Source organism: Vicugna pacos, chromosome 35, assembly GCF_048564905.1.
Source record: "Vicugna pacos chromosome 35, VicPac4, whole genome shotgun sequence".
NCBI lineage: Eukaryota > Metazoa > Chordata > Mammalia > Artiodactyla > Camelidae > Vicugna > Vicugna pacos.
Genome location: NC_133021.1, coordinates 15605766 through 15745769, shown reverse-complemented (window position 1 = coordinate 15745769; position 140004 = coordinate 15605766). Strand labels below are relative to the sequence as shown.

Here is a 140004-nt window from a genome sequence, read left to right as displayed (position 1 = left end):
TTTGTTTGTCCTTAGCCCTGCCTTCCACTCCCCTGAATGAATAATTCAAATCTTAAGGGTCCTCAAACCTGTCACTCAAGCCTGCCTCCTTCATCCCTAGAAGATGACCTTCTCTCCTACTTAACTGAGAAATAGAGTCCAGCAGCCTTGGACTCTTGCCTGCCCACTAAATCTTCCTGTTTTCAGATCCTTCCCTCCATTCATGGAACAAAGGATTTCTAACTCCTCCTCAAGAAGAAAATAAGCACCATCTAAATTTCAACCATCTGAATGTAATTGGCTGTATTTCTTTCCAAGGCAGATTTTTTTGATGCTGTGGGCTTGGCTCTTAAAAATGAAAGGAATTGTAAGGAAAAGTGTGAGTTATAAACAGTGAAACTCAAAATGCAGTGAGAACAACTTTTGTAAGGGCATTTATTCTCCCAATATGGGGATCAGGGAGTTTTAAATCTGTTCCCCACTGGAAGCACTTGATGTGAAAACATTTCACATTATCTCCCTTTTTCCATGTTTTAGTTTCACAGTTTTAAAAAAGATGGCAAAGCTCTTGTTTCTTTGCATGGATTTTTCTCTTTAGTAGAACATTATAAGCTGCTTAAATCAGTTAATCTATTTTAAGAGATTTATTGATCATCTACAGTGTAAATAGCTACGGTGCACATACAAAAAGAATAAATCACAGGGACATGTGTTATTCACCTTCTACGTTCTTATTATCTGCCACACAGAGGCTCTCAGATATTTCTGGTCTTGAACATAGTATTTGCCCTTAAGATGTTGATGGTATTACAAAGAACTTTGGGGCACAGATACGAAAATGAAACTTATGGCACAGTGTCGGGGAAGGGAAGATAATCAGCAGTATCAGATTCAAATTGGATTAAGAACTGGAAAAGGCTGTTGGTTTTGTTGATTACAATATTGCTAGTGACTTTCAAAGTTGTGGCTTCAGTATCACAGCAATATAAAGACACAGTTTCTGCCTAGTTGGGGACATATGTAACATTTAGAAAAAACAAGACCACCAAGACATAAAGAGGACTTATCTAAGCAGTGCAGTTTTGTTGCCAGAAGCTTCTTTACTAAGGCAAAGAAATAATACGGGAGTGGGTGAAGTAGAATGTCACTTCCCTCTCCAAGTACCTTATCAGAATAGTCTTCCTCCTCTTTTCCAGGTGGGAGACAATTTATGGTTCTTTTTAGATTGCCTCTGTGGGGTTTGGAACCTGAGGGGTGTAGTCCTCCCTCTTCCTGGGTGCAGACACTGTATCAATGACTTTGTATCTGACACAGTGTCATTGCTTTCTAGCAACTGCTTCTTCTAAGCTAGTGTTAAGGTGATTGCACACTGTATATCAAAGGATTAATTGTATGGTATTAAATAGAGCAGTAGGACACAGAGAAGCCAAAGCCAACTATTACATGCACCAGCCCTGAAGTGTTAGCCTTTGGCGTTTAGATTTGAAAGAAGCCGTCCTGGCTTAATATGGTTTAAGTAATATGAAATTTCAGTGTAAGCTCCAGTTTAAACTGACAGTCGTAAATTGTTTTCTCTATCGATTATTGAAAAATCTGAAGTCAGATGATTTAAAACAGCAGTTTCTTATGTGGTATAAGTTCAAATGTTTATTGTACAATTGAATGAGCTTAAAAGTCTGCTGCAAGGTTGTCCTTCTTCATGGTAATGCTGTACCAACAAGAAGACATTTTGAGAAGTCATCATAATTTTAGGTCTTGGAAAGATTTCATATATGGCTGATTTTTCATGAGCATCTCAACCGTAAACAATCTAAAAGCTAGGTAGCTAGGAAGGAAGCAAAGACAGGCTTCCTCAAGCTGCGTTCCTTTCCGGCCCTCATCGTGGACTCCTTTAAATAAGTGTACCTTGTTTATATTTCAGAGTTAAGTATCTTTCCTCAAACATGTTTTCTGCCTCAGTGCCTTTGCATATACTGTTCCTGCTCCTCCAAATTCTCTTCTCTAAGGTCACTTTTTAAAAACTTTTCTGAGAAAAATCTCAAATATGCAAAAATAATGAAATGGTATAAAAATCTCTTATTTACTCATTACACAGCTGCAGCTAGTAGCAACCATTTTGCCAATTCCACTTAGTTTTTTTTCCACAATTGTTTTCTTGGTGAAGTTCCTTGCTTCCCAGCCAGAGGGATCTGGTTTCCTCCCTGTGTACCTCGAAAAGTTACTGCATACCTTTTGTATGTACTTATTCAATAGCACTAATTACGCATTAGTGTGATTATCTTTTTAAACTTTTTCTTCCCCACAGTAAGATATACCTTCCTCTATGAAGTGTGTATAGTAGTAACTTATTAGAGCATTTATTCAATTAAATACTTGAGTTAAATGAATTCTCCAAAAATAGTAGAAATAACTCATTTGTAACTGTACATAATGGTAAACAACTATAGATACATGTATAGTGTACATTTAGCAAAATTTTAAAGAATCAATTTTGACCTTTATCTGATGAGAGTCTTTGTCTCCTGAGGCCTTTATCAGTATGTTCTAAAACATTGCTCTAATTATATAGTCTTAGGAGATACTGAGTTGTGGGAAAATATGCTGTGGGAAAACTAAAGAGTAATGATTTAAAACAAAAACAAAAACAGAAATAAAGACGGATCCTCAGTGAATCTTCTGGGATGGGTGTGGTAATCAAATGAGAAAGCAAAGAGAAATTACTCTCCTGACAGTAAGTGCTTTCAAAGATTTGATATTGTTCCCTTGAAACAAGTGAAATCAAACAGATATTTTTTAACTTATATAAGGTATGCAAAAGGCTTACAAAAATAACACAAACCATGCTGTTTAATCCACTATATATAGTACCTTTCCTACACTGGTGTGTCCATTCCCCATGCTGGTAACTTATATGAGTACTTGCTGCATTCACTACCTTTCCATATTACTAGGTTTAGAAGTGATCATTATTTTAATTATATTCTTATTAATTTTCATCCCTGAATGCAGTAAAATTGAAAAATTAATCAGGAATAAGTGTTCTGGAGTTGTGTGTACTTAGTTGCTCTCTTTAGAGAAATTTTACATTATAAGACCAAAAAGTTAATTTTATGTATGTTTTGAAAAATGCTACATGGAACTTAGAAATATCAACTGTAATCAAAAATAAGTAGGATAGGGCCTATATATGAGCACAGGATAGATGTTCAGTGATGAATCTTTTAAGATCTCAAGGATAGATTTTCCAGATTAGTACTTTAAAATGTAAGTTGGGGTTCTAATGAAATATAATTAATTCAATGAAGATTTGAAAAATTGAGCTTTTTTTTTTTTGAAAAATTTAGCTTTTAATGAAGTAGCACTGAACTTATTTTACCATTTCTTGGTCCTTTTGATTAGACCTATGATTTGTTTAATATTCAGGGATATGACTCCGAAATGAAATTTGAAGTGTCACTAATACTAGAAGATATAATAGTGGGTGAGTCTGTGACTTATCCATGGAAGAGAAGAAAAGAGATTTTTATAAATTCTACTTGTGATAAAAATAAGGGAAAATTAAGCTCCTAAGTAGTTTGGTGTGTCACGTCTTTTATTTAGTAATTGAGTTTGCATGGTTTTTTTTTTTTGACATGTGTGTTTTCTGTACAGCGCAGAGCTTTTAAACTATGACTATATCATGCTTAGCAGAGTTTGCTGAATTGATTTCAAACTGATTTCCATACACAATATTTTAGTAGATATATCTGATTGTTCAATAATTCACCTAATCATATTAACTCATACACCACATACACTGTGCAAAATCCATTGCAGTAAAGATGGACCATTAAAAAAAAAATCAGCCTTCAACTGGGGAGCCACCTTGCAAATATGATTATCTCTTGTAAGACCTTTCAAGCATTGAAGGATAAAAGACCTTGCCTTTGAGCAATGCAAGGAAAAAGGCATGTTACTGAATATATTTATTTACAGAGTAAAGTATAAACATTTTATAGCCTCAGAGAATGGCTTCTTTTGGAAAGCTCTCAAAACAAGAGTGGCTTAGGAATGGTTATAAGTAATTATGTAGTGCTAAGAAGCAGGATGTCTTGAAAAGAAGCAGATTTGTATGCTAGCTCTGTCCTCCTATAGCTCAGTGAGTGAACTTAACACATGCTATTTCACTTTGCTGAATTTTAGTTTCCCCATGTGCAAAAGGGCTTAAGTAATATTTAATTTCACAAGGTTACTGTGAGAATAAGTGAAGTATATATGTAAATATACTTGATTTATAGTATATTCTCAGAAATATCAGATGATTCTGAATTAGATATCGTGACACTGTTTATCTTATTGAAAGATAAAACTTGGGCTGCTTGTCTAAGAGAATGTGAAATGCCTTCAACTGGTAAATTGTTTTTAATCATTCAGGGTGGACTAGAGAGAGCTGTTTAATAAAGATTGTTTAAAATAGTGTTGATAAACCTTAGATATCCCTTGAAAATATCCTATATTCAGATTTTCACAAAGAGGAGGAAGACAGATTCTGTGAACTTTAGATGGGGGAGCCTCCAGTCCTAGGTGAGATTTCTGTATCACATCATTAGCAGGGTTGTTTTGAGCACTTAAAGCAAATGGTGCCTCCTGGGTTAACTGCGGGATTCACTAACTAGAGGCATAAAATAATTTCCTTTTTGACTGGATTACACCCTGGTAGACTAGGAAAATTCAGATAGCATGATGGGATTTCAGCAAGGTGTTTGGCAAAATCTCAAGATGTTCTTCTGGACCAGATAAGGACTGTTGTTCAAAGGTTGTTGACTAATGGGAGGAGAACAGCCTCTGGCAGATTTGTCCTCAGGGCTGTTCTCTTACTAGTGACTTAGATGAAGACCTTGATTACATGCTCATCATGTTTTCAAATGCAGGAAGCTGAGGGAGAGTCAATCTGAAGGGTGTCAGAATCTAGATGGAGAATTTTTTTTTAATTGAAGTTTAGTCAGTTTGCAATGTGTCAATTTCTGGTGTACAGCATATTTCAGTCATATATATGCATACATATATTCCTTTCTATATTCTTTTTCATTATAGGTTACTATAAGACATTGAATATAGTTCCCCGTGTTATACAGAAGAAACTTGTTTACCTATTTTACATATAATTGTTAGTATCTGCAAATCTGGAGCTCCCAATTTGTCCCTTTCCACACCCTACCTCCCCCCGTAACCATAGGATTCTTTGCTATGTCTGTGAGTCTGTTTCTGTTTCATAGATAAGTTCATTTAGAGTCTTCCTTTTACTTTTTTTAGAGTCCATATATAAGTGATAGCATATGGTATTTTTCTTTCTGGCTTTACTTCACTTGGAATGATGATCTCTAGGTCCATCCATGTTGCTACAAATGGCATTATTTTATTCTTTTTTATGGCTGAGTAGTATTCCATTGTATAAATATACCACAGGCTTCTTTATCCAGTCATCTGTTGATGGACATTTAAGTTCTTTCCATGTCTTGGCTATTGTATATAGTGCTGCTGTGAACATTGGGGTGCATGTATCTTCTCAAATTAGAGTTCTCTCCTGATATATGCCAGGAGTGGGACTGCTGGATCTTACGGTAAGTCTATTTTTAGTTTTTTGAGGAATCTCCTAGATGGAGAAAATCTTGATAGGCAAGAATGTTATTAAGATGAAATTTGATTGCAGATATATATAAGGGCTCATGCTTGCACCTCTGAATCCAACTATAGGTACAGGTGGTAGCCTAACAGGATCAAATATGAAAAAGAATTAAGGGTTTTATGGAGTCACTCATAGGTGACATGCAAAAAACATCTGCAGCCAGTACAGTTTCAGACTGTATTACTTGAAATTTGTTAAACTAGCATATGGGAACTGAGGTCTGGTGTGTTGTGACTGGACTGATCTTCCCTCATTTAAATAATATGTTGAACAACTGGAGCATGTGTATAGAGGAGAGCAAAGAGAAACTAGTGAGGTAGCTGGAAACATGTAATTAGAAAAGTGGTTAAAGTACCTGAGTGCTTATTCTAGAAAAGATAGTATTTGGAGGCATGTGTTGACTGCCCTTAGGTGTTAGGGGAGTACTTATTCGGAAGGGCTAGCAAACTAGCTCAAACAGTAGAATTAAGACCAATAGGTGAAAGTTAAGTGACATGGTCAAAATCTTGGAAAGTCTTTAAAGTATTTGAAGGTAGCTTAACAGGAAATACTTCCCCATCACTAGATAGGAGATAGTGTGGAGAGGCTTTTGGCTGATCTGCTGGATCATTACATACTTAGCTGATGGATATTATGTTTATATGATAAATAAGTATATTGGACTAACCATAGCTTCTTTAAACCTAGAAATTCTGATATTGGGTTATGAATAAATACGTGACTCTGACATGAACAATTTGTGATGATCTCTCAACTTAAATTGGTATGCCTTTTTATTCTGTCGTATTAACATAGGATCAAACATCTTTTCTCTGAGACAGTATCAAGTTCATACTTTAATTTTATGAAATATTTATTTTAAACCATTCTTAAAGTGATAGCTGTGTATTACTTTATCTCATAGGTAGTCTCCTTTTCATGTCTTTGTTGCTTCAAGTAAAACAATGTTCAGTGGGGGAAGATGTCTAGGGATTATGATTATTCTGAAGACGCTTTCCTGGTTAATAATGTAATTGATAAAATGTTTTCTTTCACAGGTGGTCAACCTGTTGATGGGAATTTTGCTGACTGTGGAGGTAACGCGTCCAAACTCAATGCCAGCTGTCAACATTCAGTATGAAGTCATTGGCAATTACTATTCATCTGAGAGAATGACTGGTATGTCTTTAGTTGAAACCATCTCCTGCTAATTATGCACACACTTGTGACTTAGGGGAGGAGTGATTAAATTATGTTTGTTATTATATTTGCTGAGGCATAAAATGTTTTCCTAGGTTTTTCGAAGATACTTTGAGAATTATAATTGAGCATTTATAGCCAGAAAAGTAATGGACTGCTAGAAGATTTTTGAGAAATATGTATTGTACATTGGTCATTGATTTCTGTGGGGTACTGTGGAGAGAGGAAGGAGAGAAGGAATTACAAAGACCGAGCGTTTGGGGGTCAGCTGACTAGTGTAGCCGAGGATGGGAGATTTGCTTGTGAAGCAAAATCTTACAGTCAAGTATAAAATATGAATTATTTGAATATTTGGTGATATCTTTTGCTCAGGGTACCAATTCTAAATATATTTCTGTTATTTAGATGAAGACTGGACATTTGGAGTTAAAAATAGGGTACTCCTAGAACATTATGGGGATTACCTTTTAAACCTATTTAATTCCCTGAGAGCAGTATTTTCATTATTTATCTTTCTTTAAAATACAAGTTTAATTTTATATTAAAAATTATGTTAGGAATTTAATATTTGAACAGAAAATTATCCTTCAGACTTTTCAGGGTAAACAATTTCTTATTTAGAAAAATTTCACTTCAGATAAATGTTCCCAGTTCACATGTGTTATATTTGTAATATTACAGGATCTTCATTATAATATTTTTAGGTTATCTTTTATCATAAAGTTCTGCAGTTCATTGCATTTTGATCTCTGATCTATTAATGAAGTTTTTTTTTTCTAATTTGATTCATTGTCAAATGATTCATTGTCCACAGGGCTAACCTATTTCTAGGAGCCAGGTAGAGTTTTGTGGCCGTCAGTTACATATATTGTAGTGTGATAACACTAATAGTTGTTCATATTGTGTTTTTAAAGTTGTGTTTTTTTAAATGAGTCTCCTGGTTGTCTTTTCAAATATAGTCTGATCCTTTGGTTTTGTTGTCAAATTGAAAGCAGAAATACCAAGAACATATAGAAACTATTCCTTCTAGTATTTGATTTTTTTTTCTGAGTAATCTTTTTTTTTTAACCAAAATAGAACAATAAATAAAATTGTGCTGAAGCTGCTAATGTCAGCATTTTCCCTTGTCGTGTGTGTTTCTCCTCAAGCTGAGGCACAGAAAAAGACTTACAGTCATTGAGATTCTTGGAGGTCTGTGCACTGGTTCTTTCAGAGCTGCAGGGAAGAGGTCACAGGTTTATTGCCTGTTGCATGAGTGTTATCGCTGCTGCAGAGAAAACCAGATGTATTCATTATCATGTTTTTGTTGATTATAATTCTGTCAAAGCCATGTTATTGAGAGAATATAAAAATACATAGTTCCTGGCCGTACGGTAGTTGGTATTTCTTTGGAAACCGAGTTTCCCACAGACCCAGTGTTACAGAGGTAAGTTAATTTCTGGTCATTGGCCTGATAACTGATTTTTTAAAATGAGGTTCACGATTAGTTATTTTGAATCAGCCAAACAGGAAATGACACTTTGTGTATATGAACTACTTCTGCAGCATATGCAGGCTGTTTTTCAAATATGAATGTGTCCTTATTTATATTCACGTTGGAGATGGATGAAGACTTAGGGGTGTCCCGGAGAAGATGCTGAATGTGGTGGTGGGTAGGTGGAAACCTGAGACTCGTATCCGGGCATCTAGCCCCTCATATTCTGTTTGCTTTATTGGTTCACAAGTACTGGAGTGTCTCTGGCTCCAGGCATTATATGTATTTCCCACTCATCACCCATCTCGCCTCTGTTTTGCTATTTGTTGCTCCAATGAAAGACCTTGAACTTCACTTTAACTATTATTTCCATACTTTAAGAAATGGAAATAAATACGTAGTCTTCTGGTAGCAGATTCTAGAAAGCTGATTGTTTGAATTATAAATTTTGCTTTCACGTTTGATAGTACCTGTCCTGTTTAATTTCATATTTGTTTATATTTGATTTCTTCCCTTTGAGTGCCATTTTGCATGCTGCAGCAGGGAAGTCCTTTAAATCCTTACCATTTAGCTATCCTCTATCCTCTAGGAAAATCTAAAGAGGGCTGTTCTTAGTTTACTGCCAATCAGTGATGCTGTTTGAATTGCCAAGTGACAAGATGATACATGACATTTAGTGAATAGTGTGAACATTAAGCATTGAGTCTACTCATTCGTCATTGTTAGTGCCTGAAAGGTTCTTAATATCCATCCAGAGTCACAGTCCATTTTAGATTTGTACTAAGAAACTCATCAAGTGTGGTTTAGTACTGATTAAGTTACATGGGTGCTTTTTGAGAAAATTAGTGAACTTGGATTAATGTAGAGAAAGGGAACAGCCTGAGGAAGAGTTGAGCAAAGAAGAACATAGACTGTGTGTAGCAGAGAAGCTAGGGTGAAAGGATGTGGAGCCGGGAGTCTGGATGTCGGCATTGGGTGGGGGTAGGGGGAGGGATTAATGGAGAGCCTGGAATTTCAGATTATTTATTTTATCTAAAGCGAGAGGAGACATCTGTACCATTCTGTGTTTAATATATCTGTCTTTTAAGCAAATATCAGCCTTTCCCTCTGGTTGAGCCCTTCTTATGTCACAAAACCCAACTTGTGTCATTTCTTTCATATTTTTTCCTAGATTTTACAGGCAAAACTAGTTGTTTCTGCTTCTGTTGTAGCCCTTGCCACATTGGATTATAATTGTCTATTTGCACATCTTCAGACTCTCAGACTCTGGGCAGAGATCTTCTCCCTAGCAGAGTATCTGGCTCATGTGCCATCCTAAATTAGCATCAGTGAGTTGTGGCAATTTAACAAGAGAAACAAAGGTGTGAGTTTCTCAAACTGTATTCGTTGATGCTGAGGCAGATTTTTTTTTTTTTACTCTCTTGGCCTTAGATTTTTTTTCCATAGCCAATCTTGAAAATACTCAGTTTTTTAAGCTAGATTTAAAACATTATTTTGTCATAAAGAGTTTACTTTTTTGGTTACATGAGTAGCTTATTTACATTTTGGTTTTTGTTTTCTTAGATAATGCCTATGTTCTTTTTGCTGTCTCTGTTCTTACATTTATAATCAGTTCAGTGCTGGTACATGGAGCAATTTCTGTAAGTATTCTGTTTTCAACTTTCAGTATTCGACCTTTTACTGAGTGATACTTAGTAATTTCATACATGTGGTTTCTGCTTTTTCTCTTCAGTATCAAGTGGGTTGGCTGATTCCGTTCTTCTGCTATCGGCTTCTTGACTTTGTTCTCAGTTGCCTGGTTGCTATCAGTTCTCTCACTTATTTGCCAAGAATCAAGGAATATCTGGATCAATTAGTAAGTGTGTATGCTAATTAAACTCTTTCTTTTAAGTAAAATATTTACATAGAAATTTGGAGTCATCTTAGGTACTATTCTTATTAATCTGTCCTCTCTATTTTTTAAAGTGTTTTAAAATAATTATTATTACTACTCTTACCGACCATGTTGAAACCAGTAAGATGAAAATAGAATATCTTCTTACCATACCGTTTGGATAATCCAGTATAAAAAGTCCCTAAAGAGAGATATCATAGAACTTCAGAAGTAGTTCAGCTTTTGTTTTGAGCATATGAAAAGTATTATAATTCAGCTGCATTTGGCACTCATTGGAGTTTTAGCTTTCTGTCTTTGCAAGCATCTGTAGCAAATGTTTGAGTGCTTACCATATCCCTTCACTCTATTCTAGGCAAATTGTTGGTGAGTGGTTTAGATATGAACATAAGTTCCTTCTCTTCAAGGAGCAAACCATGTATTTGGGGAGCTAAGACATGAAGATCTTACCTGTGATAATGAACCAGGACTGTCCCATGACAGTAAATGAGGTGCATGGATTAATTTGGTATTCTTAGGATGTGTTCTAGGTTATCACAAAGTGCAAAATGGAGGTGCCATGGCTGAATATAAGTGTGTGTATATGTTTAATTAATAAACTGTTTTTTAGAGCAGTTTTAGGTTCATAGCAAAATTGAACAGAATGTACAGAGAGTTCCCATATACTCCTTCCCCCACCCTACTAGCCACATCCTAAACCACAGTGGTACGTTTGCTGTAATTGACGAACCTGCATTGACACATCATTATCACCCAAAATCCGTAGTTTACATTCGGGGTCATTTTTGGTATTGTCCAGTCTTTAGGTTTGGACAGGTGTCTGATGACATTTACTCCTCATGGTAGTATACAGAATTGTTTCCCTGCTTTAAAAATCCTTTCTGTTTCACCTACTCATTCCCCCCTTTTTTATAGCCTGATTTTCCCTATAAAGATGACCTCCTGGCATTGGACTCCAGCTGTCTCCTGTTCATTGTTTTTGTGTTCTTTGCCTTGTTCATCATTTTTAAGGTGAGTTGCTTACTGAATATTTGGGGAGCCTTTTGGACTGTGACCACTGTCCATCTCAACCTTCTTGTTGGTTATCTCCTTCCAGTTCACAGTGAGTGAGTGTTTATTCTGACATAGTACAAGAGATAGCTTTTAGGCAGTGTCCTCCATCTTCCTTCCAGGCAGTGGTTGGAAATGCCAGGATTCTTCCTAAGTGTAACACTATTATGTTTTTGGATGTGGCTCATGATTTGGACTGAAAATCTGTTGAAATTCCCAAGGTCCAGAAACAAAACTTCTTCTGTAGCACAATGATTGCCACACCTGAAATGAAATGCCAACTCTGGTTTCTCTGTAAAACGGTGATAATAAAACTTGAGACATTTAAGTGAGAGCAAGTAGAGAAAGCCCCTGTGTTAGGTCCAGATGGATGTCACTTCCCTTCTCCATAGAGAAAACATAGGGGAGAGCATTAAAAGTCACCTTAATTTTAGAGCAGGTAATCTGTCGAGTTTCGAGCATATGTAAATTTTGTTTGTATTCTTTTAGGCTTATCTAATCAACTGTGTTTGGAACTGTTACACATACATCAACAACAGAAACATGCCAGAGATAGCTGTGTACCCTGCCTTTGAAGCACCTCCACAGGTGAATGACCTTTTAATATATTTAAACTTCACTGACCATTATTGATTATTCCCAGAAGAAGAATCTGGATCTTGACTTTGTCTTTGATGCCATAACTGTGGTTTCAGGCATGGGTAGCTTAAGTCCACCAGTTTCAGCATCTCTTAGTTGGAATCCTGGGTATGTGGGCTAGAGACACTGTGCACTCCTCATCTCGTCCTGTTCAGCCATTAGATTTGGTTTCTAAGTGGTCTCCAAGAGTTGCATTTTTGTGGGGAGATCAGACAGGGAACAGCAGTGTGAGCAATGCCAGGCTCTTGGCTTCTGGAACTTCTAAAGTTAGGGTACCATTGGCTGTAGTATATGTTGCTTTCAGAAACATTCACATGATGCAGAGGGGAGGCTGCATTTCCTTTGGGGAGACGAGTGCGGTGGGTACCTCTCGGGGCCCTCTAGTTGCTGCTATGCTGTCTTCCCAGGTTTCCAGCATGTAGATTATATGTGACCCATGTAGGGCCAGCCTGTCACATGGGAGTCACTTAGGTTAAAGTTCCACCCTCCTACGTAGATGTGCCTTTTACCCTAGAGCAAATGATACAAGTACCTGATGCTTGGACTACAGATTGTGATGAAATTCAAGATCCAGCCACTTATTGGAGGCTTCATTTAGCATGGTACAGAGGGGCCCTTATCCAAGATCCTCAGTTCCTAACATGTACTTGACATTGCTGCTTTATCAGTCACACTGGAGCAAGGGGAGGGTGGTGGCAGGTACCACCTGTCAAGGTGTCCTGGTGGCGTCAGGGTCAGTTCAGAAGCAAAAATTTGTCTGCCCTCACCCCGTCCTTCCATCCATGCATCTCTAGCAGTCTTGAATCAGATGTGTCACCTGCATGTAAATAAAGTTACAGGTTTTTAGCTTTACTCTCAGGAACTGCAGTTGACCCTTAGACAACACAGGTCTGAACTGTGAGTGTCCGCTAATATGCAGATGCTTATAGTACTATGCGATCTACAGATGGTTGGATCCACAGATGTGGTACTTCAAATATGCAGGGCTGACTGTAAGTTATACGTGGATTTTTAACTCCGTGGATGGTCGGCACCCCCTAACTCCCACATTGCTCAAGGGTCAGCTGTACTTAGCTAACAGTTTCTTCAGCTCTTCTCCATGAGTTTGTATACCCCTGTTTGAGATATGAAATCTGAAAGCTAAATTATTTCAGATAGGATCTGAAAGGAGAACTAAGTTCAATATAATTTTTTTCTCTCTTCAGTATGTTTTGCCAGCCTATGAAATGGCAGTGAAGATGCCTGAGAAAGAACCACCGCCACCCTACATACCTGCCTGAAGAAATTCTGCCTTTGTCAATAAACCCTGTACCAGCTTTTTGTCTTGTTTATTTTCAGAATGCTGCAATACAGGTCTCTTCAGACTTGTTTGATATAAGGTACATTTTCCTTTGTTTAAGTATTTATTTTTAAACACTAACAAGCTTTTTGGGCATCTGCTAGAATTCAGAGTTCGTTGTTGTTGTTAAGTATATTACATTTAAATAGTTGTTGAAAACAACGTAGGTTAAGCAAGAGCAAAGTGCCATTGTTTGCCTTTGACTGGGGGGTGGGGAGGGGTACTCTCCACACATTTTCTTTTTTAACTCCGCACTTTCTTTGTATAATAGTTTGCATTTTGGTTATTTGCTGCCCTGGATACTTCCAGGAAGAATGAATTAAATATTCAGCATGAGTGAGCTGAGTATAAGATCTGGAGTTTTCAACTATGAAAATAGGAAAAAATATATAACATTTTAACTTGACTGTGGAAGATGATGGTTGCATGTTTCTAATTTGTATGTTTCCACCTTTGTGATAAGATGCTTTAATAAATCTCTTAAATATTTGTTGGCTTTTTTAATCTATTACCATTTTTTGGTATATGAAACACAACATTTTCTATTACAGTAAACTCAGACTGCCAGGCTTTTAATTTGAAAATATTTCTTTAATCCAGTAATTGAAATATTATTGAAAGTTATGGCAAAATGGTACTTGAACTCCTGGACAGAAATTACACTAACATTGATGGTTTGATAGAAAAATTGTATGATTAGTATAGTGAGCTATGTTTTTATGTTGAGATAATTTAGTCAGGGAATGAACTCTTCAAGAATAATTCAAAGTAAAATGTATCAGTTGAACTTCAGAGTATGTTTTACTGAAACCTTTATGGTTTTAGAATATTTCAGAATCAGGGATGGCTTCTCTGGGGTAGGTCTCACTTTGTATAAAACTGTAATGGAAATCTCAAGATCAGGTTTTCTTGATTGTTGCTGCTGGCTTAAATCTATTGTTCTCGGTTGAAGATCATGCTAAGCAGTATTTAGATACTAACCCAGCTGGTACCAGCCTTTTGATACTGGTGCAGTTACATCACAGTTTGAACATATCAGGACCCTGATCTGGTGGGGCCCCTTTTAGTGCTGGGAGTTTGGCCCGCAGTCTACATAGCCAGGCTCAGCAGCCCCAGCTGGGCATGCTCCTCTCCCTGGGGTGGAAACGATGACCATTATGACCGCTAATCACTACTTCATTCGAAGCAGGTTTATCTCCTGGAAAAGAACATAGACCTTAGACTTTAAATAAGAGAACAGTCATAGAATATGTTAAATCCCAATCATTTCCCCCAAGGAAGAAGAGAAATTTATTGTGAAGGGGTCGTTTTCCAATAGTGGGAAATCTTGTCACATAACAGGTAAATATCCTAATAAATATGCCAAAAACTGTTTGCCAAAACAATTTTTAACAGATTAAAAATTAACAGATAAAAGCCATTTTTCTTCCCTCTGCTAGTTCTAGAGAAAAACTTTAGTAGGTGACTTAGTGTATTTGATTCTAAAATGAAGATAGAGACAAGATTGAAAGATAACTGTTGGACTTGTGGTTACCAGGGGGGTGGAGGGTGGGAAGGGATAGACTGGGATTTCAAAATTGGAGAATAGATAAACAAGATTACACTGTGTAGCACAGGGAAATATACACAAAATGTTATGACAACTCACAGAGAAAAAAATGTGACAATGAGTGTGTATATGTCCATGAATGACTGAAAAATTGTGCTGAACACTGAAATTTGACACAACATTGTAAAATGATTATACATCAATAAAAAATGTTAAAAAAAAGAAAGATAACTGTTGAAATACTTAGCCCTGTTTTTAAAAATATGTAGCAACTTCACCTTAAGTGAGTAGCTCATACATTTCACCATTCTAACTCCGAAATTTGACACTCCCCTCGTATTCCCACAAAATGTCTCAGGAGGTATTGATGCCCTCCTAAACCACGAAGTTCTGTTACTGTTTCTAACTTCAGTTCTGGTTTTTATCATTCATTGTTAACTACCGAACCTTCAAAGTCACTTTTCTCTTGGCCTTCAAAATATTTTATTGAGGTTTGCCTATCCTTTTAATCTAATCAGTTTCCTTCTCTTGCTGTTTTCATCCACATTTACATTTGTCCATGCCACTCTGTTCTGGTTTTGGCCATTTTGCTTCACTTTCTCAGCTTTTACTCAACACTAGGAATGTAGCTGCAAAAACTTGTAGAGTTTTGTTTCTGAGTCATGTCAACCTGAGAGTCCTGTGAGGATCTTGTTTCCAAAATTGAGCTCACCATAATATACGTTCTCTCTGGCATTAGCACATTTGCTGTGTTGGGAAGGGTGGGGTCTTTCTGTTGGGTTCCAGTTCTCACTTCTGCATAATCTTGAGCAAAGTTTAATGCAGTTCAACTCAGAAGTTTTCAGCATGTACTTTGTTTCAGTTGCAAGAAATACAGGAGTGGGCAAAATGTAATTTAAAAAATTCCTTAGTCTTATTTTAGTGGGAAGAGACAGAAGATTTAAAGTTAACTGTAAGCTGTATAGTAAGTGATAGAGCTAGGGAGGAAAAAAGGAAACAAGGAAAGAGGATGAAGGGTGCAATTTTAAATGGCAGGAAAGTCCACACTTAGAAAATGACACGTGAGCAAGACCCGAAGCACGAGGGAGAAAGAACATCCCAGGCAGAGGGGCTGGTGTATTCAAAGCCAGTGAGCTTGGTAAGTGGAGAGGGAGGAGAGTGCGCAGTGGTGGGTGACAAGCTCAGAGAGGTGTTACATTGGCCATTATGGGTCATTACAGTGACTCTTAGTGGCAAGAAACTACAGGAGGTTTCCAAACAGATGAGAGTCCCAAAATGACTTATGGTACAATTTCTCTGAGTCTGTTTTCTCACTTGGAAAAGGACTCATAACTCACAGAGTTGTAAATAAATGCTATAATTCATATGCTTACCCTGGTACAGAGCGTATTACATGACAAAAAAATCGGCTGCTGTAAAACAGACTGTACAGAGGAGTTGTTGATAAATCACATAATGGATTCAGACAAATTTGGTTTTAAACCCCAGTTCTGCCACTGATTTACCACATGAGCGTGGCCAGGTTACTTAACCTCTGTGAGCTTTAATTTGCACAATATCTTCCTAAGATGAAGATGGTACAGTGCTTCTTGGCACAAGGGCAGACTTGTAAGTACTCAAAAGAATATAACATGAAATATTTAAAAATTCTTCAGTAAATAGTCAATTCTGTAAATTGGCCATTTCCTCCTTTGACCCCTCCCCTCCCCCGCCCCCATCTACAGCACTTAGCACAATGACCTACTCAAACCGGGGTTGTTAGGGGTGTAGTAAATGTTTACTGAATGAAACAATTTGTCTCTACAAAATTTTCACTGCTAATAGATTCTTTTTTTGTATAAATTGGGTATCATCCAAATGTGAGGCACATCACACCTACATTTAAAGGGTCTTAAAATATGAAAAGAAGAGACTACATTGATAAATTGTACCTTTATTCCTCCTGTTTGGTGGTGTCCTGATTGCTCTGTTTTCCCGTCTGTGACTAATTTGTTTAGTCATCTTGGAACTTTGTTCTAAGTCTAGTTGTTACAATGCTCCTTGTAGGCAAATGTTGGTGTGCCATTTGCAGGTCTCCTTTTGCTTTCAGAGAAGAAATGCATTGTAAGTAAGCCCAGGAGTTGTATGAACGAAAAAGGTGTACCTTTGCTTGTCTGAGGTTGCTTTGTTTTTTTATAAAAGTCATGACTTTAATTATGAGGAAATAATTTAGAAGCAAGATGAATGTTGCCAAAGACCATGAAATTCAAACATAGGAGTGAGGCAGAATGGGCTGGTGGAATGAGCAGTGGATCTGGATAGTTGAAATTAAATTCCCCACTTCACCAGGATATTACTCTCTCATCTTGGGAAATTTAACTGGGATGTGAATTTCAGTTCCTGCATCTAAAATCAAGAAGATGCAAATTCCTGATCTACAGACTTACTGGCGGCATTCTTAGGATCAAGTGAGGTAACAGACATGGGAGGGTTGGCAGCTATAAAGCCCTGTGCAAATATTATAATGGGTAGGGGTGGGGGGCAGTGAGCAAGGAATGGCTAGAGGAAGTCCTGAAGAGGGAGAAGGAAAGTATTTGACCTGAAAACCAGAAAAAGAGTAACTTTTCTACCTGTTAGAAAGGAGCTTTGTATCTCTCATCTTTCAACTAGGGAGCTCAAAATCTGGACAGGGTATCAGGAAACCTGATTTATATTCCTGGCCCTCCTCCCATCAGTTGAATGACATTAGTAAGTAAATCTTTGCAAACAAGTGGCTGACCAGATTCCCTCTTCCTCTGCCCTTCCTTGACTCTTATTTTTTATTAAACAGTTAATTATCTTTTAAAGAGAAAAATAATTGAAAAACCCACATATACATCCATTTAGATTCTATTCCTGGTATTTTCTTTCTTTTTGTGGTCCCACATTTCTATCTGTCATTCTTTGGCTCCCAGAGGATGTGTTTTAACATTTTTTTCCAGTGTGCTTCTGCTGCTGCTGAATTCTTTTAGTTTTTGTCTGTCTGAAAATGTGTTTTATTTACTTTTGTTTTCAAAAGATATTTTCCCAGGGTATGGAATCCTAGGTTGTCGGGAGTTTTTTTTCATTTGTACTTTAAAGATGTTGCTGCTCTGTCTTTCTGCATATATTGTTTCCATTGAGAAATTTATTGCCTTCCTTAACTTTGTTCTTCTGTATGGAAATTCCTTTTTAAATTACAGTATAGTTAATTTACTATATATTTTTTTTCATTACAGTTTATTATAAGATATTGAATATAGTCAGACTTCTAGACTTTCCAATTCTAACTATTTATTCTAGGGGAAAAATAATAATTCACAACAATTCACAAAAGGAGATTCATTGAAGCACTGTTTATAATTTAAAAACAAGTATAAACCAAATGTCCCACAATGAGAATTGGTTAAGTAAGCGGAGTATACAATGGAATACCGTATAGCCCTTAAAAATGATGTATTAGGAAAAGAATTATAACAAAAAATTGTTGACAATTCATTAAGTACAGAAAGCAAGGTATAAGACCACAATATACAGTGTGATCTCATTATAAATAAAAATATATGAACATATAAGCAGAGAAAAAGATGTGACACCACAGCATATCTTTGGGGTGGGTGGTATTATGGATTTTTTTAAATTTTTGCTTACTTACATTTTACAGATTCAGAGTAAGTGACATTACTTTTACAACAAGGAAAAAAATCTTAATTTTAAAAATTAAGATTATATATAATTTAAAAAATGATATATTTCTTAAAGATGACCTAGAAAAAAGCCTATGGGTTTCCAGATTGTATAGAGTGTGGAAGGCAGAGAAGGAAAGGGTAAAGGCACTTGGTGCAGAATCAGGCTTATACAGCAGCTCTGCAGTGGGCCCCCATCCAGGCCTGCAGCCGAGACCTCTAGAACCAGGACATTGCAGACTCCCTCAGCACAGCAGTTTCCTCCAGAGATTGTCAAATGCAGATTCCCGGGCCCAGTCCCAAACCATCTGAATCAGAGTATCTGGGGTGGGGCGCAGGTCTCTGCGTTTAAGACCCTCCTGGCAGATTCTTGTGCAAGCACTAGGGCATGTGTACAATTAGGCCTGCTTCTCTAGGTTTCTGGCCCAGAGTTGGAGAGGACTAAACCTGGGAGTTTCTGTAAGTTTCACAGTTGGACATTTTTGTCATAAATCAGTAAAATCAGGATGTGAAGAAAATATCTTTTGGAGTCCAACTGACACCACAGCCTTGCATGTGTCCTGAGGGCTTGGCTCCTGGGAGTGACAACCTGTCAGATGACACATTCAGTAATTTTCCAGCGGGACTGAGCAGAGAGCTGGCACAGGTCCCCTACTCCTGGGACATCAGGTGGCAAGAACACAGAGACCAATCCACTGAGGCTCTGTCCTTCAGAAGCTGAAAAGAAAGTGGTTAGATCAGCTAAAGCCAGGGGCCTCTTAACGAGAGACTGACCTGGACTCAGATGAAAAAGTTCTTACTGAATCAAGAGAGGAAACCTCAGAGGGGTGCCCATCCATCATATTATAAAAACGATGAATAAAGAAATTGTGCTAGATCACAGTATGGTTTTTAGCGATCTGCTATACTTCCTGTAAAAGGTTTATATACCCCCATTAACATCAGGCTTGCCCATGTGACTTGCTTGGACTTGAAGTTCATTGACTTGGGGGTAACACGTGGTGAAATGAATGGAAGCAACTTCCTTGCAAAAATGTTGAGATCTGTCATCTGGTTCCACCATCTCTCATTTCTTTCCTTTGCCGCAAGACCAGCATATTCCAGGTTGAGGCAGCCCCTTAAGTCTGGGTATCAGAATGAAGAAGATATAGATACAGGAAAGACCTAACAGAGCAAGAAGTAAATCTTTGTTGCTAAAGGACCTTGAGACTTTGGAGTCATTATCAGAGCATAATCTAGCTAGAGCTGAATGGTAAGGAACCAGTCATTTAGAATTGTAAAAACAAACTAGCAGTATGAAAGTGAATTTTTACAGAAAGCTATCCATAATATGTATTCCCTAGCCTAGCCAAATAGTTTTAATTTTTACACATGCCAATGTACAAATGTGCTGAAACAGATAATGACGCTTTATGTTGCTTCTTCCCCTGAATTTCTTCAGAGAAGGAGCCTAGGGTAGAGGAGGACCAACTCTCCCACTAGAGGAGGCCAGAGGAAGGGCTGTCTGTGAGCCCATGCCCAGCACAGAGCCGTCTCTTGTCAGTGGAGTGAAACTGAGTGAAGCCATTTCCTCAGCATCATTCAACCCTCGGAAAAAATAATGCCAAGTTATTTCTTTTCCTCCAAACAATCTTTCATGCCTGTTGACTATCCTGCCAAGGGAGGGCTAAATATCAGCCCTGTTCTATGATCTTTCATTTCCTGAAGTCCTAGTCCCATGATAAATATTTAACTTGCACACAGCGAGGGAGAATTTATAGGAATTCAGCAGTGAACAATGCAGCCATCAATTCTGCCCTCCCAGAACCTGCAATTCAGTGGGCTATAGAAATAAATCAATTCAACATCTATCAAATAATTATAAATGGAGTTATTCCCACAAAAGAAACGGTATGCTGTCATAGGTTGGAAAAACAGAGACAGTAGGAAAGAATTTACTTGAAATAAGAGTTTTTCAAACTGCTGACTAGGAAACAGTGAATCATGAACTCTAGATGTTCACAATCAGATCTTTAAAAAAAAATAACAGAACAGAATGGAGGTGAATAAAACAGAAGGCATTAGAGTGGGTTACATGTGGTAAGGGTAAATGCTCTTTCAGGAAAGTACCACTTCTGCTGTATTTATGTAGCTCCTAGTTTACAATAAAGAATGTGGTTGCTACAGTGAATAGTGGTAAAAATAAGTTTGAAAAAACTAAGATATGGCTTCAGGGAAGATTGCTCTGAAGAAGGAAGACATTACATTGATGGCTAATGAATTGGTTGACTTTTTTTTATTAAGTAGTGAAACTTAATATTCATGCTTATATCTGTACAGTGAAACAATAAAAAATTAATGCCAATTTTTACTAAAGGAAGCAAAATTGCTGTGAGTTGCTCTTTTCAAATATTTATTCTGTTGTTTTGAATAGAAATAGATCTTTAGTTCTCAATGTTCATTAATAGCAGTAGGCCATTTACAGAGCTCTGCAGAACTTCTGGCAATGATACAAACATGCAGCCTATGTTTCAAAAATAGTCCTCCTCTCTTTCAGAGCAGCCAACATTGCCTGCAGCCTCGTCCTATTCCCAAACAACTCTCATGTAGTTAGGAAATTGGTATCCAAAATTACACAGACATAAAAAAAATTATACAGACATTAGAACATGAAGTTTAGACTTAATTCCCACAATTTCTGTTTGTTATCACAGATTTAATAAAATCATTACCATTCCATGATTAGTGTCATCTTAACCCCTCTGGCAATTAAAAAACAAAGGCAGCAACACATCTGTAAGTCACTGCACACGTTCATTTCTGCACATTTACCTGAGTGTTACTCAGGTGGATTTTAGTGTGGAGAAACTATACAGCTTTTACTGTACTATCCTATACGCTACAGAAAAACTTCCATTTTGGGCTGGAGGTGTTTTGGGGGAAGAAAAAAAAAGTGATTATATTTGTTGTCCAAGGACTTGGTCTTGTCTTTTCTTTACCAGATTTAAGAAACTTTGGGACATTTTTTGGACAATATTTTTTCCAAAGCATCCACAGAATTTAAGACTTTTTCACCTGGTTCAGAAGTAGCTCTTCTGAACTCTCACCCTCTGGGTCTCAAGTTAGAAACATATGTCTCTTCCAATACAGCATTCAGAGAGTATGTATGTGTCAGTATTTTAAAATACTGACACATACAAGTTCTTGGATATTCAAGATGCTGGTAACAGTGGGGCCACAACAGTAGGGGTCAGGGGATAGAGATAGTTCATTTTCACTGGATATCTGTGGCAGATACCATAGGTTAGCTCTTGACACACATTCCAATCCGGTTTTTCCTTTGCCTTCCTCTCTGTAGACCTAAGAAGCTGAAAACGTACCTTCCAAGACTCCCTGCCACCAGGCGGGGCTGTATGATATATTTCTAGCCAATGAGATGCAGGCAAAAAATCTCTACATTTTGCCCTTTGCCCTTGTGTCTTCCCTCTTCCTTTGGCCTTGAACGCTGACATAATACTTGGAGGTCAAGCAGCCTTGGGGACAAAATTCACATACCAAGGGTGGAAGGAGAAGACTGGCTCCTTGAGTAGCTCCCAAGATTTACACTACTGTGGGAATCCTAATTATATAAGAAAAATAACCCAACATGTTCACTCCTTTGTACCACAGTAGCGATGCAAAGCAAAAGTACTCTCAGCATTTGATAGTTTTTTGTTTGTTTGTTTTTGTTTTGTTTTGTTTTGTTTTTGTTTTTCACTGTTTGGACCAAGTATATGCATTACCTATTTGAAAAATAATTAAAAAACTAAAAACAATGTGAAGTATACATAAATCTTCGTTACTTTTTTCTCTTTTTTTAAGTTTTTTTTGGGGGGGAGAGGTAATTAGATTTATTTACTTACTTATTTTTAGAAGAGGTATTGGGGATTGAACCCAGGACCTTATGTATGTGCTCTACCACTTGAGCTATACCTTCCCCCCTCCTTTTTTGTCCTTAATAGTTGAAGAAATTTGTTTGGACTCCTCACTACCTAAACATTTAGGTTATCAAAAAGTTATTCTAGTCTTTTCGTGAGCATGGCTACAGCCTAGGCCAGTAGCCACTAAGTTAGTGACACACCAGAAGCCTCTGGGGCCACCTGGATCTCTTTGCCAGAAGAGTTGCCTTTGTGTTTGTTTTTAGAATTACTGGACCACTCATGTAAGATTGTGAACTCATGGGAAGAATTCTGGAGACACCAATTTATCAATTTTCATTTCATCCAAGATGGTATATCATGCATAGATGTGCATCTGAAATCATCTAAGTTACTGGCAACTAATGTGTCCTGTCATTCACCAAGAAGCTAAGAGATTCTTGATTTATTCTGAGCTCTCTGATAAGATAATGCTCCCTTGTGGTACTTAAAGGTAAAAATTATAAGATAAAGTTAACAGTGGCAAACAACAGAACCCACTCCAGCTAGAATAAGCAGAAAAAGGATATATGAAGGGTATGATCAATCCCACTACTAGTCCAAAATGCATATGAAAAGCCATCCATTCCGCAAGATACCTCACTGCCATTTATTGAAAAGGAATGCCATCTGTTATAATAAATATGTGGTGACTATGCATATGAATAGTGCACGATATGCAGCCCGGGATATCAAGTGACTTACATAATTCCTGGAAGAGGGTGAGAATCAAGCTTGGAAGCCACACAGTCATGAAACACTCCCAGTCACATTGCAGGTCAGCTCTAGGGGACACCTAGAGCCACTGCTGATGGGCACAGACAGCCTAGCTCACCTTGCTTTCCCTGGGCACTGTATCCAGCTCTTCCCTTCCCATGGCTGCTTTGAAAGCTAGCTGTCTCTCCATCCTCATCAGAATGAAGACGACAAAGTGCTTGTTTCTTCTCACCACTAGCTGCTGAAACAGAAAGGCGAATTCATCTGATCAATGAAGTCTGGGTCATTTGCATATATGCTAGCTGCAAGAAATGCTGGGAATCAAGTTGCTGGCTTCTACTCAGGGAGGTGCTGACTCATAAAGTTGGAATTTGCAAATTGAGTAAGGGTGTTCAAAGGCTTTGAGGATCATCCAAAGAGCATGATGATGAACAAATGACATATGTCCATGAGAGCTGGCAGACATTGTGCTGGACAAGAACTTCTCACTTTGGCGTTGCTTCTTTCAGTCTTCTTAGTGTCCCCTTCCCATTATAACATTCTAGCTTCTAAGATCCTCCGAAATAGGTGAATTCTCACCAGGAGTTGAGAGACATTTTCCCTCCTTACGACTCTCACTTTGCTAATAAGTTGCTCCCACTAACACTGACGGAGTTGTGTCAATTCTGTGAGGTTTAATGGGATGAGAAATTGAGAACCACTGCTCTGTGGTGATGAGAATGGAGAGGGGTGTAGTGGGGTGGGTAGAGAAGATGAAAGATGGGAGGTGGGACGACCAGGTGCCAAGGCCACAAGGTGGGAACAAGCTTGGTGTCCTGCAGGACCGAGGAAGGCTAATGTGGTTGATGTGCGGAAAGCAGAGTAAGTTCCAGATGTGGTCAGTGAGGTAGACCAGGTGGCCATGAAAAGGAGTTCGGATTTTACTGAAAGTGAAGTTGCAAGGCTTAATAAGAGAAGTGATTTTAAGGTTACTATGTGGAGTGTAGATTTCAAAAGGCAATCGTCTGAAAGCAAGAAGACCAGACAGGATCTGTTGGAGCTCGTGTTCGTTGTCATGTTTTACCATCCAGCTCAGAAGTGACCCCTCTTTCTGGTTTTGTCAGGCAAAACCAGTTTCTCCTTGAATTCAGCATGGTCCCTTAGACAAGTACACTATTTATGCTTCTTTCTCTCCCGGTAGACTGAGTTCCTGCTGGGTCCCCTGGTTGGCCTCCAGCCCTGTGCTGCCACAATCGCTCTTCTGGAGAGGAAGTGGGATAAAGGGAGAGCCTTTGAAGCCTGTCCGTACAGGCTGTCCTTCCAGCTAACGGGGGCTCTCTGGGGAATGTATGTTTGACTTTCTATTCCCGGTAATACAAGTTCAAATGTTTACGGATGTTTGAAGCTGGGATGAAAGCATTTCTATTCATGCTGCTAGAATCTGTGAGGCTTTTCTTTTCTTTCTTTCTTTCTTTCTTTCTTTCTTTCTTTCTTTCTTTCTTTCTTTCTTTCTTTCTTTCTTTCTTTCTTTCTTTTAACTTGGGTTACTTGGCTGGGGAAAGGAAGGTAGTGTGAGGATCAGAGTGAATCCTTGAGGCAGGTAAACCTGGATGGGGCTGGACGGCAGAGTCCCGGCCTTCTAAACTGGGAGCCTGGGGCGCCGGCCACAGGCGCCTGGAGGTCAGGAGGGCGAGTGGAGGGTCGGGCAGTCCCCGGGTTGTACAGGTGAGGCAGAAGTTTCGAGAGAGACAGAGCCCGGCCAGAAGGCTCCGGGCTGAGCCCACTCAGACAGGGACGGGCGGCGCAGCGGGCCGGGGTCAGGTACCGCGCCGCTGGCCAGCTTGTCCCAGACATTCCGCGTCCGCGGCGGCGGGAATGCGCGGGCCCGGCTGGCCGCTGCCCCGGGGCGGGTTCGCGGGGCGGGGCGTACGCCCGAGGGGCGTGGCCCAAGGCCACGGGGAGGGGCTCAGGACCGCGGGACCTTTAAATGAGCAGCTCGCGCGCCGGGCACCGGCCCGAGACTGACCCAGCCAGCGAGTGAGCAACTACCTGCTGACTGACACGGGCAGCAGCACCGAGACAGTCATGCCGCGCCACCTCCCGGGACTGGTCCTGCTGCTCTGGCAGCTGCTGCTGCTGCCGCCCCCCCGCCGCCCCCGGCCCCCAGGCCCGACCGGGCTTCCGGAGGTTGGAGACTCGAGGCCCAGGGGGCAGCCCTGGACGCCGTCCCGCTCTGGCCGCCCCCACCGGCGCGGCCTATGCGGGAGTCGGCCAGCCTGGCGGGGCCCGCGGCACAGGTATGGCCTGGGCGAGGGCAGGAGGGAGATCCAGGGCTGGTGCCAGCGGAGTGGATGGATGGGCACGGGAATCCAGCGTCGAATGAGGAGGAAAAGCCTCCGTCATCCGACAAGTGTTTCTTCCATCCCAGTCTGCGCAAGACCATGGTGCCGGAGAACAATCCCCTCCCCAACGAACTCTGGAAAACTGAGATCCAGAGAAGGGAAGGGAGATGCCCAAGGGCACTCATAGCCAGGGCTAGACTTTGAATCTCTAGAAGTTAGAACTCCAGCAACTGCCCCCCTGAGATTTGGACAGGGGGGATGGGGCAACTGTGGGAACACAGGGTACCTCCCAGCTCTCTGACCATTTCCACCTCTGGTTCAGTTCAATAAACCCTTCCTGAGATTCTGCTTTTAGTTCTCTGATTGACTGGGCCCCAGCCCTAACCTGTACTCTCTTACATTCTCAAACACTCAAGACACTTTGGGTCTTTGGCGAACAATTTCATTTCTCTTTTGGGTCAGTAGTTGGTTCCTGTGGCAGAGCAAAGCTCCTAGAGCAGCAGAGCTGGAAGATCATCTGACCGAATCCCTAACAGTACATGTAGGGAAACTGAGGATTGTCAAACCAAGGGGACTCAGCAAATCAGTCTCAGAGCCTGGGGTAAAACACAGAGCTCAGGTATTCCAAGCATGGGTGTTTCTACTGCTCCAAGCTACCAAGCTCTTAATATGGTTTATATGAGAGTTTATCTTCGTTACCAAAAAGTCCAGCTTCAGACTTGTTAAAGAGAGGCTGCCCCAAACCATTTTCTGGATGTTGAGTCTCATCTGGCCAGTTTCATCTGCCTCAGCCTGATTTGTGTTGTTTACCCCTCCTGCACCTTTCTGGATAATGTTGATGAAAAGCACAAGGGATTCTTCCCTGCCCCAGCTCCACTGGGCTGGATTTGAAATGGTGAGAGCATTGTCATTGAGACGGGCTGTGCCAGGGTTTACAATGGTTAAATTCAGCTGGTAGCTAGTTGGTTGCTCCAGGCCAGGCAGGAATGGGGATAAGGGGAGAAACTTGTCTCCCAGAATTAAATATTACCTCTGGTCCTGATCCACTTCCCTTGGGGATGGAACTGGGAGAGGGAGGAGGGATTCTGCATTGGGTGGTCATATTTCCCCTAAGCAGCACTCGTCCTTCATTACCTGGGATCCAACTCAATATTGAATGATAATTCTTTAACAAACACCACATTGCACTCTTTTCCAAATTCCCTCCTTTTTGCATCCAGAAATTGCTAAGCTTTGCTATGGGCTTTTATTTCTAGTGGAACTATCAGAAATTAACAATTACTGTGAATAAGGAAGCATTTTAGGAAATTCAGATTCTCCATTTTCTTGGTTTCTGAGAATCAAAGTGCTGTTAACTAGTAAAGAGGAATGAGATTCAAAAACAGTGAGGAGAGGGTCCAAATCAGGAAGTGAGCAGATAATCACAGAATGTCCTGCCATCCGAGTTAGGCCCCCTGTATTTTCTATTCCTGTGGTAATAAATTACCACAAACTTAGTGGCTTAAAACAACACACATTTATTATCCAGGAATTCTGTAGATCAGAACTCTGACACTAGTCTCACTGGACTAAAATTAAGGTGTCAGCAGGGCTGCGTTCCTTTTGGAAAGATCTTAGGGGAGAATCTGTTTCTTTGTCTTTTCCAGTTTGTAGAGGCTGCTTTCATTCCTTGGTTCGTGGATTTCCCCCTCCATTTTCAAAGCCACCAAAGGCAGGGTGAGTCCTTCTCACATGCCGTCTCTCGGATTTCCTCTTCTGCCTCCCTCTGCCGCTTTTATGGGCTTCTGTAATTACATTGGACCCACCAGAATAATCCAGGATTGCCTCCTCATCGCAAGTCTTTAATCACACTTGCAATGTCTCCTTTACTACATAAATTAACATACTTACAGGTTCTGGGGGTTAGGATATGGACATATTCATGAGGTGAGGGGGGTTATTCTGCCCACCTCACCCTCTGTAACCTCCCATAGATGATTCCATGTGAAAAATCAAATGGAGAAGGAAGGAATCTTGCATGTTTACTTTTAAGAACATAACCTAGATATTAGTAAGGGCATCATTTGGATGTTAGTGACAGCATTGCTAGATACATAGTTTTCCTTTTACTCCAGTTGTGCAAAAACATCCAGATCCATCCTCCAGAAAGACTTTCTTCTTCTTTGCTCTTGATGCATAGCAATCAGGGATGAAATGAAATTCTGGAGTTGTTAAAAAAAAAAAGAATTAAATCTTTTTGACTTAGCTAAATACATGTCATACAGCATATTTCAGGCTGGTGGCTCAAAGTCAACATGCAGGATGTTTACTAGGTATATGAGATAATGTTGATTTCTGTGGTGGAAAATGTTGCCTCAGAGAGACGCAACTATGCAGTGAAAAGTCCCTTTGGGATAGGAGTTAGGAAACCTGGAATCCAATCTATGTTCTACAGCTTTCAAGCTCTTATACCTCCTTGAGACTCAGGTTTCTCACCTGTAAAATGGGAATAAGAACAACCTCTGCATCTCTGACATCACAGGGTTGTGGTGTTGGAATCCTATGATCGCCAAAAGGTTACTGAAAGTAGAATATTATTTACTTTTCTAATTAAATACATCTAGGAATCAGGATAAAACCAAGAGGATAGTTTTCAGTTTTTAAAAGAAATCTATATAGATGCATAATTCCTGTTCCAGACAGGGCTTTTTCTGTCATCAACTGCTTAGCCTAGGAATTTATTTTGAACAAATAAAAACCTGTTCGTTCCCCCGCTACACATGAAGTAAATTGCCTTCTTAGAGTAGCATCAATTTCCAGCCCCCTATTAGGAAAGAAAAGACCCTAATGACACGTCATGCTCAGGTATCTCGTTTCCATTTAGGGCTTGGTGTATATGATGTGTGTGTGCGTGTGCGTGTGGGTATGTGCTGGAACAGAAGGAGGAATGACCTGAAAAAGGCTTCTCTCTTAGCCTGGCCAGACTTTTGGACTTGATTTTGGTGGTTAGGAGAGAGAAGAGAGTAGAATGAGATTGTCAGAGGGGAATGAATAAGACGAGATGAAAACAGAAATGTACTATGTAGCTACAACATGCCAGGTCCTTTTGTGTGGGAAAGATACAAGTTCCTTGAGGGCAGAGAATCTGGCTGACTTGCTTTAGTAGCCCTTTGGCTTAATACCCAGTAAGCTTTCAAGAAAAAAATTTGGTAAATGAAAAATGAAAGAGGTCACTAAGAGAGTTCGGTGGGGGCCGTAGGATGGAGATCAAGTCAAAATCTCTGCTTCTTAAACAAGACATGTTCACAAAGATGCAAATGCAATACACATGGATCAGATTAAGTTCCACTTAATCTGCTTCTTTCCACTTTCAAGCTATAGCTCAGTGCTAGCTGGGCCCCAAAATCCACTAAACATGAGTGAATGACCAGTTGGAGGGAGAATTTAGGGCCACTCTGGAGTAGTCTTCACCGCCTTGGGAGTGGAGTAAAAGAATGATGCCACCAGGAGAACACATGTTCCTCGCCTCAAACTGCCATTGCCTGAGGGGTCTGTGAGGCCTGGGCAGGGGAGTGAGCCGTGAGGCTGCCCTGTCACATGGTTCAGGCACTGTCCCGTTGCCTGAGGTGCACAAAGTGCCCAAGAAAGGTCTGGAATCTATTTATTCCTGAGAGTCAAGAGGAACCTTTGAGCAGAACTTTACACAGAGGGATGAGACTCCAAGTGAAATGTGAGGGCTTAGCCAGTCCATAGGAGAGATGTTTAGGGAAAGTCACACCTTTATGTGAATTCTCACTAGTGTGTTCTGAAGGCCTCAGTGCTTTCAACATCCAAACGGAGGGTGGTCTTGGGCAAGTGAGCAAACGGGGGTAACATGGGGTCAGAGGATGCTGTGTTGCCTGGTCTCCAACCCCAGAGCTCTCCAGGTGGGAGAACTGCCGAGTTTCTGACTGTGGTCTGATCATGGCTTAGTCATTTCTGTTCCCCACACCCTTATTTGCAGGTGTTTGCAAGAGCAGGCCCTTGGACTTGGTGTTTATCATTGATAGCTCCCATAGTGTACGGCCCCTGGAGTTCACCAAAGTGAAAACATTTGTCTCACGGATAATCGACACTCTGGACACTGAGGCTGTGGACACACGGGTGGCAGTGGTGAACTACGCTAGCACAGTGAAGATTGAGTTTCATCTCGGTACCCACTCGGATAAGCAGTCCATGAATCGGGCCATGGCGTGGATCACACCCTTGTCTACAGGCACCATGTCCGGCCTGGCCATCCAGACAGCGATGGATGAAGCCTTTACAGTGGAGGCAGGAGCTTGGGGGCCCACTTCCAACATCCCTAAGGTGGCCATCATCATGACAGATGGGCGGCCCCAGGACCAGGTGAACGAGGTGGCGGCTCGGGCCCTGAGCTCTACGCTGTGGGTGTGGACGGGGCAGACATGGAGTCTCTCAAGATGATGGCCAGTGAACCCCTGGACGAGCACATTTTCTACGTGGAGAGCTATGGGGTCATTGAGAAACTTTCCTCTAGATTCCAGAAAACCTTCTGTGGTAAGTCTTTGCTTCCCACTAGAAAGGGTGTTATAGTCAGACATCGTGTATCCAAAGAAAAAGAGATTTATTCTTTTTTTTTTTCTTTCTTTTGGTGGAAATTTTAAGGAAAACTTTTATAAATAATTTTTTTGTGCTTTTTTAAAAATGAATTTAAATACAATTTGTTGATTAGGAATATAGAGCTGCCTTATATATGTAACTTGGTTTGCTCATAAAATCTTCATGTTTGCATTAGAAATGTGAAGTTTTGGAAATATCCAGGATAAATGATCCTGTGTTCCCTGATGGGGTCAGGAAAATAAATAAATAAATAAATAAATAACTCAAGACACCTCTTTTCTCCCTTCTGCCCTCCACAGTTTTTCCAGATGTTTTCTTTAGTTTTACCATCTCTAGGTTTAACAGAACCCTGTTTGTTTTCCTGCAGAAAACGGGGAAGTGTGTCCATCCACAGAAGAATCAGCAGGCTTACATTCCAGCGGAACTGTCGGAGTGCACACAAAGGAATACTCCAGTTTTCAGGTTGGCTCTTTCTCAGATTACTCCTTGTGGATGGGCAGGATTAGGGACCAGGGAGACTGAGATTTCAGCTCACTCATGAGCTAGCACAAAGCAGGGTATTTTTTGTTTTTGTTTTTTTGTTTTCTGATCGTTCTGTTACTGTCCTCCTTTCTTCCTTTAGGATAGAGTTTAAATACGAATATGCTGATTTAATTAGACTTTTTAGCATGAATCAGCCAAATCCACGAATATGAATCCATTCAAAGTTGATGTTTGCTTTTAGTCACTGATCAGAATTGCGAATTTGTGGGACTCAAACTTTTTAATTTTAAATTTTAGTTTTGTTTTTCTTCTTAAAATTTCTATTTCTCTCTATATTCATGCTTTATGTTTTTTGTCATTTGTAGATAATCTTTCAAAGCCCCCTGTGGAATTATCCAGGTAGGTGTGGACAGATTTCTAGCTCAGGTGAATTTTAGCAGTGTTATTATTACTTTTTTTTTAGAGGAGGGATATATTTAGTTTATTTATTTTTAGAGAAGGTACTGGGGATTGAACCCAGGACCTCCTGCATGCTAAGCATGCACTTTACCACTTGAGCTATATCCGGGCACTGCCCTGTTCGGGTGAATTTTAAAGTAGATACCTTTGGCTATATAATCTATTCCACATTTTGTATTTTCAACATGCATTTATTGATCACTGACGATACAAAGAGAAAGGTAGTCCCTCTCTACTATCCAGCAACAGTCTGAGGGTGGGGATGAGACAAACAAGTGAATCAATAATTACAATTATAAATTTCAAGGAGACTTTTTATATAAATGAAGGTGAAACTCAGCAGTCAACAATTTGTCAGGAAATGGGAGATGAAGTCTCAGTCAAGACCTAAGCCCGACCTGGCTGAGGCCCCCTTGTCTTTCCTGCCCCAGGACACTGGCCCTTCACAAACTGTCCTTGGCTTTGGTGGCATCTACTCGGCATTCATTGGTTTCCCAAAAGAAAATGGCTTTCTTTCTCCCAGGAAAACCCCTTGTGCTTGTGGGTGAGAGCTTTTGCATAAAGATACTAGTCTGTGGCAAGGCTGGGTCTCAAAGCTAGCACCTGGGGTTGGGGGTTGAAGGACATACAGTAACAAGTGGTGAGTGGCCATCTTTTCATTCTGGTACAAAAGGCCTGCTTGTTCTGGGGGAAAATGTCCTCTCTATGGAAAAAAGACTGAGGGGTAGCTTGTTGTAGTCAACGGGCTGGAAAGATTATTCCATGAAAAGGCCCTTCTTAGGAAAATATTAGCCTTATCCTGTTGCCAAAAAGTGGAGGCTGGGTAACCTGCCATGAGGGTGCCGGCCTCCTCCAAAAGGCCTCCTTGGTTTCTCAGAAATGACTCCATTCATTGATTCTTCTATCAAAACATGTCACTAGGAAAAAAAAAAATCCAAAGAGATAGAAATGACTCCAGGAGCAAAAAGATGAAGATGCAGTTTAGCTAACATAATCTTATTTATTGTGTTTTTCCTTTTCTTTTTACCGGTTTGTGTATAGCATATGAGTTTATTCTCCTGGCAGATAGGAGAGCCCCTGAGGTTGCATGCAAATACATTTGAGTTCAGGAACCCATGTTGCATTTTCAGAAGACAGTTACCTGCATTGCCCTCCACCATTTGCATGTTCAAACACATATTGCTGCCCAAGAGTGAGTGGGTTCCAGGCTGAGAGGAATGTCTGAGTGTGAATTCTGTTTAGACACAACTATAGAACCCTTGCAATCTGGGTTCTGGTTGCTGTGGGACCACTAGCTCATAGAACTTCAGGAAGTACTTTATTGTTCTCCCTGTTTCTTGTTGGGAAGCAAAAGTCTTTTTTTCTGGTCAGGTGGATATGCTGAATAAAATATCAAATTGCCTGCCTCCTGTAAATGTTTGGCTAGGCCTCCAAATTCAAAATTCCCTTTATCCTTTGAGAAGTCAACCGCAAGATCTATGATTTTAAATTAGTAACATTACTAGTTACTAATTTAAACATTACTAAGAGTGGTATTTGTAATAGGCCAGGGACAGAGGAAAAGAGCCAGTTTTTATAGTGAACTAAAGATAGCATTGGAGAGGAACCCAGAGAGCAATGTGTTTTTGACATGGAAGAGAAACTATCTAAAATGCTTCTTACGTGTCAACACTGACTGTTATAAATTTCTTTGCACAGCTCTGGACCCATGCGTGCTTGGCACACACCAGTGCCAGCACGTGTGTGTCAGTGACGGGGGAGGCAAGCACCACTGTGAGTGCAGCCAAGGCTATTCCCTGAATGCTGACAAGAAGACGTGTTCAGGTGAGGCCTGCTTAGGGGATGGCGGCTGACTGCGACTGACGCAGGGACTCACTATCTGGGCTGGAGACTGGCTTTATGCTTTTCTCCTCACTGCCTTTTGGCTGGTTTTCTGTTGTCAACGATTTTCCCTGAGAGGGAACAGGAGAAGAAAAGTGAGATAATACATAAAACAGCCTCTGACGGGACTTATTACTAGTTTTAGAGAGAAGGGCCAGTAGGGAAAAGGGCTAGTGTGGAAAGGGGCCCAAACTCTTGGTCCTTTTGAGGATTTGAATATTTTACTGGATTTTTTTAATTAAATAATTAATTAAATACAAGCTACTCTAGCCTTTGTGACTATAGACACTCGTGGAATCTAGAAATGGAAGAAAATTTAGGGAGGTTCTCACACATCGGCCATATGAGCCATCACATATAGTCAGTGAAGAATGGGAATTAGGTCCATTTTGTAAAATCCTAGAAAAAAGTTTTTGAGAGGAAGAAAACTTAGAGATTGTTTAATTCAACATACTCATTTTATAGGTTGTGAAACTGAGACCTAAGGAAGGGGAAAGGATAATCCACATCATGGGGCCTGGTAGTGAAGGAGCCAGGATCAGGGGTCGTCAGTTCCTAACCTCCAGGCTGGCAGTCTTCTTCTTGTGCCTGTCTGTCTTGTTTCATTAGCAGTGTGTGTGTGTGTGTGTGTGTGTGTGTGTGTGTGTGTGTGTGTGTGTGTGTGTGTGGTATGGCCCATAATCATTTATTTACCACATTTCCGATATGTTGACATTTGTCCTGATCATCTTTTGATAGCTATTGATAAGTGTGCTCTTAACACTCATGGGTGTGAACACATCTGTGTGAACGACAGAGCGGGCTCCTACCACTGTGAGTGCTACGAGGGTTATACATTAAATGAAGACAGGAAAACGTGTTCCGGTAAGTGGGGGAGGGGGCTCTACTATTGCTTCCCTGTCTGCCTGCCTCCCTAGCCAGTGTTAGGGAGGGGGGGTCCATCGATGGGGAGCTTGGTCTCTTTTCCTCTCTCGCCATCTTGGGCTTTTCCCACCTCTTATTAGAAACGTTAGAAACAGGAGCATGTGTGTATTATGACCCACATGTGTGAGTGTGTTGTTCATTTCCTTCTCTGTACCCAGCCCTAACAGTCCTTTCCAGATGCTAAAGACACTTTAGTAGATTAAAATTACATAACACTCCACAAGATACTTATTACTTATAAAGGGAAAAACAGTACGTTTATAGTGGAGAAACCTGGTAGACACCACTTCAGCCAAGTGAGCAAAATTAATGTCACCAGCAATGACACATAGTGATGTTGTGGATCCCCTGACATGATGTTCTGAGGGCCCAACAACACATCTGTGGTATTCTTGCTGAAAACTCAGAATCATGAGGAAGCCTCAGACAAACCCAAACTGAGAGACATTCTACAAAATAATTTTTCAGTAATTTTCAAAAGTGTCACTGTATGAAAGGCAAAGAAAGGCTGAGGAAATGTCCCAGATTGGAGGAAATTAAGGAGGTGTGACAACTTAATGCACTTTGTGATCCTCGATTAGATCCTGGACCAGAAAAAGGACGTTAGTGGTGGAACCATTGGCAAAACTTGAATAAGGTCTATAGATTAGTTAATAGCATTGTATCAGTCCTAATTTTCTGGTTTGATAATAGCACTGTGCTTGTATAGGATGTTAACATTTGGGGAAATGGGGTGAAGTGCAGGATTTTTTGTACCATTTTTGCAACTTTTTCGTGAGCCTGAAGTGATTTCAAAATGAGCAGTTCAAAGATTAAAAAATAGTTTAAAAATATGTCAGTACAGAGAAAAGATCACTGAGTGGCAATTTGGGTCTTGAATTCTGATGCTGCTCTGAGTCAGTTGGTCTCCTTTGGACTCAGTTTCCTTATTTCTTACAAGAGAGGGTTGAGCTATGGTTTCTTCAAACTCTAGTTCAATGTCTTTCTGAATCTAGTATAATTATCCCCACAACTGTTGGAATCCCTCAGATTCAGCATAAATACAACAAACCTACAAGGAATGCTTTACAAAGTATTTATGAGATACTCAGATAATGAAAACTCAGTAAAAATGATTGTGAACATGAGTTGAGGACGATCGAAGTATAATATTATGTGTGTAGGATTTTGTTTTACTCAGCTAATTTATTGGTAAGAACAAATATGACTGATGGCTTTGAATGGTTTCTAATCAGTTTTCTGCTTCTGCATTTCTACCTACAAATAAGAAGATTTCTCTATATGGGTAATAAAAGACTTTTCCACGTTTAATTTCTTTCCTTCTGGACTTTGGCAGCTCAAGATCAGTGTGCGCTTGGTACACATGGCTGTCAGCACGTTTGTGTGAATGACAGAGCTGGATCCTACCACTGTGAATGTTATGAGGGCTACACTCTGAATGAAGATAAAAAAAACATGTTCAGGTAAAGTCCATTCAGTAAACTCTTTCACATGTGGCTCTTTCTACTGTGGTGAAACCAACTTGCAATTTACCAAGAGAAGATTCTTAAAGGTAATGTAAAGAATCGGGCCTCAGACATTCTACCATGTTTACAGACCAAGACATAGTGCTCAGAGGGCAACGAGCTCATTAGGTTTTGCAAACATAGCTTACTTCAGACAATTACTTGGAAATGGGTAGGCAGTGGGGGATATGAGAAAAGCTAATTGAATGCAGGGTCCTTATTCAGGAAAATTTTATAGCTCTGTAAAGCAAATAGGAAACTTCAAAGGAAGTCAGTTGGACAGTAACTATTTGGTGTGATAGGCTGAAGTGATCTTTTTCCAATTAAAACTTGGCCTGTAACTTTTCTGTAGAGTTAATCTTAAAGCTGGATCGTTTCAGTAAAGGAGACTTTGTAAACAACTGAATTAGACCCACACAAATCTTCCAGTAAGTTTGAAGCAAGTCCTTTCCTGACAGTTTCTAGATGATCAATCTTAGGTCAATCTGAGCCTTACGACTTGGTGAGGGAGCCCATGCCAGCACTGCTAATCCTCATTAGTATGATTTAAACTCACTAGCAGAACAGGGTGGCATTTATAATGTACAAACACTCCTTAGAGAAGCTCCTAGCTCTCTGAGTGGTGTTTCGTTTTAGCATACTCAATATTTTTTTTAGGTTTTATGTGTATTTTCTTCTCCCTTGAGGAGATACATTACATTTCTCTTGATCTTTTCAAGAGAGATTAAAAGAAGTGGAATATCACCAAGTCCCCTTTTTTAAAAAAATGAGATCAGTACAAGAGTACTGAGCATCTATTGATTCCCAGGACTGTGCTAAGCACTGTGGGGCTATAAAGTGGAAGCTTCTGCCTCTGGGTGCAAAGAGAACCAGCACCTTAAGGAAGCAGGGACTAAGTAGTCAGGGACTGGTGGTACTAAGGGCGGCAGAGGCAGGATGTCTGGACCAGACACAGAGGGGTTGGGGCTGGAGGTGGGCCTTGGAAGGTAGGGGAGGTTTAGATGGAGAGCAGCAAGGGCAAGGGGCGTGGCTTGTGTTGGTTTGTTCAAGGGTGGAGGGACTAAATCGCCTGGATGGAGAGGATTCATGGTCACACATTTCAAACCATCACAAATATTCCCACTTGGTACTTTAAACTGAGGCCTTTAAACAGAAGGCCTGGAAAAAGGAAACAAAAACAAATTTAGATATAAACTAACAGATATTATAGAATAAAAATGGAACATTTTATTAAAAAAAGAAATCAAAGACGATTTTCAGTTAATGCAGACAACTCCAGGCAACACTTCCAGGTAACAGGAGCTGTTAGCACCGACTGTGTACCATGTACAGTTCTAGGCATTTTAGATGCTGTCACACATTTACTGCTCACAGAAACTTTATGAGGAAACTGAGGTACAAACAGATTAAGTGACTTGCCTGTAGTCACCTGATTGCTGAGTAGCAGAGCCAGGATTTGAATCCAGGTACTTGCTCTGGTGGTGACACATTCTCTCAAACACTAAGCCATACCATCTCAGGGTAGAAAGCACAGGAGAGCAAAAGGAGATAGAAGAAAAAGACAAGATGGGGCAGTTAGTATTTTTCACACTTTAATAATGAATGCCATTCTAAAACTGGCTGCATGACATGGGCCAGACCCCCTGCAATGACCTGCCTACCCCTTGCTGGGTAGTGGGAAGGTTTGTAAATTAAATGTGGAGCCGCAGATCAGGGGCCGGAGGCTGCAGACTTGTATGCTTGTTATTTCTGGAGCGGCTGCTAAGCTAGGATGAGGGGAAAATGAAATGCTCTGCTATTTTGCTGCAAACATCTGAATTGTAGTAGTGAAGGGGAATATCACTGTGAAGGTGGATTACATAGAGCCATATGTTTCATGAAAAGTGTTTTGTAGGCAATAGTGAGCCACGGAAGGGTTTTGAGCATGGAATGACACTTAAGAGAAGAGTTAGAGGGGAACAGATAAAGTAGTTTGGCTCCTTTAGTGGCCGAGGAAGAACCTATGTCTCCCAGGAAGCCCTTGCTCCTTGTAACGTACTTACTTGTGACAGGTAATAAATGCTTCCTTATCCAGTCATACACCATCGTCATCACTGTCATTGCGGTTATTTTTGTCTCTATCTCTGTGCGCGTGTGTGCACATACACGCAAGCCATTGTTTTCTGTTCCATTGTGTATGTATCAAGGGCAGGCCCTCAGTCAATACAGTCTTTTTTGGGCAGCATCAATTTAGCTCCAGGTGCAGGCCAGGTAGGTCCCTAATAAGTTATTTTTGGTGATGGCGAAGATAATCCTTTGTATAGGTGGAGATGTTGGAGGCATTTATGGTCATCAGGAAGCGCCAAAGGTAAGTTCTGGAATAGAATCAAGACTCAGTGCTGCCCCAGTGCTGTAGGTAGGAAGAAAAGAAGGTATCCAAGATTTCTACAAGAAATAAAAAGGAAAGTGGTATATGCAATAAAAGGCGAGGCTAAAGAGATGTTAGGGAAAAGGGAAACAGGTCTTCTGAAAACACTTCGTTGATGACTGAAGGAGTCATTTGCTGTACTTGTTGGGACCAAACCAAAGGTTCTTTTCTCCCAGAAGTCTGGGTTTGGTTTCCTATTGTAATCTGTGAATATTTTATTTCTTGCCCCACTCCTGGTCAGTTCGTAACAAGTGTGTTCTGGGCTCTCATGTTGCCAGCACATTTGTGTGTGAATGACAGGGCCGCCTCTTCCCACTGCGACTGTTACAATGACTACACCTTGAATGAAGACAAGAAGACATGTTCAGGTAAGACTGTCCCTTTAAGCCTAGTTCATGTGGCTAGGACAGTCTTCTAGGAGTAAGCTCTCTTGTCTTCAAGTCTGGAGCACAGTTCTGAGTCTTGCTCCTGGTCAGAATCCTCCAGTGGTTCCCGGCTGTCTTCAGAATGGAATAATTCTACTTTTCCGCCAGGCATTCTTTCTTCTGCGATCTGACTTCATCATTTATCTGTTTTTTTTAATACAAATTTATAGATTAAATAAGCAATGATGGAAAATAACAGAATAGGGGTTGGAGGAAACTATTTCAGGTTGGGGGGCTCTCTCTGAGGAGGTGACATTTGAAACCTGAGAACTGGCAGCAGGTAAATTGAGACTGGAGGCTGGCCGGAGGAGGGGGAGCAATGCTAGGCCCTGTGTGGTGGCTTTAGAGGGGAGAGAAAGTGAAAGGCCACCAGTGTGACAGAAGCATGACCAGCCAGGAGGAATGTGGTGCAAGCTAGTTCAGAGAGTTAGGCAGGGGCCAGATCATGCTGATATCCTGGGGCAAGGGAAATTCTATGAGAAATGGGAAGTCATGGAGAGTTTGAAGCAGAGGAATGACCTAATGCTGTTTATATTTTTAAAAGTCACTCTAGCTGCTGTGTGAAGAGTAGATTGAAGAGGATGGAGAGCAGAGGAAATCCAGTTTGGAGGCCATTGCAGTTGGGCTAGGACAGTGGCATTGACGATAGAAGTAAACTGATTCCAGATATGTTTTGGAGGGAGGATGAATAGGGCTCGGTGATAAACTGGATGTTGGGGATAGAATGAGGGAGGAGTAAGGATGGCTTTCGTATTCCACTTGAGCAGCTGGGGGGATGGGGCATCTTTACTGAGGGAAGACTGAGAGTGAAGCATATTTGGGGAAGAAAACTCAAGGGTTTTGGACTGGTGTTTTTTATGCTCCTGTAGATTGTAAGCCCCAGCCCCGAAGGGCAGTAGATCTCTGTATTCCTAGCATCTACCATTATACCTGAGAGTTACTCAGCAGATATTTCTTCATTTGAAGTCAAGTATGGATCAGTTCTTGGGAAGGGTGACAATAATACGGAGCAGCTTGCTTCTAGAATTTGAATACGTCTGGGTACTGTCGCCCGACCTAAGTGTTTAATCTTCAGAAAAATCGGTCTTGGGCATTTTTTCTTCTCCTGGAAGGTGAGGATTCCAGCATGATTTGTAGTGGTTTAGGCTCTGACCTCACTTGTTTTAGCCATTCACTTATTTATTTGTGCAGCAAGTATTCATGGAGCTACTGTCATATATCAAGAACTCTGTTAGGTCCGGAGGAAGGACCTGGAGACAGATTAATATTTTGTGGTTCACAGTGTACAAGTATCGCACTACTTTTGTTAAATTTATTCCTAAACATTTTATTCTTTTCGATGCTATTGTGAATGGACCCATCTCTCAACTTTCAATTGCACAACATCCCAATTTTCCATAGGGTGTTTTAGTGAGGATGTTACACTGAGCCCCTTCTCTCACAGAGCTTACAGTTTGTCAGGCAAGATACACTGGAAAAGTGTCATAGGTACCAGTTTTATACTTTGTACAGGGATGATGGGCATATACTTGATATTCAGTAAATACTTTGGGGCTTACTAATTAACCAATTGAGATGGGGATTTGAGCTGGCTATCCCTGAAAGTTTCAGTAGGATTTGGACAGCTACATAGGTTATATTTAATCAAGTGAATTTGTGGTCCCCCAGCCTCATATCTTCTTTGTAGCACATGGGAGAAAATGTAGGCGGAAAGGACTACGCCCTGTCCTCAGGTAGTACTACTACTCAGCTGGAAGATTATACATGTTTTCAGACCTGGGAAGTTACTCTTATTTCTGTTAGGCAACTTTAGGGGTGACGATACTGAGTAGGAATAGCTGCCTCACTGAATTACAGAAAGAAATTCGGGTTAGAATTATCATTCTCCCAGGTTCTTTGCTTGAATGTTAATAGAAACCTGAATTCTTAGTTCCAAAGTATTTATGGGTAAGAACTAGAATTCTCAGTTCAAACCATTCAGTGGAATAAGTCTGTATAGGAAATCGGGAATTACCTAGTTTTAATCCTTAAAATATTCTAACCACACAAATAGAGGACCGTTTTCCTCATTTTCATTTCTTATTGAGGACACAGGATCACAAGGAGATTGCCTTATCTCTGCATTCTGGGCATCTTCTTCTTCTTCTTGTTTTTTTTTTAACTAAAAATTTATTTATTTGGGGGAGATAATTAGGTTTAGTTATGATCAGAGGGAGGTACTAGGGATTGAACCCAGGACCTTGTGCATGCTAAGCATGTACTCTACCACTTGACTTATGCTCACTACCGCTTGGGCTATACCCTCCCCCCGCATTACATCATCTAATTAAACACTTACTTTATATCATGGAAAATTTTAGACAACCACAAAAGTATAGAGAACAATATAATGAACTCTCATGCTACCATCCCACGGCTTTGAGAGCTGTAAACTTTTCCTCAGTATCTCCTAACTCAGTTTCTTCTGTGACACTCAAATTCCACAGTGTTTTCTCATCTTTCTTTGTGCTCTTATATCCTTTTCTCTTCTAGAGAAATGCATTTAGGTAAGTCTTAAAAATGGAAGTACTGAAGCACAGATTTCCTGATTTGCTATGATTTCTGATTAGCTGTAAAACTTGTGTACTGTCCTTCTCGTCAGCCACTGAAGCACAAAGACTCATCTCCACAGAAGATGCTTGTGCGTGTGAAGCCACACTGGCACTCCGGGATAAGGTCAGCTCGTATCTGCAGAGGCTGAACACCAAACATATCCTTTCTGGAAGGTTTTCTGCTTCTGCTTGAAGCAAGCTGAGGTACTAAAATTGGGCCGACATTCCACAGGATAAGGAAAAAGTTCGTTAAGTTTTGAGATGAGCAATAGTAGCACATAGCTTTATTTTCTAAATTTAGAATTCTTTTCAAATGTTTTAATAGACTGTTATGCCTATCTTTACTTATGTGTAAAAGCTGTGTAATTATTTATTTTCCTAGTGCTTTTTCACAGATGTAGAAGCTCCTCACTGAGCTCTGTTTAACAGGTGGTGCTATTCTGCTGATTCCTTACTATGGCTTTCATATTCAGAACGGGTCAGCTGATTACCAGGGTGTGACGGTGCAGAAGACACAGAGCTGTGCACTCTCTCTGTCCAGCCCAGTGGTCAAAACGCAGACTTCAAAATGGAACATAGTAGCACCTCAGCAACCTTCCAAATCAGTTGTTTAGCCAAAGAAGTCACTCAGGAAAAAGTACTTTTTCTTAGCGCAGCTCAAGTGAACTGACAACACCATTCTAGTCATCCCAGAGGAGTGGTACTCAGACTGAGATGGGGCCACCCCAGGAGTCTGCAGAGACCTTCAAGGGGTATTGGTGGGGCTGAGGCAGCACAGAAAATGTTAAAGGAATCAGTTTCCAAATCCTTCGCTTCCTTACATTGATCTGCCTAAAATGTGACTGGGGGTCAGTTGGCATTCTCTTTTCTCACCTCTTCAGTACCACCATTCTCCTAACTTTATATAAAAAAGGCATACCTCTTACTCAGCCTGCCCTTTACTAAGGTGAATTTCTTGGAAAAGTAAACTCTCCAGAGAGCCAAATAAAGGGTAAATTCAACAGATTATTAATGAAGCCCTTATAGACATATGTCCCCCAATGAATTCCATTAAGAGATACATTTCTAATCAAAACTTACCTTTTGTTTTAAATGATTTTATGTCAGAATTTGTAATTTGTTTATTGTTTAGATCAACTGTGTGCCCAAAATAGTTGTAATGATAACTCAAATGAGATCATTTAAAAAATTTAGAGCCCATGGTCAAAGAAAATTAATTTAAAGGTAATTTCGATATAAATGTGTATTTGCTTGTTGTCTGTATAAAGTTTACATCAACGAAATACAATAGAGTGATCAAGAACAGATTTCCAAGATTCAAAGTAGAATAAAATTCTGTAGAGAAAGTAGAAATACAATTTCAAGGAAATATTTTATTTTAGAAGAATGATAGTAGTATTAATTCAGTATGGTATTAATATTACATGGGATACATTTGAAAGACAGATTTAAATTTTATTTTAAAGAGTCACTATTTATAATATAGCAGAAATTGCGTATTTTGTAACTAAACTTAAGAAAAATTTCATATAATTTAAATATGTATATATCCATATAATTTAAATATAAGATATCATTTGTCAAAATTACTTTAGGGGATATCTGAGCAAAAATGTTTGAAGACCACTGCTTTATATCATGCTCTCTAAAGAACAGAATATCTGAGTTTTAGAGTAAATTAGATTATTGATGAGAAAACAATTTTACTCTTTTTGTTCAAAATAGAACTTAAATGTTTTTTCTTGTATTGAAGTGTTTGAAAGTGTGGTTGCATTTTCTAATGTCTAAAAATATGTGGTGTTAGCCTTAACAACTTGCCACTCGATGACATTTTGGAGAAGTTGCAAGCAAATGAATATGGACAAATACATCGTAAAATAGCTCAATTTTTTCACCTGGAAACATGGAGCGCTTGGTGTATTTAATAATTCGGCACACTTCAATATTCCTGCTAATAATTTGCCATTACAAATGCTTGAATGTTACCGGATAAGTAGTGTGAGGACCTTCTGGAAAATCAGTTTCGTTTTTCTAAGGAAATAAATGTCCATATCCTTATTAAGAGCAAACTTTAGTGTCTCTAAGCTATGACTGTGAAATAGTTGGTAGTAAATAGAATGTAAAGTTTCATATTTCTTTCTTTCTTTACTAATTGAGCCATTTAATTTTTAAATGTTTATATTAGTAAAATAACCATACATACAATGGGAACTTTTGATCTATTTTTTTTCTTGATAATATTTATAGTATAAACCAGGCTTATTATTGAGAGTGTAAATTGTACAAAGTATTTACACATAAAAAAATCATACCATTAAATTGAGATGAATATAATTTAGAACTTTATCTTCAACACTTTTGGTTTTTGATCATTTTTGCTAAAGTACTGCTGAAACTATGATCGGGGATTGTAATACACGTACCTAAATATAGTTAACACACATCAAGTGAACTGTTATATGCCATTTTTAATTCATTTTGATGTGAGAAAGAAACACACAACTAAAGACTTTAGTTGTGAATTAAGAGTATTATAACTTTTTACCAAGGACAAAAAAATCCTAAGTTTACTTTATCGTTTTACTTTAGGATCCAATCAATAAAATTATGTATTTATAAATATTACTATAACAAATAACAAAACCTAATGTTTTTAAAATGTTAATGATAAGCCTAACTTTTTTCACTTACATATTTGATACATATAATTTTTTCAGCTTTAAAGCTTGTAACTTTTAGAAGAAAACAATTCTTTAAATTGTATACTACTCATTCTTTTTTGGTTTATGTTGTCCTTAGTATAATAAAAACATCATTATCTTTATATCTTATTGTCATTTTTTTTTGGGTGACATCAACTTTGTCTATTAACACATTTCCTTAAATTAAGCTGAATTAACAACTGTTTTGAATATGAAACAGTTCCTTGTCACAGGACACACTGTTGTGGCTCTTTCTACAATTTAATTTCATGCTTTTAAGATTACAAATGTAAATTCATGTTAAATAGAAAGGCTTGAATCAAGAATCTTGTGGGAGAGGGAATACAACAAAATTACTTAAATTTAGATAAAATGATGAGGATGCATTAATATATGCACCTGAAAAGCAAATGTAACCTACAAATGTAAACCCAGGAACAGTAAAAAAAATCTAAATATAAACTGTAAAGAGAAGAAATGAAAAATGAACACATCACGGCAGTATATATTATATGAAACATATATTGTTATTTGTGAACACTTTGAAAGGACCTAACACAGAGCAAGCATTCTTTTCCAAACTTGTTTGAGCACACAGTTATATTAATATATCACCAAAAAATGGTGCCATAGGAGGGATAAATGAGACTGAATGTGCAAGAACTAGGGAAAGGAATTAAAGAGAGATGAATTTTCAAGAATGTAATCATCAGTAGTTTCAACTAATCATGTCTTAAACTTTGACCAGTTGATTGGAATCCCCTGGCTTGGATAATAACTGATTTTTCTCTTGCGTCCAGTATAGGGCGTTCATGAGCAGGTGTCAACACATCTTAGGAATGTACAGTTTGGTGCTGAAAAAAGATACTCATACATTTGAAAACAAATAAATATATTATCTGAATGGGATGGGGGTTAAGTTTGGAAAGAATTTCCCAGGGAGACCTGATTTGTGTGTTTGACTAGGCACAAATGACCAAGAAGGTAGGAACATCAGAGGACATATAAAATGGCTTTGGAAGCAGACAGGCGTGGTGGGATGAAAAAAGCAATACTGCCTTGTATAGAGTAGGGTCACCAACATAAAGACATTCTAAGATTGAAGGAAGATCTGCTTTTAGCTGGGGTTTAGATTTGATAGGAAAGAAACTAGGACCATTGTCAACTTTTGAGTATGCCGGGTGAGGTAATAGACTCAGGTCAAAGGATTTGAACCTTATTTGCCTGAGATGGGGAAAGCCTCTAGGTGGGGAAATTAGCTACTGCTGCATGAAGTACGTCCTAGATTATATACAACAGTGGTAGCTACAAATATGGTAAAAGTGAAAACGAGAGATAAAAAACAGATGAGACTAGAGGGGAGGATATAGCTCAAGTGGTAGAGCGCATGCTTAGCATACACAAGGTTCTGGGTTCAATTCCCAATACCTCCTCTAAAAAGAAACAAATAAGTACACTTAACCCCCCCCCCTTTAAAACAATACATAAATTAAGGAGGAAAAAAACAGGTGAGACTAAATAATTTCATGCGAGTTTCTGCCCTATGTCTAAAACTGTGGTCTGTAACTCTCCAAGCATTCAGAAAGGACAAGGAGAACTGAAGGAAAAAATAAGGCAGAAAAAGGAGAGAATATAGAAGAGTCGATGCCAGGCAAGAAAATACCAAACACCTCAATCACTTAAAAATGGAAGGCTATGCCCAGTGTCAATCACATGCTGTAACAGCCCAAAGCGCACACAGATTCCCTTCTATAAGGACCCTTGGGTTGCAGTAACAGCTTAAATAAACTGTTAAAAACTTCTAAAACAAACAGAATTGACGCAACCTCCTACCCTCAGATTGCTCCAGGGAGTTCTCCAACCCCCAAAGGCACAAAGGAAGGTTTGCAACCTGAAAACGCACGTTTGTACCAACATTAGGCCAACGGTGCCAGCCTGCCAAACGCCGTGAATGACTTTGCCCTTTCAACAACGCTGGGACTTTTCGGCTGACACAACACCGCATCGTCAGGACTTCAGTGGAGTGGGTGCCTTTACGCCTGAGTTGATACTGACCCCTCGGGCGAGCTCCACCAAGACCGTCTGAGGTGTGGCCGGTCCTCGGAGCCCGCCCGAACGGAGGGCGGCTGAGACGACGAGGCAGGGGCGTGAGGGCCGCCGCCCCGGCCCAGACGCACGGCAGTAAGGCCAGAACCGTTCCCACTTGGCCCCGCGACGTCCGCGCGGGAGTTCGACGCCCCGCGAGGCGGGGCGACGCCGGAAGTGTCCCTCGGCGCCCTGGACGGCGGCGGTTGCGACCGGACGGCGGCGGTTGCCAGCGCGACAGGAGCTTCCCAAAGCCGCTGGTGCTCTAGACAGGAGATTTAGAAGTTTCTTGTTGCGGGCTCTGACTGCTGGGCTCGTCCTGTCGGGGTCCCCAGGATGTTATTTTACCCGAGTAAGAAAGTGAGTTTCCCGGGGTTCGCCCTCGCTGCTCCTCCGATCTCTCGTCCGGCGGGCGATTCCCGCATCCTGCCTTAGAGGCCAGGCGTCGTGATCGCGGCTTCGCCATCCCTGCTCCCACTTTTCTGCCTGGTCCAGCCTCGGACCTCCTGCTGAGCCCCAGCTAGTCCTGGTGGAGCCAGCAGCCCTCTCGCACGATTCTTTCCCATTCCCGCCCCGGGTTAGGTCCTTCTGGGGGAACTGCAGGACCTTGCGTGTTTCCCTATCCTTCCTCCGCCACCTGTTGCTGATCCAGTTGACTTAAATTCTTTGGATTATCACAGGCCGCTGAGCAGGAGAAAAATAATAACAAAAAGGAAGGCAAAGTGTGTGTGCAAAGAGAATATGGATTGATGGTATAGGTTTATACCTCCATTACCCCCTCCCTCCTTTAAAAAAAATCCATCAGGTCTCTCCTCTCTTGGGTTCTTTCTCAGTCACTCACCTTGTCTTGTGTGCAGTTCTTTTTACCAAATGGCGGGGCCCGGGGCAGTTCAGGGGACTATGTTCATTTTCATAACGGCTCGCACTTCTGCAAGGCTGGCCGTTTTTCGTCTTCAGCCTTCGTCTCGGGTAGACCCGTTCCCAACCCCTTCGTGAAGAGCTGTGAGAGTGGGTCTGGTTGTTTTTCAGATTACCATTCCCAATAATGTGAAGCTGAAGTGTGTATCTTGGAACAAGGACCAAGGATTCATAGCATGCGGTGGTGAAGATGGATTACTAAAAGTTTTGAAATTGGAGACGCAGACAGGTAAATGAATGCGAATCCAAATGTTTGAACTCGACGGAAAATCATTTGTTCAGGGAGATTTGCTCATGGTATTTGTCAGTATGCAATTCTAATTCTTGCAAAAGGAAAAGAACAAAACCCCAAAAATTCTGTGGTGTTTTTCTAGTTTTTTTTTCACATGCAAATGTTAGATGAATTTGGCTGAAGTTATTGATGGAAATTGAAAAAGAATGAGGAAAGAAAACTAAGACACTGTGTTGCCCTATGCAATGTGTGTTATTGTGCTGTATTATTAGGAGACCAATAAAAATGATGTGAATCAGCATTTCAGTAAGGTTACAAAATCTCACATTTTGGCAGATTATTTGCAGGTTTATGTTATCCTTTCTGATTTTCAGATGTGTGAATTAGTATGCACCTAGTTCCCAAGAACAGAAAATTGGATTAAAAACATTTTTATTAAGAAGTCTCTTGTGTTTCATGGCTTGATTTCTCTTTTTCTAGTTCTCTGGAATCATAGCAAACTGTTACACATTTTGTTAGAATCTAGTGTTGCTCCATGTTGGAGAGCTAGACAATCCCCAATCTAAATTGTAGATCAAAATGAGGAGATTGGAGTTGGAACCTCAGCTCTGCCGTAAGACTTCTGAATGTCTTTCAGCACATTGCTGACTATCCTTGGGTTTTAGTTCACTTTTTTGTAAAATAAAGGATTGAGCTAAATTACTTTTTGGATTCCTTACAGCATTGCTTCTCAATGCTTCTCAGACATTAGGAATCATCTGATGAGGTTGTTAAAATGGATTTCTGGGCTCTAGCCACAAAGTTGATCTGGAATGGGGTCTGAGAATTTGCATTTCTAGTGATACTGACGTTGCAGGTTCTCAGACCACACTTTGAGTAGCACTGCTTTACAGCTTTGAAGTGGTATTTAGGAATATTAATTGAGAACTTTCTATGTTTGGGGTGTTTAATCTTTAGTATCTCATTTGACTTCACAATAATCTTGAGAGGTAGGTATTCCAGATGAGAAAACTGAGGTGCTGAGCAGTTAGTAAATGGCCAAAGGTCACATAGGAAATAAGTGACACAGATACGATTTGAAATAATGGGAATAGAAAAGAGTTTTACTTGAGCCAAACTGAGGACTGTAGGCGGGAAGCAGCATCTCAGGTAGTTCTGGGAAACTGTTCCAAAGAAGATGGTTTTATCTCCTGCTGAAACAAACAGCATCAAACATGACAGTGGTACATTCCTTCAAGGAATGTATATGCTTCCTACACAACGAGTAAGTCTGGCTTTGGCTTTGGCTTCTAGGAAGAGAGCCTTATCATTGAAGGAGTACCAGCACTGAGCATTTATATTTTATCTCTGTGTTCAGAATGGACATTCTTTACTTCTGGACAATGCACGCTTTAATGATTAAAACAGATAAACAAGATGTTTGATAGGCTACAAAACAGGCTGTTCTAGCTAGCATAAAGTTTAAGTTAAATAATAAATGAGCCAGAATGACTTCCCCATACTTCAATATGTGAAAATTTCTTCCATCAGAATTTAGTTTGTCTCACTTTCAAGCCCGCGTTTTTAACCACTACACAGAGGGCTCATGGACAGCCTCAGTAGAGAGAGAATAATTGTTTTGATGTGTTAAATTAATTCCATGAAATAAAAGGCAGATTTGGAAGGTTGATACTTATGTACCAATTAGAGTTTGACCTCTGATGTTTAGCAATTTAATTTCTCAATGCTTTAGTTTTATTAACTGTGTTAAGACAAAATAATTTGTGTCTCTGTTATGTTTTTCAAATATATAGGTACCTATGTGTATGTATGTATTTTTTTGTTTTGCTTAAAACATGTAGGAAGTTTTAATTACATTAAGAAATGCACTTATGTTTAATATTGTAGACTTTTCAAGAAAAAAATTACTTCTTTTCCTGTTCTGCACTTTTGATGAAGTATGGTTACAGTATTCTTTGCAATTAGTGAGCAAGATGGCATATAGATTCTTGAGAGTCTTGGAAGATGGAGTAAATTATTTGTTTTGGAACTTAATGAGTGTGAATCATATTTTAAAGAGATGAATATAAGAACTATTACTGGAAGATTGTTTAAAGTTCAGTCTATTGTGTTTAATAAGCATAGTTGTGATACAACAGATCCTCCAGTAACAATGACCAGATATTGCATGCCTAGTACGTTTGAAGTACTGTGTTGTACTAAAGATGCAAAGATGTGACTTTGTAAGTACCATTTTGGAGTTTAGCTACAAAATAGCTAAGTTATTATCATTCATCAATATAATATAACAATCCTCTACATCAATAAAACACCTTCTATGGCATCATTTTAATGGCTGTTTAGTATTCCATTATGTTGGTATATATGATAGTTTATTTAACCAGTTCTAGTGTTGGACATTTAGATGTCTTCATATAGGTTGCGTCTAACAATATCTTCGTATCTAAAGATATTTATTAAAGATATATCTTTGTGTAAACCTTTATTTACTTGCTAGGATAAATTTCTAGAAGTGGAATCCATTGGATCAAAGGTCATGTACATTTATAAAGCTTCTTCGTATGTTTAGCCAACTTATCTTCTAGGAAGTTTGCACTACTTTGCATTCCCTGTGGTGATGTACCCGGTTTTCACTCCCTTGCCTTAGAAGGAAAGGGACTAGAACCAGCATTAGCCTGAAGCTTTTTCCATCAGGTTAAGATGGGGAGGCGGGTAACTTTCTTCTCTCACAGGCCAACTTCCACATGTTTTGCTGAAGCCCACCTCCTCCCTCCTTCCATGGACCCCATTACTTTTTTTATCCTCTCTCTCCTTTGAGTTTCAGTTTGATTTCTCCCTCTTTTCTCTCCCTCACCAGTGATTTTCATGTTCCAAATCCAATGGACAGCTTTTATTTTTGGTTCCTATCAGCATTTGACCTTTCCTTCTGTCTTGAATCATTGTTTTTCAAGACAGAAGAACTGAAGTTTTTTAATTATTGTTTTATTTCTATGTGTTGCTTTTCCCTCCTTTCTCAATCTCTTTACTAGATTTTCCTCTAACTATTGGAATTCCTGAGAACTTGGCTCTGAGCTCTCTTCATTTTACGTTCTCTTTAGACTTATTCTTTCATTTCCATGGTTTTAAATGCCATCTGTGGGGTGATGATTCCTAAATAAACATCTCCAACCCAGTCCTGATTTTTCAGACTTGGACATCGCCACAAGAATCTTTCATGGGTTTTAAATGCCTTATTTTATTGGTGCCTTCTTTCATCATGCCTTTTAAATCCAAGGGTTATTGGTACGTGCTTTTAGAAGAATTCTGTCAGTATTACCCAATTTTTGTTCCCATGCCAGTCTGGTTTGTTTCCTCATTGGTCATGGGGAGTTTAGGAATGTAACTCACTAGAGTCTTGGAATACTGGTGGCTTTGCTCTACCTCTACCTCATTGAAAACTTTTGGCTTTTTTTTTTTTTTTTGACATCAGAACTTTCAGGTGAGTTTTGCAAAATTTTCAGCATGATCAAGTTCTGGAGTTGTTGCCAGCAAAAGACAATGTTTTGATGTGGATGATACTTGTTCAACATGTAAAGTGGAATTCCAAAAAATTATTCTCATCTGTCAGAATATATTTTGTGAAGAGTCCTTCACTAAATAGTTTAACAAAGAAAAAACATGCCTGCTGTGCAGAATTATGAATTCAGACCATATAAACAAAGGGAAAGATGGAACTATTTCATCACACTTTCAGATATGGTAGGTCCTGTAAACCCTTAGAATCACGTATCATTAATTTCACTTGGTTACAGTGACTATTACTATGGCATTAGAAGGGATTTTCAGTGCTATAAGAAACATGTTTCTAGCAAATGTTTTTAGAATACTAGAATAAGGTTTAAGTGTGTAGAACAATTTTTAAGCGATTCAGTGAGTGAAAGAACCTTCTGTTAAAAAAATAATGATCCCCCTAATGTATATCAACAACATTTATTCTGTCTTAATGTTTGACAGATGATTGTGATGTTATATATGTGCATTCTTCTTAATGTTACCAAGACAGTAACTGGATAATTAGAACCAGTGGTTTTAGAGGAACTCAGGTATTTTTTCCTGAGATTGTTTTCAGAATAAAGAATATTTTTCGTAATATTTTAAGATACATGTTATCTGAAAGTAGAATTTTATTTAGCATCAACTTTTGTAATTCCTATTCTCACAAATTCTTTAAAGAGTTTCATAAATTTGTATTTTAAAGTAGATGTTTTAAATGCTACATTTTACATGCATTAGTCAGATTTGCTAAGTGAAGATTAATGTGCTGAGATGACATATTAATGTATTATTCTCTACAATACGATTAGTAATCAAGGAGAATAAATCACTTTAAATAAAAAAGTCTTTAAAGGCATACATTGCTCTTTGGATAAAATCTAAAAAAAAATTTTTTTATTGTTTCCTGCAAAGACTTCCTAATTTTTCTTGTGCCCATCACTTCTGCCTCATCTTGTGCCATTCTCCCCCAGTTCAACCAAATCGGCCTTTTTTCAGTTTGTCAGAGGCTCTACACTTCTTCTCAGGGGGCTTTGCCTCACTGTTTCGTAGCCCAGAATACTGCCCCCCTTTCCCTGCCTTGCTTGGCTTTTTCCAGATTCTCCCTCAGTCTCAGCATAAATATCATTTCTTCAGAAATCGTTCCCTGGTTCTCCCTCCCTCCAATCTAAATTAATCCCCTTCTGTTACTGCCTCTTTTTATACCTTTACTTCCCCAGTTTATAATTATATATATATATATTTATGTGAGTGTGTGATGGTGTATTTAATATCTGTCCCCTCAGTAGACTCCAGGCTCTCTGAAGGCAGAGGCCTTAACTAGTTTGTTCATCATTTTATATTCAGAACTTTCCACAGTACATAGGTCAGTGTGGACATTCAATAAATATTTGTTGAATGATGAATGAATAAATATAAGATTCTGTAAAATCTAGTAAAAACTAGTTTCCAAAATCTTTGCTTTTTGATCAATCTTATGCTTTAGAGTTCTCAATCTATATCTCATAAATATTTTTATGTATTATCTTTGGGGAAGGAATAAGTAACAATAATAAGTTATATATTTAGTATACTGAATAAACAACGTCCTTTACACATTTTTGCTTTATTTTTCCAGAAAAACGTCTTTGCAAGAGGGTATGTGTTATTGTCCATGTTTTCGCCATGAGAAAAGCAGATCAGAATGAGGCATACTTAAATCTTTCTAATATTATCTGGGAATAGGAACTCCTTTCAAAAAAAGCAGGAAATGTCAAAATTTTATAATCTGCCACTTACATATTTGCCACAGTATTTTTTTGTTTTTGTTTTTTTAGATGATGCAAAGTTGACAGGTCTTGCAGCCCCTAGTACCCTTTCTGTGAATCAGAATCTTAAAGGTCATAGTGGTGAGTCATGTAAATTTTTAAATCATATTTGAATAGTATTAACTTTAGGAATTTAGAAACTGTCTACTTAATGCAACAATGTCATCATTTTAAATAATGGTAATATTTTAAGAAATCATTTCTATTTAGCCATAATTAATAGAGTGTAGAATCATTCACCAACTTTCAGATGATTAAATAACATCTTCAACAGATGTGAAAAAAAGTAGCTATTTTATATATTAAAAATACTGTTATCTGCCTATGGATAGGATATAATCCTTTTTTGGAGTCTGTCCTATGGTCCCAGATTAAAGTAGACTAAGAGGCATCTGAATGCACTACATGAACCTAGACTGAATCTTGAAATGACAAAAACAAGTATCTATAAAGGACATTATTTGGACAGTTAATAAAACTTGAAAGTGGGCTGTGGGTTAGATAATATTGTACTGTTACTAAACTTTCTAATTTGTAAAATGATTTTAAAAGAGAAATGCCCCTGTTCTTAGGATATACATACTAAAGTATTTAGGGACTAAAAACTAAAAGAAACCCCATTTGGTCATATAACCCAGAGGTTTAAAATATGCTCAAGAGTTTGTTACTAATAGAATGGAAAACAAGGTTGGAGAGGGGAGAGAAATAGGGGACATATCAACCACAAACAAATATCCACCCCCTCCCCCAACCAAAAAAAAGTCCTTAGTATGATGTCCTTTGGGCATCATAATCCTTGAGAGTCAGGCAAGTTAGGTAAATCTTACTTACATTTGTTTCTGTCGTCAGATATATGGCAGCTCTTGCAGCTGATCCTACAGGGACTTTAGCTGGCATGAAATAGAAATAAACATGTAAAATAGGATTATGCGTTCTTGTAGAAATGAGTAATAATAGTAACTACATCCTGTGAATATTTTTGAGTAGTATTAAAGACTGGTTAGTTGCCCAGGAACAGTATTGATTTTAATCTGCTCTTGGTATTTAGTGTAAAAATATAAATTTGAAATTAACCGTGGCTTCCTTTTTGGTCTCTAAACTGTTTTATAATTTTTTAGGTTCTGTTCAAATTGTCACATGGAATGAACAATACCAGAAGTTGACTACCAGTGATGAAAATGGTCTTATCATTGTTTGGATGTTTCATGAAGGTATATTGGGAGAGTTCATTTAATCTTTCACAAAATGGAGTCTGGATTACAGTATCTGCATGGGGAAATAACTTCTTTGAAACAGGCCCTTTTTTAACCAGCAACAGGAGGAGTTCACAGGGGTGATATTTCTGAATTTATGGCTGCCTACTCTTCCCTTTAACATTATTTCTTTTGAACTGTGATCTTGCATTAAGAAAGTGAATTAGGTGACTGTTGGTTATCTCCAAACTGAACTTAGACTCTTAGCAGTATACTTTCTGCTTGAGATAGCCTTTTTGTTTTCTTTTTTCTTTTTTCAGGTTTCCAGTAAGAATTGGTTTCTCTGTGGTCAGGGGCTAGAGTTAGTTCAGTAGATAAGAACATGTTTATGAAGAAGTCAAAGGCAATAATTCATTTCCTTTAATGAGCCAGTCAGCTTCCTTTTCTTCCGTGGATACAGATTTCATCTCGGCTCTGACTGCTGGCTCACAAGTTGTGCCTTTTGCCCACGAGAGAGAGAAGGATTAATTTATGTGCATCACTATTGCCAGAAAAATAACTGAATAATACACATTCTTTTGAGGCTTGTAGCCATCATCTTTAAATGAAAAGGGCCCCTTAGTTCACACGTGTTGTTTGGAAAACGTTTAGGGTATGCCTTTTAAATATTCTCAGTTAAAATATGCTGTAGTACATGAATTCATTTATTTATGTTTAAAGTTTATGTCTGTGTGTGTGTGTGTGTAGGTAGTAGAATGTGAAAGTACAGGAGATTAAACTTTGTCTGTTTCCAAAGTAGGTCTTCTCTGAGCCTCGGTCTTGACTTGATGATACCCTGCTCTGACTAGTTATTCCACATTGCATGATTATTTGCCTGGCTTCAAGCCAGAGTTCCCTGTACAGAATGTAGTAAAGCCTTTTAAAAATGAAAACAAAACAAAGTAGCCTTGGGATTTGTCTCACCTTTGGTTATACCTTGAGTCAGGTCACATCTCACTCCAGCCCCGTGTACAAGAACGTTTTTGTCACTCAGCATTAGTGATGTGATATCACTAATGTGATATGAACAGTTTAAAATTTTTTTCAAGCAGGCTTAGAGTTTTTACATAATGTGCTGATATTTAATATGCCTATAATTAATCATTGGAGAGTTTATGCATACGTATAAAGGTACTGTAGTTATTCTGTTTTTTCCCTTGGTTATGCGAGATGTACTCAAGTGGGAAAAGTTGGGCTTTGAGGAAAATCAATTGTTTTGGTTCTTCCAAAGCAAATGAAGTTTTATTTTTCAATTAACAGAAAAAAGGAAAGAGAAAAAGATTATGAAAATGAATATATGTACGTATATGCATGACTGGGACATTGTGCTGTACACCAGAGACTGATACATCATAATTGACTGTACTTTAATTTAAAAAAAATTCATTCCAAACAAAAAAATTAAAATAAATTGGTGAGAAAATGTAAAAAAAAAGAAAGAGGAAAAGAAAGCAAGAAAGAGGGAAAAAAAAAAGATGGGCATTTGTTGTGTTTTCTGTGATAACCTTTGAAGCAATTATTAGTTAAGACCTAAGTTAGTTTTTGCATCTTGTTGTGTTGGATTTGAAGATTTTATAGTTTAATGTGTCGAGTTGTAGCAAACTTTGTAGTTATTTATCCCATTGTGTATTTTATGGCATGTTTTCAACTCTGAAGTACCATTTGTTAGATGGGAGTTTCGGCTTGTAATTAGTTTCTATTTGTGAAAACAGGCTCGTGGTATGAGGAGATGATCAATGATAGGAACAGATCAGTGGCTCGAAGTATGAGCTGGAATGCCGACGGACGGAAGATCTGCATCGTGTACGAAGACGGGGCTGTGATAGTTGGTTCTGTGGACGGTAATGCATTTTTGCACCTAGAGCTAAGATCAAGATTTAGCTGACATTTTTGATCTTTAGAGGTTTAAATTAATTGTCATATGTTAGCATTCTGATAGAAAAATAAACAAGAAAAGAGAAAATAGTTACTGTACAATTTGATGACATTCAAGAATCATTTATTTTCAAGTATATGCAGGTGAAAAATCAATTTAAGTTTCCTACAGTAGCACTGGAAAAAATGAATTTTTCAGAATTATTTTAAATATATCTGCCTAATTATATGAGTTATCTTTACATTTGTTAGACTGTATTATAAATATGTAAATATTAGTTTCAAAAAGTATGTAGAGGTCTAACGATCACTTTTTAAACATTGAGATGAAAATGATATATATAACATTAGTTTCAGGGGTATAGCATAATGATTCAGTATTTTTATATATTATGAAATGATCATCTGGTCATTTTTTAATAGAAGTGAGCATGTCATTGCTGTGTTTTGTAGGCTAAAAACCTATGTCTTTAAAATTCTAGTTCATCTATAGCACTAGGGCTTCTAAGAGTTTGGACTTTTGTTTTAGTGTGAAATTCTGTCCATTAGAGAAATAATTTATTAAAAACATTTTTTTGTACAGAAAAAAAAATTTTCTGAGAGCCTTCAAAATGACAGCTGTAGTTCTAGGCACTGGGTACAACAAAAAAAATTTTTCAGATCTGGATCAGGAGAGATGGATGAGTAACCAAGCAATTACAATGCCTCATGACAGGTGCTAAGGGAGGGAAAATACAGCAACACGTGGAAGAAGTATGCAACCCAGAATCAGAGGGATCAGGGAGGGCATCCTGGAGGAAGTGATGTCTATGCTGAGGCATTAGCTACAAGGACGGTTGGTGTGTACAATGTCCTAGACCTAAGAAACAGCATTTGAGGAGGTCCAGAGGAGTTGAACTTACCCATGTTTAGGATATTGAAACAATTTTGAGAATCAGTGTAGTATAAAACGAAAAGGAGAAGGGTTGCATGTGATGAAATTAGGATCTTAGCCTAGATTAGTGTCTGACTGAGGACATACCTCTTTCTTTGTATCGGGGGCAAAGCAGAAAGGATAAGTGGATTCAGTTCTGTTCCGAATGTCTGAAAGTGGGAATGGGGGATATCTTTTTTGAAAGGTTTTATTTTCTTCCCAAAGTAGAAGTGAGTAGAAGTGAGGTTCTGAGTCAGAGTTTAGAAGAGAAGGAAGAAAGCTGGAAGCAGCTGCTATTTCAAATGCTCAGTAGGGTGTTTGACACCTAGTAGGTGCTCAGTATTGACTGAATAAGTTGAACAAATGCATGGATGCTGTGAGGAGTGTGAGGGCTTTTTCAGGAAACAAAGATTTTCAGAGAGGCTATTGGAGAATCATGACCTTGAACTTTTAATGAAATTATGATGTTTTATGTTATGTTTTAGGGAATTGCATTTGGAGAAAAGACCTGAAGGGTATACAGTTATGCCATGTAGCCTGGTCCGCAGATAGCAAAATCTTACTTTTTGGAATGGCAAATGGAGAAATACACATTTATGATAATCAGGGGAATTTTATAGTAAGTATATATATTCTTTACTTTTATTTATACAGTTTTATATGATTATTTTCTATATCATTCACATATGTATACACATTTATTTATTATGATAGTTTATGTAATCAAGAAAGTCTTCAATTCAGGTTTTCCTCCAATCGTCTAAAATTTTTTAGTTAAAAAACTTCTGGGTTGCTTTAAGGTAAATTAATGCTTTTAATTCTGATTCTCTGGTAGCTGGAAAGGACAAGACCTCAGCGTATTGAAACTGAGGGATTATGGGTAGGATGATGTGTAGTTTAATCTTTGTGTCCTCTAATACCTGAAGCCAAAGTTTCCATTAGATACCAAAGATATTTTTGTAGCAAGCTACTAAAGATTGTAAAAAGGATGGAAGACTTAAACATCAGGTCCTGAAAAGAAGACAAAATAGAATAGGCTGAGGAAGCATAATATCAAGAAAAACCTTGGCTTTGTGAAATCTGGCTGTGATGGATCTCTGACCTTACTTCTGGGGCAGTTTTTTTGTCGGGGAGGGTAGGTGATTAGGGTTTTATTTATTCATTTATTTAAATGGAGGTACTGGGGATCGAACCCAGGACCTCGTGCCTGCTAATCATACACTGTACCACTGAGCTCCACCCTCCCCCTACTTTTGTTTTTAGTGAGGGTTAAGACGTTACATAAATCCACTCATTAGTGGAAGTGATAATAACCAACCAACTTTTACATGACACTTTGCTATTTTCAGAGCACTTTTGTGTACCTCGTGTCATTGAGTCTCATAAAAGCTCTGGTTTTTTTTTTTTTATCTTCATTTTACTAATGGGGAAAACTGAAACTCAGGTAAAGTGATTTGTCCATGATTGGTAAACCAATAAGTGATGGAGCTTGCATCCCAAACCAGATTTTTAAAATTTTTTCAGTGTTCTTTATATAACACTGATTCATACTGACTCCTGTTTTAAAATGTAAAACACTAACCTAACTGATTTTATTTAGATGAAAATGAAACTCAGGTGTTTAGTGAATGTCACTGGAGCAATCAGTATTGCTGGAATTCATTGGTACCATGGCACAGAAGGCTGCGTGGAGCCAGATTGCCCTTGCCTTGCTATTTGCTTTGACAATGGGAGATGCCAAATAATGAGACATGAAAATGACCAAAGTATGTAATTTTTCTTTTTTTCAAATGTGGAGAATTAAAAAAATATTTAAAAATTATCTTTAAGATGATAAAATTCTCTAGGCTAAGTTTTTCACTATAATTACTTCATTTTTTCTTTTTGACTAGATCCTGTTTTAATTGATGCTGACATGTATGTAGTCAGCATCCAGTGGAACCACACTGGCAGTGTGCTAGCTGTGGCAGGCTCCCAGGAGGCCAACACTCAGGATAAAGATGGAAACGTTGTACAGTTTTACACTCCGTTTGGTGTGGTAAGTGTATTAAAGATTTTGTCTTCTTTCTACTTAAATATGCAGTGAGTAAGGGGGGAACCAAATGAAGGGAGGGATATGAATTTGTCACATTTTTTAAAAGGGACATTTCAAGTAAAAATGATGAACCGTTAGGTGAATGTCTTTGAATGTTATCCCCATATTATAAGTCTTCATGGTTGTATTTTATCATGGAATTTATTTGATAATCTGTACATTTAGGACACCAGATGTTTCACATAAGAAATCACTAGGGAGTAGCTGAGAATATTTTCTCTGTGATCTGAACATGCATCTCCTTTTACAGCTGCTTTTTGAGTTATTTTCAGTGTAATTTAGTTGTTCGAGGTTAATTTTGGGGGGTTTTAATATGATATATTAAATATGCATAGGTATTTAAATATACATATCTGTCTGTCCTATCCCAAACTTCTAATAGTTTTAATTTGTTGTGGAATAATCAATTATTTTAAGACAATCTATCCTAATAATTAATCTTAGGTGATACTACATTAAAATATGTGTTGTTTTCATAAATGCATATGCTATCTTTCTCAATAGTATTATTAATAAATTTAATTTTTGAAGAGAATTTTCTTTAAGCAGCAGTAGAAAAGATCAAATAGGAGGATTCATATATTGTACATTTTAAAGAATTTAGAAAATGAGAACTTAGTAGTAACTAAACTTAATACATTTTTGCCTATTTTATTTTCTAACTTTAGACTATATTCAGTCTCTTTTGGACATCCTGTTGATTTTTATAAATTCATCCTAGACTTCAATAATACATATTTTTGGCTACACAAAAGCCTATACCAGTTGCTCTACTATTTTAATATTAATATTTTTTATGTATTTTCATAGTTTCTCTAAGGGTAAGAAATGGTGTCAGCTGATGCTGAGTTACCCAGTACAGTGTGCTCTTGAGAGCAGGTACTCTCTGTAAGTTGTCAGCTAATAGTATTTCTGGTAGTTGTAAAAGCTAAGGAAAAACAAAAGCATAGTTCTCAAGGTTCCTGCATAATTAAAAATCTGAATTCTAGTTATCTCGATGTTGATAGCCTCCTTTTTAATTCGTGTTCTTTGTTGGTTATTTTTGTTTGTTGCCATTGTCTAATTTATCATTATGTTATTTTACCAGCTTATTCTTGTTAGTTCAGTCTTCTCTAAGTATAAAAACATGCGTTCAAAGGTCTTCTTGCTTTGTCTTGCAAATCAACGTGTTATGTGTTAAACTGGAACCTGTAAGTAGTTTTCGGTATAGTTGTAATTAAAAGTATCTAACAGTTCCTTGAGGTATTTAGTCACTTAATATTTTTTGTTTTGTTGTGTTTTGAATGAGTGAATATATGAGGGATTTATTTTTGGATCTATGTTATTAAGATAGAGAAGGTAACTTGAAAGGAGATTACCTAAGGATTTAAACTTAAGAAAACCTCAGGGAAGAATTTGCTTTTGGTTCTGAGGGCTAGGGCCTTCTGGTTTGCACAGTGTGGTCTTAGCCATGGGAGGGGATAACAGAGCATGTGGTTTGTAGTCAGGTTGACCTGGCTTTGGCTTTGAATTCCCTTTCTACAGTGTAGTTTCTCTTAGAGAAGTCATTTAACTTCTAAGACTCAGTTTACTAATTTCCTGAAATAAAGGTAACACCTCATGACATTGTTGTAAAAATTAAAGGAGATGACAATGGGAAAATGTCTACCGCGGTGCTCAATGGATGTTTACTAACAGTTGGCTTCTCCCCTGCTGCTGCCACCGCCTGGTGTTTTTGCGGCGTTGGGAGATGGCCTTGCTCTCACAGTGCGGGTTGTCAGTACCAAGAGTGATGTGAGAGCCTGCTTATTCCCTCTGGTTTCATACAGGCAGCAGGACAGATAGAGTGGACCCTCCTAGGTTAAACCTTTTTCCCCCCATTGATTGCCCTGGCAAAATAGAGTTTAATACATTTGACTTTAGAGCATACTTGCTTAAGAACAAGTCTACCAGGATGATTTATTGAAATTCTAGGGATTATACTCTTGTGTCAAATAAGCAAAGATTAAAAATGTTTTCTTTCTATGGCCACATTAAAAAAGTCTTTGTATTTGTTTATTCATTTGTAAATTTAGCCATAAAACAGAGTGTGTTAGTATATGAAGAAATTAATTTGACTGCATGATACATTAATTTACATAATAGATTTTTTTTGAGTACTTGTTTACCAAGGGATCTTTTAAGGGATAGGGAAACAAATGTGGATATGATAAAGTTAGTGCTCTCAAGTAGCTCACTGTCTGAATTCTCTGGAACCCTAGAGGGAGGGAAGAAGGCAGGAAGTAATATTTAAGTTGTATCTGTTTAAGATGCCTAGGAGAGCTCCAGGAGGATGAGGAACAGGATAGGGGAGGCGCAGGGGAAAGGGAAGAATGATTTCAGGTGGAAGAGATACTATATGGGCCAAAGGAATGGAGGCACAGGCGTTCCCTCCTGTGTGAGAACACAGTCATTATGGCTAACTAGGGTGCTGAACCAAAGAGTTTTGGGCAAAGGGGAAAGGCACTGTATACTATGCTAAAGAATGTGATGGTGAGCTGTTGATTTTTTAAAAGTATTAAACATTTTTTAAAGCAGAGTAGGATTTGATTGGATTTGTGTTCCTGAATGATAACTGTGGCATCGGAGTGGAGACTGAATTTGAAGGGTGGGAATGATAAAGAGGCAAAAGGTAAAAATTGCAGTTAGGAGGCTATTACCATAGTTCAGCCAAGAAAGGAGGCAGCCATAGTGGAGCACAGAAAGGGGTGAAAGCAATAGGGCTTGCTGCCTGCTTGGCTGTTGGGGGTGGGGTGGGGATGAATGAGATGCAAGACTTAAGGGTTGTGTTTACTACTGCAATATTTCACTGATTCTGCAAAGCACAGTTTTTTACAACTCTAAAGCTGGGATTCATCTTATAATCAAAGTTGTCCTATTTTAATTAGTGTGTTTTTCTTTCCTTAGTTGTACATAAAAATAAAGATGCATATTTAAATCTTAGTAATCTTAGATTTGATGAAATTTGATACTGAATTCTTTGGCTCTAGTTTGTAAACTTCTATCATAATATTTGTTTTTCATCATAGAAATTGAAGGAAAATGATTTGAAGTGTGTAGCAACTTTTCATAAAATAATTTTTGTACCACTTTTGATCTCTGTGAAGTGACTTTATTTATTTAATTGTGATAACTTAGGTTAAATATAATAATTTTTTTTCAGCATCTGGGTACTTTGAAGATTCCTGGAAAGCAGATTTCTGCACTATCTTGGGAAGGAGGTGGACTGAAAATTGCACTAGCTGTTGATTCTTTTATATATTTTGCAAATATTCGACCTGATTATAAGGTGAGTATCATAAGCAGTTATAAAAAAAGGTATTTTTTACTAAATAGTTTTGTAATAACTGGAAGTTTAATGTCTGTTTCTTGCTTATATTCATAGCCATTTTGTTTAGAAGCCAGTTGAAAGGAGGGTTTTTTAGTGTGAAAACCTTAGAACTAGTAAGCTTTTCTAGGATACTGTTTATAATTAGTAAAATTATTCCTGCAGTCAGGGTCTCAGCAGGAAACAGAGGAGTAATTGAAGAGAGATTCATGAAGGGTTTATTACAGCAGTATGGACAGGGCTAAGGGGACCAAGTAAGGGATGACAAAGCCAGCACCCAAGGACTAGCAGCAGTGGGCAAGAGAAGGAGTATTGTTCCTGGAACCCACTAAGCATGGTGGCCATACAAGAGGGGCTGCCCTGTGGGAGCACAGCCACCGCTAGCTGGCTGGGCAGAGACAGCTTGGGGAAATAAATACTTTCACCCAGTTCTCTACCGGCTGGTGCCTTTTATTGGCCAAACCCAGCTGGAAAGCAGAAGGCAAGGTAGCTCAGGTGATGGAGTTCATAGAGGTCATCCTCCAGGGCAGAGAGCAGAGCAGAGAAGGGCAAAGTGGATCAGGAGAAAGTAAGAATAAGCAGTGTAACAACTAACCATATTTTACCTTAAAGTTAACATTTGAGTCATAACAAGATCTGAAGTATGGGATTGATCTGGTAAACTACTAAGAATATTTGTTGTGAAAAGACTTACATATTTAATTTTTAAAGGTCAAGCACCTCGGAGAAATGGCTGATTCTAGGACTAGGGTGGGGAGAGCGCAAGATAAGCCCAGAGCATCTTACAGTGCCAGGAAGTAAGGAAGTGCTCAAAAAACAGAAAGATGGGGGCGTGCCAAAGGGACAGAGGAGCCAACTTGAAAGAGCTCAAGGCTGGAACAATCTCAGCAACAAAATGAATGACGTAACGTTGGCTTGTCACCCAGATTATAAAATAAATGTCCATAAGTACAAACCAATGTCGATAAATTATTAAATAAATAAATGGGGGAGAAGAAATAAATCTTCTTATAGAAGTATTCTAATTTACTTAGACACCACCCTCCAGGAGGTGGAGAGTAGTCCCTCCCGTTCCCCCAGCTTGAGTGTGGACTGCATTTAGTGACTCACTTCCAAAGAGCAGAGTATGGAAAGGGGGAAAAAGAAAGTGACTTGCAGCGGAGAAACCTGGCAAGCACTACCTTGTCCAGGCGAGTGACGCCAGCGTCATCGGTGATGTCACGTGGAGCTCACATACCCCTGCTGTGACATGATGGGCTGAGCTCTTCACTTGTGGGGTGGTCTCCCCAAAAACCGATAATCTCCTTCTTAGCCTGAGAAAAGCAGCAGACAAACCTGAATTGAGGGACATTCTACATTAATACCTGACTAGTACTCCTCAACATTGTCAAGGTCATCAGAAACCAGGGAAGACTGAGAAACCGTTACAGCCCAGAGGAGCCTCAGGAGACATGATGACTAAATATAGTGTATTCCAATTGGGATTCTGGATTAGAGAAAGGATATTAGGGAAAAACAAATGAAATCTAAATTAAGTTTGGAGTTCAGTAAGTAGTAATGTACCAGTGTTGGTTTCTCAGTTGAGACAGATGCACTGCGGTAATGTAAGATGTTAACAGTAGGGGAAAGTAAGTAAAGAGTATAGGGAACTTTGTACTATTTTTGCAAATTTTTTTGAGTTGAAATGACCTTAATTGGTTTATTTTTAGTCACATTTTTCACTTTAGTACAAATCCGTTTATTTTTATTTTTTATCAATTTTTTTAATTGAAGTGTTGTCAGTTTAATTTCTGGTGTATAGCATAGTGATTGTTATACTATTTTTGCAGTTTTTATATAAATCTAAAAATTTTTAAGGTAAAAAGTTTATTTTGAAAAGTAATCATGGTATAAAAAATAAACGTGACTTAGCTTTGAATAGTAAACACAGTGTTAATAATGTAGATAGTGAATATTGATTTATTCAAAATTACATATGAATTTTTTGGGAAAGGGAAAGCTGTAAGTTCTATAATCAATATGCATGTGATATGGAAATCGATACCAAATAGTTACAGCTAAAAGAGTTGTGAATGGCTGTCCTGGGAGGAAATTAGGTGGGGGTGGTGGAGAGGTCTGCATTTTGTTTTTGTTTTAAATAAGCCATGTAGAATTATCTGACTATAAACTATGTGCATATGTTACTCTGATAAAAACAAATATGAAAAACCTGGGTGAGAGGAAAAAGGCAGAGCTCCTATCTCTGAATTTTGGCTTGGGGACTCAGAATTGAACTCCGGCAGGGGTCACTCCTGTTGCCCCCAGGCAGCTGTTGTTGATGGCTGAGAAATCTGAAATTCTCACCACAAATTAAAATAAGGAAAGTTAAACTAAATTTATTTTGAAGCATATTTTTAAGCTGTCTTTATTACTCTTAGATTTTTTTGTTATTTTATTGAGAAAAGGTCTTAAGCTGAATATTCAGCCCTTATCGCTTCCATTTCTAAAGAATGTATTTTGTCACCACTGATAAACCACATATCTGCAATATTTCTAGAAGAAAATGTAATAATATGACTTTCCCAATGGTAATTTCTTTCTCCCTTTCTCTCTCGTCCCTCCTGTCTTCCCTCCTTCTGTTCCCTCCCTTCCCTCCTTCCACAGTGGGGTTACTGCTCAAACACTGTAGTTTATGCGTATACCAGACCTGATCATCCAGAGTACTGTGTTATCTTTTGGGATACAAAAAACAATGAGACGTATGTTAAATATGTCAAGAGTCTCATTTCCATTACTACCTGTGGGGATTTCTGCATTTTGGCTGCAAAAGCTGATGAAAATCATCGTCAGGTAGGTGTTCCTTGATGTCTTAAAACTTAGGTGGGTTAACTGCTTGGCAGAATTGGGCTATGGTTATCCATCTTCTCAAGCATGGCCTCTATACTGGCAGATATAGCAAATATTGGGTCTTTTGGCCAGGTCTGTCTAGACCTCTGCTTGGAAAACTATGTGACTCCATTGATTCTGTGTTCCCTGATTTTTTCTCCGATCAGTTAATCCATTGGCAGTTCATACTCACCAGTACTGAAGCTTTTTGTCTCTGGAATATGTTTAAAATACCACAGTTCTTTTCCAGTTTAAAATTCCATAAGCAGAAATGAATAACCAGATGTCTAGTACAAATGCTCAAGAAATTATGTAACAGTGACCATTTATAACAATTTGGGTAGCTTTGACATTCAGAAATGTACTTTTATGTGGAGTTATATTACTTTAAAAATCAATATCTCATAAAATAAATACTATAAATAATGCCCTTTTAAAAATGTTCTATAAATGTAAATATTTTCAGAGGTATGCAAATTTTTCAAAAAAAGGACTCATTTATCTTTAGCTGTGTTATAAATTATTTTATCACATTAAAAAGTATAGAATTTTTGGTTTAAGGTGGCCATTTGAACAGCCACATTTGGCTCTCTTCTCTTCTGAAACTCATTAAAACAACAGGAAAAGTATTTTTTAAAAAGCCATATGCCCCTAGGGACCAGAAAGGGAGAGGAAATGGCATCATAATTTCGGAGGTTAGAGAGTAGGTGAATTAGTGGCAATTGCCTTAGCAGACTCAGGAAAAATGAGATCTTCAGCCATTAGTGGAGAAAGCAAAGCAGCAGCTAGTTTTTATCACAGAATCCCAAAGAGACACAGGACTTGATGGCACCTGGCAGCAGAAAGAAACAAACAGAAAAGCAATTTGAGAGTACCAGAGATTATGCAGGCAGGAGAAAACTTCGGGGAAAAAAGAGGGGCATCTAAAGAAGCAGATTTCTAGATCCCCTCCCCACTACTGAGCTCACAGGGAGCTGCCCTTCTACCTCCAGGGGAGACTGGTTTGCCCCCAGAGAGTCTGCACTGCAGAGCACCATGCATCAGGAAGGGTGAAGGAACTTGCTGAGAACAGGGCAGTTAAATAATGCTACCCTAGGCTTCTTTTCCCACTTGGTTCCCAGGACAGATTTCACCGGATCAGGTGTCATAGTGGCATTCGACTTGTCAACCTCAATACTTCGGAGAATTGCTTTCAAAATTCTGAGGGAAAATGACTTCTCACCTTGAATTCCACACCTTAAGCAAATTATTAATGAAATATGAGGGTAGAATTCAGACATTTTTAGATATACAGGATCATCAAAAACATACCTTCCAAGCTTCCTTATCTTAGGAAGCTACTTCAGGACATGGTTCAGCAAAATGAAGAATAAACAAAAAGAGAAACAATCAGGGTCACCTGACAACAGTGGTAAAGAATGGTACCTGCTGACAGTTACGCACATGCCGAGGCAGTCAAATGAGAACAGGCCACGTGGCTCCAAAAGAAATTCAAGATGAAATTAATAGAATACTTAATGTGGTTTAACTCTTGAGGGGAGACGTACAAACTGGGGGATAACTGTGGACTTGAGTTAGTAGTAAATACCAAGAAAACTAAGCACAGAAAAATAAAAGACAATTATCCACTACAAGGAAAGCAAAATATGCTTGAAAGGAAAATAAATGTTATACCTGACTCAGCTATGGGCCAAAATAGTCAAAACGCTGTTCTCAACTGGATTTTTTTTAATTAAACATTTTTGAAAATTGAAGTATAATGAAGATTTTAAAACTGAAATCCTGATTTAACAAAATTCTAGTGGATCGATGGAGGGATGGGTGTGCACTGCTGTGTGATGGGAGCCTGGGAAAGGGGTGAAGGAGGGCTCCACACGTAGCTGTCTTGGTGGGTAGTGGTTACGTAATGCGCCAGGCTGAAACACAAGTAGCATTGTAAGCATGTTACTTGGATTTGTGGAGGTAAATATCAAAAGGATGACGTACAGAAGCTGGACGTAATTACTCTAGGGAGCAAGAAACGGGAAGTTGTGGGGATGGGGGTCTTCTTTTTTAATAAGAAGTCTTATTTGATCATGTGAATGATAAATATGTAAACCATTTGTATTTTGTGACAGTAAATAAGCTTATTTTAGTTAGTGAAAGAATAAATTATATTTTAGTATAATCCTTATTTAGTTTACATGTATGAAATTAAACAAGTTTTACTTGAGGTACTGAGAAAAAAAAAGTCCACATGCGTTGAAAGTTGGCTTATTTGAAGTGATTATTCTAATCAGGAAAATGTCTATGTAAAATAATGTTCTTAGTACTGGATATAGAGAAGGTCACTAATGGCAAAAAAAAAAGAAATTATTATTAGAATGTAAAGTGTGTATTGTGCTTGATTATTTTTCCTAATATTAATTATTGATAATTATTTGTGTGTGTGTGAATCACTGGGCATTTTAAGTTATTTTCATTAGGTTAATTTTGTTTTTTCTGAATTAACTGACTTTTTTTTGAATTTCTATCATTTATATATTGCTTCAAGGAGGAGAACGATATGGAAACATTTGGTGCAATGGTAACAAATTAAGTTAGCTCTTATATAGCTGGATATAGGATAAAAATGAGTTTTGAGGTTGTAGCTGATCAGGAATTTTAGAAGTATAAATCGTGAAAAGTAGCCAGTGTACTAGTGTTTCTTAACTGATCTCTTAAAAACCGATGTTCCATTAAGTCAAGAAATCAGCCTTGGTTTAATTTTAATTCATATTTCTTTATTTTTGATGCTGTAGATTATCTTTGCTATTCTTTGCACTTAATTTTATCAATTACTTCCATATTAGTGATACTTGAAAAAGAGACAAGCATGTTCAGTTACCATTATTTCTTTTATTTAAAGTGCGTAAGCAAGAGGTTTGATATTTTCTATTTTATTTGTTCACAGTTTGTGCTAGTTCTTTGTAATTCTATTGGCACACCCCTGGATCCCAAATACATTGATATTGGTAAGAAGATGTTAATATTTATTCCCTCTTTAATCAAGTTTTATTTGTGAAACGAATTTAAAAGTGCAACGATGGCATTATTATTAGAATGGTATTCTCTAAAGCAAGGATGAGTGTACTTCCTGGTTTGCCAGGCTCAGTACCAGTGTATGCCTGTTGTGGTAGAATTATTAATAACTCCCCCATTTCACTCTCAGAAGAATCCCGCTTAATACAGTAAATGATAAGGTTATTTTATCTAAAATTGACAGTACTCTCACAACTACCATATTGTCATCATTTGCTTTAAATGGGAAATATAACTTTTATAGGAATTGGTATCTAACCTAATGATTCATATGTAATAAACTGAGGATTATAGAAAGAATTTTGCCATGGAAGCACTTTTATTAATAAACTGCTTGTAAATACTTCTCTTGCATAAAAAAACACTTTAGCTGCTTGTGAAAGTGAGTTTGTCCTTTCCAGATTTTTCTAATGAAATCAGTCTGTTAATAGGGACAGCTTAAAAAAATCCCTGACTTCTTGTTTCCAGAAGACATTGTTACTGTGGATTTACCACTCCCTCTATCCAATAGCTATGAAAGTAACAATTAAGAAATTACAAATCCTGTTCTAAGGATTTTGTCAAAGTGGTTTAGCAGTTATCTTATGATTTAGAGCAGATGGGGTCAGTGAAAGCTGAGCAAAGCTTGGGCCTGGCATCCCCAGGGTCTCTGCTGCCATTCTCAGGAGTGCCTTCCCACCAGCTGTTCCCCAGAGGAAGGCTTCTAGCTCCCTCTAGAGTTTGTAGTGGTATACATTTTGAATAGAGAAATCTTGGCAATTGTAATAAAATATTTTTAAAAATATGATTCAACTATCCTGAGTTATTTAGCATATAAAATTATTGAATTTGAATCTAGACTTATTAATCTATTCAACTAACACCATACCATCAGTCTAGTTTCTAGTTTCTTGTTCAGTTTCTAAGTCTCCTACTGCCTTAAATGTCCTTTATTTGGACTGTGGCAAGAACTGTGTAAATGGTAGCTGCTAACACCATTTCTTTATTCTGACCATATTAATGATTACTTTGTAAGTATTTGTAAATAGAAAAATATATTTTGTACTATTTAAATTGTGAATTTAGAAACTAGGTACTAAAATGATCTTTTATAAAAGTTTTTTTATTTTTCCATATTTTGTGTGAATGTGTGTGTCTAATTTTATATTATTTAGTTTGTTTTGGACAAGTTATTTTACTTCCTTAATCCTCTTTTTCTTTATATGTAAGATGGATTTGATGGGACTATTTCATCAAAGGATACACAGTAGGGATTTACTTAAATGTTCTCTAAGAAATGGAACATATGAAAAAATGTTTAAGAGAACATATTCCTAAACTAGGAAGGAACTTTGGAGAATTTTCTTTTCCAAATTAATGAGGAAATATAAGGCATGTGAGATCAGAGGGAAGGATAAAGGCCTGAACTGGCCAGTGATGGTAGTGGAGATGGGAGGAAGGAGTGGGAGTTTTTAAATCCACCTGTCAGTTAGTGGACTTATGGGCCATTTCCATTTTTTTTTGGCTGTTATGAATGCTGTTATGCACATTTGTGTATGAGTTTTTGTGTGGGCATATGTTTTCATTTCTCTTGGGTATTTACATAGGAGTGGAACTAATGGGGCATATGGTAATCCTATACTTAACATTTCGAGGAACAACCAAGATGTTTTTCAAGGTGAAGGCGCCACTTTACATGCCTACCATTTCTCTATCATATTTTTGCAAATACTTGTTACTGTCTGATTTCTTGATTCTAGCCATCTTGTGGGTGCAAAGTGATATCTCATTGTAATTTTGACTTGTGTTTGCCTGGTGGCTAATGATGTTGAGCATCTTCTCAGTGACTTAGTGGCCATTTGTATATCTTCATTGGAGAAACGTCTATTTAGATCCTATTTGTCTTTTTATTATTGAATTCTTTACATATTCTAGATACAGTTCCTTATCATGTATATGATTTTCAAATATTTCTTGCATTTGGGGGTTGTCTTTTCACTTTTTTTGGTTTTCTTGGAGGGGAGGAGTTAATTGTGTTTATTTATTTATTAATTTATTTATTTTTAATGGAGGTACTGGGGATTGAACCCAGGACTTTGTGCATGCTAAGCACACACTCTACCACTGAGCTATACCCTCCCCCCACCTTTTCACTTTTTTGATGGTGTCCTTTGGAGCACAGATACTTTTAATTTTGATGAAGTCCAGTTTATCTACTTTTTCTTTTGCTGCTTGTGCTTTTGGTGTCATATTTAAGAAACCATTGTCTAACCCAAGGTCACAAAGATTTATACCTAAGTTTCCTTCTCGGTTCTATAGTTAGGTCTTTGATCCATCTTGAGTTGATATTTCTGTATAGTCCTACAAGTGCTTGACTCTTTTCTGATGCCCCAGACTGTGTGGAGTATATTGTCTGTAAAATGAGGGATTGGACTCAGTGATCACTGAAGTCTTTTGAAGCACAAACATTTGGTGATTCTGTCTAACTGTAACCTAATCGTCTTTATGTTCTTTTTAATAGTACCATTATTTGTTACAATGACTAAAACCCATGTGATAGCAGCTTCGAAAGAAGCATTTTATACCTGGCAATATCGTGTGGCAAAGAAGCTCACAGCACTGGAAATTAATCAGATCACACGGTCTCGAAAAGAAGGCAGAGAAAGGTATATCTTTTGATGCATAGTTTTTAGTAACTCAACCATATCACATTTAAATTAGACATAGCTATTATAAATTGTCATGCCTGAGAACTATAAATTGTTTTAATTAGCAGTCATCTTCTTCCTTCACACATACTTGAGATCTTACTGCAGTCGTCCCTTTCCTTTAAGACTCACTCATGTACTAAGAGTTATAACCCCAGTTTAAAAAAAGAAGTTTGGATATGTGAATTCATGTGGAAGCAGAAAAAAAAACAGTTGAAAAATACTGTATCTTGTGTTCTCAGTAGTTCTGAAAGACTCAATGGGAAGGGCCTTTGGCCTCTTTCGGGGGAGAAAGTGGATCTTGGGAGAAGTTGGGGCAGAAAAGTCTAGCATCTTCGCTGAGTGAGTGTCCTTCATGAACCAGCTAAAGAAATTCTGGGTTTTGTTTAAATAAAGAAGGTGGCATTTCCTTTTTCCTTATATTTCTGTCTGGGATATACTTACTAGTTTTAATGACTTTGAGTCCGTTCCCTCTGGACCTCAGTTTCCCTGTCTGTAAAATACAGTTGACGATGGTGATCAGAGCCAGCACTGACTGAGTACTTCTTATGTGCCAGACTCTGGTAAGTCTAGTTAGGACTCTGATTATTCCTGTTTCACAGAGAGGAAACTGAGACACAGAGACTTAAATGACTTGCCAGAGGTTACCAGCTGATAAGGAGGGATGGGACATGGAGCCACTCTGCCAGATTGGCCTTCCTTGTGGTTTCCTGCTTGTTTTAAGGAAAGGATGTGGGTCACACGATCTTTTGAGAGACTCCTATTTTAACCTTCGACTTTTATTTTGTGATAACTAAGTAGAAATATTATGTTTGTACTTAAAAGAAATGTATTAGAAAGCAGAAACTTGGTACTTCTAAACTGATATACCTCTCTGTATTTAATACATTTCTATTACATTTATTTGACATTTGATCTCCCTATTACACTGATGAAAGTACAAATGTGACATCAATTTAACAATGACAAAATTTCATATATTAAAGATAGAAAATGACTTGATTTTCGTGTGGTTATACTGCAACTATAATTTCTTAAACTCCCTTTATATATCAGGCTCTGTGCATGTGTGCTTTAGAAACATTTTATTTCTGCTTCTCAAAAACTCTGCAAAGGGGAAATTGTTAACCTTATTTTACAGATGGAGAAATTGCATCTCAGAGACGTTAAATAACTTGCCCAGGGCCTCATAGCATTTCTATGATATGTCTTCTCTATTCACCTCCATTCATTTTAGTATTTTTTTCATCAGCCATTATAGAGCCCCTGACACTGTGTGGCAGGCACTGGAGATGCAGTCTTTGCCTCCAGGAAAACCACCATCTAGTGGGAGAGACAAGGACACTAGCAGTGATACTGCAGTGTAAGCAGTACCACACAGGTGCCCGAGAGATGGTGCACAAGGTGGGGCAGCTGCATAACCCGGTAAGCGCAGGGGAGGATTCTTTACTTCAGAACAAAAATTCCATTCGTTAGAGCTTCCTGAGTACACTTCAGTTCTACCTTGAGTGAGCACAGCGACAGGAGGGAGATTATGGAGAAGCAACAGAGTAACTTAGTGCACTGGAAGTTACTGCTAACTGGTGTTCATTTGGAGACTAAGGGAAGATATCTCTTGGGACTTACTGCGGTTCACTGGAAATATGTGATTCAGCGTCCAGGTGTATTTTTGGCACAGCCTTTAGGAACATGGCACTCACATAACTAGTAAACACCTTGTAGATAGTTTCTGCCTTTATAAGATTGAGCTGGGCCAAGAACTGTTTAAAATAATCAAGATATTTGTATTAAATAACAATATTCATTGGTGTCATCCAATCCTTTAATTGTCCTAGAGATCATGAATAGTAAAAAATCTTCCTTATACTGTCATTGAAATTTGAATTTTTTTTTCAGAATTTATCATGTTGATGATACTCCTTCTGGGTCAGTGGATGGGGTGCTTGATTATAGTAAAGCCATTCAAGTAGGTGATTTTATTATTGCCAGCAAATGTTAATATCCGTAGATTTGGAAATACTGTAGTTTTATTTTGAGACCAGAAAAAAAATTATTTCCAGTGAATAGCATATTATTCTAGTAATTCTTTCAAAAATTTCTATTCTGTAAAACTTTTTCTAGATCTGCTGATTTTTTTCTTCTTTTGGTTTTTAAAACAAAAATTTATTTTGACATAATCATAGGCTCACAAGAAGTTGCAAAAATAGCGCATAGAACCCCTTTACCCAGATTCTCTCAATGGTGGCATGTAATGGGAGGATAACATCAAAAGCAGGAAGTCGACATTGGTAATGGTGCTGTTAACTAGACTATGACCCAGTTCGTTACTCAGTTTTCACTAGTTTTTACACGTAGGTTTATGTAACTTTATCACCATAAAGGAACTTGCCTCATGCTTCTTCATTTCCACACCCTCTCCACCCCCATCCCTGTCCCCTGGCAGTCACTAATCTGTTTCCATCTCTATAGTTTTGTCACTCTGAGAATGTTTTATGAATGGAACCATATAGCATGTAATCTTTTGAGATTGGCTTTTTTCTCCAAAAAACCCAAAACCAAAACCAAAAAAACCCTAGAGACCCATCCAGGTTGTACAGAGCTGTGCCGTTTGCCCCTCCTCGTTCTGGCACGTGCTGGTCCTTCTGCCAAATGTTCGTCTTCTACAGCTAAGCCCAGGCTTTTACCTCTCTTCACATTTTGGTGTAAGCTTATGCTCCTCCCTCTGTGCTCTCGTAACTCCTGAGTTTACCTCTCCTCTTACCATACTGCGCTGTCTTTAGATGTCAGTCCACTGTCTTCCCCAGTAGACTTTGAGTAATTCCTGAGGGCAGAGATTTCTATACTTAGATGCTATAGTTGAAGTATTCTTCTTAGTGAATTTCATACTACCTTATACCAGATTAGTCATTCAATAAATATTTGTTAAAGAGTAACATTGATTTATTTTAGGGAACAAGGGATCCAATTTGTGCCATAACTGCATCTGATAAGACATTGATTGTGGTAAGTTGTTAAAAAAATTACCCTATGAATGAGAATTGTTTAAATTGTAAAAATAGAATAAAGCAGTATGTTTTGGATTTGAATTTCATCTTTGGGTGCCTCCAGTTTTACTACGTCCAACATAAGAAATAAGAACGTTTTAAAGATTGCCTCACAAATTATTAATCATTTGCAGAAATAGCAGTTTATAAAAGCAGTAGAACTGTGGCCAGCTGGGGAGAGTGTGACAGTGGTTTGAATGAGCCCTGTAAAGGGTTGGCAGATTTGGAGAGGACTGGATGGTGGTAGTGGGTCTTGGAAAGTTGCCTCCTTTATGTGGCCTGTTAGTTTGTACCGGAGAAGGTGCTTTGGCTCAGTCAGTTTCACAAGGCTTAGAATGAGGAGGTAATGTGTTTGCTAGCCAGTAAAGTAAGTCTGTGGCAAATTTTTGTTGAATTTTTCAAACAAAATCAATGTATCAATGTTACAGTGTCTTTTCTTGAGCTCTGATATTTAAAAATATTAATTTTAGAAATAAATGTTTAATGTAGTAATGCTGGTGGAGTCACTGAATTTGAATTATGTAAACAGATCCTTGATAGTGTGTATTTCCAGTTCTACTTACATTCTTTAGACATTAGCTAAGTTTATGGGGGGAAAATCTTAAGAACGTAGTGTTCATTATTCCTCACCTAATGATGGTGTATGTTTTAAGCAATTTATCTTACAATCAGATCTGAGGAATCTCTTGTTTTTTTTTGTTTTGTTTTGTTTTGGTTTGTTTTGGTTGTGTTGTGTTTCTGACATGTGCAGGAAAAATCAAAAAACATGCAAGTCAAATCAGTCACAAAAATTGACTTAATTCCTAGATGACAGGGTGTACCTATGAGAAACACACTCCAATAGTTTTAATACCAGCCAAAAATTTTAATGGAAAAGATATCTTCTGCATTTAAAACTTTCCACTTTTGAAATTCAAATGGTTTTTAGAACCATTACTTTTTCAACCTTTTAAGACCACAGGATCCCCTTTTTCAAAAAAAAAATCTTACTGTGTACCTCAGCATATTAACTCTTTTAAAGACTATACCTCCCTTTTATACATTAAAAACGTCCCCACTCCTGACCACCCCCACTCTCCCCAGCCTTTCTGACAGGCCCTCTGCAGACGCTGCAAGAGCAGTGATGCTCGGTTTAGACCGGGGCGGGCGGAGGGTGCGAAGGGATGGCTGAGTGCAGCCTTGCACTTTTTCCCATTGCCATGGCCTGAGGCACAGCAGGGTTTGGAAATCATAGCTCTTTCCTGTCTGTTGCTCTAACTCTTGGTCTGTCAACCTTAAGGCTTGTACAGAGTTGCATAGAAACTTATGCTCTGTTTTATTTTTAAGCATATTTAGACTAATACTCATTGTATCACTGCTTTCTGATCATCTCCCTTTGCCACAAACTAGTATCACATAGATGGCGTAGGAGAAAAATGTAGACTTTCAGTAACAACTGTTTCCTATAATGATCTTATATTGATGTTTCATATAAGTGCTTTATATTTTAGCTTTTAATATACCCTGAATATTAGCCAAGACAACTGTAAATAACCTTAGATATTTCTTCCTTGTGATAGAAAGCTTTGTATATTATCAAAGAATAGGTTTCTGATTTCTTTCTTGAATGTTACATTTAAAAAATTAGATCACCTTCAGCTACTTTAAAAAGGTTTTAATTAAATTAAGAGGTAAATATGTACTCAGAACATATTTCTAAGTATGGAATTGGGAATTCACTATGACACCATCACTTTGGCTTTGAAACAGTTCTATGAACATATAGGGAGACCTGTAGTTGTAATATAATATTATGATGTTTAAATATGCTTTCATAATCAAACATATTTTCCATAGAGTCGTGAATCTGGCACCATTCAGAGATACAGTCTTCCTAATGTTGGTTTGATTCAAAAATATTCCCTTAATTGTCAAGCCTGCCGGTTATCCTTGAATTGCAACTCCAGGTAAGTCTGAAAACTTCCCTCACTTAGGTGTTGGACTTAGAGGTTATTCGTTGGGATTGCTGCACTTATGTAATAAATGCAAAGACGTGTTTGTTTTCAACTTAATAAAGCTCAATGTGACTTTACTATACTGTATTTGTATTTAAACATTGTATTCACTATACTATGTTTAGTTTAGATATCTTTCTCTAACTGGGCAAAATACAGAAATTCTAGTGTAATATTTTAACATATTTACACACCAATTGCTTTAATCCCTTTGGATATTTTTTTCTCACACGGAAGCAAAATGGAAAGCAGCCCACATCTTCTATCAAATTTATAAACATGTGTTTAAAGCCAGTTATTTATTTAAAGCCGTTTCTCCCTGATTCTCAGGTTCTGATGAACTAATTTTGAAGCATGGTGGTAGGTAATTATATTCATGATCGCTGGTAGCACTTTCACAATTTTCCCCTTCTCCAATTTCACCATTTGTAGTCGTCTTGCAATCATAGACACCGCAGCAGTTCTAACCTTCTTTGACTTGGATGCTCGGGTAAGAGACAGCACAGGACAGCAAGTCACTGGCGAGTTGTTAAAATTGGAGCGAAAAAATGTCTGGGATATGAATTGGGCCAGAGATAATCCTGATCTGTTTGCAATGATGGAGAGGACAAGGATGTATGTTTTCAGAAACTTGGATCCTGAGGTAAAAACAAGAAATGAGCATTAACAGTGCATAAATAATGAGCCAAATATCAAAACCTGGACATTTCCCCTTTGTTTCTTCAAGAGGTTTATTGGTGTTGGCTCCATGAATTTCTGAAAATAAATAGAAACATTTCTGTGGAATTTAAAAATATTTGGTCTTAAGTGGGAATAATATTTATCCTTTAAAGATTCTCTACTTTCTCTGAAAGACGCTTCTAAATATTTCTCTCCTTTTTAAAAGATGGAACCATGGTCACCAACTGTATAGCCTTTGTTTTTTCCCTTGTTAAAGTGAAAAAAAAAAGAAAGGAAGAAAATAGTATTATTTACTGAAATTGCCCAAACAAAAAATGTAGTTTTGAAATTGCCTTATCTTTTCATACTTCTGCCTTTCTGTCCACCTTATTCTGTGCTTACCTTGTCTTATTTGTGTTCACATGAAGTCTGTCACCCACTAACCCATGTTCTTCCTCACCCTGATGGTCTTACTGTGCCTCGCCTACGTTCTCTGAGGTATCAAGAAGCCCCTTTTTCACTGATTTTCAAGTTACAGTTTTATTTTCTACTTGTGGCTCACATCAGCTAATTTTTAGCCTCTGAATTTTCCTGCCACTTAGTCTGCTCTGTATCAGCCGTTAGATGTTGTGTTTAGGAAATTCAGAATCATCTGAGTGGTAGCCTAATCAAAACAGCATTAAGAAAGTAAATCTTTTAAACAATTTTTGAATTATTAGTGGATTTTCAGATTGGAATTTTTAGTACTCCTGCTATATTCCACTACTGTGCATAATAAGAGATGACTTGATAAATGCTTTATGTCATTAATTGATGTTTGTTTGGACCTATAGTTTCCTTCTTGGGAAGAAATTGCTTGCTTGGGCCCCTGAGCTACTGAAGGTCTTCTGTAATGACTTATTTAGTGGTAAACTATTTGCCTCTTTAATATCCTAAATTATTTTCATGTTTCCTCTTTTGAGCCCTACTCAGAATCTTTGGGTTAGTAAATGACCTTATGTAAATTGCTCTCAAAGGCTTTTGTTGAAGTTTTTAGGAGTCTTAAGAATTTTTGTAATTTTTAGAGCCTGGGGAATGGCTCAAAAGAAAGGTGTTCAGGGCTGCTGCATTTGACCCGTATGCATAGGCTGCTTTCAAGGATCTGAGGGAAATTTGACCCTTGCTACAAAACAAGTATGAAAATTATCCCTTGAGATCACCTTGAGGATGGAAGTAAAATACTTTCTGACTGTTAGGGTCCTTTTTCCATCCTTGGCTCTACTTATAGTAATTCTGAAACCATATGCCTAGGAAAGGGAGAGGATTATGCCTGGCTGTCCATAATGTGTATGTAGCACACATGGTTAATCTAGTACCAGGGGAAATCTTAGCCTGGTGGAAAGCATTCCTTGAGTTAGTTTAACAAAACAGCCTTTTATTTATTTATTTTTGGAGTTTGTTGTCTGGCTTGGGAAGTTCTTCAGTTTCTATTAGATTTAGAACTAGGTGAATTTCTTATAACCTTACCACTGACTGAATTTCTTTATAAATCATGCTGTGCTGTTCTTTTCATTCATGAGAACGCTGCCTGGCTGTGGTCCCTGCTTGGTTAGTTACTCTGCTATTTATTCCTCCAGCTGCTTGTTGACTGAGCATGTGAGGACATACTCTTCAAAACAGAGCTTACTAGAACTCCTTCAGGACACAGTGTTCTTTATTATTATTCAGGAGATAAGCTATTATTTGATGGTTAATGTTGAATGTATTTTTATCCATTTGAGTGTTACTATGAATTCTAGAGTCATACCTTTCCTTAAGTTGTAAACCTTTCTTCAGATTATGTGTGAGAAAAGGGTGCCATTTGTGTACAAAGTTCTAGTTCATTGATAAAGTACATTTTCTTTGAAAATTAAAAAATAAGTGTTTAATGTTGCTATTCCCTGCTTGATCCTTTTCATCTCCAGTCACCCTCTCAGGGTACTGATTCAGCTCTTTTATTCTTTGTCTTAGATCTTCCCTCTCTTTGGTGCTATTTTATATTCATAGTCCTTTCATATCTCGTATTTTCATCAATTAGTTTCTTATTTTTGTACATTTGCTTCTTTTCCAAACAAGGGTTTTCTAAAGTTTTGAATCCGTACCCACCATATATGTATACTTACTTATTTAGAAGAGAACATCCTTCTCTTTTAAAGGTATGTGCTGAAATAGGGGTGAAATCTCATGATGTCTCTAAATTTACTTTAAAATACTTTAGCCAAAAAAATTGACTGAAGCGTATTTAACAAAATGTTAATTATTTAGATGATGGGTATATGGGTGTTAATGACATTCTCTTTACTTTTTTGTTGTTTTGAAAACTTTGATAATAAAATTTAAAATCATGATATGTTAAAGAAGGGAAATTTTGTACAATTAAACTTCAGTATTTGTTTTTGTTTTTAAAGGAGCCCATTCAAACTTCTGGATATATTTGTAACTTTGAGGACTTAGAAATTAAATCTGTTCTTTTGGATGAGATATTAAAGGTAATTCTTATTACAAAACAATTATATTTTTGTTGCTGGCTTGACTAGGATTCATTTTTGCACCGGGCAGTGCAGTGTCCTGGTTAGGAGTGTGGATTGAGGAGTTCCAGCCCTGCTCAGTCACTTACACAACCTTTTTGCTGGTTCCTTCATCTTTTCACCTTCATTTTCCTTTCCTGTTTATAAGCCTCAGTGTTTACCTCTATAAAATGTGGATGGTAATAGCACCTATCTTATACGATTGTTATCTTACAAGATAATTTATGAAAAGCGCTTAGCACAGTGGGAGGAACTGAAAGCTGGTAGGTAGTTGTTGTCATCATTATTTTTATATTAATAATAGAGATACTGAAGAAATATTTGATAATTTTCTTTAGTCTTTTTCTTGTTCAGGGATATTTGAGTAACCTTTTGTTTGGAGGTCCATTATCCTCCCATTTTGTTTTTAGGTTTTCATAAAATACTCTAATTCCAGATAATAGAATTCAGATAATTTTTGAATCTCTACTTTGGCCTTCATTGAACATTCTCTGAGAATTTTTTACTTTAAGAATATATTGAAAATTTCCCTTCACTTTATCTAAATATTTACTTGTCTATGTACCATGTATGTTTTTTGGAATTGGAATAGATTTAATTTTCCAGACGTTAGCTGCATTTTATAGCATGTCTTCATATTTTGGTTTATATGTAAATTGCAGCTCTTTTATTGTGAACCAGTTTGTCGCTAATCATGCCTGCTCTGCAGCAGCAGGATGGGTTTCCACCCTAAACTTGGTTCGCATGTCAAGAGTGATGACACTACAGACATACCAAAAGGGTGCAAGAAGATATTACCTACATAATGGGGTTTTTAAGGGAGAAAGGACAGGCTTCCCAAGCTGGTCCAAAGATGGTTTGAGAGCAGGGAAAGGAGACTGGCTTGGTTTTTTGGGGAGGTGGGGGAGTTAGAGGGTGGGGTTAGAGTGAGAGTTTCCATGTGTACGTAGATGTCTGTGTGCTTTGAAACTCCTGTGGCGCCAAAGGATGGACCACTTGTTCTTTCTCATCACCTTGCCCAGATGTGAGGCAGAAGAAGGGGGAGGGATGAGGCTTAAAAGTTGTCAGCTGTCAAACATCAGAAAGGAATGTCTGAGGTTTTATTGCAATCTAGATGGTTTAATGATTAACATTAGGTAAACACCAGAACGGTATTCTAGAAAGCAGTAACCTGTATGTGGAAAGATACATTTGATAGACTAGAAAAATAAATGGAAATAATTTTATAAGAATGGCATCACTGTACAATCTACTTTTGTAGTGTTAAATTTGATTTTAATTTAATAATGTGACAATATTTGAAGGAATTGTAGAACATTAGGTAATTTTTTCTCACCACAAACAATACATTTTTCTGGGTAAGAAAAAACTATGAAAAACTAAGTTTATTGCTTTTAAACTACATTTTCATTTTTAATAGTGTTGATTGTCCATTCTAAAAGATGATGTTCTTACATTTTCTCCCTCTTTCTCTTCTTTTTTGTTAGACATACTATTTTTATGTTGTCAAGATTTAGAACTTGACATTTTGTTTTGTAATCCTAATTTTCAGTTATTTAGAGTCACATTAAGAGACAGCTATTACCAGTTTTTCCTGCATTTTCTTTGTACATGAGTGCTTAAAAATGCCTGTGATATTGTTGGCCTGATAATTGTATTGACTTTTATGAAGAATTTTTAAAAATGCATATTTAAATTGTTAGATGTACTTTAAAATTCTTGATACACTGGACACATTTTTTGCATATCTAATTCTAGAGTAAAGAATATCTATAGTACTGTTGCCCAGTTTACAGGCAGTTGTTAAACTGTAAGGAAAACCAAGTTCTCTCTGACAGTTTTGTTTTCTGACTTACTATGTGCCAAGCCATAAAGAAAAGAATATTGTCGTACCTTAGTTCCCACTGAGGCCTTGTCGACCCAGGAATTGTTTAGCTAAACTGTGGATTCCTTCAGACATACAGTTTTCAGAAATAACATGAGTGTTATACACCTAAAACTAATGCAATGTTGTATGCCAATTATATCTCAGTAAAATAGGGGAAAAAGAGAAATAACATGAGAACTTTCTTGGAAGACTGGAGAAGGAATGCAAAAAGAAAAGAAGGGAATTAACATTTACTAAAGTTCCTTCATATGAGGTGTTCATTTGTCTTTGCATGTTTTTGTTTATTTGTCATTACAACTGTACTTGGTAGATATTACACAGACCTCATTTGTAGATGAGGAAGGCTCTTAGTGGGTAAGATATTTAACCAAAGTTCATCTATTCGTTGACTCAGCAAATATTTATTGAGGTCTAGTGAGACAGTTTCTGGCCTCAAGTAGAGGAGCTGGGGAGATGGACAAGACATTCAGCCACCGGAAGAGGGTTGGGGATGTGGTTCAGTTGGTTGGTGTATCTCTTATAAGGTTTGAAGCAAGAGAGCATGAGGTCAGTTCTGAGACTGCAAATAATGTGAGTAACGCAGCTAGGCACTGTGCTAAATGTTTGATATGTTTTCTCAGTTAGTCCTCACAATGCTTGGAAGTAAGTTTGATTATTCCATTTGTCCAAAGGAAGAATCTGAACAAGTCTGCATAATTGTGAGGGACCCCTTCTACCACTGTCCCCGTTTAACCTCAGGAAGGACTTGTGGGTTGGGGCTGTTTTCCAGATAACTCAAAAGATTCATATATGGGAATTTCTTTTCTCCCTGGTTTTGCTCATAATATGATGCAGTTCCTGTTTTTTTTTTTTTTTTGGTTTTTTTTCTGTTTTGTTTTGTTTTTTACTGTAAAAGAGAAATACATATTCTACAGGGAACAGTTTGATTTTTTTTTTCTTTTCACCTTTACTTTCAGAATCCAGAACATCCGAACAAGGATTATATCATTAACTTCGAGCTTCAGTCCCTGCGAGATAGCCGAGCACTGATTGAAAATGTTGGCATTCAACATGCATCTCAATTCATACAGGACAATCCACACCCCCGACTTTGGTATTTAAAAAATTCAACAACAAAAAAACCTCCCCAAATGTCAGGTGTAAGCCTTACGGTCTCAGCTCTGTCTTCCTCTGCACTCATCCTAGCCTCCTGATGGGAGTAGACTTCCGTTCTTGTTCTTTTAAAAATACAGAAATTCAGTTTCGATTTGGAAGTACTCAACAGAAGCATAAAATTATATGAACATGGATAAATGTGTTAAAATAACCACTTCCCACCATGGTTCACTAGAAACAACAGGTGTAATAATTGAATTCTGATTCGAGACTTCTTTATCAGTAACTTGCCATATGTTTTCCTGTTCTTTTGTACTAAAGGCGTCTGCTGGCTGAAGCAGCTCTTCAGAAGCTGGATTTGCACACTGCAGAGCAAGCATTCGTGCTCTGTAAGGATTACCAAGGCATTAAGTTTGTGAAGCGCCTGGGCAACCTACAGAGCGAGTCCATGAAGCAGGCGGAGGTGGTTGCCTACTTCGGCAGGTTTGAGGAGGCGGAGAGAATGTACCTCAATATGGACAGAAGGTCAGTGACGAAGGTGCTGACACCCAGAGTACTTCTGGAAATTGCGATTTTTTTTTCACAAGTGGGAATTGTAAAATCATGTGTTCTAGAGAATAAATTCATTTTGGATTACAACCTGGATATTCTGCATGACCTTCGTGAATTTATGCTTTGTAATTTGAGGGCAGCTTTATTCTCTCTTTATACATGTAGTAAGGGCTGGCCATGGGTTAGTTTTTTCATTTGGTAGGAGAAAAAAGTCATATATGGCTGCAGAAACTGGAAGCTTTAGCATTTATTTACTAAGCTGATTGTTTATGTTCTCTTTTTTGATTTAAGCCTTTTGTCAAGGAGCATGAAATAAAAATCAAAGATATTAGGGGATTGAGTGTTACTCTTCATATTTCATTTGATTTGTAGAAAATAATTATGAACTTCATTTCAGCTGTGAACATTATATCTAATTTTTATTATTTGTACTTTTAAGAAATTGCTAATACAACTTGGGCCCTGACAAGAAGTATAAAACCAAACATGTAAACATGAAATAAGCCTGATCATGTCTTAAGAAATTGATGAAAAGAAGTGATTGTTATTTAAATCATTATTTTGCCAAGTAGCTTGAAAGTCTAGGAAAATAAGAGACAGGAAATTGTTTCCTTTTTCTTATTCCATGTTCTCCCTATTGCCTCTTACCTGATGGGGCTAAATTTTAAAGTATTTGGAGAGTTACCTCATCTGTCCATTCATTGCTGTGTATTCTCAGGGCCCTAGAATTGAACCTAGCATGGAGTAGGCACTTGATAAATATTTGTTGAATGAGTGAATGAATGAATGAATGTCATTTTTTTGTAGAGATCTTGCTATTGGCCTCCGGGTGAAATTGGGAGATTGGTTTAGAGTACTCCAACTCCTGAAAACTGGATCTGGTGATGCAGATGACAGTCTCCTTGAACAAGCCTACAACGGCATCGGAGACTACTTTGCTGATCGACAAAAGTGGCAGGTAACCTATGTGGACCCCCTCATCCATTTACCCAGCACTTAAAATTGTAGCTGCGTGAGTACTTCCCTATGAAATAATGCTAGGGCTGCCTGAGTACTTCCCTATGACGCAGTGCTAGGGCTGCCTGAGTACTTCCCTATGACATAATGCTAGGCAAATGAAGGCCATCCTCCCGGCGCCTAAATTCATGTAGTTCTAGATTCATGTTGAAGAGCAAGAGCTCCTTCAAGCTGTCATGTAAGCATCATAAGCCTTCAGAGTTTCAAAACTCACAAAACTTACCTTTTAGTTCCAGATAACTTTCTGCTGTTTGAGGATATAGTTTATATTTGCTTGTTTTGTTATTACAGATTTTTTTCCAGAAATCATTGGCTTTGTTCTTAAGTTATCATTTTGATCAGTATGCTTATTTATTTATCTCAGTGTTTGGAAATACAACAGTATATCAGATTAAAACAATATGTCCTAAGAATATTCAAAGGCATTCTGTAATGAAGATGATGACTAGAGTAATACTAGTACTGGAATCCTAATGAAAGAACATTTTTGGTGAAATTTGCTTATTTACCAGGAAACTCATACTAGTTTCATTAGTTTTAAAAGTTTTTTTTTTCTTTCCCTAGGGTGAATGCTGTGCAGTATTATGTACAAGGCCAGAACCAGGAGCGCTTAGCTGAATGTTATTATATGTTAGAAGATTATGAAGGATTGGAGAATCTTGCCAATTCACTTCCAGAAAACCACAAGTTGCTTCCAGTAGGTATTAAAAATTTTAGTTTTTGGAGCTGTTAGGTGACTTTATAAGGTTTTTATGTTATAGGCAGGAAATGTCCTCTGTAATACATAAAATTAAAAATTACTACAACTTTACAGTGTCTTAGACATAGAATGATGCTTTAGTTATTAAACAAATGTCAGTATGCTTGAAAATGGAGAGAAAAATGTCAGTCATATTCCTACTATTTTAACATGATCATAGTCTTGAGTAGGGTTGTCAGTTTAGTAAAATTGTTTTAAAGAGTTAGCTGAAAATGTGAAATACTTACAGATGAAATGACGTCTTGTCAGAATTTCACTTCAAAATAATCTGAGGTGGGTCTGAGGAGTGGTGTGTGTGTACGTATGTTGGAAATTTGCTATGAGAAAAGTTTAAAAAGATAGCTTGACTTTTATTAGGCTACATTAACAATAAAGGGTTTAATGTTAAAAGAAAAAGAAACTAAAAGCAGAGTTCTCTTTAATTTTGTTCTATTTTCTCTTTTTAAGCCTCTTTAAATTAATTGTTGAATGATGTAAATGAACTTGTATTTTATTTGTTTTATCTAAACTATAAAACACTGAGCTGTATGATACCTAGAGAGGTAAGAGCTCTCAGCTACAGGGTCTGGACAGGTATCAGTTGTAGGTTCTCCCACAATGTTTTGTCTATTAATAGATGAGTAAAGAATTCTGATAATTCAGGTTTTTTCTTTATTGTGAATCAGAGCAATTATCCCTGTAATAATGGCATTTTCACATACCCTTATTCTCAATCTTACGTGTTTACTTAAGTAGGAAAGAAACTGAAATTACTTACAACATAACCCTGGATATAGGGACAGTGAATCTGATATTACTGTCATCTGTTACGTGTGTCTGATGGTGCAGAAAAAAATGTTGCTGAAGGGTATCCAGAATAGTAATATTATTGAGTAAATACTAACTATAGCTATAATAACAATAATTAAATAATTAAAGTATAGTTTAATTTTTAAAATTGAAGTACAGTCAGTTACAATGTGTCAGTCTCTGGTGTACAGCACAATGTCTCAGTCTTGCATATACATACATATATTTGTTTTCATAAAGTATATTTTAATTTAAACTGCAAATTTTAAATAAAGTTTTGAAGGATTTTTTAATAATTGGGAAAATGAACAAAATATTTAAGTGGAGAATACAGTATACAAAACTGTGTATATTATGATTACAAAACATACATACACACACATACACATATAGTCATAGGACACAGATGTTAGGACATTCCATCAGAATATGGAGACAGGTTTCTTATGGGTAATAAGAATTATGAGTAGCTTTACTTTTTCATATTTTCTAATTTTTTTTACCATAAGAATTACTTTATAATCAGAAAAATATGACCATCATTTAAAAAAAGATAGTTGGGTACACAATGTACTTTTATGATATTTCCCAAAATCTTTTGGGAGTGGGGATGCAGAGAGAAAAACTCTAACCAACTAGATAATAAGAAAGGAAAAAAACCTGATATTCTGAAAATGTCGAGTACAGCCCAATGGTTATGACTGGTTTTTGTTGTGGTTCTCCCTCTCTGTTTTTGGTCTAGTTTCCTGAACTGATGAGCGGTCAACTTGTCTGGGGCATTTTTTATAGAGGTATTTGAGAGCTCTGTGAGTGTGAGGTTTTTCTTAAGCCTCTAATGATTAACACTGAGTGTAACATCAATTGCCTTAAAGGTTTTTTTTACCCACTAATGTGGGGTTCGTTGTGGAGCTTGGCATTTCTGTAAAATAGCTACTGAACTGAGAGAAGATACGAGTACAATATTGTCAGCACCTGGTTAAAAACCAGATCCTCGGTGTGAGTCACTGATTTTATAGAATGTGATGCCTTAGCATCCTTTCTGGTTTGTAGCCTCTACCTCTATGTCTGTTTAAAAGGAAAATTGGTAGCCACCAGTGAAGTTAATATTCATATATCCCTATGGAGTTTTGTAAGTTAAAATATAAGTGATTTCCTTGTTCTGTGAAATCTGATAGTATTGTTTTGTCCACAGGAAATAGCACAAATGTTTGTGAGAGCTGGAATGTGTGAACAAGCAGTGACTGCAAATATCACAATTTGTGAACAGCGTATACTACTGGGTGGTAGAACTAGAAATTGAACTTGTACATAACTTTAAAAATTTATCAGAAAGAAAGAAAGAACTCAAGGAACATATAAGGTATGCTCCTTGCTGGCCTGAAGGTGGAACTCTGCGGCATTGAGGGAGATGAATGAGTGAGTGGATGGGATTCCTGATGCCTGTTCACCACCTACCACACATCCCAGAAGTCTCCAGATTGGAGGTTCTCCTTGTGCCATCACTGGTCGTAAAATTCAACTCAATAAATGTGTTGTTCATCATAGCTTAAAAAAATCAATGCATGATTTAGCTAAGAAAATGAATTAGAAATGAATCAGAGCAGTTGTGTTGGGGGGGAGAGAGTGTGGAGAGAGCCGTGTGGGTAGGAGAACTTTTATTCTGATGATAATTTTCAGTTGCTCTCACTGCTCCCATCCTCATAGCTAATTCCTGCCTCCCCTACTATCTAGCATCTGGGAGTCTGAACCTCCGTGGCATCCTGCGAAGCAGACAGACACCTATTTGGGGTGTTCTCTGAATTCTTTCCCTTATTTCTTTAGTTACCACTCCTTTTAGTTCCCTTTTAACTTCTCATAAAGAGATGGAAACCACCCAGAACATGATGGCCTATTTCCCTTTCTCTATTCTATTATAGCTTCATACATTTTTCATACATTTACTGTCATTTTGAGGGATGTTCAAAGGGAAAGAGGAAAAAAATGTTCTATTTACTTTAAAAAGAACTTCACACTTATTTTACATGAGGGTGATGATTAATTTTATGTGTCAAGTTGACTGGACAACCAGGAATCCAGATATTTGGTCAAACGTTATTCTGGGTGTGTATCTGAGAGTATTTCTAGATGAGATTAACATTTGAATCTGAAGACTGAGTAAACCTGTTTGCCTTTCCCAACGTGGATGAGCCTCATTCAATTGGTTGAAAGCCTGAATAGAACAAAAAGTCAGAGGAAGGGACAATGCATCCTTCCTTCCTGCCTGTCTTCACTGGGACATGGGGCTACTCCTGCCTTCAGACTCAGACTTCGACTCAGACTGGGACTTATACCTTTGCTTCCACTTCTCAGGCCTCTGGACTAGGACCACATGCCATTGGCTTTCTTGGGTCTCCAGCTTGCTGACTGCAGATCTGGTGACTTTTCAGCCTCCATAATCACGTGAGCCAATTCCTTATGACAAATCTCTGTAGATTTCTCTATATAACCTTAATACAATGAGCAGCCTCTTTTATATGCTCTCTGGTTATCCACCCTTAGGAAGCTTTTTAAACAAATATATGTTGGATTAGTATTTATTTCTACTGCAGTTTGCTTTTTCTTTCTTTTTTTTTCTTCTCGCATTTTGAGTTCTAGTCTATCTTTTAGTATGACTGAGATAATTTTGATTTTTTGAAGAGTCCGCTCATCACATAAACTCTTCTGAGACAGTCAGAAACCTGCTTTGCACTTCAGCCCTGGCCAAGGCGTCACTCTCCAATATCTCACATTAATTTCTTTTTCCCATATTATTCTGTACTCAAGACCCCTTGGGTTTCATACAGTACTTTAGGCTCCTGCTCCAAGGAGTCTCCTCTGCTAATTTTATACACATTCCCACTATAAGACTCAATGGTCAACAATGGTGTTCATATCTCTGTGAATACCGAGTATTCTGTCACTCAGATTAATTGATTTGCTGATGTTTATGTTGTCAGTAAATGGCAGAACTTGGACAGTTGCATTTAGTTCAAGCAATATTTGTAAATGTCTATGTGCCTGATGTTTACAACGTTCCTGGGGTAGAGGTAAATCCAATATAGCTCCTTACTTAAAAAAAAATGTGTGTTATAGAACTATGGCTTTCAGACCTTTTTGATTATGATTTATCATTAGAAATACAGTTTATCTAATGACCTTGTTCACACATACATATGGATAATTAAGTAAAAAATTTCAGAAAACTGTTTAACTTTCTTCATGCAACATAATTGGATATTTGCCTATTCTGGTCTATTTATTTAACTTAAAGCACCAGGTCATAATATGCTATATTGACTTTACAGGTCCTGAGCAACCATTAAAACAGTTTAAAACAAATAATTTCAGATACTAGGGAACATAATGAGAATCATTTTTAATTCCAAATTGAGAACCTTTCTTACAGATTATGTGATGGTACTTATTTTTAGCTTGGACTCATAGCCTACACCTTAGGCATTTGCATTTACATATTAATTTATCAGCCTCTTAGATCCTGACTGGATGAAACACAAATAAGGTAAATTTTGATGGAAATAATCCTTGAATGATAAGAGGAAGGAAAGTGTTGAAGGGGAAGGGATGACAAACCTAGCCAAGGATGGTTGGGTTCATAGGGTGGTGGTCCAGAGAATTAATAAACTAGTCATTAAAGTAAAGAATAATCTGAAGACCGCTTACAGAATTAGGGGAGCTTGGAGGGTGGATCAAATCTAGTGGATAGAATCATAGAAAGTATTTTGTTTCTTCCATCACTCAGCTCAGGGGTTATTTCCTCCAAAAGAAAAGAAAAAAAAAAAAAGCTTTTCTTGTGGCCCTTGAAGGCTCACAGCATCCTGGGCTTGCCTCCATCAATCCCTTATATCATATTGGTATGATGTTTTGGGGTCTTGAGAGCAGGGAGTGGCTTCTTCTTTGAATCCTAGCATCTAGCTGAGCACCTGGCACATTGCAGGGCTCACGTATGTGTCCCCTGGACTCCCCTAAATCTGTTTCCTCCACTGAAAAACAAAGTCAGGCTGCCTGCTCTGCAAGGGCCCTTGCGGTCCTAACGGTCTGTGACTTCGACAGATCTGAAGCAGCCCGGGGCACTCTGCTTCATAACAAACCCCCACAATTTCGCTGTGGTTGGCTCAAGATTATGAGTTAAGACAAGAATGGCCTGTGCCTGCATTACGCCTGCCCTTGCCCTGGCAGAATAAGCCACCCGTGCGCTGGCTGATAAGAACACTTGAGAGCCTGATGCAGCAGCGCCCGCAGCAGAGCAGAGATTCCAGCCTCCACCTCCCACATGACTGCTGCTGCTCTCCAGGCCGCAGCTTCCTCCATGGCCCTGGATTGGCCCACGGAGTGACAGAGGGCTGGGAGGGAGCCTCTGTATAATCCTCGGAGGAAAAGGCAGTCCCAGACAGTTTTGAAGTTTTCAGAGACTTTGCTCTGCTGATAAGAATTTGTGCTCAAAGCTGAGGAGCTAAGCCACCTGCCAAAATGTGCAAAGGACTTGCAGCCTTGCCCCACTCGTGCCTGGAAAGGTGAGAAAAAGTTGTTTTGGCTTACCAGATGGAGGAATGGAGGATCTTCACTTAGGGGAGGATGCCCCGAGGCAGTCCAAGGTCACTGGAGTTTGTGGTGAAACGGGTGAAACAGGTGCTCAGTGGTAGACTGGAGATTGCCTCCTCTTTGCTAACAACAAAGAGGTTTTGAAAGATCTGAGCTAGGAGACGAATACAATGTGAGCTATACCATACATCACTGAATGCGTCATTTCCTCTGAGGAGATGCTATTTTATAGCTGCTTGTTCCGAGTCAGAACTGTATGGTTAAGAACAACACCAAATTACTGGGATTTGAATTCTGTCTCCACTATTACTCTTTGTGTGGTATGGGGCAATTTATTCTGTATCTCAGTTTCCTTATCTGTAGAATGGATCTACTGAGAGTATCTATCTCACTAGCTGGTTATGAGGATTGAATGAATGACTGTACGTGAAAAGCCCAGAACACTGTCTGGCACATGTTAGAACTATATAAATGTTAACCTTGCAGGGTGACACCTTTTAGGACAAGATGTGAGAGTCGCAGGCTGAGACCGGAGCTGCTTGGAGGTGCACAGAAGAAATGGATTTCTTGTGTGCCAAGAACAAGCTGTCTCCCTCTCTGATCAGTTTCTTTGGGGAAAAGTTGTAGAAAGAGCAAAATGTGAAACTTGGCAGAGCTGGTCTTTCTTAGCAGGATTAGGCAGCTACCTTGTGACAATCTTGTTAAAGGCTCAGCAAAGGGCCCAGGCCATTCTGTAGTAGATTTTAGTATTACTGCTGAATGTCGGTTAGACCGTGCCGACTGGTGTTATCAGTCGCCCGCGCACTTGTTGAGGCCAGCTCCGTCTCACAGCTCAGGGGTCAAGTAGCTGACCTGGAGTCACACAGCTAGTAAGGGGACCCAGAGCTGGGGCCCAGGCTGCTGGGCCCAGCACCTGGACTGATTTAAAGCTCTCTGGGGGATAAAGGGATGGGGCAGAGCAGCAGAGACGCGGAGGTGAATGAGGTGTGATGCCAGGAGAGAAAGACTTGAGTAACCAGAGTTGCCCTGCAGACTAGAAAGTCCGGGTCCTGGTCTGAGGACTGGAAGTGCTGGGTGTGGCCCTGAGGATGGCAGGACTGCACTCTTGGGGGGACTCAGGGCCACCTTCCTCTTTGCTGTGGGGTGGCCTAGGGGCAAATGATGTTGTTTGGAAATGACATGACTGTTTTGTAAGAAAGATACAAAAAGAATGCATTTTCTAATGTAAACAAGTTAGAAAATACAGAGAAGTCCCAAGAAGATATTGAAGATGCCTCGGAAGTCCCCTGCCCAGAACTGAGCTCCCCCAACACCCGGCCCCCGTCCTCTGCCTGCATGGCGGTCACGGTCAGCCCGCCTGGTGCCCTGGCTCTGAGATCAGATCCACTTGGCCCCAGTGAGCTCACCTGCAGAAGCAGGTGGTGCTGCCCTGCTGGGATCAGGGAGTCGGCTGCAGCGAGTGTTTGGAGTGGTGACGCCCACACCCAGAAGGGCGGGTGACTTGATGGCTTTTTTTTTCTTTCCTTCGTGAATAAGCCTACATTTCAGTGCTCTTTTATCATCTCCTCTTTGCATCTAGTAATACATCATGTCCGTCCGTACTTGTGAGTAAGCATTGGCTTGATGGTCTGTGCCGCCTGCCGGGCGGGCTGTAATGTTGTTATTTATTTAGCCAGTTCCTGTGAGTATACGTTTAGATGACAAGTTTTCACTTTTGTTAAAAGTGGAGCAGAGTGAACGTTCTGGGCTGGCGTCCTTTTGAACTTGTGGGATTGCGGAGTCCGAGGAAAGAAGCGTGGCAGAGCTTGTCAGTCTCCTGCAGAAAGCCAGGCCCGGCCCCGCCCTCACCAGTGAGCGGTAACTTTGGCCAGGGGCCTCTTGCCCTGGGACAGTGTGATCCATGGGCCATGCTGTGAAGTTGGCCAGGTTCCAGCCCTTGCCTAGAGGGGGAGGCTTTGCAGCTGGATAGCAGGCACCCCCAGGAAGACAGTAAGTTGTTTCCCACTGAAGACTGAGGGTCCTGTAAGCCACTGATAGTGGGATCCATGCAGGTGTGTGTTTGGTTGGAGTAGGGGGCAGGGAGGGCTGCCCAGTGTGGCTCTCCTTGGGTTTTTGGGACAGAAGAGGAATGACCCGAGGGACCTCACAAAGGGGTGGGGGGAGTCAGAGCAGGCCGGGCAAGCTGGGGCAGGCGCTTCAAATTTGCGATCTGCAAGTCGAGAAGGTACTGTGAAAAAAAAGTTCTGAAATTTTGTGATGGATGTCCTTACCACTGAGTAGTTCCCTTCCCTGTGGCTGAAGTGTTTCTAGAAACTTCTGCCACCTTTGGCTGCTTTGGGTGGAATTGCCATCCCACGCCTGGAGCCTGTCCTGGGCAGCCAGGCATTACCATCTCCTCCTGCAAAGCCACCCACTGGGTACTTCCCTCTGACCATGGGTTAGGATGAAGCAGCCACTCTAGAGATGTCTTTTCCAAAGTTTTGCAGCTACAGAGGTTGTACCACCACTTGAGTTTTCGGAATGTCCCGTCTGAGACAGTTGATGTTGAACAGAAACCACATTCTTCTGAACATGAAACTAGTCGTTCTTTTGCTGTGAGGACTGCAGTTTGTGTGAATCATTTCATTTCACTCATACCGTTTTTTAAAGGTGGTAAGAAAAGATGAGTGGCGTGCACACCTGCATGACCTGATTAGCAAAGTGCATTTATTTGGAAAGGCAGCTGCTGGAGGCTGGGACACACTGGTGGCCTGGAGATTCAGATGCAGCCGTCTTTGATCAGAACCATCTTTTACAAAGTGTTTGGTAGACTCCTGACTTGGAACAATCTGAGATTTTGATGAGAAACTGGATTTAAAGGAGCCCAGGTGTGTTTACTAACTCGATGTGGGTCACCTGGGTTAGTGTCTCCACTATGGGAGTGGGAGAATTGGCTTTCCATCCCTGAAGAGTGGTGAGGTGGTGTAGGGGGCAGGCCTGGGGTCAGACGCTGGGTTTCGGACACCAGCCTCACTGTTAGACACTGATTTGGCTTCTGGAAGGTTCCAAGCTTTCGCATTAGTGTTCTTATCTGGGAAATAGAGGTGATGATGATAATGGTTGCTGGAAGGAAGAATCCCTGTGAGATGTCAGCACATTCCTGGGGTCACGGGTGCCCTGACTCACTCTCTTCTTGGCCCCAGGAGGGCTCCTGCAATGATGATGGGGCAGTCAGTTCTCCCTCATGCGTCCCCTTGGTCTCTCACAGGTGAAGAGTGAGGCTAAGACTAAAGGTAACTAGAGGGGGAGGAGGTGACCATGGGCTGGGGAGGGGTCCCGCTGGGTGGGAGGAGCTGCCTCCAGTCCCATGTCAGGTGGTCAGATGCCTGGTGACCATTGTCGGTGGTGCCCTGGGACACGCTGCTTCTTAGACCTGAGATAGATGACTTCTACCCCTCCCCACCTCTCTCTGGGCTGCACACCAGCTTCCAGATCCAGACATGGGGTCCCATGGACCCAGAGGCCATGAAGGATGCAGAAGGGCTGATGGAAAGTAGACAGGGTGAGACCGTGTCAGCCCTGAGGGAAGCCCTATTGGCCACTGACAGGGTCAAAGATTGGGATGAGAATTCTGCTTCTCCTGGTAACGCCACAGCCAGCTGGAGGTTGGATCTCATTTTCTGCTCCTCCAGGAGCACTTCCTCCCTGCAGACACCCATCACCCCCACACCTGGAGGTAGGGCTGGCATGAGTGTCATCAGGGTCCTTGATTGCGGTCGAGGTCCCAGTGCAGGGGAGCGCTGTCCTAGCGGAGGTGGAGGTGGAGGTGAAGGTGGAGGGCAGGGTAGGGCTGAGCGCTACCTGTGCCTCAGTTTGCTCCTGTCTGAAATGAAGGGCCAGGGCCGTGGCCTCAAGGGCTCTGAAGTTTCCCAGACTTGACATTTGTGTAGCTCTGAGAGCCGTGCCTGGCGTCTGGCCAAGGATGCCCACTCTCTCCTCTGCTGCCCAGAGCCCACCTGGGTGGACGCAGGTGTGGCCGGCCCCCGTGGCTGTGCCCAGACTTGGCCTGCAGCAGGTGCTCACAAGCCTGCCTGTGTCCCTCAGTCTGTCCAGCACGCAGTGACACAGGTGTCTCCAGCAGGGACATGACTGGGTAATCGTGACAATAGAGCCCAAAGGGAGGCTCTGGCAGTGGGGGCAGCACTATCCAGTGACAGCTGGGAGCATAAGGAAGTGGTGCCTGCACCGCCCAGCGGCATCTGTCTAGACCACGACCTTCTGTGTCGTCACGGGGAAAGTAGAAGTGTGTGTGTGAGGCCTGGCCCATGGCCTGCTTTGCAGACCTGGGAAGGACCCGTTCCCAGGACCAGGGACCAGGCCACATTTGTGTAAGGTCAGCCCACTGGGCGCACTCTCCCACCCTAGAGGGCAGCAGCCACCCCGAGGGACCCGACAGATCGGCCTGCAAGAACCTCTTCAGGTGAAGGTTTGCCTCCTAAGGGCTCGAGCTCAGGGTCTCAAGGTGAGGAGTCAGGTGCAGACCATCCCTAGCAGAGCCCTCCTGGGAGACGATGGTCATCTGGGACCCACTGAATGAGAAAGGCCAGTCCTGCATCTCTCTTTGGTCCTGCCTGGGCATGGGTCAGTGTTAGCAGGCGATGAAGTTTCCTTGTGCCATCGTGACGGAGCCTTGGCATTCTGGCCCGACGTCCTCCACAGGGCCAGGGTGGCAGGACCCTGGTGAGGGTGCGGGGGGTGGAGCAGGTGGCCTAGTTTATGTGGTGTAAGAATGTTTTAGAACGTCTTTCAGGTTTTCCAGTTGGCTGGTTTCAATAAATTGGGGGAATCAACCTCCTGACTCAAGACACCCCCGCATCCGCTCCTGCATCATTACTAACCCACACCCTAGCGGTGGTCCCAGAGGGGAGGGGCCTACTGGGGGGCTGCAGGAGACAGAGCAGGGCTGGTTCCCCCCTCAGCTGGGTTTTCCACCTGGAAGAAGACAGCGTGATGGTGATGCACAAACTGACACTTGTGCACGTCTGACAGGTTCTCAGTCATCCGGAAGATGACGCAGGGATCAGACGGGACTTCCCTGCTGTGGGACTCTGAGCACAAGGACAGAGCCTACTCAGGCCCTGGGACTGTTAGACTGGGCTCTGGGACATGCTGCATGTTCACAGAATTGGGGTCTGGCCATCAGCGGCTCATGAAAAGTGGATGTTCTATTCCCCATGTGGAGGCCACTGGTTACTTGATTTGCTTGGTTTTGCTTTTGCCCCAGGAAGAGCTAAGCATCTCCCTTCTGTCTTCTGGCTGCGGTGTCACAGGGGGAAGAGCAGTGCCTCCCCCGAGGTTATGCACAGAGTTACTGAAAGGGCTTCATTTTGTACATCACATCTTTAGCCCACCTGGATTTCCCTTTCAAATAGTAAAAATGCTATTTCAAGTGGAAACAAAACAAATCACCACCAGCCCCTGCTTAAGCCATGTGGGCAGGCACGCAAAGCCACCTTTCCTGTGGCTTCATTGACAGGGAAGACCCAGGAGAGGTAAAGACACCCAGAGGGGAAGTGGACTCGGGGCTGTCAGGGGCTGGAGGGGGCGGCGGAGTGCGTGCTCTGGAACCAGGGTTTTACTTTGAAGAAAGGAACAGTGTGAGCCTGCATGGTAGTGAAGGTCGCACAGCATCGTGAAGGCACCTAGTGCTCCTGAGTTGCACAATTTCAGAGGGACAAAGTCTATGTTTTATTAAAAGAAACTTAAAAAAGAAAAATAAAGGATGACATAACCGATCTGAAACAAACAGAGGGAAGCGAAGAAAAGCCAAACTCCAACAAGTGCAGGGGAAGGGAAGTCAAGTTCGGGTGGGGGAGGGGATTCATGGTGGGATTTTGAAGAAGAAGGTGTGGGTGGGCACAGAGGGGGCTCAGCCCCAGGGGCTGGTGACGCCTGAGCTGGTTCTCCGTGGCCCAGCGGTCCAGCTGTAGGTGCAGCATCTTCAGGGCCTTCGGAAGCAACAGGAGCAGCGGGACCTTCAGCAGTAGCAGGAGCTGCGGATCCCTCAGGAGCAGCAGGAGCTACTGGAGCGGCAGGAGCTGCAGGATCTTCAGGAGCAGCGTTAGCTGCTGGAGCTGCAGAAGCTGCAGGAGCAGCAGGAGGGAGCTCTGGGTCTCCTGCTGGATCCTGATGGCCCTGGCTTTGGTCTCTGGCATCTTGCCCTGCCCCCGCCTGCTCTGGATCTGTGACTGTTGGAAGTGGAGAGAGCTTTCAGTCTTGTGGAGGTGCTCATGCTGTGAGAGAGGAAAGCTTTACCCATGTGCCTCCCTTTCCATGGGCCTCTTCAAGGACAGACATCTTCCCAGAGCTTTCCAGACAGCTCCCACCCAGCAAGTGCCCACAGGATGTGTTTTGTGACTGAATTCTTCTAGACCGGTGGTCTGAGGCCAATCTTTGCTCTGGTGCCAGCAGCAGCCTCTGGGGACGCCTCCCTGTGTGGCCCAGCCCTAGGCCCTCCCTCACCTACGCACATGCACCAGCCCCGCCCTTCTCACCTTCGGGCTCTGCCTCGGTGGGCTCCTGGTCCTCCGCCTGACTCCCAGGGAGGTGCTCCAGGTCAGAGGCGGGTCTGCTGAGCTGCCTGTCACCCGCGGGCAGGGCCCTGGCGTGACGCCTGGGCGGTTTCTGGGGAGGAAGCCGTCGTGGTGGCGGGGACCCCCCCGTGTGCAGACTCACCCGGAGCTCGTGCTGGCCCTGAGAAGCGTGCACCGGCCCCTCACTCGGGGAGGCGGCGTGGGTGTCGTCATCCAGCGGCTCCTGCAGTGTCCGGCTCTGCAATGACAGTGACCGGCAGCCAGCCCGGCCCGGAGGTCTCAGAGCCCTGCCCGGCCAGGACCACTCCTGTTTCTGCCCACTCGACCCTCTGCTGCCAGATCAGACTGGGACCATGGTCAGCTCGGACGGCCACCCGGGAGGGAAGAGACACAGCCAGAGGGCATGGGCTTCGACTCGGGCAGCAGGGCCCTGCCCGGCTCGCCACAGCCCAGCCCGCCAGCTAGGACCCGGGGTGCGGACGTGACCGGCCCCCCAGGCCTCTGAGCTGCTCGTGCTTGAGGCAGGGCACCCCTCCTCCCCCAAGCCCAACATGACTGCCCACCTCCACCAGCAAGGAGAAGGGGATGTGGGGCTATACCCGGGTGGGGTCTGAGTGGTGGCCCGGCCTGGGCGGGCCTGCCCCAGGCCTCCCTGGGTTACCTTTGGGTCCCTGTGGCCAAAAGGCCAGAGGCGCCTGGGGTGAGAGCTGACCCAGCGCCGGCACCGCCGGCCCAGCCCCTCGCTGCGGGCCTTCCGGGGGCCGCGGCCTCGGGGTGTTGGGACACAGCAGAACATGTCTGAGTGGAGCCGAGTTCCCCAGCCAGGTGAGCTGAGTAGGGGCTTCTCCACAGAGTGGGTGCCTGGTGACCTCAGTAATAAGTTCTGTTGGGTTCTAATTGCCAGGGAAGTGAGGTCACTTCCTGGGGTCCCCTTCCCCAAGCTTCCTCCTTCCACAGAGGTCCCCAAGGGCCTCTCTGGGCTGCTGACTGCTCACCTCCCACCCCGTGCCATGTCCGCACACAGTGACACCAACTCAGCCCCCCTCCCCAGAACCCTGCGGAGGCCTGGATGCAGCCAGGGCGCCAGCTCTGAGGACGCAGCTGGGTTCAGACCCCTCGTCAACAGTGCTGTCACCCTGGACAAGCCACCTGCCTCTCAGGGTCTCCCCAGTCCCCCATCGGCACAGTGGGGATCATTCTGGCCCCTCCTTCCTGGGGAAGCCATCGTGTCTCCAGAGCCACAAACACCTACCGCACCTGTCAGCCCTGCGGGCTGGCATCACAGGGAGCTCGTGCGCAGACTCAGCAAAGGGAGGGCCCCACAGAGGGCTGGCGGAGCGCAGAGCACACCCCACACAGGCTGGGGTCTGCCCTGGGGTCCGGAGAAAGTCACTCCCCTCGCCGCCTGCTTCCCAGCTCCCTGTCGGGGCGGGGGCGGGGGCGGGGGGAGAAACTGAACGTAACTGTGACTTCGTTCTCGCTGGCATACCACCTCCTGGGTCATTCTGTCATGTTTAGATTCAGGCCCAGTGTCTCATCTCGGCCTCTGGGGTGGGCTGCCCCACAATGCTCTCTGCTTTTATGCCTTCTGGTCACGTGTCCTTGTGTGACCCCCACACCCTCCCCTGCAGTGCGGATGGACATTGGGACCGGGTCCTGACATGCAGAGTGGCGTGTGAAAATGGGCGTGACTTCCGCTCGTTCCCAGCTCCAGTGTTCCTTCTCCCTCTCTCTGTCTCTCAGCGCCTGTCTTGTCTCTCTCTCTCTCTCTCTCTCTGTCTCTCTCTCTCTCTGTTTCTCTCTCTCCCTCTGCCTCTCTGTGTTTCAGTCTCTCTGTCTCTTTTCCTGGATGTATGTGCGTATACATTTACGTGCGTATCTGTGTATTTACATGTTTATATTGTTAGGGCTCAGGGCAGGTCACTTCTGAAAGTGCCTTGATGACACACTGATTCTTTTGATGTTACTGAAGAAAAAACTTCCTTGCAAGTTGTGCGAGCACTTTGGTGGGGTCAGCTCTAAGGATCAGCACTGCTGGGGAAGGGCTGCGCCTGTGGCCCTTTGATGCGTCCTGCACACTGTTTCCCTGGAGGGGAATGTCTGTTCTCTCGTCCCTCCGGGGGATCTGCTGGGGCCTCTGCCTCCTCACGTTGCCACCAGGGCTGGCTGTCACCAGGCTAAAGATCTGCCAGCGTCATGGTGACAAGTGCTGTCTCCACAGTGTGTCCATCTGCCTGTGTCCTCAGCCGAGAGGTCGAGCACGTCTAACACACACTGGCCACCTGCTCTTCCTCTCGTTGGAACTGCCCGTGTGTGTTCTGTTTGTTTAGAGCAACTGGGTTTCGAGAGGTTTTTGGGCCCCGCGGATGTGTAGCCTTTCTCCAAGCTTGGGTTCTGAGGAACGCTTCTTCCGGGTCGTGGTTTGTCTTTCCGGCTCTATTTCTGGGCTTTTGCTGGTTTCTTGATTTGCTTGGTTTTGCTTTGGCCCCAGGAAGAGCTAAGCATCTCCCTTCTGTCTTCTGGCTGTGGTGTCACAGGGGGAAGAGCAGTGCCTCCCCCGAGGTTATGCACAGAGTTACTGAAAGGGCTTCATTTTGTACATCACATCTTTAGCCCACCTGGATTTCCCTTTCAAATAGTAAAAATGCTATTTCAAGTGGAAACAAAACAAATCACCACCAGCCCCTGCTTAAGCCATGTGGGCAGGCACGCAAAGCCACCTTTCCTGTGGCTTCATTGACAGGGAAGACCCAGGAGAGGTAAAGACACCCAGAGGGGAAGTGGACTCGGGGCTGTCAGGGGCTGGAGGGGGCGGCGGAGTGCGTGCTCTGGAACCAGGGTTTTACTTTGAAGAAAGGAACAGTGTGAGCCTGCATGGTAGTGAAGGTCGCACAGCATCGTGAAGGCACCTAGTGCTCCTGAGTTGCACAATTTCAGAGGGACAAAGTCTATGTTTTATTAAAAGAAACTTAAAAAAGAAAAATAAAGGATGACATAACCGATCTGAAACAAACAGAGGGAAGCGAAGAAAAGCCAAACTCCAACAAGTGCAGGGGAAGGGAAGTCAAGTTCGGGTGGGGGAGGGGATTCATGGTGGGATTTTGAAGAAGAAGGTGTGGGTGGGCACAGAGGGGGCTCAGCCCCAGGGGCTGGTGACGCCTGAGCTGGTTCTCCGTGGCCCAGCGGTCCAGCTGCAGGTGCAGCATCTTCAGGGCCTTCGGAAGCAACAGGAGCAGCGGGACCTTCAGCAGTAGCAGGAGCTGCGGATCCCTCAGGAGCAGCAGGAGCTACTGGAGCGGCAGGAGCTGCAGGATCTTCAGGAGCAGCGTTAGCTGCTGGAGCTGCAGAAGCTGCAGGAGCAGCAGGAGGGAGCTCGGGGTCTCCTGCTGGATCCTGATGTTCCTGGCTTTGGTCTCTGGCATCTTGCCCTGCCCCCGCCTGCTCTGGATCTGTGACTGTTGGAAGTGGAGAGAGCTTTCAGTCTTGTGGAGGTGCTCATGCTGTGAGAGAGGAAAGCTTTACCCATGTGCCTCCCTTTCCATGGGCCTCTTCAAGGACAGACATCTTCGCAGAGCTTCCCAGACAGCTCCCACCCAGCAAGTGCCCACAGGATGTGTTTTGTGACTGAATTCTTCTAGACCGGTGGTCCGAGGCCAATCTTTGCTCTGGTGCCAGCAGCAGCCTCTGGGGACGCCTCCCTGTGTGGCCCAGCCCTAGGCCCTCCCTCACCTACGCACATGCACCAGCCCCGCCCTTCTCACCTTCGGGCTCTGCCTCGGTGGGCTCCTGGTCCTCCGCCTGACTCCCAGGGAGGTGCTCCAGGTCAGAGGCGGGTCTGCTGAGCTGCCTGTCACCCGCGGGCAGGGCCCTGGCGTGACGCCTGGGCGGTTTCTGGGGAGGAAGCCGTCGTGGTGGCGGGGACCCCCCCTGTGCAGACTCACCCGGAGCTCGTGCTGGCCCTGAGAAGCGTGCACCGGCCCCTCACTCGGGGAGGCGGCGTGGGTGTCGTCATCCAGCGGCTCCTGCAGTGTCCGGCTCTGCAATGACAGTGACCGGCAGCCGGCCCGGCCCGGAGGTCTCAGAGCCCTGCCCGGCCAGGACCACTCCTGTTTCTGCCCACTCGACCCTCTGCTGCCAGATCAGACTGGGACCTTGGTCAGCTCGGACGGCCACCCGGGAGGGAAGAGACACAGCCAGAGGGCATGGGCTTCGACTCGGGCAGCAGGGCCCTGCCCGGCTCGCCACAGCCCAGCCCGCCAGCTGGGACCCGGGGTGCGGACGTGACCGGCCCCCCAGGCCTCTGAGCTGCTCGTGCTTGAGGCAGGGCACCCCTCCTCCCCCAAGCCCAACATGACTGCCCACCTCCACCAGCAAGGAGAAGGGGATGTGGGGCTATACCCGGGTGGGGTCTGAGTGGTGGCCCGGCCTGGGCGGGCCTGCCCCAGGCCTCCCTGGGTTACCTTTGGGTCCCTGTGGCCAAAAGGCCAGAGGCGCCTGGGGTGAGAGCTGACCCAGCGCCGGCACCGCCGGCCCAGCCCCTCGCTGCGGGCCTTCCGGGGGCCGCGGCCTCGGGGTGTTGGGACACAGCAGAACATGTCTGAGTGGAGCCGAGTTCCCCAGCCAGGTGAGCTGAGTAGGGGCTTCTCCACAGAGTGGGTGCCTGGTGACCTCAGTAATAAGTTCTGTTGGGTTCTAATTGCCAGGGAAGTGAGGTCACTTCCTGGGGTCCCCTTCCCCAAGCTTCCTCCTTCCACAGAGGTCCCCAAGGGCCTCTCTGGGCTGCTGACTGCTCACCTCCCACCCCGTGCCATGTCCGCACACAGTGACACCAACTCAGCCCCCCTCCCCAGAACCCTGCGGAGGCCTGGATGCAGCCAGGGCGCCAGCTCTGAGGACGCAGCTGGGTTCAGACCCCTCGTCAACAGTGCTGTCACCCTGGACAAGCCACCTGCCTCTCAGGGTCTCCCCAGTCCCCCATCGGCACAGTGGGGATCATTCTGGCCCCTCCTTCCTGGGGAAGCCATCGTGTCTCCAGAGCCACAAACACCTACCGCACCTGTCAGCCCTGCGGGCTGGCATCACAGGGAGCTCGTGCGCAGACTCAGCAAAGGGAGGGCCCCACAGAGGGCTGGCGGAGCGCAGAGCACACCCCACACAGGCTGGGGTCTGCCCTGGGGTCCGGAGAAAGTCACTCCCCTCGCCGCCTGCTTCCCAGCTCCCTGTCGGGGCGGGGGCGGGGGCGGGGGGAGAAACTGAACGTAACTGTGACTTCGTTCTCGCTGGCATACCACCTCCTGGGTCATTCTGTCATGTTTAGATTCAGGCCCAGTGTCTCATCTCGGCCTCTGGGGTGGGCTGCCCCACAATGCTCTCTGCTTTTATGCCTTCTGGTCACGTGTCCTTGTGTGACCCCCACACCCTCCCCTGCAGTGCGGATGGACATTGGGACCGGGTCCTGACATGCAGAGTGGCGTGTGAAAATGGGCGTGACTTCCGCTCGTTCCCAGCTCCAGTGTTCCTTCTCCCTCTCTCTGTCTCTCAGCGCCTGTCTTGTCTCTCTCTCTCTCTCTCTCTCTGTCTCTCTCTCTCTCTGTTTCTCTCTCTCCCTCTGCCTCTCTGTGTTTCAGTCTCTCTGTCTCTTTTCCTGGATGTATGTGCGTATACATTTACGTGCGTATCTGTGTATTTACATGTTTATATTGTTAGGGCTCAGGGCAGGTCACTTCTGAAAGTGCCTTGATGACACACTGATTCTTTTGATGTTACTGAAGAAAAAACTTCCTTGCAAGTTGTGCGAGCACTTTGGTGGGGTCAGCTCTAAGGATCAGCACTGCTGGGGAAGGGCTGCGCCTGTGGCCCTTTGATGCGTCCTGCACACTGTTTCCCTGGAGGGGAATGTCTGTTCTCTCGTCCCTCCGGGGGATCTGCTGGGGCCTCTGCCTCCTCACGTTGCCACCAGGGCTGGCTGTCACCAGGCTAAAGATCTGCCAGCGTCATGGTGACAAGTGCTGTCTCCACAGTGTGTCCGTCTGCCTGTGTCCTCAGCCGAGAGGTCGAGCATGTCTAACACACACTGGCCACCTGCTCTGCCTCTCGTTGGAACTGCCCGTGTGTGTTCTGTTTGTTTAGAGCAACTGGGTTTCGAGAGGTTTTTGGGCCCCGCGGATGTGTAGCCTTTCTCCAAGCTTGGGTTCTGAGGAACGCTTCTTCCGGGTCGTGGTTTGTCTTTCCGGCTCTATTTCTGGGCTTTTGCTGGTTTCTTGATTTGCTTGGTTTTGCTTTGGCCCCAGGAAGAGCTAAGCATCTCCCTTCTGTCTTCTGGCTGTGGTGTCACAGGGGGAAGAGCAGTGCCTCCCCCGAGGTTATGCACAGAGTTACTGAAAGGGCTTCATTTTGTACATCACATCTTTAGCCCACCTGGATTTCCCTTTCAAATAGTAAAAATGCTATTTCAAGTGGAAACAAAACAAATCACCACCAGCCCCTGCTTAAGCCATGTGGGCAGGCACGCAAAGCCACCTTTCCTGTGGCTTCATTGACAGGGAAGACCCAGGAGAGGTAAAGACACCCAGAGGGGAAGTGGACTCGGGGCTGTCAGGGGCTGGAGGGGGCGGGGGAGTGCGTGCTCTGGAACCAGGGTTTTACTTTGAAGAAAGGAACAGTGTGAGCCTGCATGGTAGTGAAGGTCGCACAGCATCGTGAAGGCACCTAGTGCTCCTGAGTTGCACAATTTCAGAGGGACAAAGTCTATGTTTTATTAAAAGAAACTTAAAAAAGAAAAATAAAGGATGACATAACCGATCTGAAACAAACAGAGGGAAGCGAAGAAAAGCCAAACTCCAACAAGTGCAGGGGAAGGGAAGTCAAGTTCGGGTGGGGGAGGGGATTCATGGTGGGATTTTGAAGAAGAAGGTGTGGGTGGGCACAGAGGGGGCTCAGCCCCAGGGGCTGGTGACGCCTGAGCTGGTTCTCCGTGGCCCAGCGGTCCAGCTGCAGGTGCAGCATCTTCCGGGCCTTCGGAAGCAGCAGGAGCTGCGGGACCTTCAGCAGCAGCCGGAGCTGCGGGACCTTCAGCAGTAGCAGGAGCTGCGGATCCCTCAGGAGCAGCAGGAGCTACTGGAGCGGCAGGAGCTGCAGGATCTTCAGGAGCAGCGTTAGCTGCTGGAGCTGCAGAAGCTGCAGGAGCAGCAGGAGGGAGCTCGGGGTCTCCTGCTGGATCCTGATGTTCCTGGCTTTGGTCTCTGGCATCTTGCCCTGCCCCCGCCTGCTCTGGATCTGTGACTGTTGGAAGTGGAGAGAGCTTTCAGTCTTGTGGAGGTGCTCATGCTGTGAGAGAGGAAAGCTTTACCCATGTGCCTCCCTTTCCATGGGCCTCTTCAAGGACAGACATCTTCGCAGAGCTTCCCAGACAGCTCCCACCCAGCAAGTGCCCACAGGATGTGTTTTGTGACTGAATTCTTCTAGACCGGTGGTCTGAGGCCAATCTTTGCTCTGGTGCCAGCAGCAGCCTCTGGGGACGCCTCCCTGTGTGGCCCAGCCCTAGGCCCTCCCTCACCTACGCACATGCACCAGCCCCGCCCTTCTCACCTTCGGGCTCTGCCTCGGTGGGCTCCTGGTCCTCCGCCTGACTCCCAGGGAGGTGCTCCAGGTCAGAGGCGGGTCTGCTGAGCTGCCTGTCACCCGCGGGCAGGGCCCTGGCGTGACGCCTGGGCGGTTTCTGGGGAGGAAGCCGTCGTGGTGGCGGGGACCCCCCCGTGTGCAGACTCACCCGGAGCTCGTGCTGGCCCTGAGAAGCGTGCACCGGCCCCTCACTCGGGGAGGCGGCGTGGGTGTCGTCATCCAGCGGCTCCTGCAGTGTCCGGCTCTGCAATGACAGTGACCGGCAGCCGGCCCGGCCCGGAGGTCTCAGAGCCCTGCCCGGCCAGGACCACTCCTGTTTCTGCCCACTCGACCCTCTGCTGCCAGATCAGACTGGGACCTTGGTCAGCTCGGACGGCCACCCGGGAGGGAAGAGACACAGCCAGAGGGCATGGGCTTCGACTCGGGCAGCAGGGCCCTGCCCGGCTCGCCACAGCCCAGCCCGCCAGCTGGGACCCGGGGTGCGGACGTGACCGGCCCCCCAGGCCTCTGAGCTGCTCGTGCTTGAGGCAGGGCACCCCCCCTCCCCCAAGCCCAACATGACTGCCCACCTCCACCAGCAAGGAGAAGGGGATGTGGGGCTATACCCGGGTGGGGTCTGAGTGGTGGCCCGGCCTGGGCGGGCCTGCCCCAGGCCTCCCTGGGTTACCTTTGGGTCCCTGTGGCCAAAAGGCCAGAGGCGCCTGGGGTGAGAGCTGACCCAGCGCCGGCACCGCTGGCCCAGCCCCTCGCTGCGGGCCTTCCGGGGGCCGCGGCCTCGGGGTGTTGGGACACAGCAGAACATGTCTGAGTGGAGCTGAGTTCCCCAGCCAGGTGAGCTGAGTAGGGGCTTCTCCACAGAGTGGGTGCCTGGTGACCTCAGTAATAAGTTCTGTTGGGTTCTAATTGCCAGGGAAGTGAGGTCACTTCCTGGGGTCCCCTTCCCCAAGTTTCCTCCTTCCACAGAGGTCCCCAAGGGCCTCTCTGGGCTGCTGACTGCTCACCTCCCACCCCGTGCCATGTCCGCACACAGTGACACCAACTCAGCCCCCCTCCCCAGAACCCTGCGGAGGCCTGGATGCAGCCAGGGCGCCAGCTCTGAGGACGCAGCTGGGTTCAGACCCCTCGTCAACAGTGCTGTCACCCTGGACAAGCCACCTGCCTCTCAGGGTCTCCCCAGTCCCCCATCGGCACAGTGGGGATCATTCTGGCCCCTCCTTCCTGGGGAAGCCATCGTGTCTCCAGAGCCACAAACACCTACCGCACCTGTCAGCCCTGCGGGCTGGCATCACAGGGAGCTCGTGCGCAGACTCAGCAAAGGGAGGGCCCCACAGAGGGCTGGCGGAGCGCAGAGCACACCCCACACAGGCTGGGGTCTGCCCTGGGGTCCGGAGAAAGTCACTCCCCTCGCCGCCTGCTTCCCAGCTCCCTGTCGGGGCGGGGGCGGGGGCGGGGGGAGAAACTGAACGTAACTGTGACTTCGTTCTCGCTGGCATACCACCTCCTGGGTCATTCTGTCATGTTTAGATTCAGGCCCAGTGTCTCATCTCGGCCTCTGGGGTGGGCTGCCCCACAATGCTCTCTGCTTTTATGCCTTCTGGTCACGTGTCCTTGTGTGACCCCCACACCCTCCCCTGCAGTGCGGATGGACATTGGGACCGGGTCCTGACATGCAGAGTGGCGTGTGAAAATGGGCGTGACTTCCGCTCGTTCCCAGCTCCAGTGTTCCTTCTCCCTCTCTCTGTCTCTCAGCGCCTGTCTTGTCTCTCTCTCTGTCTCTCACTCTGTTTCTCTCTCTCCCTCTGCCTCTCTGTGTTTCAGTCTCTCTGTCTCTTTTCCTGGATGTATGTGCGTATACATTTACGTGCGTATCTGTGTATTTACATGTTTATATTGTTAGGGCTCAGGGCAGGTCACTTCTGAAAGTGCCTTGATGACACACTGATTCTTTTGATGTTACTGAAGAAAAAACTTCCTTGCAAGTTGTGCGAGCACTTTGGTGGGGTCAGCTCTAAGGATCAGCACTGCTGGGGAAGGGCTGCGCCTGTGGCCCTTTGATGCGTCCTGCACACTGTTTCCCTGGAGGGGAATGTCTGTTCTCTCGTCCCTCCGGGGGATCTGCTGGGGCCTCTGCCTCCTCTCGTTGCCACCAGGGCTGGCTGTCACCAGGCTAAAGATCTGCCAGCGTCATGGTGACAAGTGCTGTCTCCACAGTGTGTCCATCTGCCTGTGTCCTCAGCCGAGAGGTCGAGCACGTCTAACACACACTGGCCACCTGCTCTTCCTCTCGTTGGAACTGCCCGTGTGTGTTCTGTTTGTTTAGAGCAACTGGGTTTCGAGAGGTTTTTGGGCCCCGCGGATGTGTAGCCTTTCTCCAAGCTTGGGTTCTGAGGAACGCTTCTTCCGGGTCGTGGTTTGTCTTTCCGGCTCTATTTCTGGGCTTTTGCTGGTTTCTTGATTTGCTTGGTTTTGCTTTGGCCCCAGGAAGAGCTAAGCATCTCCCTTCTGTCTTCTGGCTGTGGTGTCACAGGGGGAAGAGCAGTGCCTCCCCCGAGGTTATGCACAGAGTTACTGAAAGGGCTTCATTTTGTACATCACATCTTTAGCCCACCTGGATTTCCCTTTCAAATAGTAAAAATGCTATTTCAAGTGGAAACAAAACAAATCACCACCAGCCCCTGCTTAAGCCATGTGGGCAGGCACGCAAAGCCACCTTTCCTGTGGCTTCATTGACAGGGAAGACCCAGGAGAGGTAAAGACACCCAGAGGGGAAGTGGACTCGGGGCTGTCAGGGGCTGGAGGGGGCGGCGGAGTGCGTGCTCTGGAACCAGGGTTTTACTTTGAAGAAAGGAACAGTGTGAGCCTGCATGGTAGTGAAGGTCGCACAGCATCGTGAAGGCACCTAGTGCTCCTGAGTTGCACAATTTCAGAGGGACAAAGTCTATGTTTTATTAAAAGAAACTTAAAAAAGAAAAATAAAGGATGACATAACCGATCTGAAACAAACAGAGGGAAGCGAAGAAAAGCCAAACTCCAACAAGTGCAGGGGAAGGGAAGTCAAGTTCGGGTGGGGGAGGGGATTCATGGTGGGATTTTGAAGAAGAAGGTGTGGGTGGGCACAGAGGGGGCTCAGCCCCAGGGGCTGGTGACGCCTGAGCTGGTTCTCCGTGGCCCAGCGGTCCAGCTGCAGGTGCAGCATCTTCAGGGCCTTCGGAAGCAACAGGAGCAGCGGGACCTTCAGCAGTAGCAGGAGCTGCGGATCCCTCAGGAGCAGCAGGAGCTACTGGAGCGGCAGGAGCTGCAGGATCTTCAGGAGCAGCGTTAGCTGCTGGAGCTGCAGAAGCTGCAGGAGCAGCAGGAGGGAGCTCGGGGTCTCCTGCTGGATCCTGATGGCCCTGGCTTTGGTCTCTGGCATCTTGCCCTGCCCCCGCCTGCTCTGGATCTGTGACTGTTGGAAGTGGAGAGAGCTTTCAGTCTTGTGGAGGTGCTCATGCTGTGAGAGAGGAAAGCTTTACCCATGTGCCTCCCTTTCCATGGGCCTCTTCAAGGACAGACATCTTCGCAGAGCTTCCCAGACAGCTCCCACCCAGCAAGTGCCCACAGGATGTGTTTTGTGACTGAATTCTTCTAGACCGGTGGTCCGAGGCCAATCTTTGCTCTGGTGCCAGCAGCAGCCTCTGGGGACGCCTCCCTGTGTGGCCCAGCCCTAGGCCCTCCCTCACCTACGCACATGCACCAGCCCCGCCCTTCTCACCTTCGGGCTCTGCCTCGGTGGGCTCCTGGTCCTCCGCCTGACTCCCAGGGAGGTGCTCCAGGTCAGAGGCGGGTCTGCTGAGCTGCCTGTCACCCGCGGGCAGGGCCCTGGCGTGACGCCTGGGCGGTTTCTGGGGAGGAAGCCGTCGTGGTGGCGGGGACCCCCCCGTGTGCAGACTCACCCGGAGCTCGTGCTGGCCCTGAGAAGCGTGCACCGGCCCCTCACTCGGGGAGGCGGCGTGGGTGTCGTCATCCAGCGGCTCCTGCAGTGTCCGGCTCTGCAATGACAGTGACCGGCAGCCGGCCCGGCCCGGAGGTCTCAGAGCCCTGCCCGGCCAGGACCACTCCTGTTTCTGCCCACTCGACCCTCTGCTGCCAGATCAGACTGGGACCTTGGTCAGCTCGGACGGCCACCCGGGAGGGAAGAGACACAGCCAGAGGGCATGGGCTTCGACTCGGGCAGCAGGGCCCTGCCCGGCTCGCCACAGCCCAGCCCGCCAGCTGGGACCCGGGGTGCGGACGTGACCGGCCCCCCAGGCCTCTGAGCTGCTCGTGCTTGAGGCAGGGCACCCCTCCTCCCCCAAGCCCAACATGACTGCCCACCTCCACCAGCAAGGAGAAGGGGATGTGGGGCTATACCCGGGTGGGGTCTGAGTGGTGGCCCGGCCTGGGCGGGCCTGCCCCAGGCCTCCCTGGGTTACCTTTGGGTCCCTGTGGCCAAAAGGCCAGAGGCGCCTGGGGTGAGAGCTGACCCAGCGCCGGCACCGCCGGCCCAGCCCCTCGCTGCGGGCCTTCCGGGGGCCGCGGCCTCGCGGTGTTGGGACATAGCAGAACATGTCTGAGTGGAGCCGAGTTCCCCAGCCAGGTGAGCTGAGTAGGGGCTTCTCCACAGAGTGGGTGCCTGGTGACCTCAGTAATAAGTTCTGTTGGGTTCTAATTGCCAGGGAAGTGAGGTCACTTCCTGGGGTCCCCTTCCCCAAGCTTCCTCCTTCCACAGAGGTCCCCAAGGGCCTCTCTGGGCTGCTGACTGCTCACCTCCCACCCCGTGCCATGTCCGCACACAGTGACACCAACTCAGCCCCCCTCCCCAGAACCCTGCGGAGGCCTGGATGCAGCCAGGGCGCCAGCTCTGAGGACGCAGCTGGGTTCAGACCCCTCGTCAACAGTGCTGTCACCCTGGACAAGCCACCTGCCTCTCAGGGTCTCCCCAGTCCCCCATCGGCACAGTGGGGATCATTCTGGCCCCTCCTTCCTGGGGAAGCCATCGTGTCTCCAGAGCCACAAACACCTACCGCACCTGTCAGCCCTGCGGGCTGGCATCACAGGGAGCTCGTGCGCAGACTCAGCAAAGGGAGGGCCCCACAGAGGGCTGGCGGAGCGCAGAGCACACCCCACACAGGCTGGGGTCTGCCCTGGGGTCCGGAGAAAGTCACTCCCCTCGCCGCCTGCTTCCCAGCTCCCTGTCGGGGCGGGGGCGGGGGCGGGGGGAGAAACTGAACGTAACTGTGACTTCGTTCTCGCTGGCATACCACCTCCTGGGTCATTCTGTCATGTTTAGATTCAGGCCCAGTGTCTCATCTCGGCCTCTGGGGTGGGCTGCCCCACAATGCTCTCTGCTTTTATGCCTTCTGGTCACGTGTCCTTGTGTGACCCCCACACCCTCCCCTGCAGTGCGGATGGACATTGGGACCGGGTCCTGACATGCAGAGTGGCGTGTGAAAATGGGCGTGACTTCCGCTCGTTCCCAGCTCCAGTGTTCCTTCTCCCTCTCTCTGTCTCTCAGCGCCTGTCTTGTCTCTCTCTCTCTCTCTCTCTCTGTCTCTCTCTCTCTCTGTTTCTCTCTCTCCCTCTGCCTCTCTGTGTTTCAGTCTCTCTGTCTCTTTTCCTGGATGTATGTGCGTATACATTTACGTGCGTATCTGTGTATTTACATGTTTATATTGTTAGGGCTCAGGGCAGGTCACTTCTGAAAGTGCCTTGATGACACACTGATTCTTTTGATGTTACTGAAGAAAAAACTTCCTTGCAAGTTGTGCGAGCACTTTGGTGGGGTCAGCTCTAAGGATCAGCACTGCTGGGGAAGGGCTGCGCCTGTGGCCCTTTGATGCGTCCTGCACACTGTTTCCCTGGAGGGGAATGTCTGTTCTCTCGTCCCTCCGGGGGATCTGCTGGGGCCTCTGCCTCCTCACGTTGCCACCAGGGCTGGCTGTCACCAGGCTAAAGATCTGCCAGCGTCATGGTGACAAGTGCTGTCTCCACAGTGTGTCCGTCTGCCTGTGTCCTCAGCCGAGAGGTCGAGCATGTCTAACACACACTGGCCACCTGCTCTGCCTCTCGTTGGAACTGCCCGTGTGTGTTCTGTTTGTTTAGAGCAACTGGGTTTCGAGAGGTTTTTGGGCCCCGCGGATGTGTAGCCTTTCTCCAAGCTTGGGTTCTGAGGAACGCTTCTTCCGGGTCGTGGTTTGTCTTTCCGGCTCTATTTCTGGGCTTTTGCTGGTTTCTTGATTTGCTTGGTTTTGCTTTGGCCCCAGGAAGAGCTAAGCATCTCCCTTCTGTCTTCTGGCTGTGGTGTCACAGGGGGAAGAGCAGTGCCTCCCCCGAGGTTATGCACAGAGTTACTGAAAGGGCTTCATTTTGTACATCACATCTTTAGCCCACCTGGATTTCCCTTTCAAATAGTAAAAATGCTATTTCAAGTGGAAACAAAACAAATCACCACCAGCCCCTGCTTAAGCCATGTGGGCAGGCACGCAAAGCCACCTTTCCTGTGGCTTCATTGACAGGGAAGACCCAGGAGAGGTAAAGACACCCAGAGGGGAAGTGGACTCGGGGCTGTCAGGGGCTGGAGGGGGCGGGGGAGTGCGTGCTCTGGAACCAGGGTTTTACTTTGAAGAAAGGAACAGTGTGAGCCTGCATGGTAGTGAAGGTCGCACAGCATCGTGAAGGCACCTAGTGCTCCTGAGTTGCACAATTTCAGAGGGACAAAGTCTATGTTTTATTAAAAGAAACTTAAAAAAGAAAAATAAAGGATGACATAACCGATCTGAAACAAACAGAGGGAAGCGAAGAAAAGCCAAACTCCAACAAGTGCAGGGGAAGGGAAGTCAAGTTCGGGTGGGGGAGGGGATTCATGGTGGGATTTTGAAGAAGAAGGTGTGGGTGGGCACAGAGGGGGCTCAGCCCCAGGGGCTGGTGACGCCTGAGCTGGTTCTCCGTGGCCCAGCGGTCCAGCTGCAGGTGCAGCATCTTCCGGGCCTTCGGAAGCAGCAGGAGCTGCGGGACCTTCAGCAGCAGCCGGAGCTGCGGGACCTTCAGCAGTAGCAGGAGCTGCGGATCCCTCAGGAGCAGCAGGATCTACTGGAGCGGCAGGAGCTGCAGGATCTTCAGGAGCAGCGTTAGCTGCTGGAGCTGCAGAAGCTGCAGGAGCAGCAGGAGGGAGCTCGGGGTCTCCTGCTGGATCCTGATGTTCCTGGCTTTGGTCTCTGGCATCTTGCCCTGCCCCCGCCTGCTCTGGATCTGTGACTGTTGGAAGTGGAGAGAGCTTTCAGTCTTGTGGAGGTGCTCATGCTGTGAGAGAGGAAAGCTTTACCCATGTGCCTCCCTTTCCATGGGCCTCTTCAAGGACAGACATCTTCGCAGAGCTTCCCAGACAGCTCCCACCCAGCAAGTGCCCACAGGATGTGTTTTGTGACTGAATTCTTCTAGACCGGTGGTCTGAGGCCAATCTTTGCTCTGGTGCCAGCAGCAGCCTCTGGGGACGCCTCCCTGTGTGGCCCAGCCCTAGGCCCTCCCTCACCTACGCACATGCACCAGCCCCGCCCTTCTCACCTTCGGGCTCTGCCTCGGTGGGCTCCTGGTCCTCCGCCTGACTCCCAGGGAGGTGCTCCAGGTCAGAGGCGGGTCTGCTGAGCTGCCTGTCACCCGCGGGCAGGGCCCTGGCGTGACGCCTGGGCGGTTTCTGGGGAGGAAGCCGTCGTGGTGGCGGGGACCCCCCCGTGTGCAGACTCACCCGGAGCTCGTGCTGGCCCTGAGAAGCGTGCACCGGCCCCTCACTCGGGGAGGCGGCGTGGGTGTCGTCATCCAGCGGCTCCTGCAGTGTCCGGCTCTGCAATGACAGTGACCGGCAGCCGGCCCGGCCCGGAGGTCTCAGAGCCCTGCCCGGCCAGGACCACTCCTGTTTCTGCCCACTCGACCCTCTGCTGCCAGATCAGACTGGGACCTTGGTCAGCTCGGACGGCCACCCGGGAGGGAAGAGACACAGCCAGAGGGCATGGGCTTCGACTCGGGCAGCAGGGCCCTGCCCGGCTCGCCACAGCCCAGCCCGCCAGCTGGGACCCGGGGTGCGGACGTGACCGGCCCCCCAGGCCTCTGAGCTGCTCGTGCTTGAGGCAGGGCACCCCCCCTCCCCCAAGCCCAACATGACTGCCCACCTCCACCAGCAAGGAGAAGGGGATGTGGGGCTATACCCGGGTGGGGTCTGAGTGGTGGCCCGGCCTGGGCGGGCCTGCCCCAGGCCTCCCTGGGTTACCTTTGGGTCCCTGTGGCCAAAAGGCCAGAGGCGCCTGGGGTGAGAGCTGACCCAGCGCCGGCACCGCTGGCCCAGCCACTCGCTGCGGGCCTTCCGGGGGCCGCGGCCTCGGGGTGTTGGGACACAGCAGAACATGTCTGAGTGGAGCTGAGTTCCCCAGCCAGGTGAGCTGAGTAGGGGCTTCTCCACAGAGTGGGTGCCTGGTGACCTCAGTAATAAGTTCTGTTGGGTTCTAATTGCCAGGGAAGTGAGGTCACTTCCTGGGGTCCCCTTCCCCAAGTTTCCTCCTTCCACAGAGGTCCCCAAGGGCCTCTCTGGGCTGCTGACTGCTCACCTCCCACCCCGTGCCATGTCCGCACACAGTGACACCAACTCAGCCCCCCTCCCCAGAACCCTGCGGAGGCCTGGATGCAGCCAGGGCGCCAGCTCTGAGGACGCAGCTGGGTTCAGACCCCTCGTCAACAGTGCTGTCACCCTGGACAAGCCACCTGCCTCTCAGGGTCTCCCCAGTCCCCCATCGGCACAGTGGGGATCATTCTGGCCCCTCCTTCCTGGGGAAGCCATCGTGTCTCCAGAGCCACAAACACCTACCGCACCTGTCAGCCCTGCGGGCTGGCATCACAGGGAGCTCGTGCGCAGACTCAGCAAAGGGAGGGCCCCACAGAGGGCTGGCGGAGCGCAGAGCACACCCCACACAGGCTGGGGTCTGCCCTGGGGTCCGGAGAAAGTCACTCCCCTCGCCGCCTGCTTCCCAGCTCCCTGTCGGGGCGGGGGCGGGGGCGGGGGGAGAAACTGAACGTAACTGTGACTTCGTTCTCGCTGGCATACCACCTCCTGGGTCATTCTGTCATGTTTAGATTCAGGCCCAGTGTCTCATCTCGGCCTCTGGGGTGGGCTGCCCCACAATGCTCTCTGCTTTTATGCCTTCTGGTCACGTGTCCTTGTGTGACCCCCACACCCTCCCCTGCAGTGCGGATGGACATTGGGACCGGGTCCTGACATGCAGAGTGGCGTGTGAAAATGGGCGTGACTTCCGCTCGTTCCCAGCTCCAGTGTTCCTTCTCCCTCTCTCTGTCTCTCAGCGCCTGTCTTGTCTCTCTCTCTGTCTCTCACTCTGTTTCTCTCTCTCCCTCTGCCTCTCTGTGTTTCAGTCTCTCTGTCTCTTTTCCTGGATGTATGTGCGTATACATTTACGTGCGTATCTGTGTATTTACATGTTTATATTGTTAGGGCTCAGGGCAGGTCACTTCTGAAAGTGCCTTGATGACACACTGATTCTTTTGATGTTACTGAAGAAAAAACTTCCTTGCAAGTTGTGCGAGCACTTTGGTGGGGTCAGCTCTAAGGATCAGCACTGCTGGGGAAGGGCTGCGCCTGTGGCCCTTTGATGCGTCCTGCACACTGTTTCCCTGGAGGGGAATGTCTGTTCTCTCGTCCCTCCGGGGGATCTGCTGGGGCCTCTGCCTCCTCTCGTTGCCACCAGGGCTAGCTGTCACCAGGCTAAAGATCTGCCAGCGTCATGGTGACAAGTGCTGTCTCCACAGTGTGTCCGTCTGCCTGTGTCCTCAGCCGAGAGGTCGAGCATGTCTAACACACACTGGCCACCTGCTCTGCCTCTCGTTGGAACTGCCCGTGTGTGTTCTGTTTGTTTAGAGCAACTGGGTTTCGAGAGGTTTTTGGGCCCCGCGGATGTGTAGCCTTTCTCCAAGCTTGGGTTCTGAGGAACGCTTCTTCCGGGTCGTGGTTTGTCTTTCCGGCTCTATTTCTGGGCTTTTGCTGGTTTCTTGATTTGCTTGGTTTTGCTTTGGCCCCAGGAAGAGCTAAGCATCTCCCTTCTGTCTTCTGGCTGTGGTGTCACAGGGGGAAGAGCAGTGCCTCCCCCGAGGTTATGCACAGAGTTACTGAAAGGGCTTCATTTTGTACATCACATCTTTAGCCCACCTGGATTTCCCTTTCAAATAGTAAAAATGCTATTTCAAGTGGAAACAAAACAAATCACCACCAGCCCCTGCTTAAGCCATGTGGGCAGGCACGCAAAGCCACCTTTCCTGTGGCTTCATTGACAGGGAAGACCCAGGAGAGGTAAAGACACCCAGAGGGGAAGTGGACTCGGGGCTGTCAGGGGCTGGAGGGGGCGGGGGAGTGCGTGCTCTGGAACCAGGGTTTTACTTTGAAGAAAGGAACAGTGTGAGCCTGCATGGTAGTGAAGGTCGCACAGCATCGTGAAGGCACCTAGTGCTCCTGAGTTGCACAATTTCAGAGGGACAAAGTCTATGTTTTATTAAAAGAAACTTAAAAAAGAAAAATAAAGGATGACATAACCGATCTGAAACAAACAGAGGGAAGCGAAGAAAAGCCAAACTCCAACAAGTGCAGGGGAAGGGAAGTCAAGTTCGGGTGGGGGAGGGGATTCATGGTGGGATTTTGAAGAAGAAGGTGTGGGTGGGCACAGAGGGGGCTCAGCCCCAGGGGCTGGTGACGCCTGAGCTGGTTCTCCGTGGCCCAGCGGTCCAGCTGCAGGTGCAGCATCTTCCGGGCCTTCGGAAGCAGCAGGAGCTGCGGGACCTTCAGCAGCAGCCGGAGCTGCGGGACCTTCAGCAGTAGCAGGAGCTGCGGATCCCTCAGGAGCAGCAGGAGCTACTGGAGCGGCAGGAGCTGCAGGATCTTCAGGAGCAGCGTTAGCTGCTGGAGCTGCAGAAGCTGCAGGAGCAGCAGGAGGGAGCTCGGGGTCTCCTGCTGGATCCTGATGTTCCTGGCTTTGGTCTCTGGCATCTTGCCCTGCCCCCGCCTGCTCTGGATCTGTGACTGTTGGAAGTGGAGAGAGCTTTCAGTCTTGTGGAGGTGCTCATGCTGTGAGAGAGGAAAGCTTTACCCATGTGCCTCCCTTTCCATGGGCCTCTTCAAGGACAGACATCTTCGCAGAGCTTCCCAGACAGCTCCCACCCAGCAAGTGCCCACAGGATGTGTTTTGTGACTGAATTCTTCTAGACCGGTGGTCTGAGGCCAATCTTTGCTCTGGTGCCAGCAGCAGCCTCTGGGGACGCCTCCCTGTGTGGCCCAGCCCTAGGCCCTCCCTCACCTACGCACATGCACCAGCCCCGCCCTTCTCACCTTCGGGCTCTGCCTCGGTGGGCTCCTGGTCCTCCGCCTGACTCCCAGGGAGGTGCTCCAGGTCAGAGGCGGGTCTGCTGAGCTGCCTGTCACCCGCGGGCAGGGCCCTGGCGTGACGCCTGGGCGGTTTCTGGGGAGGAAGCCGTCGTGGTGGCGGGGACCCCCCCGTGTGCAGACTCACCCGGAGCTCGTGCTGGCCCTGAGAAGCGTGCACCGGCCCCTCACTCGGGGAGGCGGCGTGGGTGTCGTCATCCAGCGGCTCCTGCAGTGTCCGGCTCTGCAATGACAGTGACCGGCAGCCGGCCCGGCCCGGAGGTCTCAGAGCCCTGCCCGGCCAGGACCACTCCTGTTTCTGCCCACTCGACCCTCTGCTGCCAGATCAGACTGGGACCTTGGTCAGCTCGGACGGCCACCCGGGAGGGAAGAGACACAGCCAGAGGGCATGGGCTTCGACTCGGGCAGCAGGGCCCTGCCCGGCTCGCCACAGCCCAGCCCGCCAGCTGGGACCCGGGGTGCGGACGTGACCGGCCCCCCAGGCCTCTGAGCTGCTCGTGCTTGAGGCAGGGCACCCCCCCTCCCCCAAGCCCAACATGACTGCCCACCTCCACCAGCAAGGAGAAGGGGATGTGGGGCTATACCCGGGTGGGGTCTGAGTGGTGGCCCGGCCTGGGCGGGCCTGCCCCAGGCCTCCCTGGGTTACCTTTGGGTCCCTGTGGCCAAAAGGCCAGAGGCGCCTGGGGTGAGAGCTGACCCAGCGCCGGCACCGCTGGCCCAGCCCCTCGCTGCGGGCCTTCCGGGGGCCGCGGCCTCGGGGTGTTGGGACACAGCAGAACATGTCTGAGTGGAGCTGAGTTCCCCAGCCAGGTGAGCTGAGTAGGGGCTTCTCCACAGAGTGGGTGCCTGGTGACCTCAGTAATAAGTTCTGTTGGGTTCTAATTGCCAGGGAAGTGAGGTCACTTCCTGGGGTCCCCTTCCCCAAGCTTCCTCCTTCCACAGAGGTCCCCAAGGGCCTCTCTGGGCTGCTGACTGCTCACCTCCCACCCCGTGCCATGTCCGCACACAGTGACACCAACTCAGCCCCCCTCCCCAGAACCCTGCGGAGGCCTGGATGCAGCCAGGGCGCCAGCTCTGAGGACGCAGCTGGGTTCAGACCCCTCGTCAACAGTGCTGTCACCCTGGACAAGCCACCTGCCTCTCAGGGTCTCCCCAGTCCCCCATCGGCACAGTGGGGATCATTCTGGCCCCTCCTTCCTGGGGAAGCCATCGTGTCTCCAGAGCCACAAACACCTACCGCACCTGTCAGCCCTGCGGGCTGGCATCACAGGGAGCTCGTGCGCAGACTCAGCAAAGGGAGGGCCCCACAGAGGGCTGGCGGAGCGCAGAGCACACCCCACACAGGCTGGGGTCTGCCCTGGGGTCCGGAGAAAGTCACTCCCCTCGCCGCCTGCTTCCCAGCTCCCTGTCGGGGCGGGGGCGGGGGCGGGGGGAGAAACTGAACGTAACTGTGACTTCGTTCTCGCTGGCATACCACCTCCTGGGTCATTCTGTCATGTTTAGATTCAGGCCCAGTGTCTCATCTCGGCCTCTGGGGTGGGCTGCCCCACAATGCTCTCTGCTTTTATGCCTTCTGGTCACGTGTCCTTGTGTGACCCCCACACCCTCCCCTGCAGTGCGGATGGACATTGGGACCGGGTCCTGACATGCAGAGTGGCGTGTGAAAATGGGCGTGACTTCCGCTCGTTCCCAGCTCCAGTGTTCCTTCTCCCTCTCTCTGTCTCTCAGCGCCTGTCTTGTCTCTCTCTCTCTCTCTCTCTCTGTCTCTCTCTCTCTCTGTTTCTCTCTCTCCCTCTGCCTCTCTGTGTTTCAGTCTCTCTGTCTCTTTTCCTGGATGTATGTGCGTATACATTTACGTGCGTATCTGTGTATTTACATGTTTATATTGTTAGGGCTCAGGGCAGGTCACTTCTGAAAGTGCCTTGATGACACACTGATTCTTTTGATGTTACTGAAGAAAAAACTTCCTTGCAAGTTGTGCGAGCACTTTGGTGGGGTCAGCTCTAAGGATCAGCACTGCTGGGGAAGGGCTGCGCCTGTGGCCCTTTGATGCGTCCTGCACACTGTTTCCCTGGAGGGGAATGTCTGTTCTCTCGTCCCTCCGGGGGATCTGCTGGGGCCTCTGCCTCCTCTCGTTGCCACCAGGGCTGGCTGTCACCAGGCTAAAGATCTGCCAGCGTCATGGTGACAAGTGCTGTCTCCACAGTGTGTCCGTCTGCCTGTGTCCTCAGCTGAGAGGTCGAGCACGTCTAACACACACTGGCCACCTGCTCTGCCTCTCGTTGGAACTGCCCGTGTGTGTTCTGTTTGTTTAGAGCAACTGGGTTTCGAGAGGTTTTTGGGCCCCGCGGATGTGTAGCCTTTCTCCAAGCTTGGGTTCTGAGGAACGCTTCTTCCGGGTCGTGGTTTGTCTTTCCGGCTCTATTTCTGGGCTTTTGCTGGTTTCTTGATTTGCTTGGTTTTGCTTTGGCCCCAGGAAGAGCTAAGCATCTCCCTTCTGTCTTCTGGCTGTGGTGTCACAGGGGGAAGAGCAGTGCCTCCCCCGAGGTTATGCACAGAGTTACTGAAAGGGCTTCATTTTGTACATCACATCTTTAGCCCACCTGGATTTCCCTTTCAAATAGTAAAAATGCTATTTCAAGTGGAAACAAAACAAATCACCACCAGCCCCTGCTTAAGCCATGTGGGCAGGCACGCAAAGCCACCTTTCCTGTGGCTTCATTGACAGGGAAGACCCAGGAGAGGTAAAGACACCCAGAGGGGAAGTGGACTCGGGGCTGTCAGGGGCTGGAGGGGGCGGGGGAGTGCGTGCTCTGGAACCAGGGTTTTACTTTGAAGAAAGGAACAGTGTGAGCCTGCATGGTAGTGAAGGTCGCACAGCATCGTGAAGGCACCTAGTGCTCCTGAGTTGCACAATTTCAGAGGGACAAAGTCTATGTTTTATTAAAAGAAACTTAAAAAAGAAAAATAAAGGATGACATAACCGATCTGAAACAAACAGAGGGAAGCGAAGAAAAGCCAAACTCCAACAAGTGCAGGGGAAGGGAAGTCAAGTTCGGGTGGGGGAGGGGATTCATGGTGGGATTTTGAAGAAGAAGGTGTGGGTGGGCACAGAGGGGGCTCAGCCCCAGGGGCTGGTGACGCCTGAGCTGGTTCTCCGTGGCCCAGCGGTCCAGCTGCAGGTGCAGCATCTTCCGGGCCTTCGGAAGCAGCAGGAGCTGCGGGACCTTCAGCAGCAGCCGGAGCTGCGGGACCTTCAGCAGTAGCAGGAGCTGCGGATCCCTCAGGAGCAGCAGGAGCTACTGGAGCGGCAGGAGCTGCAGGATCTTCAGGAGCAGCGTTAGCTGCTGGAGCTGCAGAAGCTGCAGGAGCAGCAGGAGGGAGCTCGGGGTCTCCTGCTGGATCCTGATGGCCCTGGCTTTGGTCTCTGGCATCTTGCCCTGCCCCCGCCTGCTCTGGATCTGTGACTGTTGGAAGTGGAGAGAGCTTTCAGTCTTGTGGAGGTGCTCATGCTGTGAGAGAGGAAAGCTTTACCCATGTGCCTCCCTTTCCATGGGCCTCTTCAAGGACAGACATCTTCCCAGAGCTTCCCAGACAGCTCCCACCCAGCAAGTGCCCACAGGATGTGTTTTGTGACTGAATTCTTCTAGACCGGTGGTCTGAGGCCAATCTTTGCTCTGGTGCCAGCAGCAGCCTCTGGGGACGCCTCCCTGTGTGGCCCAGCCCTAGGCCCTCCCTCACCTACGCACATGCACCAGCCCCGCCCTTCTCACCTTCGGGCTCTGCCTCGGTGGGCTCCTGGTCCTCCGCCTGACTCCCAGGGAGGTGCTCCAGGTCAGAGGCGGGTCTGCTGAGCTGCCTGTCACCCGCGGGCAGGGCCCTGGCGTGACGCCTGGGCGGTTTCTGGGGAGGAAGCCGTCGTGGTGGCGGGGACCCCCCCGTGTGCAGACTCACCCGGAGCTCGTGCTGGCCCTGAGAAGCGTGCACCGGCCCCTCACTCGGGGAGGCGGCGTGGGTGTCGTCATCCAGCGGCTCCTGCAGTGTCCGGCTCTGCAATGACAGTGACCGGCAGCCGGCCCGGCCCGGAGGTCTCAGAGCCCTGCCCGGCCAGGACCACTCCTGTTTCTGCCCACTCGACCCTCTGCTGCCAGATCAGACTGGGACCTTGGTCAGCTCGGACGGCCACCCGGGAGGGAAGAGACACAGCCAGAGGGCATGGGCTTCGACTCGGGCAGCAGGGCCCTGCCCGGCTCGCCACAGCCCAGCCCGCCAGCTGGGACCCGGGGTGCGGACGTGACCGGCCCCCCAGGCCTCTGAGCTGCTCGTGCTTGAGGCAGGGCACCCCCCCTCCCCCAAGCCCAACATGACTGCCCACCTCCACCAGCAAGGAGAAGGGGATGTGGGGCTATACCCGGGTGGGGTCTGAGTGGTGGCCCGGCCTGGGCGGGCCTGCCCCAGGCCTCCCTGGGTTACCTTTGGGTCCCTGTGGCCAAAAGGCCAGAGGCGCCTGGGGTGAGAGCTGACCCAGCGCCGGCACCGCTGGCCCAGCCCCTCGCTGCGGGCCTTCCGGGGGCCGCGGCCTCGGGGTGTTGGGACACAGCAGAACATGTCTGAGTGGAGCTGAGTTCCCCAGCCAGGTGAGCTGAGTAGGGGCTTCTCCACAGAGTGGGTGCCTGGTGACCTCAGTAATAAGTTCTGTTGGGTTCTAATTGCCAGGGAAGTGAGGTCACTTCCTGGGGTCCCCTTCCCCAAGCTTCCTCCTTCCACAGAGGTCCCCAAGGGCCTCTCTGGGCTGCTGACTGCTCACCTCCCACCCCGTGCCATGTCCGCACACAGTGACACCAACTCAGCCCCCCTCCCCAGAACCCTGCGGAGGCCTGGATGCAGCCAGGGCGCCAGCTCTGAGGACGCAGCTGGGTTCAGACCCCTCGTCAACAGTGCTGTCACCCTGGACAAGCCACCTGCCTCTCAGGGTCTCCCCAGTCCCCCATCGGCACAGTGGGGATCATTCTGGCCCCTCCTTCCTGGGGAAGCCATCGTGTCTCCAGAGCCACAAACACCTACCGCACCTGTCAGCCCTGCGGGCTGGCATCACAGGGAGCTCGTGCGCAGACTCAGCAAAGGGAGGGCCCCACAGAGGGCTGGCGGAGCGCAGAGCACACCCCACACAGGCTGGGGTCTGCCCTGGGGTCCGGAGAAAGTCACTCCCCTCGCCGCCTGCTTCCCAGCTCCCTGTCGGGGCGGGGGCGGGGGCGGGGGGAGAAACTGAACGTAACTGTGACTTCGTTCTCGCTGGCATACCACCTCCTGGGTCATTCTGTCATGTTTAGATTCAGGCCCAGTGTCTCATCTCGGCCTCTGGGGTGGGCTGCCCCACAATGCTCTCTGCTTTTATGCCTTCTGCTCACGTGTCCTTGTGTGACCCCCCACACCCTCCCCTGCAGTGCGGATGGACATTGGGACCGGGTCCTGACATGCAGAGTGGCGTGTGAAAATGGGCGTGACTTCCGCTCGTTCCCAGCTCCAGTGTTCCTTCTCCCTCTCTCTGTCTCTCAGCGCCTGTCTTGTCTCTCTCTCTCTCTCTCTCTCTCTGTCTCTCTCTCTCTCTGTTTCTCTCTCTCCCTCTGCCTCTCTGTGTTTCAGTCTCTCTGTCTCTTTTCCTGGATGTATGTGCGTATACATTTACGTGCGTATCTGTGTATTTACATGTTTATATTGTTAGGGCTCAGGGCAGGTCACTTCTGAAAGTGCCTTGATGACGCACTGATTCTTTTGATGTTACTGAAGAAAAAACTTCCTTGCAAGTTGTGCGAGCACTTTGGTGGGGTCAGCTCTAAGGATCAGCACTGCTGGGGAAGGGCTGCGCCTGTGGCCCTTTGATGCGTCCTGCACACTGTTTCCCTGGAGGGGAATGTCTGTTCTCTCGTCCCTCCGGGGGATCTGCTGGGGCCTCTGCCTCCTCACGTTGCCACCAGGGCTGGCTGTCACCAGGCTAAAGATCTGCCAGCGTCATGGTGACAAGTGCTGTCTCCACAGTGTGTCCGTCTGCCTGTGTCCTCAGCCGAGAGGTCGAGCACGTCTAACACACACTGGCCACCTGCTCTGCCTCTCGTTGGAACTGCCCGTGTGTGTTCTGTTTGTTTAGAGCAACTGGGTTTCGAGAGGTTTTTGGGCCCCGCGGATGTGTAGCCTTTCTCCAAGCTTGGGTTCTGAGGAACGCTTCTTCCGGGTCGTGGTTTGTCTTTCCGGCTCTATTTCTGGGCTTTTGCTGGTTTCTTGATTTGCTTGGTTTTGCTTTGGCCCCAGGAAGAGCTAAGCATCTCCCTTCTGTCTTCTGGCTGTGGTGTCACAGGGGGAAGAGCAGTGCCTCCCCCGAGGTTATGCACAGAGTTACTGAAAGGGCTTCATTTTGTACATCACATCTTTAGCCCACCTGGATTTCCCTTTCAAATAGTAAAAATGCTATTTCAAGTGGAAACAAAACAAATCACCACCAGCCCCTGCTTAAGCCATGTGGGCAGGCACGCAAAGCCACCTTTCCTGTGGCTTCATTGACAGGGAAGACCCAGGAGAGGTAAAGACACCCAGAGGGGAAGTGGACTCGGGGCTGTCAGGGGCTGGAGGGGGCGGGGGAGTGCGTGCTCTGGAACCAGGGTTTTACTTTGAAGAAAGGAACAGTGTGAGCCTGCATGGTAGTGAAGGTCGCACAGCATCGTGAAGGCACCTAGTGCTCCTGAGTTGCACAATTTCAGAGGGACAAAGTCTATGTTTTATTAAAAGAAACTTAAAAAAGAAAAATAAAGGATGACATAACCGATCTGAAACAAACAGAGGGAAGCGAAGAAAAGCCAAACTCCAACAAGTGCAGGGGAAGGGAAGTCAAGTTCGGGTGGGGGAGGGGATTCATGGTGGGATTTTGAAGAAGAAGGTGTGGGTGGGCACAGAGGGGGCTCAGCCCCAGGGGCTGGTGACGCCTGAGCTGGTTCTCCGTGGCCCAGCGGTCCAGCTGCAGGTGCAGCATCTTCCGGGCCTTCGGAAGCAGCAGGAGCTGCGGGACCTTCAGCAGCAGCCGGAGCTGCGGGACCTTCAGCAGTAGCAGGAGCTGCGGATCCCTCAGGAGCAGCAGGAGCTACTGGAGCGGCAGGAGCTGCAGGATCTTCAGGAGCAGCGTTAGCTGCTGGAGCTGCAGAAGCTGCAGGAGCAGCAGGAGGGAGCTCGGGGTCTCCTGCTGGATCCTGATGGCCCTGGCTTTGGTCTCTGGCATCTTGCCCTGCCCCCGCCTGCTCTGGATCTGTGACTGTTGGAAGTGGAGAGAGCTTTCAGTCTTGTGGAGGTGCTCATGCTGTGAGAGAGGAAAGCTTTACCCATGTGCCTCCCTTTCCATGGGCCTCTTCAAGGACAGACATCTTCGCAGAGCTTCCCAGACAGCTCCCACCCAGCAAGTGCCCACAGGATGTGTTTTGTGACTGAATTCTTCTAGACCGGTGGTCTGAGGCCAATCTTTGCTCTGGTGCCAGCAGCAGCCTCTGGGGACGCCTCCCTGTGTGGCCCAGCCCTAGGCCCTCCCTCACCTACGCACATGCACCAGCCCCGCCCTTCTCACCTTCGGGCTCTGCCTCGGTGGGCTCCTGGTCCTCCGCCTGACTCCCAGGGAGGTGCTCCAGGTCAGAGGCGGGTCTGCTGAGCTGCCTGTCACCCGCGGGCAGGGCCCTGGCGTGACGCCTGGGCGGTTTCTGGGGAGGAAGCCGTCGTGGTGGCGGGGACCCCCCCGTGTGCAGACTCACCCGGAGCTCGTGCTGGCCCTGAGAAGCGTGCACCGGCCCCTCACTCGGGGAGGCGGCGTGGGTGTCGTCATCCAGCGGCTCCTGCAGTGTCCGGCTCTGCAATGACAGTGACCGGCAGCCGGCCCGGCCCGGAGGTCTCAGAGCCCTGCCCGGCCAGGACCACTCCTGTTTCTGCCCACTCGACCCTCTGCTGCCAGATCAGACTGGGACCTTGGTCAGCTCGGACGGCCACCCGGGAGGGAAGAGACACAGCCAGAGGGCATGGGCTTCGACTCGGGCAGCAGGGCCCTGCCCGGCTCGCCACAGCCCAGCCCGCCAGCTGGGACCCGGGGTGCGGACGTGACCGGCCCCCCAGGCCTCTGAGCTGCTCGTGCTTGAGGCAGGGCACCCCCCCTCCCCCAAGCCCAACATGACTGCCCACCTCCACCAGCAAGGAGAAGGGGATGTGGGGCTATACCCGGGTGGGGTCTGAGTGGTGGCCCGGCCTGGGCGGGCCTGCCCCAGGCCTCCCTGGGTTACCTTTGGGTCCCTGTGGCCAAAAGGCCAGAGGCGCCTGGGGTGAGAGCTGACCCAGCGCCGGCACCGCTGGCCCAGCCCCTCGCTGCGGGCCTTCCGGGGGCCGCGGCCTCGGGGTGTTGGGACACAGCAGAACATGTCTGAGTGGAGCTGAGTTCCCCAGCCAGGTGAGCTGAGTAGGGGCTTCTCCACAGAGTGGGTGCCTGGTGACCTCAGTAATAAGTTCTGTTGGGTTCTAATTGCCAGGGAAGTGAGGTCACTTCCTGGGGTCCCCTTCCCCAAGCTTCCTCCTTCCACAGAGGTCCCCAAGGGCCTCTCTGGGCTGCTGACTGCTCACCTCCCACCCCGTGCCATGTCCGCACACAGTGACACCAACTCAGCCCCCCTCCCCAGAACCCTGCGGAGGCCTGGATGCAGCCAGGGCGCCAGCTCTGAGGACGCAGCTGGGTTCAGACCCCTCGTCAACAGTGCTGTCACCCTGGACAAGCCACCTGCCTCTCAGGGTCTCCCCAGTCCCCCATCGGCACAGTGGGGATCATTCTGGCCCCTCCTTCCTGGGGAAGCCATCGTGTCTCCAGAGCCACAAACACCTACCGCACCTGTCAGCCCTGCGGGCTGGCATCACAGGGAGCTCGTGCGCAGACTCAGCAAAGGGAGGGCCCCACAGAGGGCTGGCGGAGCGCAGAGCACACCCCACACAGGCTGGGGTCTGCCCTGGGGTCCGGAGAAAGTCACTCCCCTCGCCGCCTGCTTCCCAGCTCCCTGTCGGGGCGGGGGCGGGGGCGGGGGGAGAAACTGAACCTAACTGTGACTTCGTTCTCGCTGGCATACCACCTCCTGGGTCATTCTGTCATGTTTAGATTCAGGCCCAGTGTCTCATCTCGGCCTCTGGGGTGGGCTGCCCCACAATGCTCTCTGCTTTTATGCCTTCTGGTCACGTGTCCTTGTGTGACCCCCACACCCTCCCCTGCAGTGCGGATGGACATTGGGACCGGGTCCTGACATGCAGAGTGGCGTGTGAAAATGGGCGTGACTTCCGCTCGTTCCCAGCTCCAGTGTTCCTTCTCCCTCTCTCTGTCTCTCAGCGCCTGTCTTGTCTCTCTCTCTCTCTCTCTCTCTGTCTCTCTCTCTCTCTGTTTCTCTCTCTCCCTCTGCCTCTCTGTGTTTCAGTCTCTCTGTCTCTTTTCCTGGATGTATGTGCGTATACATTTACGTGCGTATCTGTGTATTTACATGTTTATATTGTTAGGGCTCAGGGCAGGTCACTTCTGAAAGTGCCTTGATGACGCACTGATTCTTTTGATGTTACTGAAGAAAAAACTTCCTTGCAAGTTGTGCGAGCACTTTGGTGGGGTCAGCTCTAAGGATCAGCACTGCTGGGGAAGGGCTGCGCCTGTGGCCCTTTGATGCGTCCTGCACACTGTTTCCCTGGAGGGGAATGTCTGTTCTCTCGTCCCTCCGGGGGATCTGCTGGGGCCTCTGCCTCCTCACGTTGCCACCAGGGCTGGCTGTCACCAGGCTAAAGATCTGCCAGCGTCATGGTGACAAGTGCTGTCTCCACAGTGTGTCCGTCTGCCTGTGTCCTCAGCCGAGAGGTCGAGCACGTCTAACACACACTGGCCACCTGCTCTGCCTCTCGTTGGAACTGCCCGTGTGTGTTCTGTTTGTTTAGAGCAACTGGGTTTCGAGAGGTTTTTGGGCCCCGCGGATGTGTAGCCTTTCTCCAAGCTTGGGTTCTGAGGAACGCTTCTTCCGGGTCGTGGTTTGTCTTTCCGGCTCTATTTCTGGGCTTTTGCTGGTTTCTTGATTTGCTTGGTTTTGCTTTGGCCCCAGGAAGAGCTAAGCATCTCCCTTCTGTCTTCTGGCTGTGGTGTCACAGGGGGAAGAGCAGTGCCTCCCCCGAGGTTATGCACAGAGTTACTGAAAGGGCTTCATTTTGTACATCACATCTTTAGCCCACCTGGATTTCCCTTTCAAATAGTAAAAATGCTATTTCAAGTGGAAACAAAACAAATCACCACCAGCCCCTGCTTAAGCCATGTGGGCAGGCACGCAAAGCCACCTTTCCTGTGGCTTCATTGACAGGGAAGACCCAGGAGAGGTAAAGACACCCAGAGGGGAAGTGGACTCGGGGCTGTCAGGGGCTGGAGGGGGCGGGGGAGTGCGTGCTCTGGAACCAGGGTTTTACTTTGAAGAAAGGAACAGTGTGAGCCTGCATGGTAGTGAAGGTCGCACAGCATCGTGAAGGCACCTAGTGCTCCTGAGTTGCACAATTTCAGAGGGACAAAGTCTATGTTTTATTAAAAGAAACTTAAAAAAGAAAAATAAAGGATGACATAACCGATCTGAAACAAACAGAGGGAAGCGAAGAAAAGCCAAACTCCAACAAGTGCAGGGGAAGGGAAGTCAAGTTCGGGTGGGGGAGGGGATTCATGGTGGGATTTTGAAGAAGAAGGTGTGGGTGGGCACAGAGGGGGCTCAGCCCCAGGGGCTGGTGACGCCTGAGCTGGTTCTCCGTGGCCCAGCGGTCCAGCTGCAGGTGCAGCATCTTCCGGGCCTTCGGAAGCAGCAGGAGCTGCGGGACCTTCAGCAGCAGCCGGAGCTGCGGGACCTTCAGCAGTAGCAGGAGCTGCGGATCCCTCAGGAGCAGCAGGAGCTACTGGAGCGGCAGGAGCTGCAGGATCTTCAGGAGCAGCGTTAGCTGCTGGAGCTGCAGAAGCTGCAGGAGCAGCAGGAGGGAGCTCGGGGTCTCCTGCTGGATCCTGATGGCCCTGGCTTTGGTCTCTGGCATCTTGCCCTGCCCCCGCCTGCTCTGGATCTGTGACTGTTGGAAGTGGAGAGAGCTTTCAGTCTTGTGGAGGTGCTCATGCTGTGAGAGAGGAAAGCTTTACCCATGTGCCTCCCTTTCCATGGGCCTCTTCAAGGACAGACATCTTCGCAGAGCTTCCCAGACAGCTCCCACCCAGCAAGTGCCCACAGGATGTGTTTTGTGACTGAATTCTTCTAGACCGGTGGTCTGAGGCCAATCTTTGCTCTGGTGCCAGCAGCAGCCTCTGGGGACGCCTCCCTGTGTGGCCCAGCCCTAGGCCCTCCCTCACCTACGCACATGCACCAGCCCCGCCCTTCTCACCTTCGGGCTCTGCCTCGGTGGGCTCCTGGTCCTCCGCCTGACTCCCAGGGAGGTGCTCCAGGTCAGAGGCGGGTCTGCTGAGCTGCCTGTCACCCGCGGGCAGGGCCCTGGCGTGACGCCTGGGCGGTTTCTGGGGAGGAAGCCGTCGTGGTGGCGGGGACCCCCCCGTGTGCAGACTCACCCGGAGCTCGTGCTGGCCCTGAGAAGCGTGCACCGGCCCCTCACTCGGGGAGGCGGCGTGGGTGTCGTCATCCAGCGGCTCCTGCAGTGTCCGGCTCTGCAATGACAGTGACCGGCAGCCGGCCCGGCCCGGAGGTCTCAGAGCCCTGCCCGGCCAGGACCACTCCTGTTTCTGCCCACTCGACCCTCTGCTGCCAGATCAGACTGGGACCTTGGTCAGCTCGGACGGCCACCCGGGAGGGAAGAGACACAGCCAGAGGGCATGGGCTTCGACTCGGGCAGCAGGGCCCTGCCCGGCTCGCCACAGCCCAGCCCGCCAGCTGGGACCCGGGGTGCGGACGTGACCGGCCCCCCAGGCCTCTGAGCTGCTCGTGCTTGAGGCAGGGCACCCCCCCTCCCCCAAGCCCAACATGACTGCCCACCTCCACCAGCAAGGAGAAGGGGATGTGGGGCTATACCCGGGTGGGGTCTGAGTGGTGGCCCGGCCTGGGCGGGCCTGCCCCAGGCCTCCCTGGGTTACCTTTGGGTCCCTGTGGCCAAAAGGCCAGAGGCGCCTGGGGTGAGAGCTGACCCAGCGCCGGCACCGCTGGCCCAGCCCCTCGCTGCGGGCCTTCCGGGGGCCGCGGCCTCGGGGTGTTGGGACACAGCAGAACATGTCTGAGTGGAGCTGAGTTCCCCAGCCAGGTGAGCTGAGTAGGGGCTTCTCCACAGAGTGGGTGCCTGGTGACCTCAGTAATAAGTTCTGTTGGGTTCTAATTGCCAGGGAAGTGAGGTCACTTCCTGGGGTCCCCTTCCCCAAGCTTCCTCCTTCCACAGAGGTCCCCAAGGGCCTCTCTGGGCTGCTGACTGCTCACCTCCCACCCCGTGCCATGTCCGCACACAGTGACACCAACTCAGCCCCCCTCCCCAGAACCCTGCGGAGGCCTGGATGCAGCCAGGGCGCCAGCTCTGAGGACGCAGCTGGGTTCAGACCCCTCGTCAACAGTGCTGTCACCCTGGACAAGCCACCTGCCTCTCAGGGTCTCCCCAGTCCCCCATCGGCACAGTGGGGATCATTCTGGCCCCTCCTTCCTGGGGAAGCCATCGTGTCTCCAGAGCCACAAACACCTACCGCACCTGTCAGCCCTGCGGGCTGGCATCACAGGGAGCTCGTGCGCAGACTCAGCAAAGGGAGGGCCCCACAGAGGGCTGGCGGAGCGCAGAGCACACCCCACACAGGCTGGGGTCTGCCCTGGGGTCCGGAGAAAGTCACTCCCCTCGCCGCCTGCTTCCCAGCTCCCTGTCGGGGCGGGGGCGGGGGCGGGGGGAGAAACTGAACGTAACTGTGACTTCGTTCTCGCTGGCATACCACCTCCTGGGTCATTCTGTCATGTTTAGATTCAGGCCCAGTGTCTCATCTCGGCCTCTGGGGTGGGCTGCCCCACAATGCTCTCTGCTTTTATGCCTTCTGGTCACGTGTCCTTGTGTGACCCCCACACCCTCCCCTGCAGTGCGGATGGACATTGGGACCGGGTCCTGACATGCAGAGTGGCGTGTGAAAATGGGCGTGACTTCCGCTCGTTCCCAGCTCCAGTGTTCCTTCTCCCTCTCTCTGTCTCTCAGCGCCTGTCTTGTCTCTCTCTCTCTCTCTCTCTCTCTGTTTCTCTCTCTCCCTCTGCCTCTCTGTGTTTCAGTCTCTCTGTCTCTTTTCCTGGATGTATGTGCGTATACATTTACGTGCGTATCTGTGTATTTACATGTTTATATTGTTAGGGCTCAGGGCAGGTCACTTCTGAAAGTGCCTTGATGACGCACTGATTCTTTTGATGTTACTGAAGAAAAAACTTCCTTGCAAGTTGTGCGAGCACTTTGGTGGGGTCAGCTCTAAGGATCAGCACTGCTGGGGAAGGGCTGCGCCTGTGGCCCTTTGATGCGTCCTGCACACTGTTTCCCTGGAGGGGAATGTCTGTTCTCTCGTCCCTCCGGGGGATCTGCTGGGGCCTCTGCCTCCTCACGTTGCCACCAGGGCTGGCTGTCACCAGGCTAAAGATCTGCCAGCGTCATGGTGACAAGTGCTGTCTCCACAGTGTGTCCGTCTGCCTGTGTCCTCAGCCGAGAGGTCGAGCACGTCTAACACACACTGGCCACCTGCTCTGCCTCTCGTTGGAACTGCCCGTGTGTGTTCTGTTTGTTTAGAGCAACTGGGTTTCGAGAGGTTTTTGGGCCCCGCGGATGTGTAGCCTTTCTCCAAGCTTGGGTTCTGAGGAACGCTTCTTCCGGGTCGTGGTTTGTCTTTCCGGCTCTATTTCTGGGCTTTTGCTGGTTTCTTGATTTGCTTGGTTTTGCTTTGGCCCCAGGAAGAGCTAAGCATCTCCCTTCTGTCTTCTGGCTGTGGTGTCACAGGGGGAAGAGCAGTGCCTCCCCCGAGGTTATGCACAGAGTTACTGAAAGGGCTTCATTTTGTACATCACATCTTTAGCCCACCTGGATTTCCCTTTCAAATAGTAAAAATGCTATTTCAAGTGGAAACAAAACAAATCACCACCAGCCCCTGCTTAAGCCATGTGGGCAGGCACGCAAAGCCACCTTTCCTGTGGCTTCATTGACAGGGAAGACCCAGGAGAGGTAAAGACACCCAGAGGGGAAGTGGACTCGGGGCTGTCAGGGGCTGGAGGGGGCGGGGGAGTGCGTGCTCTGGAACCAGGGTTTTACTTTGAAGAAAGGAACAGTGTGAGCCTGCATGGTAGTGAAGGTCGCACAGCATCGTGAAGGCACCTAGTGCTCCTGAGTTGCACAATTTCAGAGGGACAAAGTCTATGTTTTATTAAAAGAAACTTAAAAAAGAAAAATAAAGGATGACATAACCGATCTGAAACAAACAGAGGGAAGCGAAGAAAAGCCAAACTCCAACAAGTGCAGGGGAAGGGAAGTCAAGTTCGGGTGGGGGAGGGGATTCATGGTGGGATTTTGAAGAAGAAGGTGTGGGTGGGCACAGAGGGGGCTCAGCCCCAGGGGCTGGTGACGCCTGAGCTGGTTCTCCGTGGCCCAGCGGTCCAGCTGCAGGTGCAGCATCTTCCGGGCCTTCGGAAGCAGCAGGAGCTGCGGGACCTTCAGCAGCAGCCGGAGCTGCGGGACCTTCAGCAGTAGCAGGAGCTGCGGATCCCTCAGGAGCAGCAGGAGCTACTGGAGCGGCAGGAGCTGCAGGATCTTCAGGAGCAGCGTTAGCTGCTGGAGCTGCAGAAGCTGCAGGAGCAGCAGGAGGGAGCTCGGGGTCTCCTGCTGGATCCTGATGGCCCTGGCTTTGGTCTCTGGCATCTTGCCCTGCCCCCGCCTGCTCTGGATCTGTGACTGTTGGAAGTGGAGAGAGCTTTCAGTCTTGTGGAGGTGCTCATGCTGTGAGAGAGGAAAGCTTTACCCATGTGCCTCCCTTTCCATGGGCCTCTTCAAGGACAGACATCTTCGCAGAGCTTCCCAGACAGCTCCCACCCAGCAAGTGCCCACAGGATGTGTTTTGTGACTGAATTCTTCTAGACCGGTGGTCTGAGGCCAATCTTTGCTCTGGTGCCAGCAGCAGCCTCTGGGGACGCCTCCCTGTGTGGCCCAGCCCTAGGCCCTCCCTCACCTACGCACATGCACCAGCCCCGCCCTTCTCACCTTCGGGCTCTGCCTCGGTGGGCTCCTGGTCCTCCGCCTGACTCCCAGGGAGGTGCTCCAGGTCAGAGGCGGGTCTGCTGAGCTGCCTGTCACCCGCGGGCAGGGCCCTGGCGTGACGCCTGGGCGGTTTCTGGGGAGGAAGCCGTCGTGGTGGCGGGGACCCCCCCGTGTGCAGACTCACCCGGAGCTCGTGCTGGCCCTGAGAAGCGTGCACCGGCCCCTCACTCGGGGAGGCGGCGTGGGTGTCGTCATCCAGCGGCTCCTGCAGTGTCCGGCTCTGCAATGACAGTGACCGGCAGCCGGCCCGGCCCGGAGGTCTCAGAGCCCTGCCCGGCCAGGACCACTCCTGTTTCTGCCCACTCGACCCTCTGCTGCCAGATCAGACTGGGACCTTGGTCAGCTCGGACGGCCACCCGGGAGGGAAGAGACACAGCCAGAGGGCATGGGCTTCGACTCGGGCAGCAGGGCCCTGCCCGGCTCGCCACAGCCCAGCCCGCCAGCTGGGACCCGGGGTGCGGACGTGACCGGCCCCCCAGGCCTCTGAGCTGCTCGTGCTTGAGGCAGGGCACCCCCCCTCCCCCAAGCCCAACATGACTGCCCACCTCCACCAGCAAGGAGAAGGGGATGTGGGGCTATACCCGGGTGGGGTCTGAGTGGTGGCCCGGCCTGGGCGGGCCTGCCCCAGGCCTCCCTGGGTTACCTTTGGGTCCCTGTGGCCAAAAGGCCAGAGGCGCCTGGGGTGAGAGCTGACCCAGCGCCGGCACCGCTGGCCCAGCCCCTCGCTGCGGGCCTTCCGGGGGCCGCGGCCTCGGGGTGTTGGGACACAGCAGAACATGTCTGAGTGGAGCCGAGTTCCCCAGCCAGGTGAGCTGAGTAGGGGCTTCTCCACAGAGTGGGTGCCTGGTGACCTCAGTAATAAGTTCTGTTGGGTTCTAATTGCCAGGGAAGTGAGGTCACTTCCTGGGGTCCCCTTCCCCAAGCTTCCTCCTTCCACAGAGGTCCCCAAGGGCCTCTCTGGGCTGCTGACTGCTCACCTCCCACCCCGTGCCATGTCCGCACACAGTGACACCAACTCAGCCCCCCTCCCCAGAACCCTGCGGAGGCCTGGATGCAGCCAGGGCGCCAGCTCTGAGGACGCAGCTGGGTTCAGACCCCTCGTCAACAGTGCTGTCACCCTGGACAAGCCACCTGCCTCTCAGGGTCTCCCCAGTCCCCCATCGGCACAGTGGGGATCATTCTGGCCCCTCCTTCCTGGGGAAGCCATCGTGTCTCCAGAGCCACAAACACCTACCGCACCTGTCAGCCCTGCGGGCTGGCATCACAGGGAGCTCGTGCGCAGACTCAGCAAAGGGAGGGCCCCACAGAGGGCTGGCGGAGCGCAGAGCACACCCCACACAGGCTGGGGTCTGCCCTGGGGTCCGGAGAAAGTCACTCCCCTCGCCGCCTGCTTCCCAGCTCCCTGTCGGGGCGGGGGCGGGGGCGGGGGGAGAAACTGAACCTAACTGTGACTTCGTTCTCGCTGGCATACCACCTCCTGGGTCATTCTGTCATGTTTAGATTCAGGCCCAGTGTCTCATCTCGGCCTCTGGGGTGGGCTGCCCCACAATGCTCTCTGCTTTTATGCCTTCTGGTCACGTGTCCTTGTGTGACCCCCACACCCTCCCCTGCAGTGCGGATGGACATTGGGACCGGGTCCTGACATGCAGAGTGGCGTGTGAAAATGGGCGTGACTTCCGCTCGTTCCCAGCTCCAGTGTTCCTTCTCCCTCTCTCTGTCTCTCAGCGCCTGTCTTGTCTCTCTCTCTCTCTCTCTCTCTGTCTCTCTCTCTCTCTGTTTCTCTCTCTCCCTCTGCCTCTCTGTGTTTCAGTCTCTCTGTCTCTTTTCCTGGATGTATGTGCGTATACATTTACGTGCGTATCTGTGTATTTACATGTTTATATTGTTAGGGCTCAGGGCAGGTCACTTCTGAAAGTGCCTTGATGACGCACTGATTCTTTTGATGTTACTGAAGAAAAAACTTCCTTGCAAGTTGTGCGAGCACTTTGGTGGGGTCAGCTCTAAGGATCAGCACTGCTGGGGAAGGGCTGCGCCTGTGGCCCTTTGATGCGTCCTGCACACTGTTTCCCTGGAGGGGAATGTCTGTTCTCTCGTCCCTCCGGGGGATCTGCTGGGGCCTCTGCCTCCTCACGTTGCCACCAGGGCTGGCTGTCACCAGGCTAAAGATCTGCCAGCGTCATGGTGACAAGTGCTGTCTCCACAGTGTGTCCGTCTGCCTGTGTCCTCAGCCGAGAGGTCGAGCACGTCTAACACACACTGGCCACCTGCTCTGCCTCTCGTTGGAACTGCCCGTGTGTGTTCTGTTTGTTTAGAGCAACTGGGTTTCGAGAGGTTTTTGGGCCCCGCGGATGTGTAGCCTTTCTCCAAGCTTGGGTTCTGAGGAACGCTTCTTCCGGGTCGTGGTTTGTCTTTCCGGCTCTATTTCTGGGCTTTTGCTGGTTTCTTGATTTGCTTGGTTTTGCTTTGGCCCCAGGAAGAGCTAAGCATCTCCCTTCTGTCTTCTGGCTGTGGTGTCACAGGGGGAAGAGCAGTGCCTCCCCCGAGGTTATGCACAGAGTTACTGAAAGGGCTTCATTTTGTACATCACATCTTTAGCCCACCTGGATTTCCCTTTCAAATAGTAAAAATGCTATTTCAAGTGGAAACAAAACAAATCACCACCAGCCCCTGCTTAAGCCATGTGGGCAGGCACGCAAAGCCACCTTTCCTGTGGCTTCATTGACAGGGAAGACCCAGGAGAGGTAAAGACACCCAGAGGGGAAGTGGACTCGGGGCTGTCAGGGGCTGGAGGGGGCGGGGGAGTGCGTGCTCTGGAACCAGGGTTTTACTTTGAAGAAAGGAACAGTGTGAGCCTGCATGGTAGTGAAGGTCGCACAGCATCGTGAAGGCACCTAGTGCTCCTGAGTTGCACAATTTCAGAGGGACAAAGTCTATGTTTTATTAAAAGAAACTTAAAAAAGAAAAATAAAGGATGACATAACCGATCTGAAACAAACAGAGGGAAGCGAAGAAAAGCCAAACTCCAACAAGTGCAGGGGAAGGGAAGTCAAGTTCGGGTGGGGGAGGGGATTCATGGTGGGATTTTGAAGAAGAAGGTGTGGGTGGGCACAGAGGGGGCTCAGCCCCAGGGGCTGGTGACGCCTGAGCTGGTTCTCCGTGGCCCAGCGGTCCAGCTGCAGGTGCAGCATCTTCCGGGCCTTCGGAAGCAGCAGGAGCTGCGGGACCTTCAGCAGCAGCCGGAGCTGCGGGACCTTCAGCAGTAGCAGGAGCTGCGGATCCCTCAGGAGCAGCAGGAGCTACTGGAGCGGCAGGAGCTGCAGGATCTTCAGGAGCAGCGTTAGCTGCTGGAGCTGCAGAAGCTGCAGGAGCAGCAGGAGGGAGCTCGGGGTCTCCTGCTGGATCCTGATGGCCCTGGCTTTGGTCTCTGGCATCTTGCCCTGCCCCCGCCTGCTCTGGATCTGTGACTGTTGGAAGTGGAGAGAGCTTTCAGTCTTGTGGAGGTGCTCATGCTGTGAGAGAGGAAAGCTTTACCCATGTGCCTCCCTTTCCATGGGCCTCTTCAAGGACAGACATCTTCGCAGAGCTTCCCAGACAGCTCCCACCCAGCAAGTGCCCACAGGATGTGTTTTGTGACTGAATTCTTCTAGACCGGTGGTCTGAGGCCAATCTTTGCTCTGGTGCCAGCAGCAGCCTCTGGGGACGCCTCCCTGTGTGGCCCAGCCCTAGGCCCTCCCTCACCTACGCACATGCACCAGCCCCGCCCTTCTCACCTTCGGGCTCTGCCTCGGTGGGCTCCTGGTCCTCCGCCTGACTCCCAGGGAGGTGCTCCAGGTCAGAGGCGGGTCTGCTGAGCTGCCTGTCACCCGCGGGCAGGGCCCTGGCGTGACGCCTGGGCGGTTTCTGGGGAGGAAGCCGTCGTGGTGGCGGGGACCCCCCCGTGTGCAGACTCACCCGGAGCTCGTGCTGGCCCTGAGAAGCGTGCACCGGCCCCTCACTCGGGGAGGCGGCGTGGGTGTCGTCATCCAGCGGCTCCTGCAGTGTCCGGCTCTGCAATGACAGTGACCGGCAGCCGGCCCGGCCCGGAGGTCTCAGAGCCCTGCCCGGCCAGGACCACTCCTGTTTCTGCCCACTCGACCCTCTGCTGCCAGATCAGACTGGGACCTTGGTCAGCTCGGACGGCCACCCGGGAGGGAAGAGACACAGCCAGAGGGCATGGGCTTCGACTCGGGCAGCAGGGCCCTGCCCGGCTCGCCACAGCCCAGCCCGCCAGCTGGGACCCGGGGTGCGGACGTGACCGGCCCCCCAGGCCTCTGAGCTGCTCGTGCTTGAGGCAGGGCACCCCCCCTCCCCCAAGCCCAACATGACTGCCCACCTCCACCAGCAAGGAGAAGGGGATGTGGGGCTATACCCGGGTGGGGTCTGAGTGGTGGCCCGGCCTGGGCGGGCCTGCCCCAGGCCTCCCTGGGTTACCTTTGGGTCCCTGTGGCCAAAAGGCCAGAGGCGCCTGGGGTGAGAGCTGACCCAGCGCCGGCACCGCTGGCCCAGCCCCTCGCTGCGGGCCTTCCGGGGGCCGCGGCCTCGGGGTGTTGGGACACAGCAGAACATGTCTGAGTGGAGCCGAGTTCCCCAGCCAGGTGAGCTGAGTAGGGGCTTCTCCACAGAGTGGGTGCCTGGTGACCTCAGTAATAAGTTCTGTTGGGTTCTAATTGCCAGGGAAGTGAGGTCACTTCCTGGGGTCCCCTTCCCCAAGCTTCCTCCTTCCACAGAGGTCCCCAAGGGCCTCTCTGGGCTGCTGACTGCTCACCTCCCACCCCGTGCCATGTCCGCACACAGTGACACCAACTCAGCCCCCCTCCCCAGAACCCTGCGGAGGCCTGGATGCAGCCAGGGCGCCAGCTCTGAGGACGCAGCTGGGTTCAGACCCCTCGTCAACAGTGCTGTCACCCTGGACAAGCCACCTGCCTCTCAGGGTCTCCCCAGTCCCCCATCGGCACAGTGGGGATCATTCTGGCCCCTCCTTCCTGGGGAAGCCATCGTGTCTCCAGAGCCACAAACACCTACCGCACCTGTCAGCCCTGCGGGCTGGCATCACAGGGAGCTCGTGCGCAGACTCAGCAAAGGGAGGGCCCCACAGAGGGCTGGCGGAGCGCAGAGCACACCCCACACAGGCTGGGGTCTGCCCTGGGGTCCGGAGAAAGTCACTCCCCTCGCCGCCTGCTTCCCAGCTCCCTGTCGGGGCGGGGGCGGGGGCGGGGGGAGAAACTGAACGTAACTGTGACTTCGTTCTCGCTGGCATACCACCTCCTGGGTCATTCTGTCATGTTTAGATTCAGGCCCAGTGTCTCATCTCGGCCTCTGGGGTGGGCTGCCCCACAATGCTCTCTGCTTTTATGCCTTCTGGTCACGTGTCCTTGTGTGACCCCCACACCCTCCCCTGCAGTGCGGATGGACATTGGGACCGGGTCCTGACATGCAGAGTGGCGTGTGAAAATGGGCGTGACTTCCGCTCGTTCCCAGCTCCAGTGTTCCTTCTCCCTCTCTCTGTCTCTCAGCGCCTGTCTTGTCTCTCTCTCTCTCTCTCTCTCTGTCTCTCTCTCTCTCTGTTTCTCTCTCTCCCTCTGCCTCTCTGTGTTTCAGTCTCTCTGTCTCTTTTCCTGGATGTATGTGCGTATACATTTACGTGCGTATCTGTGTATTTACATGTTTATATTGTTAGGGCTCAGGGCAGGTCACTTCTGAAAGTGCCTTGATGACGCACTGATTCTTTTGATGTTACTGAAGAAAAAACTTCCTTGCAAGTTGTGCGAGCACTTTGGTGGGGTCAGCTCTAAGGATCAGCACTGCTGGGGAAGGGCTGCGCCTGTGGCCCTTTGATGCGTCCTGCACACTGTTTCCCTGGAGGGGAATGTCTGTTCTCTCGTCCCTCCGGGGGATCTGCTGGGGCCTCTGCCTCCTCACGTTGCCACCAGGGCTGGCTGTCACCAGGCTAAAGATCTGCCAGCGTCATGGTGACAAGTGCTGTCTCCACAGTGTGTCCGTCTGCCTGTGTCCTCAGCCGAGAGGTCGAGCACGTCTAACACACACTGGCCACCTGCTCTGCCTCTCGTTGGAACTGCCCGTGTGTGTTCTGTTTGTTTAGAGCAACTGGGTTTCGAGAGGTTTTTGGGCCCCGCGGATGTGTAGCCTTTCTCCAAGCTTGGGTTCTGAGGAACGCTTCTTCCGGGTCGTGGTTTGTCTTTCCGGCTCTATTTCTGGGCTTTTGCTGGTTTCTTGATTTGCTTGGTTTTGCTTTGGCCCCAGGAAGAGCTAAGCATCTCCCTTCTGTCTTCTGGCTGTGGTGTCACAGGGGGAAGAGCAGTGCCTCCCCCGAGGTTATGCACAGAGTTACTGAAAGGGCTTCATTTTGTACATCACATCTTTAGCCCACCTGGATTTCCCTTTCAAATAGTAAAAATGCTATTTCAAGTGGAAACAAAACAAATCACCACCAGCCCCTGCTTAAGCCATGTGGGCAGGCACGCAAAGCCACCTTTCCTGTGGCTTCATTGACAGGGAAGACCCAGGAGAGGTAAAGACACCCAGAGGGGAAGTGGACTCGGGGCTGTCAGGGGCTGGAGGGGGCGGGGGAGTGCGTGCTCTGGAACCAGGGTTTTACTTTGAAGAAAGGAACAGTGTGAGCCTGCATGGTAGTGAAGGTCGCACAGCATCGTGAAGGCACCTAGTGCTCCTGAGTTGCACAATTTCAGAGGGACAAAGTCTATGTTTTATTAAAAGAAACTTAAAAAAGAAAAATAAAGGATGACATAACCGATCTGAAACAAACAGAGGGAAGCGAAGAAAAGCCAAACTCCAACAAGTGCAGGGGAAGGGAAGTCAAGTTCGGGTGGGGGAGGGGATTCATGGTGGGATTTTGAAGAAGAAGGTGTGGGTGGGCACAGAGGGGGCTCAGCCCCAGGGGCTGGTGACGCCTGAGCTGGTTCTCCGTGGCCCAGCGGTCCAGCTGCAGGTGCAGCATCTTCCGGGCCTTCGGAAGCAGCAGGAGCTGCGGGACCTTCAGCAGCAGCCGGAGCTGCGGGACCTTCAGCAGTAGCAGGAGCTGCGGATCCCTCAGGAGCAGCAGGAGCTACTGGAGCGGCAGGAGCTGCAGGATCTTCAGGAGCAGCGTTAGCTGCTGGAGCTGCAGAAGCTGCAGGAGCAGCAGGAGGGAGCTCGGGGTCTCCTGCTGGATCCTGATGGCCCTGGCTTTGGTCTCTGGCATCTTGCCCTGCCCCCGCCTGCTCTGGATCTGTGACTGTTGGAAGTGGAGAGAGCTTTCAGTCTTGTGGAGGTGCTCATGCTGTGAGAGAGGAAAGCTTTACCCATGTGCCTCCCTTTCCATGGGCCTCTTCAAGGACAGACATCTTCCCAGAGCTTCCCAGACAGCTCCCACCCAGCAAGTGCCCACAGGATGTGTTTTGTGACTGAATTCTTCTAGACCGGTGGTCTGAGGCCAATCTTTGCTCTGGTGCCAGCAGCAGCCTCTGGGGACGCCTCCCTGTGTGGCCCAGCCCTAGGCCCTCCCTCACCTACGCACATGCACCAGCCCCGCCCTTCTCACCTTCGGGCTCTGCCTCGGTGGGCTCCTGGTCCTCCGCCTGACTCCCAGGGAGGTGCTCCAGGTCAGAGGCGGGTCTGCTGAGCTGCCTGTCACCCGCGGGCAGGGCCCTGGCGTGACGCCTGGGCGGTTTCTGGGGAGGAAGCCGTCGTGGTGGCGGGGACCCCCCCGTGTGCAGACTCACCCGGAGCTCGTGCTGGCCCTGAGAAGCGTGCACCGGCCCCTCACTCGGGGAGGCGGCGTGGGTGTCGTCATCCAGCGGCTCCTGCAGTGTCCGGCTCTGCAATGACAGTGACCGGCAGCCGGCCCGGCCCGGAGGTCTCAGAGCCCTGCCCGGCCAGGACCACTCCTGTTTCTGCCCACTCGACCCTCTGCTGCCAGATCAGACTGGGACCTTGGTCAGCTCGGACGGCCACCCGGGAGGGAAGAGACACAGCCAGAGGGCATGGGCTTCGACTCGGGCAGCAGGGCCCTGCCCGGCTCGCCACAGCCCAGCCCGCCAGCTGGGACCCGGGGTGCGGACGTGACCGGCCCCCCAGGCCTCTGAGCTGCTCGTGCTTGAGGCAGGGCACCCCCCCTCCCCCAAGCCCAACATGACTGCCCACCTCCACCAGCAAGGAGAAGGGGATGTGGGGCTATACCCGGGTGGGGTCTGAGTGGTGGCCCGGCCTGGGCGGGCCTGCCCCAGGCCTCCCTGGGTTACCTTTGGGTCCCTGTGGCCAAAAGGCCAGAGGCGCCTGGGGTGAGAGCTGACCCAGCGCCGGCACCGCTGGCCCAGCCCCTCGCTGCGGGCCTTCCGGGGGCCGCGGCCTCGGGGTGTTGGGACACAGCAGAACATGTCTGAGTGGAGCTGAGTTCCCCAGCCAGGTGAGCTGAGTAGGGGCTTCTCCACAGAGTGGGTGCCTGGTGACCTCAGTAATAAGTTCTGTTGGGTTCTAATTGCCAGGGAAGTGAGGTCACTTCCTGGGGTCCCCTTCCCCAAGCTTCCTCCTTCCACAGAGGTCCCCAAGGGCCTCTCTGGGCTGCTGACTGCTCACCTCCCACCCCGTGCCATGTCCGCACACAGTGACACCAACTCAGCCCCCCTCCCCAGAACCCTGCGGAGGCCTGGATGCAGCCAGGGCGCCAGCTCTGAGGACGCAGCTGGGTTCAGACCCCTCGTCAACAGTGCTGTCACCCTGGACAAGCCACCTGCCTCTCAGGGTCTCCCCAGTCCCCCATCGGCACAGTGGGGATCATTCTGGCCCCTCCTTCCTGGGGAAGCCATCGTGTCTCCAGAGCCACAAACACCTACCGCACCTGTCAGCCCTGCGGGCTGGCATCACAGGGAGCTCGTGCGCAGACTCAGCAAAGGGAGGGCCCCACAGAGGGCTGGCGGAGCGCAGAGCACACCCCACACAGGCTGGGGTCTGCCCTGGGGTCCGGAGAAAGTCACTCCCCTCGCCGCCTGCTTCCCAGCTCCCTGTCGGGGCGGGGGCGGGGGCGGGGGGAGAAACTGAACCTAACTGTGACTTCGTTCTCGCTGGCATACCACCTCCTGGGTCATTCTGTCATGTTTAGATTCAGGCCCAGTGTCTCATCTCGGCCTCTGGGGTGGGCTGCCCCACAATGCTCTCTGCTTTTATGCCTTCTGGTCACGTGTCCTTGTGTGACCCCCACACCCTCCCCTGCAGTGCGGATGGACATTGGGACCGGGTCCTGACATGCAGAGTGGCGTGTGAAAATGGGCGTGACTTCCGCTCGTTCCCAGCTCCAGTGTTCCTTCTCCCTCTCTCTGTCTCTCAGCGCCTGTCTTGTCTCTCTCTCTCTCTCTCTCTCTGTCTCTCTCTCTCTCTGTTTCTCTCTCTCCCTCTGCCTCTCTGTGTTTCAGTCTCTCTGTCTCTTTTCCTGGATGTATGTGCGTATACATTTACGTGCGTATCTGTGTATTTACATGTTTATATTGTTAGGGCTCAGGGCAGGTCACTTCTGAAAGTGCCTTGATGACACACTGATTCTTTTGATGTTACTGAAGAAAAAACTTCCTTGCAAGTTGTGCGAGCACTTTGGTGGGGTCAGCTCTAAGGATCAGCACTGCTGGGGAAGGGCTGCGCCTGTGGCCCTTTGATGCGTCCTGCACACTGTTTCCCTGGAGGGGAATGTCTGTTCTCTCGTCCCTCCGGGGGATCTGCTGGGGCCTCTGCCTCCTCTCGTTGCCACCAGGGCTGGCTGTCACCAGGCTAAAGATCTGCCAGCGTCATGGTGACAAGTGCTGTCTCCACAGTGTGTCCGTCTGCCTGTGTCCTCAGCTGAGAGGTCGAGCACGTCTAACACACACTGGCCACCTGCTCTGCCTCTCGTTGGAACTGCCCGTGTGTGTTCTGTTTGTTTAGAGCAACTGGGTTTCGAGAGGTTTTTGGGCCCCGCGGATGTGTAGCCTTTCTCCAAGCTTGGGTTCTGAGGAACGCTTCTTCCGGGTCGTGGTTTGTCTTTCCGGCTCTATTTCTGGGCTTTTGCTGGTTTCTTGAT

The 140004-nt window shown here is 45.9% G+C and overlaps 7 protein-coding genes and 2 pseudogenes across 8 annotated transcripts; 4 read left to right on the top strand and 5 right to left on the bottom strand.

Annotated features, from left to right (window-relative positions):
* The first annotated feature begins 6686 nt into the window (after positions 1-6686).
* On the top strand, positions 6687-13705 carry LOC140691453 (lysosomal-associated transmembrane protein 4A-like). Its single transcript, XM_072955080.1, has 6 exons — positions 6687-6802; positions 9861-9937; positions 10030-10152; positions 11104-11199; positions 11728-11826; positions 13083-13705. The coding sequence occupies exons 1-6, from the start codon at positions 6697-6699 to the stop codon at positions 13155-13157; spliced, it is 576 nt and encodes a 191-aa protein (XP_072811181.1). The 5' UTR covers positions 6687-6696; the 3' UTR covers positions 13158-13705.
* An 11459-nt stretch (positions 13706-25164) lies between these two features.
* LOC140691408 (matrilin-3-like) lies at positions 25165-42680 on the top strand (annotated as a pseudogene).
* Positions 42681-45680: 3000 nt separating this feature from the next.
* On the top strand, positions 45681-85789 carry LOC140691434 (WD repeat-containing protein 35-like). 2 transcript variants are annotated; one of them, XM_072955032.1, is made up of 22 exons: positions 45681-45842; positions 46512-46629; positions 51981-52052; positions 53090-53182; positions 54916-55044; positions 56477-56610; positions 57592-57757; positions 57884-58029; positions 61268-61393; positions 64076-64261; positions 67230-67290; positions 69858-70002; positions 71941-72010; positions 72994-73047; positions 74925-75034; positions 75515-75725; positions 78169-78249; positions 81133-81269; positions 81593-81796; positions 82631-82777; positions 83405-83537; positions 85582-85789. In XM_072955032.1, the coding sequence occupies exons 1-22, from the start codon at positions 45819-45821 to the stop codon at positions 85687-85689; spliced, it is 2655 nt and encodes an 884-aa protein (XP_072811133.1). In that variant the 5' UTR covers positions 45681-45818; the 3' UTR covers positions 85690-85789. The 2 variants fall into 2 exon arrangements, with proteins under 2 accessions (XP_072811133.1, XP_072811134.1); XM_072955033.1 differs by lacking the exon at positions 85582-85789 and having other exon boundaries at positions 83405-83651.
* On the top strand, positions 49847-50374 carry LOC140691435 (E3 ubiquitin-protein ligase RNFT1 pseudogene; annotated as a pseudogene).
* Positions 85790-98783: 12994 nt separating the features above from the next.
* On the bottom strand, positions 98784-103997 carry LOC140691407 (uncharacterized). The gene is made up of 4 exons (XM_072954973.1): positions 103827-103997; positions 103127-103403; positions 102373-102820; positions 98784-98799 (listed from the first exon to the last, which is right to left on the bottom strand). Exons 1-4 carry the CDS (start codon positions 103959-103961, stop codon positions 98784-98786), a joined length of 876 nt encoding a protein of 291 aa, XP_072811074.1. The 5' UTR covers positions 103962-103997.
* An 8925-nt stretch (positions 103998-112922) lies between these two features.
* LOC140691406 (uncharacterized) lies at positions 112923-115610 on the bottom strand. Its single transcript, XM_072954972.1, has 4 exons — positions 115249-115610; positions 114549-114825; positions 113806-114242; positions 112923-112937 (listed from the first exon to the last, which is right to left on the bottom strand). The coding sequence occupies exons 1-4, from the start codon at positions 115381-115383 to the stop codon at positions 112923-112925; spliced, it is 864 nt and encodes a 287-aa protein (XP_072811073.1). The 5' UTR covers positions 115384-115610.
* Positions 115611-127977: 12367 nt separating this feature from the next.
* On the bottom strand, positions 127978-130905 carry LOC140691405 (uncharacterized). Its single transcript, XM_072954971.1, has 4 exons — positions 130546-130905; positions 129846-130122; positions 129103-129539; positions 127978-127983 (listed from the first exon to the last, which is right to left on the bottom strand). The coding sequence occupies exons 1-4, from the start codon at positions 130678-130680 to the stop codon at positions 127978-127980; spliced, it is 855 nt and encodes a 284-aa protein (XP_072811072.1). The 5' UTR covers positions 130681-130905.
* Positions 130906-131804: 899 nt separating this feature from the next.
* Positions 131805-134732, bottom strand: LOC140691404 (uncharacterized). The gene is made up of 4 exons (XM_072954970.1): positions 134373-134732; positions 133673-133949; positions 132930-133366; positions 131805-131810 (listed from the first exon to the last, which is right to left on the bottom strand). The coding sequence occupies exons 1-4, from the start codon at positions 134505-134507 to the stop codon at positions 131805-131807; spliced, it is 855 nt and encodes a 284-aa protein (XP_072811071.1). The 5' UTR covers positions 134508-134732.
* Positions 134733-135631: 899 nt separating this feature from the next.
* Positions 135632-138561, bottom strand: LOC140691403 (uncharacterized). Its single transcript, XM_072954969.1, has 4 exons — positions 138200-138561; positions 137500-137776; positions 136757-137193; positions 135632-135637 (listed from the first exon to the last, which is right to left on the bottom strand). Exons 1-4 carry the CDS (start codon positions 138332-138334, stop codon positions 135632-135634), a joined length of 855 nt encoding a protein of 284 aa, XP_072811070.1. The 5' UTR covers positions 138335-138561.
* Positions 138562-140004: the final 1443 nt, after the last annotated feature.

Excerpts from the sequence above, each read along its gene's own strand:
- LOC140691453 (XM_072955080.1), top strand. The coding sequence starts at position 6,697 with ATGGGAATTTTGCTGACTGTGGAGGTAACGCGTCCAAACTCAATGCCA. Across the intron at positions 6,803-9,860 it reads TTCATCTGAGAGAATGACTG|ATAATGCCTATGTTCTTTTT; the intron begins GTATGTCTTTAG and ends TTGTTTTCTTAG. Across the intron at positions 11,200-11,727 it reads CCTTGTTCATCATTTTTAAG|GCTTATCTAATCAACTGTGT; the intron begins GTGAGTTGCTTA and ends GTATTCTTTTAG.
- LOC140691434 (XM_072955032.1), top strand. The coding sequence starts at position 45,819 with ATGTTATTTTACCCGAGTAAGAAA. Across the intron at positions 55,045-56,476 it reads GATAGTTGGTTCTGTGGACG|GGAATTGCATTTGGAGAAAA; the intron begins GTAATGCATTTT and ends GTTATGTTTTAG. Across the intron at positions 64,262-67,229 it reads CTGATGAAAATCATCGTCAG|TTTGTGCTAGTTCTTTGTAA; the intron begins GTAGGTGTTCCT and ends ATTTGTTCACAG.
- LOC140691407 (XM_072954973.1), bottom strand. The coding sequence starts at position 103,961 with ATGTTCTGCTGTGTCCCAACACCCCGAGGCCGCGGCCCCCGGAAGGCC. Across the intron at positions 103,404-103,826 it reads TTGGCCACAGGGACCCAAAG|AGCCGGACACTGCAGGAGCC; the intron begins GTAACCCAGGGA and ends CTGTCATTGCAG. Across the intron at positions 102,821-103,126 it reads CACCGAGGCAGAGCCCGAAG|TCACAGATCCAGAGCAGGCG; the intron begins GTGAGAAGGGCG and ends CACTTCCAACAG.
- LOC140691406 (XM_072954972.1), bottom strand. The coding sequence starts at position 115,383 with ATGTTCTGCTGTGTCCCAACACCCCGAGGCCGCGGCCCCCGGAAGGCC. Across the intron at positions 114,826-115,248 it reads TTGGCCACAGGGACCCAAAG|AGCCGGACACTGCAGGAGCC; the intron begins GTAACCCAGGGA and ends CTGTCATTGCAG. Across the intron at positions 114,243-114,548 it reads CACCGAGGCAGAGCCCGAAG|TCACAGATCCAGAGCAGGCG; the intron begins GTGAGAAGGGCG and ends CACTTCCAACAG.
- LOC140691405 (XM_072954971.1), bottom strand. The coding sequence starts at position 130,680 with ATGTTCTGCTGTGTCCCAACACCCCGAGGCCGCGGCCCCCGGAAGGCC. Across the intron at positions 130,123-130,545 it reads TTGGCCACAGGGACCCAAAG|AGCCGGACACTGCAGGAGCC; the intron begins GTAACCCAGGGA and ends CTGTCATTGCAG. Across the intron at positions 129,540-129,845 it reads CACCGAGGCAGAGCCCGAAG|TCACAGATCCAGAGCAGGCG; the intron begins GTGAGAAGGGCG and ends CACTTCCAACAG.
- LOC140691404 (XM_072954970.1), bottom strand. The coding sequence starts at position 134,507 with ATGTTCTGCTGTGTCCCAACACCCCGAGGCCGCGGCCCCCGGAAGGCC. Across the intron at positions 133,950-134,372 it reads TTGGCCACAGGGACCCAAAG|AGCCGGACACTGCAGGAGCC; the intron begins GTAACCCAGGGA and ends CTGTCATTGCAG. Across the intron at positions 133,367-133,672 it reads CACCGAGGCAGAGCCCGAAG|TCACAGATCCAGAGCAGGCG; the intron begins GTGAGAAGGGCG and ends CACTTCCAACAG.
- LOC140691403 (XM_072954969.1), bottom strand. The coding sequence starts at position 138,334 with ATGTTCTGCTGTGTCCCAACACCCCGAGGCCGCGGCCCCCGGAAGGCC. Across the intron at positions 137,777-138,199 it reads TTGGCCACAGGGACCCAAAG|AGCCGGACACTGCAGGAGCC; the intron begins GTAACCCAGGGA and ends CTGTCATTGCAG. Across the intron at positions 137,194-137,499 it reads CACCGAGGCAGAGCCCGAAG|TCACAGATCCAGAGCAGGCG; the intron begins GTGAGAAGGGCG and ends CACTTCCAACAG.